Source organism: Glycine max, chromosome 8 (genome assembly GCF_000004515.6).
Source record: "Glycine max cultivar Williams 82 chromosome 8, Glycine_max_v4.0, whole genome shotgun sequence".
NCBI lineage: Eukaryota > Viridiplantae > Streptophyta > Magnoliopsida > Fabales > Fabaceae > Glycine > Glycine max.
The window spans coordinates 10274076-10406925 of NC_038244.2; the positions used below are offsets into that span (position 1 = coordinate 10274076).

A 132850-nucleotide genomic window follows, 5' to 3' on the forward strand; every position below is an offset into this window, starting at 1 on the left:
GATCTAAGAAGACAGATTAATCTTGTCAACAAACTTAAATGGGGATCTGAAAACAACTGCAAAAATAAAATGAAATAATAAATGAGAGTGAATATGAAACAAGCAGAAAGGAACCCAAACCAAGAGCTAGGGAGAGGGTAGCTTTCTGTCTTCTTATGCACCATCGAAGGTTTTCATACTGTATGTTGCACTAGTTGTTATTATATAAAAAAATTAGTATAATGGGGTAATTAGCTAAAAACTGAGGACTGACGGGCAAGTAAAAAATAATTAGAGTTAAGTTCCTCTGTAGATTAGTTTCTCCACAAGCGTTTATTAGAAAAGAAAATTTAAAAGGAAATAAAATAAACTTCTCCCATAAACTAAAATTAACGTATATCTAATTTAAAGCTAACTTTTTGAAGGAGTTAAAATCATTTAACTTTTCTCTTAAAAGTTTATTTTAATTTATTCATAGTTTTTTTATCGACAAATATTAATTATTAATTTGTAATATTTGTTAATGAATAGATTCAAACTCATAATTTTTTTTTTCGTTCCTTCAATCCCTAAGTGACCTTATAACTATTAATTTATCGATAAGTTAAATTTAATTTATAAGAAAAACTTATTTTATTTTTTCTCCTATAAATATTTATAGAAAAGATTATCCAAACATAACTTTATGTTTTGCTCGACAAACAAAGAAGTATATTTATATATTTATATATATAGAAGAGCACAAGAAATGCAAAGGATTACAAAAGATGGTTACCAAAATGGCAGTTACGCACATTCTCCTGATACACAGAATCTTAAGATATACACGGTCTAAGAAATGCATACCAGAAGATTCTCACCAGCAAAAGGCGTAAACTGTGTTTTGATATAGCACCCCTTCATGTATGAACGTCCTTGCAAACAGGACTTTATCGGGGTTGAATGAGTTGAATAAAATTGAAATTAGCATAGAAGTTATTGATAAAAGGAAACTAATTGTTTAACTGATAGAACCTCTAGTTGAGAAGCTTGGTACCACCAAGGAACGTATCCATCGACAGAAGCTTATTAGCTAAAGAGTATCATAGTGGGTATTGGAATTATTTAACAGTCAAAACAAGTGACTTCTCGTAATGTGATTTTAGCTGAAAAAAAATATTACTTGGGAAACCTATTAGTGGATGAACATGGATTCATTTAGTTACTTAAGGGGTGATTTTAGAATGAAAAGCAATAATTTTCCTTGATGAAGTCGAAATGCGATTTTACCTGAAAAAAAGGATTACCTGATCGAGAAACCTATTATTAGTTGATGAACATGAATTCATTTGGTTACTTAAGAGATGATTTTAGAATAAAAAGATGACAATTTTCCTTGATGTGACCATTTGGAATGTAAGATGTCCCAACCATTGGCTAGCTTATTGCAGAAAATTAAGTATTTAACCAAGTATATTGATGATAAACAATTGCACAAGTGACTCCTACATTAGGAAAACATAATCAAAGGGAAAGATGATAGTTATATTATTATTAACTTTAAAATGCCATCATTTAAAATTCATATACACAATAAATTATGATTAAATTGTAAATTACTTTTTAAAATCAAAGTATTTAATGGCATACTATTAGCCCGAAATTACTCGACGGAGGATAGATATATAAGTTGGAAAAAAAAACAAGACTTAGGATGGTCAACTGTGAAGGTTGGAGAACAGATTAATCAACTCCCATGTGTTGAAACTTGAAACTTAAAAGCAGGTGGCGTGTTAGAGGAGTCATGACTTGCAAAGCGTGACAACGACCATGAAATAGAATAGGGGAAGCGGAATGAGAGAGACGTCACAGTTTATGACAAAAAAAAATGGGACTACTATTTATGAGACTGCGATTTGTCATTTGCTAGCTTGTGCATACAGATATCTCTACATTTGACCTTCATGTTCATGGGGCTTTTATGAATTGTGGACCACTCCACTGTACCTGGATGATAGATGAACAATGAGTCAGATTAAATTGATGATAATGTAAATTTTCTTGGGTTTCAACCGCTCCTTATTAAAAATAGGCTCAGTTATGTACGGAAAGTCCATAAGAAAGGAGCCTACTTTCTCTCACATGCTTTTTAGTTTGATCATTGATGAATACACTACTCTTTCCAGTTGGGCAACCCAACATGTTAGTAACACTTTTTTTCTTTTCTTAAATAACTTTTTGTCCCTATAAAATATGAGATTTTGTATTTTAGTCCTTTAAAAATATTATTTTAATTTTACTTTCTGTAAAAAATAATTTATTTTAGTCAATATTATTAAATGTTAAATGAACGTTTGAAGTTTATTGACTTGACACATTATTAAAAAGTTTGATAGGATAATTATGTGTAATTTTTTTTTTGATAAAATGTGTTTTAAAATTATTCATCAATTGGTATCATGTCATCAATTTTTTTTAATACATGATGATTTAGAAACACATTTTACAGAAGTTAGACTTCTTAATGATGTGATAAATCAAAAGATTGTCAACATCATTTTTAAGCCATCAATTAATGTTATTACTTGGCAATAAAAACTAAAATAAAAAGAACCCTATTTTATAGGTACACAATGTTACTTAAGCTTTTTCTTAAGGTTAAACTATAACTTTGATTCTCTTTTAATTTTTTTATCCACGATTTTAGTTGTGAGATTTTAGAAAATAAGCAACTTTATTCCAATAATTAATTTTGTATATGTTGATTGTTTAACTTAATGGTTAACCAATGATGTGTCAATATTGTGATGAGGTGGAATATAACATTAAATAATTAAAAAATAATTTGAATAGTTAAATATAAAAATAAATAAAATAATCATAGACAAAATTTAGTATTAGACCAAAATTAGAAATAAAAGAAATCTGTGAATTAAATTGCGAAAAAATAAGGAATCAAAATCACAAATCAAGAATTAGATATCAAAATTATAATTTAACCTATTTTTTTTATAAAGTGTGAACCACCTAAATCTTTTATAGAAAATAATCTTGTTCAAATCTGGTAAGATCTTTATAGGTAACAAATATCTCTTCCTATCAATCATGCTTTCAATTTAACATACACATATTTATACAATTTTCGTGTGTGTTTTATTAATTTAAGAATTGGACTCACCAATTGAAAAATAAGACTAATATATTAAGTATAAACTATATGCTTGTATCACTTGTAGGACTATTAAAAAATCGCTCACTAGCACCGACAATAGTAATTGCTAAATGGAGAAAATCTGTCTCTAATTTACTTAGAGACCGAAATTGTCAGTTGCTAAAATCAAGTCGCTAGGCTGTTAGCGACGGATATCGGCTCCTGTCACTAAAATAGTCCCGAAAATTGCTGTCGCTAACAGAAATGGTTCGCTACAGAGTCTTTAATCGCTTCTATATTTGGGAACCAAAATAGCGACTGAAATAATAGTCAGAGTTCAGTCGCTGAGTTATAAAAATTAAAATTAGTCACACATTAATAATTACTTGAGAAAATATTTTTATAATTACTACTTTATCTATTATTCTTTAACATTATGCAAAAGAAATAAAATAATATATTTTTCATTTTTTTCTCAAATACTATTTACTTAACACAATTCATCCCATGAAACTAATCTAACAATTCAAACTTAGCCCAAAATGACTTATAAATTTTGGCATAACATACCCATATTCATGAGCAAACGCTTTGCAATTCATTGGTAAGCAAATTTGGAAACAAAATTAAAATTTCCAAAAAAAATAAAATTAACACTTAATTATTACTCAGGACAGTCAGATTTTCTCATAACTAATTGCGAGACTTGTTTATAAAGTCAAAAGATATTGATAAAAAAGAGAAAATGAAACCAGCACAGTCGGCCTTAAACTCAGCCAATCTACGGAGTTCACAAAAATTGAGAGAGAAAAAAAAAGATAAACAAATTTAACTTTTAACTTTTAGCATATGTTAAAATTAACTTATCATTTCAATTTTTTGAGAAGTTAGATGATAGTTTCCATAAAATTTAATTCAATTACTTAAATTAATTTTAATTATGTGAGAAACTAAATTTATTTATTTACATAAATTTGACTAGTCTCACTTGACCCATAACTAGAGGTGAGTCAACCTGGACATGAGTTACCTCAACTTGTGTTAATCTTTTTTATATATATATATATAAGTTTATCTTCTCCTCCCTTTTTATTTTATTTTATTGATATTGATTAGTGTTTGATAACAATGATTTTAAGTTCATTGTTATGAATTAGTATGTTGCTGGCTTGTTGTATTTATGTTTTTTTTTATATTTTTTATTTTTCATTTTTCAAAATTAGGTAAATATTTTAAACTTATAACATGATAAAAAACAAAAAAAAAAACACAGCAAATAATAAGAAGAAATAAAAATGATCATATTAAATGATACGTTACGAATTTACTCAATCACTACATATAAAAAAGTTCAGATATATAATATATAACAATTATATATTATATATGTATATTAAAAATTTGTTATATATATATATATTTTATGGAAATAAAAAAAATATTACAGATATTATTTAAATTTTAGTTGCTTGTGATACTTAAGATTTGAGACTCTTTCACACCTAATAAATTAAATTTTGGGGTTGGATTCTTCTCTTATACTTAAATCCTAATAATTAATGTTTTCATTGTGAATGCATTTTAGATGAGTGAAGTATTAAAAAAATGACTATCATTGGATCAATCTTGATAAAGTAAAAGTCATCGTGAATATTATTCCTTGAAAGAATTACAATATCAAGAGTCTCACAGTTAATAAAAAATGCATTACTTGATATAATATTTAAGCCTTAAAATTTTCCTACCTAATAATCTTTTTTTGGATTCAACTTTTCTCTTATGATTTGAACTTTAGTTAAACCAAACACATGTTAATTTTACAATAGAACTCATGCATGAAAAAGAATTCCCATTTTTCTTTTGTTTCTTTCGGCAATTACTAGGGTAATACTTTTTTTTTTTTTATGTTATAGCGACTACCATTTCCAACTTATTTTAAAATTTGGAGTTTGGTACGTGTCTTATATCGGGGGTGGGGACATGCCGTTGAAAAGCAATGCAAATGCAAGAATATGCTTTTATATATATATATGAGAGAGGTAGAGAAAGAGAGAGAACGCACCAATGAAGCTATATTGGAAAATAATAATTTGGTTATCACCTTTAAATTTCACTTACGTCCCTATCTGGCGCTGCTCCTAAATAGCTTCCGAGCCTGGTATGTTTTCGCCTGGCTCGGCTAATAATGTGGCTTTGAATTAATTAGTAGCTTTTTTTATTTTTTACTGACCTACATGTTCATCATGAGTACTGATTAAGAAAGTGTTTTATTTAATGCATGCACGTTTGCACGATAAAATGTAGGGAGTGGGTGTGGTAATAATCTCTTAAATATATACAGTGTTATTTAATTTTATTTCAAAAATTATGTGTATGAAAAATCATTAATTAAAAAAATTATAGCTTTGATACCTAATAATATTCCAAAATAATCATTAGAGACATTAGTCACCATTCTCTTCTTGAACCGAGAGGATGTTTTAAAAAAACTTTTATTGTTTATGTAAAAAAATCTATATTAATTAAAAGCTATGTACCGAAATAACTAAAAATGTGTTCACGTGTACCCTTATCAAGAAATTATAGTAATATTTTTTTTTAACATGTTTTCTAAAGTTTTTTCTTATTATTTAACGAAATTAATATATGTCTTATCAAATAATATACATATTATATAACTTTTTTTCATACAATAATGAAGAATACATTATAAATAACATGTTAGAGGATTAAAGTTTTCCTATTTTTCTTACAAACACAAGTTTTTTGAGGTAATTACCAAATTAATTTCTTAACTATTAGTCTAGCCAAACCATTTTAAAAATAACTTATAGACGACTATTCACAACAACAATGTACAAAAAATCTTGCTAATTGAAACTAGACTCGGAATTATTAAGCAATAACATCTCAAGTTTAACTCATAATACAAAAGATATACTTAAAAAGATTTTATTAAAGGTGACCAATTAAATCTTATTAATAATTATTTATCTTAAAAATTTATTATCAATTAGTAAATATTTTGTTTTATAACATGATAACAAGGAATTATAATGAATCAATAGTATCACATGTTTTTTTGTTTTGTTTTGTTAAGTATCACATGATAATAGTATCACTTTACGCATTCCAAAAAATCGTTTGATAACTATTTTATTTTCATTTAACAAAAACTCTATTAATGTTTATTCCTTTCATTTACTTAACTCAAATTGAATACTTTATTTGAGAAAAAACTAATTATCTGATCACTTTGATCAACAATTAGCTGTGACATCTTAGTTGCGTGTTTAAATTTCTGCTAAATAAATAAAAACTATAAATCACATGAAAAATATTTAAATGTTTCCTAGAGTATGAACTTCGTATTTGGCTGCGATGTAATATATGTCTGAAAAAAATAGTTAAGAAACATAGAGTACAATGTTTAAATGCTGAAAATACTTTCATATTGGAATAAGAATTAAAAACTAGATTTTGTGCTTTCTCAGCAGATTTCGTCCCATGGTTTATTGGATTGATAATTCATACGCAGTAGTTGTCACCATCTAGGCTGGAATAAAAAATAAATAAAACAAGGGGTTTGAACAAATTCTAAAGTGATCATAGAGAACAAGATTGTGGTCATCAAACCTGCCGACACATAGCAATAGTGTGCACATGTTTGGTTTGGGGGAAGAATACAGAAGAGAACATAAACAAACTTGGCAACCCCAAAAATTTAAAATAATGAAAAGCAAACCAATACATTAAAGACGCACTTCCTCGATCTGTGCAATGTCGGCACTTTGTGGTTAAATCCTAAAATGACATTTTCCCCGGAAATTGCATGGAACAAACAGCTATGCGGTGTCAAGTGTGTCAAAAACAAAAGCTATCTGGCGTCGTCAATTGTTCTCTTTTTGTTCATGTATAGTATTTTTCTTGTTTTTATTTTGTTTGATAAAAATGCTAAATTCAACAACAAGACGATAAAATTAATGAATTGCTTGTGAGCTTGCAGTATGGCTCATAAGTTTTTGAAGAATATGAAGTACAAAATATATTTTTGCTGGCTAGGTACTATTTGGGCAGTATTGGTGGAATTCAACTGGCGTCCGTTAAAGGGTGCATGAAAGAATTAGACATCAAGTTTTTTTTTAATTAACGAGCCACAATAATATTTTACGATAGGTAAATCTGTCTGAGTAAGGTGGAACAAATATTTTTCATAATTTACGACACGTGGACTTGAATCAATTGTAGCTTTTGGATGCATGAGAAAGACAGGCTAATGCTACGACTCATTAGATGATATTCAGGCTCAATGATATAGTGATCATTTGACAATAATGGATTTTGAACTCTTAATTTTGATCCATGCAGACTTTATTTTAGGGTTAAAAAATAGAGAGATATCAGATATAATAAGGACAAACCTTAGAAAGATCCGTGTACGTAATTTACTTTTATATGTTTTAAATTTCAGCATTGATATATATGTGTACATGTTACAATTGTTTTCGGAATCACGTGTTTATAGGTTATATAAAAAAATGTACAGATATTATTTCTCATTCATTTTGTGGCCCATGAGTAAATAGAACTATATATAGTCGCTGAAAAGAAGTTTTTTATTATCACCAGATGAGTCTGGCAACATTTTGTCATGGCAAGACAGCAACGTCTCAAAAATTTGAACAGTTTACTCGTAGTTTAGTGGAAAATAGTTTAATTTGGTTAAAAATTTTACATATTCCTCTCGTGATTCTATTTATAGTTCTGCGTCTAAGCTCAAGAGCTGAGCGTCTGAGCCAACACTGCTAACTAAGATCTTATTTAAAGTTTTAAGCTTTTATTAAACATCTCAAATTTAGCATAAAACTTTTCAAAAGTTTCTTGTGTGAAGCCATAGCCAATATAGTTCTAGTATTGTCACAGTGGCATTGATCAGTGCGTGGTGACGGAGGGATTATGAGAAAGGACCATGCCTTTGCCCATCCATCGAGATATTTTCTTTAATTATGTATTTGTGTCTATATTTATAAAATCTTCACGTTTTAGTTTCTACCTTTAGAAACTGTGTTTTAATTCTTACACATTTTTTTAAATTTGTTTTAGTCACAATAATTTTAGATAACAAACGAAAATAAATTTAAAAATGTGTAAGAACTCAAATAAGTAGCTTTTAAATATAAAAATTAAATGAATAATTAAACCAAGAATTTTTACATACACCTTGAATCATATACTTAAAATACTATAAACACCCTTTCTTGAATATTTTGATTTGAAACAAAAATTAAAGAAAAATAGTATAGTTATTTTACTAAAATATAAAATTTTAAACATTATAATTATAAGTTCCATGAAATTAAAGTTATAATATTTTAGTATTATAATTTAAATCAAAATTTAATTGTTGAGTGTAATCTCTGATATTTAAGAAATTTTCATCCCGAAGGTCATAAAGTTTGCTCTTTTAGTTATGGCCCATAAAGGGGTGGTCGGGACAAGTGGGCCCAACAAATAATAAACGGGGCAAAATAGGCTAATAAGGCCCCATTGATAGGGACTAAGTTCTATATAATGTGATAGCTTGATCGCAAGACACTTTGTCTTAATTGGAGACTGGAGTATTGCATTAGAATTCATGATAAATTAAATTTTAATGATGTTCATTTACTTAAGATAATTTAGATCATAAATATTTTACCGCATACAAGTATCATAATGAACTGGAGTACATATTGTAACATTTTATGATATTTATAATCTAAATTATCTTAAGTAAATGCCATGAATGGACCATGAATAAATTATATAAGTAAATTTTATATATCTAATTCAAATGTTGTATATTAATTCTTTGCTTGATTTAAGAAACAAAGAGAAAGAAAAGAAAAAAGAGTAGAAGATAAGATTATTGTTAGATTGTTTAGTAAGAAAGAAAATAAAAGAAAAGAAAAGGCAAAAAATCTCTCTTCTCTTATTTGACTGTGAAGAAAATAGAGGAAAAAAAAGTGAGCAAGAAAAAGGAGGATAATTTTAGCTTTTTATTTCACAAAAGCAGCCTTCTCCAACTTTTCTTCCAAAATGGGTGGATGGTAAAATAGTTAGATCCATCTATTTTTGTTGGGTTTCTTTTGTTCTTGACAAAATGTCAAATGGTGAAGGATGGAATAAAATTAAATAAATCTTATATTAATATCTTTTGAGTGGTTATATATACATTAAATTTTAAAGGTCAGATGACTTATTTAGTTATTTATCTTATTTTTTTGGGTTCAATTTAGTTTTTTATATTTAAAAAAGTTCACTTTAGTCCTTTATTCTAATTAAAAGGTTCAAAGTAGTCTTTTTTTTCATCTAATGTTAACGTTGTTAATAAAGTAAATATATTGACAACTAAAAATCGTTATAAAATGTAAACTTTTTTTCCTTTACTACCCTTATTTCTTTCCTCAACCTTCTATTTGATGCCCTTAATTTCCCTTTCCTTTTCATCAATCATATCCCTCGTCTCCTCCTCAAACCTAATATGCTTGAAATTTTCAAGAATTCCTTTCACCACTTATGCGAGACAGTGTCAAAACATGCATTTGAGATGCTAGGCCTCTCTCCACCAACACCAACAAGCCCTGCCCTTTATTGATGATCTCATTCTCATATTCACAAACACCGACAAGTTCTATGATGAGATGCTTGACCTTCGTCTGTCACCACCGACTTCGATTTTTGTCAATGTCGACGTCTGCAAGATTGCCAACGAGTCCCCCTCAACCTCCTTCAACAAAATCTATCCTTTTCCAAACTATCATAACTTGAGATGAATTTGTGATTTGGGGTTGTGATTTAGGGTTCTTGATTTATGGTTGTGATTTGGGATTCTTGATTTGTTCTAGGTTTTGTTTTTATTTTGGATTGTGATTTGGAATTCTTGATTTGTGGTTGTGATTTGGGATTCTTGATTTGTGGTTCTTGACTTTTTTTTTTATTTTGGGTTGTGTTTTTCATTTAGGTTTTAGCTAATGTTCTTCATCTAAGTTTTTGGATGTTGTTCTTACGTTTATATAATGAACATGTTTAGAAAAAAAATTACATTTTATGATGATTTTTAGTCATCAATAACTTTATATTATTAATGGCGTTAAATCTATCTTGACAAAAAGAATATTTCAAACTTTTTAATTATCATAAATGAACAAAGTGACTTTTTTAAAAGATAAAATATCAAACTGAACAAAAAAATCAAATAAGGGACCAAATCGGTTATTTAACCAATTTTAAATGAATTAGACATTTGTACAAAATTTATATAAATGTGCTTTTTAAAGAAGGGAGCATACATACTCCTTTTGGTTTTAGTTGTTAGATATCTTGGAAAACAAATGAATAATATTGATTGATCATCATATTTAACCTGGTTTTCCCTAAATATTAGTAGATCTCAAACTAAACCAAATTCACAACTTAGGTGAAGGAACCTTTCGAGCACACATCAAAATGGGCATATGGCAGTGTTATTAAACTCGGGCAATTTAATTGTAGCTATCGTCATCCGATGCGAACATATCAATTATTATGATAAGCATTGATTATTGATATGATAGTATAAAGATATTCTTTCTTTATACACGTGATCAGTAATCTAATGATTAATAACCATTAATTCAGTAGTTTATACTAGTAATGGAAGTGATTCCATTTACATGGATGGGTCAATATTTGTTTAATTGGTTGCGATTAATTTTTAAAAAATAATCACATTTTTCAACAAATTAACAAATACTCAGACTCCTATATAATTAATTATCTTTCTAAAACAAGTTCACAAACAGCTGCTCAAACTAAGAGGTTGTTTCTGCAGCCAGAAATTTGCCGCGTTCGTGATTGGGCTTAAGAATCCCATAGATAACTTCCATACCCAAGGTGCACCTGCCTCAATTTCGATTTCAGCTGTTATGGGTTAAGTATGGACAAACACATTAAATTTCCCAAAAGTATTTCTAAATATTATTAATATTTTTTTAAAAAAATCAAACAAAATTATATGATAAATAATATTAGTTCAATCTGAGTAACTAAATATATTTGTTTTCTGAAAAAATATTTTTCTCATCTGATTTTGACTTTTTTTTTTGCTTTCCATTAAAAAAGGTTTCCTATCTATTTATCCTTTTATTCTCTTCATCAATTGAAAAATAAAATTAGTTCATTAGAAGTATGTAATTTAAACAAATTTCCTTTATTTATTTTAAAAGAATTTATTATAGACGGTAGAACGACAGTGATTAAAAATCTTACAGAATTTATTTAAAAATATGTTTTTCCCTTTTCAAATTCCACTGCCTAAGAGCATATTCGGTTTTCAGTCAAATTTGATGTCCACAAATTTCAAAATCAAATCCAATAATCTACCACAAACTGAATACAAAAGAAAGGATAAAAATGTATTTACAAACTTCATTTTTGCCACAAGCATTTATTTGCAATGGATACTCAATCATGCACTAAATTAGCATATATGTACGTCCCACTTTAGTTCATTACACACTGACAAGTGACAACATACCCTCCATCAACAATCGATCCTAATGGGAAGATGATGAATTTGGATCGAAAATTGTGCCTTTGTTTTATGTTTGGGTTGGAGTTTCTCCTATTATAAGGTGTTTGTATGTTCGTCGGTGACTACAAAATTAACATTAGCGGCGGCGCTGAGGAGGTTGAACTATGGCCCATGAAGATAGCTACAGCCATCTGTTTCTTGCAAGACATGAATGACAAGTTGAAATTAGACCCAAGGATAAAACTACCAAATAATAATATTAATTAGATGTATGGCTAAAACATAACTAAGCATATAAAATAATAAGATTTGTTATGTAAGGTGACGTCAATTAAAGTTGCACGGATGCATCTTGGACTTCAAGGGTGCATGTTAAAAAGAGTCTAGGTGCAAGGAGGCTGAGCCTCACTGTTTACATTTACATAGTTGGTGGGAAGTATCAAGTAGACCCCAGAACTATATACAGAGCGTCTTATTAGGTCACATCTAAACATTACAGGAGAGAGATGATGAAAGTGAAATGCCAAAAAATAAAGCAAGAATGACTTTTCAATCCACCCATTACTTTCTACATCTCATGGGGATTGGGAAATTGGTGTATTCTTCTTTATGTTCCTAGTCTTTGGATAGAGCAGATCATAAGTGATTTAGTAGGGAATAAAACATTCAATTCTGTTTTTCCATTTCTCATTAGGTATTAGCTCATGAGTTAGAAGCAATGGTTGTCAGTTAATTCATATAAAAGAGATTAGTCTCTAATAATATATCACAAATTAAGATTTAAATTTCCTGAAAAAAATTATGTACACATTTAATGTCATACAATATCTCAAGTAGAAGTATCTTTAAATATGTGAAGAAAAATAACTAATTTTTTTACATATTGATTTTCTTTTATGGAATAAAAATATATTTAAGATTTCTTATTGGATACTTAATTAAGTTCCTTTTTATTAGATCGATCCATTTTAGAATATTTTATTCTAAAATGATATTTTTAACTGTGATTTCATACTTCTTTAAGTGAAAAATCAATTTTTTTTCCAATCACTTTGGTTAATAACTTTTGATTTATATATAGACTTCTTGATGATATTCTGTCCGTGGTAAGTTCGGTTTTTTTTTTTTTTAGGTTCCTTTTGAAATTTGGCTCTAACTTATCGGCCACGCACGGTGACTGAAAAGATTCTAATGTCAGGCGAGGCAGAGCACATCGTTTTCCTTTGTTTTCTTATCTTTTGATCTCTGTCTACTTCATGAACACTGTCCACACACTCAAACCCTATGCCCATAGATTTCTGTGTTTGAGGTCAGTTCTATTGGCCCATTGGATTGGATCCCATCAACTTTACCTACTTTTCAGCCGAGCCGCGCTAGATAGAGCCAAGTACGTAGCCATACCCAACATTTCTAAGTCCCTCATTGCTTGTACTCAACAACAACACAAGCAGTTATGAATTATTGCTGAAAATTTTGTCGCACTAAAACTAACTCAAGAATTGATCATGAATAGCATTTGCTACACAAACATTTGCTAAGACAAACAACGACAGCAACAACAATTGAATCTGTTTTAAAACCAAATAAGCTCAATGAATTTAAAAGATATATATAACGTAGAGTTAGGGTATGAAACTTAAATCACGTAATAATTATTTTTTCTAAACGTTAAATTAAATGCATACTAATTAATAATATTTTATCCACAAGTTGATTATGAACCATATTAAGAGCTGTTGTATTCAACACAAAAAAAATATATTAAGAGTTGTCGTATATTTGGAATTTAAAGATTAATTTCTACCAAAGTGAACTTTTTCAGTTGATTACTCGAAAGGACTCTATATATATGACAATGATGGACAAAACTCCGTATGAAATAGTGAAACTGATCGATATTATAAATGTGCCATACCAAAAGGTTAGGACCATCCACCCTTTAGCTAGGCCTAATACAACAAGATCAAGATAGTGTAGTTCGGGTATTAATTAGTAAGCCGTAAGCATTTATTCAAAACTAAGGCAACCAGAGAGATTTTTGACCAATGGATCTGCAATGAAGCTTTCTTTCACGCCACCCTTGAACAAATTAATAATTTGTGTCGTTCTCTTGGAACATATCCTGTGAAGATAATCCATTCCTGCGAGGCTTTCGAGACGAGGACACTGAAATGTACTTTACATTAGCAGTGTGACACAACTCAATAGATACAGTTTGGAAGCTTCATATTAGTTTGAAAGGCAACATTCAAGGCAAAATGTGGTATAGGCAGCTTTACAAAATTCAGTGATTAAGCTGATCAGGACAACTAAATAACCTTGTATTAATAAACGTGCCAAGTTATTATCCTTATCAAAATTTTACTTAAAATACAATCAAGTGTTATTATTAATTTTTAAATTAAAAAACTTAAATATGTATTACTAGAAATCAGTTAAAATCACAGGCAAGTGGTGATGTGGAGCTATCTATTAATCAGGAAACAGATGCATGGTCAATATCCACCATAAGATTATCATATCAAAATGGTTTAGTATTTTTTAATAAAACGGTTTAATATATATAATCAAGAAAGGTGATTTCTATAAAAGGTTTTGCTTTAGGCTCGTAGAGTTCTTAGAGGAGGCCCGTATTGTGCCATTCGAAGAGCCCATCAGGCCCACCCTCTTTATGAGTCCTGAAAAGCATATTACACGTAGTCCACAGGAATTTTGCCAGAAATGCTCAGGAGCAGAATTAAGTAGTAGTAGTACCGAAGAAATTCCCAATAAATTATACCATCGCCACCAAATCTGCTGTGCCTGTTTACAAGAGAAGAACAAATGTGATGCATCTTCAACCACCTCGTTGCAAAATATACACAAGTGGTCACCTTGTTGGATTTGGATTTACCTCCTGTGAAGTTTCACTTTACCAGGTAGCCTATCCAATATCACTCTCCAAATCAAGAAGGTCATCTTATGTGGAGTTTTGATTTGCCACAACCTCTTGAAAATACACTCCCCTGTTAATTTAAACCAGTAGGTTATAGCACAAGGAGTGTCCCCAATGTTGGATTCAATTGGAATCCATCACTCACCAACAGAGAGAAGAAGATTGAGAAGAATTGAGAGGAACTGAATCTTTATTGATGAATGAATTGATTACGGTTACAGCTCATTTTCTGAAGTATATATTCTATGACTCCAGGTGTAATTCTGTTACACCTATAACAAACTCAAAACAGAAAAAAATAGTATATAAACTGAAATGCACTATATCAATTAATATCTATCTGTGATGCTATCAGGTGCTACTAGCACCATGTGACTTTATTTGAATTACCCAAAATACAACACTTCCCCTTAATTCAAATCTTCAAAACAAATGACTCCAATCTCTTCCCTTAGCTTTATGAATCTGTCTGGTTTAACAGCCTTGGTTAGCAGGTCTGCTAACTGATCTTCAGTGGGACAGTAAATCAATTTCAGAACTCCATTATTCACTTGTTCTCTGATGAAATGAAACCTTGTTTCGATGTGCTTGCTACGCCCATGTGAGACTGGGTTTTTAGCAAGACTAATTGCTGATTTATTATCTATCAGTAATGACAGTGGCATCTGTACTTCACATTTCAACTCATCAAGCAGTGATTTCAACCAAATTGCTTGACAAGCAGCAAAGGAACCAGATATATACTCTGCCTCACAGCTTGAGAGAGCAGTAACTGGTTGTTTCTTTGAGCTCCAAGACACAGCAGCTCCACCAAATTTGAACAAGTAACCAGATGTGCTTCTCCTATCTGTCCTGTCCCCACACCAATCAGCATCTGAGTAACCAATCAATTTCATCTCAGCACCATCAACACTACTTGGAAACATCACACCATACTGCATAGTTCCCTTCACATACCTTAGAACCCTCTTGGCAGCCAAGAAATGAGATTTCTTTGGCCTATTCATGAATTTACTCAGCACGCCTACGGCATAACAGATATCTGGTCTGCTATTGCAGAGGTATCTCAGTGAGCCTACCAACTGTTTGTAACCAGTTGGATCAACACCTTCTTCCTCAGGCTTGTCTTCAAGCTTCTGGTTTGTTTCTGCCGGTGTGATTGCAACATTGCAATCCTCCATCCCAAATCTCTTCAGAGTTTCACCAGCATATTTCCTTTGATGCATGACAATCCCATATTCAGTCCACAAGAATTCTAACCCAAGGAAATATGACAATTTCCCTAAGTTAGTCATTTCAAATTCACTCATCATGAGTGAAGTGAAATTATCAATCTCTGTTGTATGATTACCAGTCACTAGTAAATCATCAACGTATAGGCACACCATTAACACCTTGTTATCCTCCTTCAACATGACATAAACTCCATGTTCTACCACACACCTTTTGAAGCCAAGTTGAGCAAGATATGCATCAATTCTCCTATTCCATGCTCTTGGTGCTTGTTTGAGCCCATAGAGCGCCTTGTTCAACTTGTATACCATTTCCTCCTTGCCTTCTAACTCAAAGCCAGGAGGTTGAGTCACAAACACAGTTTCTTCTAGTGCCCCATTCAAAAATGCAGATTTTACATCAAGATGTGTCAAACTCCACCCCTTATTGCTTGCTAGAGAGACAATCACTCTCACAGTTTCGTGCCTTGCAACTGGTGCAAAGATCTCTGTATAATCAACTCCTTGTTTCTGCAAGAAACCTCTAGCCACAAGCCTAGCCTTGTGCTTCACAATTCTGCCCTCAGGATCCAATTTCAACTTGAATACCCATTTTACACTTATTGGTTTCTTGTTCTTAGGCAATTGAACAAGATCCCAAGTATGGTTCCTTTCAATTGATCTCAACTCATCTTCCATTGCTGCTCTCCACTCACTAATCTTCAATGCTTCAGTGAAGTTGACTGGCTCTGCATCTGCTAAGAGAGCGAAGTGAATCAAGTCACCTTCGTCAGTCACAGCACTATCTGGCAGCACCTCACAATCTTGCAGTCTCCTTGGTAATTGTTTCTGCCTCTGTGGTCTCACTGCTGGAGTAGCGGGCACATCGTGTACTACGTCACCAGGCACATCATCATTAGGTGCTACGACACCATTCACACCATCATTATTCACTTCTGCAGCACTGTGATCATCACTCTCACTGTCACTGCATATATCGATTTCTGGTGCAGCCTTGAATTTCACTTCCCCTATCTCCCAGTCCCATGACTCATCTTCTTTGATCAAGAGATCTCTACTAATACACGTCTTCTTCAACTTGGGATTGTACAACTTGTAACCACCAGTTGAGTGGTATCCAATCAATACCATGACTTCACTCTTGTCTTGCAACTTAGTTCTCTTAACGTCTGGTATATGATTGTAACACAAAGATCCAAACACCCTTAGATGACTCACTGAGGGCTTCTTGCCACTCCATACCTCCATAGGTACCTTCAACTTCAAGCTCTTTGTAGGACACCTATTGAGAATGTAAGCTGATGTTGTTACAGCTTCACCCCAAAACTCATGAGGCATGTTCTTTTGTTTCAACATGCTCCTTGCCATATCAAGCAAGGTCCTATTCCTTCTTTCAGCAAGTCCATTGTGTTGTGGTGTGTATGAGGGAGTGACCTCATGGACAACACCTTGAGCTTCACAAAATTCCTCAAATGCTTTTGAGGTGTATTCACCTCCACCATCTGTTCTCAATATTTTTAATTTCTGGCCACTCTGTGTTTCTGCCACAGCTTTGAATTTCTTGAACACCTCTAATGCTTCACTCTTCTGCTTGATGACATACAGCCATATCATTCTAGTAAACTCATCAATGAAAGTAATAAAGTATTTATTACCTCCAAGTGTTGGCACTTCAATAGGACCACAAATGTCAGAACTCACTGCATGTAGTGGAGAGCTTGCTCTCATAGGTGACTGATCAGCAAATGGCAATTTGGTTTGCTTGCCTTTCAAGCACACATCACAGGTCTTGTCACACACACCAATCTTTGGCATACCTGTCACTAGCTCCTTCTCACTCAACTGAGTTAGACTCTTGAAATTCAAGTGTCCAAATCTCCTATGCCATAGCCAGCTCTGTGATTCAGTCACTGTACTCAATACTTTCACACCAGAATCTTTTACATTGCATTTAAAAGTCCTGTTCCTGCTCAGTTTTGACTTCAAAACCAGTTTATCAGAATTATCAAACAGCTGCAGCACTGCACCTCTCATAGTTACTGAGTAACCTTTCTCCAATAATTGGCCTACACTCATCAAATTACTCTTCATGCCAGGCACATACCACACATTTTCAATCAAGACAGTTCCACCATCCTTCAATTCTACCAGCACATCTCCCATTCCTTCAGCAACCAAGTACTCATCATCAGCACACCTGATTCTACTTTCTTTGCTGGAATCATAGTTAATCAACCACTGCCTATTCCCAGTTAGATGGTTAGAACAACCTGTGTCCAAATACCACCAATCTACTACTACGCCTGCATCATTGGTTGTCACCATTAACATAACAGGTTCTGTATCAGAACTATCTTGAGCAAGATTAGCTTGCTCTGTACCTTTCTCTGGTTTCTTCCACTTACCAGCACCAGACCAACATTCATCAGCAAAGTGACCAAATCTGTCACAATTATAACACTGTATTTTCCTTTTATCAAAGTTCTTTTTCTTATTAAACTTTGAGTTATAACCTCCTTTATTTGATGATTCTGCCTTATCAGCCAGTGATTTTCCTTTATCCTTATCACTACTATTGGGATTCTGTTTAGCCTTCTTATCTAACCACTGTTTCTTCTTAATTTCACGCCAATTTTCCTTAGATGCTGCTTGCAAAGCCTGATCTGTTTCTTTTCCATTTCCTCTTTCAATTACTCTTAATTCAAGTGCTTCTAAACTACCTTGCAATTCATCAATCTTCATTGTACTAGTGTCCTTAGACTGTTCTATAGCAACAACTATATGATCAAATTGAGCAGTTAAGGAACGCAGTACCTTTTCAACAATCATCTGCTCAGAAATTGTCTCACCACAGGTCTTCATTTCGTTCGTAACAGTAATTATGCGAGACACATAATCAACTACCTTCTCATTGTGCTTCATATTCAGGTTCTCATACTGCTTCCTCAGTGATTGAAGCTTGACTTTCTTCACAGTTGCATTACCACCATAGCAACGCACAAGCGTGTCCCAAGCAGCTTTCGCCGTCGTCGATTCCGCAATCTTCTCAAAGATCTTTGCATCAACACACTGGTGAATGTAGAACAAGGCTTTCTGATCCTTCTTCTTCTTTTCGCGATGCAAATTCCTCTGCGCTTCCGTCGTATTTTCCGCCAAATCCGGAACTCCGTCATTCACAAATTCGAGCACATCTTGTGCTCCGAACAACACACGCATCTGTATTGACCAACGACTCCAGTTCCTACCATCAAACACTGGTAAGTGAGTGTTAAATCCACCGTTTCCATTCATCTTCTCACTCTGTTCTTCACTCAAATGAACCTCACAATTCTCTCGTGTTTCCCTGACCCTAGAAAATCAATTGTGATTTTCTTCGATTTCAATCTTTAATTCAATGCGAATTTCCGATTTGAATCACACGCACCTCACGCAGCTCTCGTGTTTCCCAGAATCTCACTCGCTCTAGATACCAATTTGTTGGATTCAATTGGAATCCATCACTCACCAACAGAGAGAAGAAGATTGAGAAGAATTGAGAGGAACTGAATCTTTATTGATGAATGAATTGATTACGGTTACAGCTCATTTTCTGAAGTATATATTCTATGACTCCAGGTGTAATTCTGTTACACCTATAACAAACTCAAAACAGAAAAAAATAGTATATAAACTGAAATGCACTATATCAATTAATATCTATCTGTGATGCTATCAGGTGCTACTAGCACCATGTGACTTTATTTGAATTACCCAAAATACAACACCCAACACCAGTTTCAGAATAATAACATGTTTAACTCCCTCTAGTTATATGGTTCTCAAACCCTGCGCCATTGTCCCCTGCACTCCTACTATCGAGCCATGCATCTCCCCTACCCATATGAATTGAGGCAGTACGAGGGGCATAGATACCAATCATAGAACCAGATTGATGCCTTCTTCCACCTAGCTGAATCATAAAAAATTTACCTTTTTAGCTTTAATCCAAGTGTATTTTTTTAAAAGGTCATTTTTGGAAAACAAATTGAAAATGGAAGTGTCTAAAGGGAGGGTAGCTATAGCAACTGTCCTAAAAGAAAATATGACGGCCCCATTGTTTTCATTTTTTTTTCCAATTTTGAAACACTAATCCATAGCTGACCATAAGAAAAAATCGAATGGTTTTTTTTTCTTAAGAAAAAAAGGAAATTATTATTTTCTTTCAAATTTAAATCAATACTAAAAGATAATATACACTGCAGAATCATATTTGAGTCATACAATCATTGAGGAAACAAACTAATTTTAACAACTTTATTCCAGATTAAAAGATAAAATGTATTGCACAAAAATTACAGCAAAATATACATAAGACTTATTGAAATAATACAAATATTAAGGATGTGTTTGATATGTGCCATGATACATGACAAAGAACCATACATAACAAGTACTTGAATTACATTACAATTTTTTTTATGATGTAAATTATTTGGTGAACAATGAATAACACAAACAAAATAGTTATAAAATTTCTTAAAATATTGTTTTTAATATTAATTATCTTAATGATAATTTATATTATTATTATTTATTATTCAAAATACAGAAGTAAGCTAGCCGGTGAAGATCAGGAAGTATTATGTTTTGTTTACTGTTAATCTCCTCTTGTTTGTAAGCTTTGGTTTTTGAAGGCCGTAGCTCTGGATCATTTTCTTGGTTCGGTATTTTTTTGGCTTTCCGAGTTAATTGGTTAGTGTTACTTCTTGACAGCATTTTCTTTGTATTTGACTCTATTGTCTTGGTTATAGCTTGTAGCCTAGACAACTATTATGTTAATAATATCTTTTTCCCTTTCCAAAAAAATACAATTTAACTAGTAAATATGATAAAGTTAGTGTAATTAATAAATAATTTAAATTTAAAATATATGATATGATAAGTTATTTGTTGCAATTAGTAGTTAATGAGAATTCAAATGCAGTGATTTAAATTTAAATTTGTGTTTTTATATAGAAAACATGAGAGAAAATAAGATACGTGAGTGTATGTATGTTTTTTGTATTCGAAACAAAAAAAGTTGTTGTACAATTTTTTGACTAACAAAAAGCTAAGTTTTTTTAATATTTTTTTAGGATGGAGTAAAAGTTAATTAAAATATAAATTATAGGAACTAAAAAAATTATTCTTAAACTATAAATCTAAAAAAGAATTAAAATATAATTTATAAGACTAAAAAGATCCTTTTTCAACTACAAAAATTAAACATAAAATTAAATATAAATTATATGAATTAAAAAAGTCTTCAAATTACAAAGATTAAAAAATACGAATCATGAAACTATACCGATCAAAGAGTAATTTAATAAAAATTAAATATAACATTAATTTATTCATTTATTAATTTGGGGAGGACTGGACTTAAATTCAAGTCTTTTGTTTCATATATCTATTTTTTTATTTAAAATTGCTCTTCAATATGAAATACAAAATTTAAATAATAAAAAATATTAGATAAAAAACTAATCTGACACAAAATATTATAATAAGACGCAATTTAGATAGTGAAACCATAAAAAACCATAATAAGCATTTGTTTTTGCCTTTTAAAAAAACCATAAATATTTTTAGCGTAATCATATCATAAACATTTACTTATACAAGTTAAAAAATATAGTATTTTTAAAATAAGTTATTTAGTTATTTCATAAACAAAATTATCTGTACTTATTTTATATTTTTTAAAAAGTAGGTGTACTTGTATGTTCCACTTGAAGTAGATTGAATTAACTTTCAAATTTCAATATGAAATTTAATTTAGTCCACTTTTTTCTTAAAAAAATAATCTTTATTTAATAATTGTTATAATATACATTGAAATGAATGAATTTACAGGAACACCTAGTATTTTCAGCACACCTATTCTAAACATTCAGTTTTTTCTTTCTTTCTTTCTTTTTTATATTTTGCGGTAACCAGTGTTTCGATCGCCAAAATGGGCTTTTACGTTAATAATATGTCTTATTCTTCGTTGACCATTTCAAGAAACGACAATATCCGGACGTGCAGGTTCAATGCTTAGCAATCTAATAATCTATCATCGCATTTAGTATTTATATTTTAGATAATTAAATACTTTAAATAATATTATTAAGATACCAATTAATATACATAAATTAAAGTGTATTTATTTCATATAATATATTTTAAATTAAATTAACAATAAATATACCATTACCGGAGTTATTTTTTCAGACAAACCTTAATTTCTGCGTGGTCATCTTTTCTTTTCTCCCAGTTTTTTTGGTCGTACAAGACCCAGAAATAATATATTTATTTATCACACGTGCGTACACATTCTTCTTCATAGTCAAAGGACAAACATTGATTTAGCTGCCTTTGTCTTCGGGTCGTGAGTTTCTTTGAATAAACATAAAACATTCTTCACATAATACTGTCTACACACATTATTTGATTTTCAATGACTGAAATATTTAATTATAAATCAAATACATTAACTTTTTTGGTTACATTCTAATGCATTAACTGAAAGTTAATAGATAGTCAGTATGAAATCATATAATTTTTTTTTAGGAAATCCCTTTCTTAAGTAAGAAAAGTTTTTTTTTTTTTTACAAGCAAGAAAAGTTGTTAAAACAAAACAATAATTTGTATATAAAATGCAAAGGGAATTAAATTAATGTATAATTATATAATAAACTATGGATATCTTTGGATTGATTTACTGCATGTTTGGAACTGCATCCTCATGCCAAAAACGCGCACCCAACTCAACCTACATACTGTAGCTTCAGCTTGAACGTGAACAAACGTGAGTGAACGTGGATCATTGAAGCCGATCCAAATTCAAAATACGCTATTAGCTTTCTTCTTCTTTTTTTATAATGGTGACACTGACACTAAGATTTATGACTGCATGCATGTATTATCTAAATTAATCATCACTGGTCAATCCTAGTAGATTTATTTAGTTTATTTTTATGAAAGAAATAATTTGAATCAATTAAAATAAATTAGTTTAATTTCATAAATCAAACGTAGATTTTATTAATCCAATTAATACAACTTGTATTGCATCGTTTCAACAATTTTGATTTATATTTTGAATTAAAAAACAGAGATAAAATTCAAGGTAATTGGTTCAAGTAATAATTTTTTTTAAATAAGCTTAAAAAATTATTCCCTTTTTTTAAAACGAAAAGGATGACGTATTTTACATTATAATCCAAAAAAATGAATTCTAAGTAGATATTTAAATTGATTGATTCAAATAATCATTTCCTTTTTTATCAGTCAAATAATCATTTCGTTAAACCGAAAGTCATATTTGTTTCTTAATTATTTCTTAATAATACACAAGCTATCATAAATATATATTACAATCATATCCTTAATTTATAGCAATTTTGTTTCCTAATTTAATAATACACAAAAATCAGAAATATACATATACAATAATCATATTATTAATTCGCAACGGATTTATTTCCTAGTTTATATCCAACCACAACAAATGATTCAACTAACCATTCGTCAAAATTTAATTTACAAAATCAATATCTGAGTCAAAGATGATTAAATTTTACTAATTTAATTCAATTTGAACCAAAGCATACAAAACTAAGTCATACTAAATTAATATGTTCAAAATCAATTTACCCAAAATTAATATGTTCAAAATTGATCAATTGGGAACTGGTTAAAATCAGTAGATACCCAAAATGAAAATTCCGTTTAGTCTATTAATTCAATTTGAACCAAAACATACAAACTAAGTCAAACTAAATCAATATATTCCAAATTAATATGTTTAAAATTGATTTGTTGGAAATCGGTTAAGATCAGTAGATACCCAAAATGAAAATTCTATTTAGTGTATTAATTCAATTTGAACCAAAACATACAAACTAAGTCAATCATTCACCAATAAAAAAGTCAAACAAATTAATGTGTTCAAAAATCAATTAACCCAGTAGATACCCAAAATGAAAAAATATACGTAGTCTATTTAATTTCCCGTTTTAACCTCCGCTTTCAAAACTTGAGATTTTTTTCCTTTTGCAAAAACCACGTTATAGAAGTCTTGACATTTGTGAAAAGTAAGTTTTGTTTGTTATACAAACAGGCTAGTAAATGAAGCAATGATTTTGACTAGTATTATTCAGAATAATCCTATGATGATCACGGATGCAATTTCCTTGAATTGGTTTATCCATCATTTTTTAATTTAAGGATTTTGCATAAAAAAACATTAAAGGGAAGAAATTAACATCCAGAAATACAATAAGATTGGACGCAGTCATAGAAGTTGATTTGCTGCCATCATTCCTATTTCCTTGTATTACCAAGAAACTTCGAGGAAAGTCGTGTACTCGTGCATTTCCTATGCATTGCATGTGCAACTAATGAATCTATAAATTCATTGAGACAAGGCACAGAAATGAACAAAACAAGTACCATTAGAAATGAAGTTAGAAGCAGTAGGAGGAGGGTGCAAGTACCACCCAAATAACAAGCAACTACCCGGTGTTTGTCCCTCATGCTTAAGAGACAAACTCTTGAAGCTCTATGACAGCAGCAATCCAACTTATCCTCTCCCCTGTCCTCCTCGACCTTACGTGTCTCGTGGCCACCGCCGCCATAGTTCTCTCGTAATGGATTCTGCTTCTTCCACCATGGTTAGCTTCAATTATGGGTTGAAGAAGAGCAACTCCATTGCCTTTGCTTCGAGAAGCCAAGCCATAAATAGGGAAGTCAATGGAAACAACAAGGGTAGTAAGAAAAGGGGTATTTGGTCCAAGCTGCTCAAATTGACCAAAAAGAACACCAAGGAGGCCTTCATGCATTCCAGGTCCGTGAGTGAGGGAAATAATTGGCATTTTTAATTAGTTAATTTAGATCCAGTTTTTTAATTGATGTAACTACACATGATTGTTAATCAAAATTAAACTCACCTCCGAATGAAAGGATGCGTGATGGGATGAGCACGGACGGTCTTCTATTGTTGAGATGGTTATTGGCTTGTTCCAGGAATTTTAATGGTTTTCTATACATTTCGATGTTCATCACCCCCTCAACATAAATCAGATTAAAATATTTCATTCTTTTCTCTCATTGTTCCACAAGTGTTCTACTTGTCATTTTCAATATCTACTGTGATCAGGGTGTACATGCACGAGCAAAACATGATCACATATTTCATTAAGTTTTAAAGTTAGTAGGAGCAATTGCCCCCAAAACCCACAAAGTAGATCCGTCATTGTCTGTTATGTGTATAATGGAGCGGTATGCTAATTGCTAAGCAGGTAGTGAAATAAGATTATGAATCAAAACAGAACAAATATCTGAATGCTGTATAACGGTGCAATTTTAAGTATTCTTTCTATGGATCATCTACACTTGATGTGAGATTCATTTGTAACGAGTATGAGTTCCTGTATCAAAGACTCTCTATCTATCTATCTTTAAAATGCATTTGGTATAAACTACCAAAGGAAACAAGAAACTGTACATGATACTATGTTTTTGCATGATCAATTATAGAACACTTTGCAACTTTTCGACCAAATTATGGATATCATCTAGAAGGACCAGAAATATTGCCCCTCTTCAAATTATCCTTGTCATTGTCAATATTTTGGTCCAATGCAGGCCGTTTCAGTCTTTGAAATATATCATCAAGGGACTCAGATGAGGACACACGAGACATCTTAGCTTCCTGTGTTTGCCGTATGGGCAAAAATCCTTTTCCCCCTAAGTTAGCCCCAAAACTCCGAAAACCTGTTGTCATTGTTTGCCATGTCGAAGCCAAGCCTGAAGTTCCAGCAGCATTACTAGAATGAGCATTGCCGTGATCAAGCAAGGAAACCTTCGCAGATGTTAATTCACTCTGCTGTCTGACAGCAGCATACTTGCTGCTGATGGCTTCCCTGCTTGAGCTATATCTCCTTGTCTCTTCCTTCAAAGTTTTAGGCAGATTTCCATCTGTTTCTTTATTAACTAAAGCAGAATTTCCCTTCATTTCAACACCATTCTTCACCTGAACCATATCAGCTATAAAGTGAGTGAACTGTTTGAACTTTGACCACAACAAGAGTAGCAAATGTCATATCTTGCAGCCATAAAATTCATGATAATGTTGCATGAAAAATGAAAATAGTGAGAGAAGATTGCTTCCATTTTCTTTTCAGTGGGACGTTGACATACCATAATATTGTCACTAGATTCAACATCAATTCCATTAAAATTCCTCACTAGTGGAACAACTTGCTCGCCTACATTGCCTCCTTGCTCAAGCCAATATCTTTCTACAAATTTATATGAATTGATAATCAGCATAAGTAATTAACAAATCCTACATTTGAACAAAGTTCACTAATTTAGACATGACTTTTCATTTAATATTTTGAACTGAAGTTTTGACAATTACAGAATTTTTAGCTTGCATACCTTTCTGCAAGATAATTAACCCTGATGGATCAAAACCATCCATATCTTCAGTTTCAGTTTCGAAAACATATCTCTTCCAGCTCCCAAGAGAATCAAATACCCTATCAAAGAAATTGCTTGCAACCAAAAGGGTGTATATAACCATAATAAGTGGATAGATTCTGTTAAACTTATCTCCAAAGAAAGGGACAGCATTATCAATGTTCCCCATTCGCTGCAATCAGTCATGTAAGGCACCAAATTAGAAAAAGAACTAATAGGAAGGAATGAAAGCAAAAAATGTTGATTCACAGCTGTCAATGATTTATTAGTTTGGCTGGGAATAACGTGAACATTTATGTATAGGTATGAAAAAACATGAAAAGCATCAGGCACTTGGAAAAATAAGTACATATATCTGGTACAATAAAAAAAGAAGAGAGCAATACATTAAACCATGAAAAAAGACTACCTGTTCAAATATAGTTGTTTTATCAGAACCAAGGCGAATAAGATTGAGGAAGTTGTATGAGATGGGGGGAGCATATCGAGCAATCATACTGGGAATGAGATAGAAATTAAATTATATTTGCACACTAACACCAGCAATTCAAGAAATAGAAATAAATAGCAGTAGTGAATAAAATCTTACGAGCATATCATAAGCAAGCTAACTGAGCTGGTCTGTCGGGGTGTCAATGAGTAAAACACCAATGTTCCAATTTTGAACAAGGAGTAATACGTGCAGATGCACATATACATGAGAGGAACAAAAGCAAGTACCTAAGCAAGAAATTGAAGAAATGGGATTCAAAAGGCAGCATGTCTTCATTTTAAATATGAAATAAAGCATTTCATAAAAGAAAAGACACATACTGTCAGATTACATGACTTATTTGTTTGCACTAATTTCATGTATAACCCAACTCCAAAGTTGAATTCAGTTTTCAAACCTTTTGTTAACTGATATAATGTCGGTAACAATTTCACAAATATAGAATTACAGCCTTAAACCAAAAAAAGCAAGATAATTTTCAAGAAAAAGATAGGCAGAGAGCTGAGTATTAAAAAAAAGTGCAATTGACCAATATCCACACCAAAAAAGCTCATGTTACTGAATCACAGAAGTTCATGAGACCTGATATACTTCAATTTTCTTTAAATTGTTACAAGAGTTTCAATATTCTAAAACTAAATCTTCATCCAAACTTTCTTTTAACAAGGTAAAAGAATTCAAATATATATATACAAACATTAAATCTCTTAGAAACGTGATCTACCTGCACAAGCACCTCCTGTGTTCCAACAGATTTTATAAGAATCGAGAAAAGTGATAGATCAACACTAGGTAGAAGAGTTGCCTCAGCTAAAAGAATTGTAACAGACATGACACCAAGTATAACAGCCAAGCCTTTCTGAACTTGCTTTCTTAAAATGCATTGCCAGAAAAATTCTGCAAAGAAACACCATATATTCAGAAGCCTATGCCAAATGCATCTAACTATTATATTCCATATCCATAAAAGGAGTACATGATGTCATGATTAAATTATGCAAAACATTAAATCCGGCAGGAAACCTAACCAAGAAAGGAAAAACATATTGCAAGACAGAGTTGGTTGTCAATGTCTTAGAAGGGGCTATCTATGAACCAGAGAAAGGCTAAGTGAAGCATTGTAGGGTGCACCCATCGCAGCATCAACTCTTGGGGGGTTATGATCCCAAATTGACTAGAGATAAGGCCTAAATAGTGCTTATAAAACCTGGGCAATCCTTACCTTACAAGCTAGTTTTTGTGGGGTTGAGTTATGCCCTAAGCTCAAATTCTAATTTGATATCAGAGTTTATCCTAGATTCATTATTGGGCAACCTACATTTCCATGCTCCAGGCCCATATCCCTAGGTGTGAGGGGGTATGTTGGAAAGTCAACTTAATTGTGGCCTATTAGAGTTAGTTGCTAATGTCTTGGAAAGGGATACCTATGAAGGGGTTGACCCAAAAGGTTAAGTGAAGCGTAATAGTGTACAATCGTCAGGATATCGGCTGTTAGGGGGTTCGAAGCTCACATCAACTAGAGATAAGGCCTAAGTAGTACTTATAAAGCTTGGGCACTCCTCACCTTATAAGCTGGTATTGTGGGGTTAAGTTAGACCCTAAGTCCAAATTCTAAGATAGAAAGCAGTATGGCCAGTTAAAACTGGTGATTACAATTCTAGTTGCATGGGGAAAAGGATTTACTAAAGTTAAGAACAAATAGGTTAATAGTCCTTAATTACCTAAAGTGTCACATAAAGACCCAAACTTGCCAGTCCGAGCAGGTCTAAAGCTTGAAATATATTTCCTGTAATGAAAAAATAAAAAATGAGTATGGCGAGCAGGAAAAACCTTTAATTTTAATATATTTACTATAGAAAGATATTGAAAGGGTGGGGAAAAACAACATGAAAGAAAACATAATTAAAAGCAAACCATCCAGTTGAGTTGCGGCGTTCATAATTCTTTATCTTGTCTTCCAATTGAAGGGCTTCTAACACGTAAGTCATATACACACTACAAGAATGTGAAAGAAGTAAGAGATAAAAACAAAGAATCAAGCTGTTATATATACCTAGTCAATAGACTGCTGTGATACTGTGAAAGTGTCAGACAATGCCAATGAACAAAAGAATTAATAATCAATCCATCATACATAGCTATTATGGATTATATGAGTTAGAATATAGGCTAGTTGTGTCTTTGAAAGAGTAGTCTTGACAGGTTTAGAAAGGGCAATTTTTAGTGTGTATTCTGAAAAGCCTAAGTAGGAGTAGGTTCCCTAGTCTGAACATGTCTTTTCTTCTTTCTTATTGTACTCTTTCTGTTTTATATAAATATATACAACGTATGGCTGAGTGAAGTAACTCACTCAGATATTGTTTGCATACTCTCAGACCTTAACAATGTAGTTCATAAACTTTTAACAATATGCATAAAAATATTTCTGCAAGTGAAAGTCTTTTCTACAACCTGAAAGTAGAGATATGTTTTCCTCATTAGATACCACCAGAAAGCCAAGTTTTACAAGGTCTTTCCCATTCTTACAAGCTAGGAACCAAAGATAAAGCTGTTCTTCATTCAAGTAAAACCAATTAACCAGAGCCATTATAAGAAGGTTCAAAAGTGGATATGGTTATTGCTAATAAACTAACATGTGTGGTCCATGTAAGAAAGGGAATTTTTATATTAATTGAACATGACTAAACAGTGGGTAAGTCATTAACAAGAAAAAATAAATGAATATTACTCTATTAAATGTTTATTCTCCTTGGAAGAATATGACAATTGAATTTACCATTCATGACAGCTATAAAGGATTCAAGAACAATTTTTCAAATAAGCCCACTTAAAAGACTGAGCTGATCATTTGATTACCTTTTATACCTGTAGTACTCCTCAGTAGCTCCTCGAAGATGACGTCTTAGTGTTGCCATTGACTTCTCGTCAGTATCATAATCAATGTCGCTTTCTCCTAGTCGGCCACCTTGTGGTTTGAAGGATGGATCTTCCCTAAACTGGAAAATTGAAGGTTATATCCAAACAAAGGTCCAGGTTGTGTACTCAGAATATTAATCAAGAAATCTAAGCTCAATACCATTTGAGTTAGCATATCATCAATTACATCCATGTAACATCTCAGAGGATCACGCCTGGACATCTGGTTAGATGTGTCTTGAGCAACCTACAGAAATAAACCCCGTGTTTAAAATCAGGGTTACTCTAAAGTTCAACTAAAATGGGTAGAGAAATATCTATTTTTCAACTTCCCCCTGTCCGCATTACTGATTGTAGTGTATTAATATTGTGCACTTGAGGGCCATTATGTCGTTTGCAGTATACTGTACTAATGGCCCAGTTTCCTGTATATGAATACATCTCATACACCTATGATGGGTACAGACTTATTTTTACATAGTATTATGAACTCTCTAGTTTGTCCCTCTCTTTCATTTTCTCCCAATTCTTTTCCTGTTTCTAAAAAAAGGAACATACACCAGCAGCAGCATCAAGACCTAGGTACAAACCAAGTTAAGCTGGCAGCTGCTGTAGCTGCCACATTCTGGTTGATTCAAATGACTGGCATGCATTTTCTGGTGATGGACTGATCCCTTGTCAGGAGAGGGCTAATGGGACCTTTTGACAGTCAGCTAGGTACAGGTTTTTCTTATTTACACACACTAACAAAGAAAAAACATAGTGCACATGGCATGACATAAATAAACCAATCATGTTCAATATTATATAGTTGTCATGGATTGAGAGACAATTTGCATTTAAGAAACAGCTTTTACTAGAACAAAACAGCCAAAACACTGCTGAATAGTAACACCGAGCAAAGACATCTAAAATGGAGTCGCCCTAAAATAGGAATGTCCTTCACCAATGCTTTCCTTAAAAATTTACCACAATTAGCAACAATCAACTTATCATATTCTTGGTAAAAGATATTATTGGTATGGCATTTATTGAGGAAAGGATGACTGGAAATCAGTTAAGGCGGTTTGTGCACATACAAAAAAGGCAATTGGAAGTAGTAAGGAGAGTAGATTGCATATTTTAGTCTTATGAAAAAGGTGGGAGAGACCAAGGATATTGGAGGAAGTTGTTAAGAGGGATTTCGTAGTGAATAACATCTCTAAATATTTGATTTCTAACTGAGCTGAATGATGTCATGTGATCCATTTAGCCGACCTCACCTAGTGGAATAAGGCTTCTGTTGTTGCTGGGTAAGAGAAAATACCTTACCAAGAGAAAGGCATCATATGCCAAACTCAATTCAGTTTCCATGATTCCAAATTACTTATATAATGCCACTTTGCTTTGCTTATTAATTTAAAAACTACTATATTTCCATTGTATCCAGAACTTCAAAGTAAATCAACTAGATATGGGGAAGACGGTTTTTTTTGGGGGAGGGGTCAATTATTAGATCATAAGAATAAGACACAAATCACAAACAAGAATAATCAGTTCTTATTTTGCTTGCAAGAGATCAACAAAATTTTCAAGCTAGCATGTGTGCAGATTGAGAAAATAGATGAGATAAAAATTTAAAGCAAACGAAATTCTCCTGCCTCATATGAACCACTTACCACAATAGCATTTGAAAGTTCTTGGTGAGCATCATCAAGCCTAACAGCCATTTTAGCAATTTTGTGGGAAAGAACTTTCTGGCGGGTTGTCCAGTCAGCATTTCTCCAAATGCTTTTGGGAATTTCGCTTAAACCAAAGCCAAGAAGAAATGCACCAGTAACAAGTCCAAAAGTATTTGAGCAGGCCATGGCTAATCCCAAAAGACTTCCACTCCTGTTTATAGAAGAGACAACCAACTAGAAATTATTTAAAAAACAAAGTGGGACTTCACTTGAAACCAAGAAACATACACATACGTGGGTAGACATGAAAAAAGGTTAATGGAAAGTTAATTTGCCAATCATGACTGTCATGTGAAAAACTATAAAGTAATTGGACAAAAGGTAGGCAATCATGGGTCCATGACTTGAAAATCATACAAACTTCAGTGTTTTGAAAAGCTGTGGCTTATATGTAATTTAAATCCATGATTTTCCAAAATGTCTCATAACTTTTTAAAATATGTTGAAAGTTGAAAGAATGGGCCTGGTTGCCATGGCTTTTACGCAACAGAGGAAATGTGATAACCTCTGGGAGTAAATGCAAAAATGTCAACAAAAAAAAAAAAACTACATGCATTGAATAAAAATTTGACTTGTTACTGCATGGCTTTAACAGATAAAGTTCATGTCTCTTAAATGGTTAGCACGAATCATCAGTATTCACAATTACAAAAGCATAAGAAAGAGTATTATGGAAAGCTTCTGGAATACATCAGCCATGACAAAATATGAAGCCAAATATTGCCTTCAAAAGCAGGGCCACATTATGGTATGGTAAATATTCAAGTTAGTTGTTATGTTTATGTCTATGGATGTGAGGAAACAATAGAACTCTTAAGTGGAATAGGAATATTCGGAGGGAAAAAAGAAGAAAAACTAATCAGAAAACTCTAGGAAGCAATATCTTAGAGCTAATTTCATGCAATAATTCTTTTTTGATATATTTCAAAATAACTAAGATTAAGAGGGTGAGAACCAACCAGCGCTTATGCATCATAATGAGAAGAATGAATCCAAAAAGGCCAATGGATCCCACAATTAGATAAAAGATCAAGTTAACATGTAAACTAGTCTTCAATCTTTCTGAAACAGTGAAGTCCCCAGCATCTTCAAAACCCTGAATAAGGGGCACAACAGCCCTGCTCAGGATAACATAACATAAATACATGAGCAAATTTGCTTTTCTGTTTTGTAAGTTTCATTCAAATACTTCCTTACAATGCTTACCATGTAAGCAAAAACGTACTCCAATATGACCAGCTCCAAAAGAAGGAAATGCCTCCGTTATCATGGTTGGAAGATATTGTCTGTAGGTGTTAAAGAAAGAAACACCATTATACAAATGAAATAACAGCAGCAGATAAAAAAAAATAAAAAAAAATGAAATAACAGCACATGTAATTCTTCAATGATCCACAATTCTATTCAGCATTTAACAAATTAAATGTCCTAAAAACTATTTAATACCCGAGTTCAGGAGTCATTTTGGGCCTGGCCAGATGCTTGACCCGCCACTCTATCACTATATAAGGCATCACACGCCTTCAGGTGTTTTTATCATGCGTCGTTTTACACACCTCCTACAATTACTGACTTGTGCATCGGAGTGTTTGTGCAGGTTTGCAAATTCCACTGCTCGCTGGAGATCGCTCAACCAATCGAGATACGAAACTACCCCGTTAAAAGTAATATATGATAAATAAATCCTCAAGTTTCCCACATTGTTTGGAAGCAATCATGTTGGAGGCACAGTTGGCCAATAAATGCGATGTGAGCACCTTTCCCAAACACTCCGATGTTACGGGGACCAGCCCGTTTTGCTAGACCCAACCCCGTTGTAGCATACAGTATAGTAATTCACTAGATGTAACAGAGCATCAAACTCAAATTCCAAATCCTCATAACTAATTAAAGAATTACCAAAATGTTAAATTAAAAAAAATACTGGATTACTGGAAATTGTTAACGAAATGGAATGATTAGCAAGTAAAGTACCGTCCAAATGTCGGCGGGGACGAGGATGATGATGGAGAGGGAAGAGAGCCAGGTGTATCCAACGGTGAGAAGCACGTAGCGAGGGACGTGTGGGGCAGCGTAGTATCTGAGCGTGAATAGTACCATACCCACTGTGAGGGGCAAAGAGATCAGGTAAAACACCCACATCTCTCTCGATGGATCCTCCCAGTGCCGATCACTCACTTTTCTGCTAAAGTCTCCTATACGGTATACCCTTTTGCAACTCATTCAACACAATATATTCCCGTCTATTTTGTTCTTTTAATAATATTTAACTCCAATTTATCACTTCTTTTTGCATAATTGTTTTTTCATTTAAGTAATTAAAATTTTATGATAGATTTGAAATGGAAAATATTTAAAAAGTATGCATGCTAACATGATGGATCAAGGTTGGATTTCACTCTCCTCATATCCTAATTTCGTTGAAAACAAAAATATTATAGATTAAGGTTTATAAAATATAAACTCAATTTCATTTTTTTTGGATTTTGTAAGATTATAGAAAACTCTCAAAAAATTCATTTCATTTACTTATATATTTTTAAATAAATTATATATTAAGTTATGAATTGCGTTGTAATAAAAATAATACATAAAATAATAATAATAAATAACAAATATTTTAAAAATTAATTAATAATTGAATCAAATTTTTCGTTAAATATATAATTTTTTATAATTATTCAAGTATTAAGATTAATTATACTTTTAATCAATATAAAAAATAAAAGTATTTAAAATAATATCCTAACTCTAATATAATATACATATAGCGAAACCAGGAGTTACATCTTCAAACTCGCCCCCGTTTTCATAAGTCAAGAAAAACTTGAATTTAATTCTTTTTAAAGCAAAATTCCTCTATCAAAACATAGCTTAATTAATTAAACAGGATAAGTGAGTTATTAAAAAAATTCTGAATAAATCAGCTCAAGATCAAATACGAATTGTGGATTCAGATTTAATTACGTGTCTATGTAAAAGGTACACAGGTAAAAAAATTAAATAAATTTAAATGACTTAATAAGATACGAGTTTTGAGTGTAAGTGTTTTAAAACAATTTAATGAGTTGAAGATTTTGACTATAAAAGTTGAGAAATCTAGGTAAAGAAATTAATAAAATGATTTGACCGTAAAAATTAAATTATTTGGGAGTCAATTTCAGATGAAAATTGATTAAGAAACCAAAATTACACATTAAACATATAATGCAGCAATTTAAAATATAATTTCATCATTGTAATTTTTTAGTTTAGTTCTTTTAATAAATGTATTTATAAACAACAAAACAATAACGACAGTAAAAATTAATTTAAAATTTAATTAATAATTTTATAATTGATTATATATAAGCATGTAAGTTATAACAATTTTAACTATTTTAATATTTAATTAGTTTTTTTTTAACTATTAAAGTGCATCAATGTCTACAATTATATATTTCTTAAAGCGCATTATCATCCACATGCCTGTTAAATTAAAGGCTAATAACTTGTACATGTCATTTACGATCTTATAAATTAATTTTTCCAGAACTTTTCATTGTTTTTTAAATTTATTTTAGACACCAACTTGCTATTAGGCCTCTATTTGAAGTTTCATTCACAAACTCAGATGACAAAATCTCAGAGCCACCAAAGACAAGGTCAGGCCTAATGATCCACAGAAAGGGTTTCTTGCTATTGGCCAAACCCCAAGCAAACTCCAAGAATTGCTCTGGAGACATAACTTTCATGCTACCAAAATTCACATAAACAACAGACCTTGGTTCCTTGGATTCAAGCCATTCAAGACGCTTGGTATCTTTTTTCCAATGATTGGAACCTGAAATATTAGATGCCAATTTGTCCTGCAGACTTGATTTAAGAATAAAAGTAAAGGGCCAATGGGGTAAATAGAAGGGATCATAGAAGAGAGAGCATTTATCATGTCACTCTCGAGTTCATTAAAAGTATTTAAAACAATAGCCGAGGCTCTGCGAAGTATATATATATATATCTTTAATGAAATATTTTAACATAAAATCCTTGGGGTCTGTTGTCCTTGTGAAAGTAGGCAGGTCCTTCAGCCGAAAGTTTTGCATACCCGGAATGCAGTCAACTACATTGGGTTCTGAAAAATATTTTTGGAATAGTTATATTTTGTTCCAGAAGTAATTTCTTAAAGGATTAAACAACGCAAACACCTCAAATCATAGTGCTCATGTTATCGAGAATTTGATTGAAAAGTTTGAGAATGAATCGGATTTCAGTGGCATGAGAGAAGGAGAATGAAGAAAATAAGTAAAAAGGGTTTAAAGAACAATGAAGATGGAGTGAAGAAAATAGGATTTATTCAATTTTCATCTAAAACGGTATTTCAGATAATAAAAAAACAAGGATAATATGTTTGTAATTAGAAGGTATGAATAGCAATTGAGTTATGCAGATCAGTCTGCGAGCCTTAATCCCAAACCACTTACCCAACTATAAACTGGGATCCCAAATATGCACCAATTCATATAGTTGTACTTCATACCATACACACTTGACATTCAATCCAAAATTACAGTTCTCATTGGGCCCTCTACTCAAAGCTTGACAATAATGAACACACAAATTTAAGGTAGTGAATTTATTTTCTATCAAATAGAAACAATATGCAGAAAAATTATTTCTATCTTGGTCTTCTTATATGATTCCCATGTATTAACAGTGACAAATCCAGAGATGTATAAGGGGGCAATTTTTTTAATAGAATTATTTAAATATTTAATTATTTAATAAATTAGAAGTTTTACAAAAATATTAATTAATTTTATATGTAAAACTAGACATGGAATTCAATACTAGAAGGTACGAAAGTAAACATAAATTCAACATCCTATATTTTATTCATTTTTCTTAATTAATATTCTTTTTTTAAAAAAAAAAAATCACCCGTCTGATGTTGTCCGTGTTAATCCAAAATCTGGGTTCCGTTTATATCCGACTGAAAGACCCATTTCAAGGTTGGTTAGTGCGGTTCAAGTCGTCCGTCGGGTTGCAATTTCTTGCTTGCCCCTGGAATAAGTAAATTAGGAAATAGACCCCATTTTAAAATATTAAATTAAATCAATATTTTATAGCAAAATGAGTAAAAAGGTATCAAATTTCTATTGATTCGGAGATTATTCGGATTGTTCAGAGCAGCGGCTAAAGCATTTATCAATACATTTATTTTGAAACGAATGGATTAATATACATTATAAAAAATTCAAATAATATAGATTCATTTTATATTTAGTAAAATAAAGCCCAAATATAAGTTATCTAATAATGACTAATATGTTACAAGTAGTTAGAAATTTTGTTATTTGCATTTGTTTTCTCGATGGAGCATTTTGTATAACAAAAAAAAATCATGTCTAAAAATCATAATATTTGAGAATCATAATTTCTAAAGATAAATGAAATTTATTTGATTTATCATAAATATTATTGGAAATATTTATATACATTTCCTAGAAATCAAATAATAATATTATATTTATATACCACTGATTCGCTGAGGTATGGGTAGTTACCCCTCGCGGTCACTTGGGTATTGATTAGGAATATTTATAGTTTGGATTGTTTTGGTTTTTCATAATAGATCATTCAAATCAAACTTAAAAAATATATCTGTTTCAGTTTGGTTTGATTTTTATTTTAAATATAATTTAAATCAAATCAAATTAATATTTTACTGTTTGATTTGGCTTGATTTTTGTGATTTTTATTAAATATTGTTTTATTAAAATTTATATATTTTCTTTTTCATATTTTAAATAAAGTTATATTAAAAAAATTGTTGATGAAAATCTATGAAACTTATTAATATATTAAACTTCTATGATAAAAATCTTTAAAATTTCATCTATGTTAAACTAAATATATTTTAAAAAAGTTGTAAAAGAAAGTAGAATACACTATATTAATGTTTGTTTATGGCTTATCAATTGATTGCATGATCCTAATTATTCAATTATAATTGGGAATTTCTATTGGATTGCAAACTGCAGAAGATAACCAACATTTTTTTGTTTTTGTGCCTAGGGACATGGTAAAGAGGATTAGTCATCACTAAATCTCTTTTAGTGAGACTAAATTGTAATTTTAGTCCCTCATAGTTTTGATTTCTCTTTTTAAATGTAATATTTGATCCCTAGTTTTATAAATTGGTGATTTTGATCCTCTTAATATGTTATTAACAAATAAGTCTGATTATATAAGTTATTAAGTTAATTATAAATTAATTACATCCATTAATTATTAAAAAAATAATTAATAATTAATAATCTTGACCATCCGCTACTAATGTGTTCCTGCTCTTATTCGCAAACACTTCTTTCACTTCCCTTGTCACATGCGACTCCGCCAACAAAAGTATCATCATGTTAGGATTAATAGTATTTTTTTAGGATTAATAATTTTTATTTAATTTATAATTAATTTTATTTCTAATAATCATAGTTATTACTTAATAATCTATCAAGGGATCAAAATCACCTATTTATAAAATTATGAGGACCAAATGTTATAATTAAAAAATCAACATGACCAAAATCATAAATTTGAAAAATTAAGGATCAAAATTACAATTTAACCTTCCTAAATACAAGTATCTAGGTTACACTAATTCAAAAGATTTGACGAGAAATCAAGAGATATTTCTTTATAAGACGGACTTTTATATATATATATATATATATATATATATATATATATATGGACTTAGGTAAAATCTAATTAATAATAAAAAGTTTTATTGTGATAAAAATATAATATTATTTTTATTAAATTATTTAATGTGATAAATAGTGAAAGATTGTGGTAAAAAATATTGTTATTCTATTATTTCTAGTAACAAATCAGACAAATTAAATCATTCCTGTGAAGGAAGGGATTTGTTTATCGTCTTTCTTCATGTCTATTTAATCCCGTTTCTTTGCTTCATGCGTTTTGGACCAGTAGGTTGATAGGGTATTGTTGCTTCTTTGTGTGTACATGAAGTGTTAGGTAGCAAGGTGTATGATCATCTCATGCGTTTATATTTTTGTTTTATCATTTTAATTGTATTCTGTACTCTTTTTTTTTTTTAACGGGCATTGTATTGTATACTCTTGGATCCCATAGATATACGCATTGTGCTTTTAAGGATCTATTTTCAATAAATTTGATTTGCTGTTAAAAAATAAACTGTTCAAAAATAAAACCATTCATATAAATTATGATTCTTGTGTGTTAAAAATTTTCCTGGAAGGTAAACTCAAAAGCCCCTCTCATTTAATAGCTCAAGTTTGGACCCTTATCGTTCCATTTTGTGCACTAACTATCACTAATAAGTAAGTATTTTGCCCCACAAAGGCCCACGAGCCGTGGACAATTAATGTAGAGAGGACAGCAGTCACACAAATTGCCGAATTTTGAAGCTTCCCTTCACTCTCATAATCATTCATTAGGTATGCTTTTGTAGACCTACCTTCACCCTTTTGACTCCCCAAGTGAACACTAAGAAGATTCTTTAAACCACAACGAGCATGTAGAAAAGTTTTCCCCACTTCCTCTCACTGCCATTGGATTCTGTGGCATGACAACATTGCCAAAGCGAGCTTGCAGTATATTTCTCCAACCTATGCTCCAATTTCGTTCTCATTTGTGGATGCCGTGTCACACGTGAAATTTCACTTTCGCACTTGAGATTTGGGAACAGATTAACTACTAGGAAGGAACGTAACTTAAAAAATTAAAATAGTGACAAGAGACAACTTTTGAAAGAAATATCTACTTTCTAAATTCTTCTTTAAATCATCGTAATCAATAAGAAAGCGGAAATCATGCCAAGTTTAGAGAAAATGAACATAAAAATGTATCTCTTAATCAATTCACTTTTACTTTTTGTATGGTCTACGTATTGGGTTATCTAGTAAATTACCAATACAAAAAATAATTATACCAGTAAGGCAATAATGTATAACGTGATTTTACCATTATAGACTTTTAGTATCAACAAATTAAACTTACGCTTGAAGCACATTTTAATACGGGGTATTTTTCTTACAATATAAAGATGTCAATATATTTTTTTATCCACAAAAAATCACTCTTCCCAAACATAGATTCACATTCTAGTTATTGCTAAGATCAACAATTTTACCATACAAAATCATTTTTAATTAGTTAATAATGCAAAGAAAGTTTTATATTGTTAATGTATTTTAATTAAATTCTTTCCTAAATAACATTTTCTCAGAAAGATGTTAATTATATTTTTTTATAGAAGATAATTTTTGTGAGAAGTATTAATCAACACTAAAAAAGTATGTGCAAGAAAAACAATTTGATGTGTACACATATTGAAATCAATGTTTTAATGCACTATTAGCATATATTTGTAATGAGTAAGATCCGTCCACAAACATACTTTTAAGGCTCTTGAAGGGTAACTCAAACATGTGCTCATATTCATGTATAATGTATTTGAATTTAACTCTTATTGAATCAAGGATGCGGTCTATTGTTGGAAAGGCAATAGTATCCTCCATGGTGAGAAAGAAATACTGGCAGGCAGAATAATTGGTTTTTTTAATGGATGGATAGGATTGATTAAGGAAATCGATGCTTGAAGCTCTACAAAAATTAATTTTTAAAAATTTATAAAAGGAGACATAATTGCCACATGGCAATTTTTTTAATGGATATTTTTTTTTATAGCGACCCAATTATCTTCTTCAAGGCACCTGGTCTTAGACACATGATTTTTCTTTTTATGCTTCAATTTTTTCATAAACAACCCTTTGTCTAAAATTTGGTTTTATACTCAAACACAACAACATTGAATCAAATAAAGGTATAATGCAAAATCAATAACAAAAAAAAAAGTCCTCACAATCAGTGTAGCTATACTTCTTAGCTCTAAGATCAAGTAAGTGTGATGTATATATATGACTAGCTAAAATAATAACATACATGACTCACTCCTACTTGATCAATCAACATTCACCATTAACAACATCTTTCTCACAATCAAAATTCTTACCCATTTTTACTCAAGAGGATAACAGTCATTGACTTCGTCGTGCGGCACTATGGGTACTAAGACAAAAAAAATAGGTCTACAAAACCTCGGATAGGGTCGAATCCGAACAACACCTTTTAGGATCAAGTGTCTTAGAGAAGATAACTAGGTCATTATAAAAAAGACACCACATGTTTTCTCACTGGATTAATCCTATAATGTATTTGAATCTAACTCTTATTGAATCAAGTGCTCCAATTGTTGGAAAAACTAATAATACAAGTGTATTCCTAGTTATTTGTTACTGACTTACTGCTGTAATTGATAACGCCAAAATATATGTGCTTCTCAGCTGGGATTTGGATGGATGAAAAGTGGATATATTTTTAAATGCTGGTTTCGGCTTGTAGCATGACCGGACATGTCCCATGAAAGGAACACCATATTTAGTGAGTAGGGAAAGGTTCTACCTAATAAAGCAAGAGAAAATGACTACTTTGAAACTTAAGAATCAAAATTAGATGACTTTTTATGTTTCATCTCATTCAATCCAAAAAAAAAGCTCTTCTATTTGGAAAGAAGAAGATATAGTAAATATGATATATGTATTTTATTTGTGATAAATATGATAAAATAATACTCCATGGGCCTTGTGACCCGATCAGGACAATAAACACTCATCATGATGCAACAACTCCAGATTTTATTGTAGGCAGCAACTACTTTCATAATTGTGGGATGGAAATTGTAGCTAAATATGACTACCCGGCCCATAAACAATAAAACAAGTTGTGTGGATGAAAGAGGTTTCGTTTAATCTATCAGACACGCTTAATAGTAATTGAATTTAACCACTCAGTATAATGGGGGGAAAGAGATCAACACATTTTGCACATTAACGATGGGTAGACAGCTGGGAAAATTATAAGAGATCCAATTATCGAGATGGTTGAATTTGGAAACATAGAAAAAGGTGAATTATTTGGTCGGGCACAATATAATGGCCACACTCTTCATAGATTTCAGGCTCCTCTTGTCATGTGCCTTTTTCTATGAAAGTCAACCAATTGAAAAATGCTTCCATTTGCACCTAAGAATCTAAAAAGTAATGGATCCAATTGTTTGAATTTTTTTCCAAATTGATGATCGAACTTTACCAATACTATTCTACTCTATAAGCTAGCTATTGTTTTGTTTCTCTTCAAGAAAAGCACATACTTCCATTCTCACCCGTTAGGGGGGAAAATTGCATGTTGATTAGCAACAGTTTGGGCAAGTGGAGCTTCATTATGCATACAATACAGGGAATAATTGTTATCACTGTCCGGATATGCTGTATATAATTTTGCAATATTTTCACCAAACCCCTTATATATCTACCAATTATGTTTTGTTGTATATGATGCGGTGGAATTTATATTTTAACAAATCTATAGTATATGAAAAAGAAGAGGAAGAAAATCTTACAAGCACCTCCTTGTGATAGAGGATAGTTGACTTTGACACCCTATTCCTTTGTTTTAGTGAGTCCCAAACCCAGCAAATAAATAAATAAATAAAATAAAACGAGGGAACCGTATTTCATTTCTATTGGTTACCTGAAAAAAATACTTTTTATTTTTTAAAAATATCATGTTATTTGCACTTTATTTTTTGTTTATAATTAAATGTTAAAAAATAGAAAAAAATATTTATATTTTAGTAATTTTCATTGTTATATTTTGCATGCCCTTGATTTCTACGAATTTTGTACAACGTAGTGACCATCTGAATTCTGAACCCACAATATCCAACTTCGGGATGTGTGGTGGCTGTCAAAGGTATTTTAGCTGTTCATTTGATGGTGCTATGAGATAGTGAATGATGTCAACCAAGTCACATGATGGTTGTCGAGTTCTCAACTTGTGAATCACCGAGCTCAGTGAATCAGGCCAACACAAATTTGGCATATTATAACCACAATTATCTAGATTTCTAATTAGGCATCTCAAAGTGAAGCTGAAAAAAAAACGACTTTACTAGTTTAGTTGTATATCATCACACACCTTTTTGGCTACAATCAAACATAGATCTGCCCCATGTTTTTCCATTTCTAACACGAGCAAAGTTTTCTCACTCAAATATATGGCACATTAATAAATTGACTACTTTAATTTGGACCGCAAAGTATCATGATTTACCGACCCTCTCTTTATAGACCAAAAAAGGGGGGAAAGAGTGAAAGGAAAAAGAGAAATCATTATTACCGAGAATCCCAGGTCAATGTTGAAGTTCTTTCCATATTCCAAGCTCAGATTTTCAATAGTGTGGCATGTTCTCGATTATTAAAAGAATTTCCAATCTGTACACGTTGATGTAATCAAAACAATAACCAAGGGAGACTGTGAATGGAGTTCCTAATGTTGACATCATTCATGAACTGCTAGGGTGTCTCCTACTTCATAAACCAATTATTAACTCATATGCCTTTGCGAGCAATTAGAGAATGATTAAGATTATTATTGTTTATTATCATTGGGCACATTATGCACAAATCTTCACGCACCAACCCGATTGCAGACGTTTATATATGATGGACACCTATAAGCAAATTAGACCCAAGTGTTAACAAAAACAAAATGTTAGTACATTAAAATATACAAACTTTCTGAATGCATGCCAGTTAACAACCATAGTTTTACTTATTATTTGAGATTTACTTCTGATTTTTATGGTAAGATATTCCTCAGAAACAAACTTTACCATATCTAATTCTGCTGAATCGTTTATCCATATCTTGTTATTTGTAAACGTACATGACACTGTTTTTATTTTAAAAACGTACATTATTACACTTGAAAACAATAGCGATATATAGATATGAGTATACTCTAATGTGAAGTTTCTATCAGTTGTGTAAATACATGCGTGAAAATGACATATAACTAAATTCCAAATTAATGGATATCATGATGAATCAATTAAGGTCCACCACTCAAAAACTGCATTTATGGTGTAACGAATGGACGATGGCTGAATTAAATACGAGCCAACGCAGCATGAAGAGAGAGAGAGAGAGAAGGAGCAAGCGTTGCTTAGCAAATAGTTGGACATTTTCACGAAAAAGAAATTAGTTCCACGTTTGGTGCCAGCAAGGAACTTAAAAAGAGTGTCTCTATCTTTGGTTTACCAGAACAGTTTCTTTATTGAAATAGTATACCTGTATTTCAAAGTTTGACTAATTTTGCTTATAAACACGGCTAGGAAAAAAAATAAATAGAATCTACCACATTTAAAACTGGTAATACTAGTATTGTTTAATTGAAATAATAATTACGTTAATCTTTTAAAAATTCTGAAAAAGACTTCAGACACCAATGTTTTTCTGAGCATCATCATTATTCATCCATTTGTTTAATCTACATACAAGTAATTAATAAACTCGCGATATTAAAATAATTACTGGCCTATTAGAGCTGTCCCCAAAGTTGGAAAGAGCCAACCTCGTAGCAACATTTGTTTTGGCTGACGTTGTTGGGATTTCATTTGTAAGGCCGTAGTTTTTTCATTTTTAGCTCCTCTGTTTTGCTATTGCTTTCATTTCTCACGTAATCTAAAAAAAAGGAAAAGGAAAATTAAATGCTGCCTCTCTACTAGTACAAAAGCCAAAATAAATTGGTTGGAAAGAAAGTCCCTTCATCAAATAATCCAAAATCTTAACACCATCATTCGCTGGTATCTCAAACAGCCAAAAAGAAAAAGAAAAAAAAAATAGCAAATGCAAAAGAAACAACAATTTCAAATTTCTTTTTTTCCCTGAAGAAACATCATCACACCAGTCACACCTCCATTAACAAAAAAAAAGAAGCCTACCTAGTTTATAATCTATAGCCAACCACACCGTCACAGAGTTAATCTTTGATCCAAAAGATCGTATGACATTCATAATTTTTTATCCAGAAAAAAAAAGACATATGCTAATATTTCTTTTAGTTTAATGGCTATGACTATGAGGATGGATATCAAATAATTGTAAAAATTAAATAATTTTAATAATTTATTACATGAGTTTTGTTCGGATAAATTTGTTCAACTCAAATTTAATATAATTATCATTTATAAAATGTTTATCACCAAATTCTTATTATAATTATCATAAAATATATGTATATATTATTTATTTAATTAAAATGTATTTTTCGTTCATCTACTTTTTAAAATTTATGATTTTAGTATTTTTATTATTTAATTAAAATATTTTTTTTTATTTTTAAAAATTCATAGTTTTAACTCTTTTATTCTTTAATTGAGATATTTATTTTTTATTTTAATAAAATTTATAATTTTAGTTTTAATTGTTTAGAAGTAAAAGACGAACTATCTTAATTAAATGAAATGATGAATGATTAAAATTACAAATTTCTAAAATATAAAAAATAAAATATCTTAATTAAAAAATAAAAATTAAATTATGGATTTATAAAAATAATAAGAAAAAAAATTAATTTTTAGTCAATTTATTTATACTGGTATAACATAATTATGATATAGTAAAAAAATTATAATAATATAATTATATTATATACTTTTCTAACACAGTGTTTGACAAACAAAAAGTGTAACCGCCCTCTCCTGTCTTCACCGTTCCTCTCTTTTTCCGACGCGCAAACACTCACACAAATTTCGTTTCTATTTCCGACTACAACTCTCTTTCCCCAATTCTCCGATGACCGGCGGCGACGAGCGTCACCGGACGGAGACCTAAAAACATCTCTCACACACACACTCATTCTCCGGCAGGCATGTCCGAGGACGCGGACCTCGCTCTGCAGACCTTCCGCGCGCTGGTGGAGAGCGCGGACCGGAAGTTCGGCCGTGTACGCGACGTGCCAGCGTATGGCGGCGGCGCGAGCCAGTATCAGCAGCAGCACCACGCGTTCCAGAAGGTGTTCAAGGCGTACACGAGGCTCTGGAAGCACCAGCAGGAGAACCGCGCGAAGCTGGTAGAGTGCGGGTTGAAGCGGTGGGAACTTGGTGAGATCGCGAGCCGAATCGGACAGCTGTATTTCGGGCAGTACATGAGGAGCAGCGAGTGCAGGTTCCTCGTCGAGGCCTACGTCTTCTACGAGGCCATACTCAGTAGAAGGTACTTCCAAGGATCCGAACTCAACGCCAAAGATCTCGGAGTGAGGTCCAAGGAGTTGAGGTTCTACGCGCGCTTTTTGCTCGTTTCGGTTATTCTCAACCGCACCGAGATGGTTAAGCACCTCGTCGAACGCTTTGGGGCTTTGGTTGAGGATTGCAGGACTACCTTTCGGGTAATGCATTGTTTCACTTCTCAATTTGACTTCACTTTTTGTTTCAGCTTTCCGAAAGCAAAATGAACTAACTAATCTTCATCTTTTTTTTTGTGTGTGTTGTACGTGTAGTTATTTTATTTTCTTGTTTTTGCTAATGAAGTTGTTGGGAGTGAAACGATGTGTGATGTGCTTGGTGTTTCCTTTCTTGTGTTCGACGCCGAAAAGTGAAAATACTTTGACTTGGAGATTAAGTAAGAAGCTGCTCTGTGTAGATCAATTGGTTCCTGGTCATTGTATGATACTTGATTTAGGGTCTGTAGGTTTTGTCTGAGGATGATTAGAATAGCTTCTCTTGTTTTGGGCTGTATGATAGAACATAACAGCGGGGATTTGAGGACTTGATCTGTGTACTGACCCCACCTAGCCTCGGTTGTTCTTCCATGTGATATAGTTGGTAGAATTCACGGTTGTTTTTTTGTATAGAATCTTGTCACTAAATTATGTTACTTTCATCCTTTGATGACAATCCCATTGTAGGGGATTTCTGTAATTCGTAATGTAATCTTTGTTTCATTGACATATATGATTTCATAGGATAAGATTGATGGGTATCTAATAGATATTTGTTCAAGCAAACTTTTTATTCCCTTTGTTTTAGATTATGTTATTTTCATTGCCTTAGCCGCAAGATTCTCTTTTGGGTTACACCTCCTATTGTATGAACTATGACAGTGATCAGTGGTGTTCTGGAATAGGATATATATCAAGGTTATTCAAGTTACTCAGTTTCAAAGTAATAAAGAAAAGCAAGTGGTGATTTTTTTAATGAAAGACTCCCCTTTTAGAACCATGTTAATGCTGGATCAAATGAATTTCATGTTGTACACTATACTACTATGCTACACTGACTGCGGGGGCCAGTTTTCTAGAATAAATTGTTGGTGCAGTGATGATTTTCTTTTCAAATCTTATATGAAGTTCTTGTCAGCAAGTATATAATAATAAAGAAATTAATTATTGGCAGTGGGCAAAACAAAAAAAATGATTCAGAAGTTCCTAAATTATACTGACTATGGGAGGAAGTTTTCAAGAATAACATTGTTGGTGCAGATATGATTTTCATTCCAAACCCTATCAATATATAGGGTGTGTAACTAATGAGAGTGTGAGATGTTGGAAGAGTCAATCTTTTTTACCATACTACTAAACATGGATAGTCCAGACTCTTTTACTTAAATCCAATATTGGTTATCTATTTATGATTTTATGGTCAAATTCAGTTCCTCTCATAAGAGCATGCTCTCACCCTATATGCTCCTCTATAGTCCCATGCACACATAGTTCAATGATCGATTTGTTGAAAGTTTGATGTGAAATTCTTGTCAGTAAGCAGTAAGCACATAATAATAAAAACAAATTGCTGTTAGTTGGCAAAACAAAACAAAAGGTTCTGAAGTTCTTAAATGCATTGCATATTTAAATGTGTTGAATTGATAAGTAGATCCCAGACCAAGAGAATAAAAGTGTTATGCTTGAATTAATGTTTCTTAATAATCATGATGACAACAATCCTATTGACTATATTTGGTAATTATTGTAAAAATTACTTGAACTTTTTATTTTTAGTTTGAGTCCTTGCTTGATCATCTCTGCCAAAGACTGCATTGTTCTGCTTCAGGTGTTTTGTCACTTACAAATTTATTTCATTACATTATTTTGCATGTTTTGTTGTTGTTATTTAGGATCGGAAAATCTGATTGTTTTATATAATTTCACTTTTTAACTCATACATTATTAACATTGAACTTTGTGATTTTCTTTAAGATAAAAAAATCTCATGAAACTTCGCTATAATATAGTTTGTTGATGCTTTGTATTCCACTATTCTTCTGGAGAAAACATTATATCTATATTACCTGTTTGACTTATAAATGTGAACCATTTCTTTTCAGGAAACTAACTTTAAGGAATGGAGGCAAGTGGTGACAGAAATTAACCGTTTCACGAAAGTTGATAAGGGCTTTAGTTTCAGGCCCATGCGTTATTGTGCCACATTTGATACTCATCGAGCTTCTCTTCCTTATGTGGCTCGTTTTCATGCAAAGAGGGTATTGAAATTTCAAGATGCACTGTTGACAAGCTATCATCGAAATGAGGTTAATACTGATTAATGTTGACAAGGTGGTTCTTAAATTTACTTTAGTACCCGAAAAGGACTGAAGCTTTTGAATCTTTATATGTTCTTACTTACAGATCAAGTTTGCTGAGCTTACATTGGACATCTATAGAATGATACAATGTTTAGAATGGGAGCCTAGTGAAACATTCTACCAAAAGCATACAGTTAAACCTAAGGAGAATGGTGACATAATTGATCATTCAGGAGCTTCTGGGATAATAGACATGAATCTTACTGCAGATATGACTGATCCAACTATACCTCCTAATCCTAGAAAGGCTACCCTGTACCGTCCATCTGTGACACATGTGATAGCAGTGAGTTTTCAAGCCTATTGGAAAGTTTGTGTTACATACTTGCTTATCTATTTACTAAAATCTATAGGCGGTTCTGATAACTAGGTCTCTTCAATTCCAAATAATATTTCGTGGCTATTTTATGGCTTCTCCTATCAGAACTTGGATATTCTTGGTTGCCTTTGGTGTGCTTCATTGGTTCTTGTGTATATTATAATATGCTTTCTTATCTGTTCGTGCACACATACATGTGGGTGTGTTTGTTTTTTCCTTCGTGCTGTGTGATCTGATTCATAAATTTGATGGCAAAATGTTCACTAGTTAAAAGTGGTTGTTTACACCTATTGATATGCAATCTTTCTCAGGCTGTTGAACACACAATTTGTTATTCCTTATATAAGCTTCATGATGTTATGCAGGTTTTGGCTACAATTTGTGAGGAGCTGCCACCAGACTGTGTTGTGCTAGTATATCTTTCAGCCTCAGGTTTACTTTTGCTCTGTCTTTTCAAGTCTAGTTTCTCTCATGTCCAGTTGTATTAGGTTAGTTACCTTAATGATCACTCATGCAGGGAAGGCTGGTCTTAATAATGTCTCTCAGGTGGAAAATTCTGGCGGTTCATCCAAATATTCAAGACACAAAGTCCTTTCTCAGACTTCCCTAGGACAGAATTCTGGACCTTCTGAAACTCAAAGTAATGGCAAGAGAGAACTGAGCTATTATGACAATTATCTGTGGTTTGGTCCCAAGGGAAATAGTGGTGAGTACCTGCATGGAGTCTATTCTCTGTCAAATTTCTGTTCAGATTGTTCCAGGAAATGTTACACAAATGTGATATTTTCTCTCCATTTTTGGGTTAGTTTTAATTAAATGTTATATAAAAAACAAGTATCTCTGTTGTAGCTGCACTTACATGTGCTTTATTTGAATTACCAGGTTTAAATAATCTCTACCCTGGCGATCTTATCCCCTTTACTAGGAAACCTCTTTTCTTAATTATTGACAGTGATAACAGCCATGCATTCAAGGCAGGTTTGTCAAAACTCAGAACTTGTGTATAAGTTGCCTGTGAACTTTGTTAGATAGAGCTGTTCAGGATATTCCTTGAATCTATTTTTACTTGCTAATGGCTTGATGACATTTGTAATTAGTTTATAACTGTGTAGTCTGAGGGTTTGTTGTAACGTTTCAAATTGAATTTTAACTCACTAACCACAGAAAACCCTGCCTTGTTGAATTCCTTCAACAATTTGAATATGAATGTAGAACTTCTCCAAGGACAGAGTTGAATGGTGGCTTGTCCCATGTTAAACGTATATTGGAATTGATAGGAATTAGAAAATGCTGTCTATTTTAGGCTTGAGAATTGATTGATCCATGCTATTTACTTTGACATGCCTTGATTGACTGTGTACGTCATAAACTATTGCAGGTTTTACATGGGGCTGAAAGGGGTGAAACGGCTGCTCTATTTCTTTCACCTTTAAGACCGATTTTCAAGAATCCATCTGATGTAAATTCAAATAGTGGAAGCCAATTTACCTATTTTTTGACTGCTCCTTTGTCAGCATTTTGCCAAATGATTGGTCTCACCCCCAATGAGGCTGATACAGTAAGCATACACAAATGATCTTTAACCTTTCTAAAATTTACTTTAATTCTTGTTTGTCTAATTTTGTGTTAACCTGTAGGATGTCTACAATGAAGCAGAGAACATTATCGCTAATGCTTTCACGGAGTGGGAAATAATTCTTTGCTCATCAACTACCATGGATTTAGTATGGGCGCAGGTTATAAGTGATCCATTTCTAAGGCGGCTTATTCTAAGGTATTTGCTCTCTACTTTTTAGCCAATGTAGTCTTCTTTTCTTTCTTTATTTTAATTGGTGAAGCGTTTAAATTCAAGTTATTGAATGGACTTGTTGTATGACATGTTGATATCATTTTATGTACAGATTTATTTTCTGCCGATCCGTGATATCTTTTTTCTGCACACCTGAGGAAAGTGAACAGTACCTTCCACTTTGTTTACCCTATCTACCCTCTTCTGTTGCACCAACGTCTGAAGCCGTGCGTTCTGCTGTTGTGCAACTTGCCATGCACTTTGACGTTGCTGACTCCTTTCACTTTACTGAAACATAAGATTTTGGGACCTTAAAAAGTAACAAGTAAAAATGTTAGGCTTACATGCAGGCTTTGGAAGCTAAGGATTCTCAGATCAAAGGAATACAAAACATTATGAGTTGACCTTTCGGGCGACAGGACAAGAGTATTTATTGTGGGGCCTGGGCTGTCTGGTGGAAAAAGAAATTGTTGGGAATGGTTGCCTCTGCCTGTTGTGTTGCTTAATTCCACTCCACATGCTTCATTGATCTATATGCTGCATTTGGTGGTTTGCTCTGTAATGTTAAGGTTAGGTCATGATGGGTGCCTGGTGACTTTTCATGTGTTTGGTCGTGGCAAGATAATTTTGTATTTGTAACGTGGCAAGATAATTTTGTATTTGTAACGTGACAAGATAGTTGTTAGTTTAAAATTAGTTGTATTTGTTCCTACTTCACAGCTTTGAAAAGAAAAAAAAAACAGTAAGTCATTGTTAATTTTACCATTGTTGAGCAGAATTGGACGGTATTCAATCAACTTTGATTGAAGAGGATGAATTCTGAACGAATTCCGTCAAAACTCAAAAAGTAAATTACTTACCCTGTATATTCAATTTATAGAAACATTATCATGCGGTTATTATGATAATACAATCTGATGGACAACAAATATCTAACTAGTACTGTAAATATTTGGGTGTGTTTGTTTTACCGTTTCAAAAATCATTGGCTTGCGTTTTAATGCACTGTTTAAAGTAACAAATTATTATCTCTCTTTAAATGTACGTTTGGAGCTTGTTGTTCATCGGAAAAATAAACACATTAAATACTATAAAGACTACCGTTAAAGGTAAATATATATCTGATATATATATATATATATATATATATATATATATATATATATATATATATATATATAGTTAAATATTTTTCAAAATCTCAATTTTATTTACGTAAACACGTTTGCAAAAAATAATAAATTTACATATTAAAATTATAAAAAAAATGTACATGTCAAAATTAAAATATAACATAAACAAACCTGAGCAACTAAAATAAAGTCAGTTTTAAATCTAGTTAGTCGTAAGATCTAATTGGAGATTGAATAGGGAATTTGGATAATAGCTGATGCTGTATAGCCATTTAAAAAACAAAAAAGCTTTTGATTCGAATTATGATTTAAGTTTTTAAAATACTTTTGTTTTGATTCTAATTCCTGTAATATTATTTTTAGTTCCAGCGAGTAAATAGCATCCTTAACTGTTAACTGAAGATGGCAGTGTAACTTGCACACACTCCATGCTCACTAGCCTAGTCCCAACCTTTTGGCGCCAACGCCACTCCTTCTTCGTGCTCGCGACCCTTTTCTCCTCCACTCGGGATGTGTACCACGCGAACCTCGACATCGTCGCCCTCTCACGCGCCGGGAAAGTCGACGCCGCACGCAAACTGTTCGACGAAATGGCAACAAAAGACGTCGTCACGTGGAACTCCATGCTCTCCGCCTACTGGCAAAACGGCCTTCTCCAACGCTCCAAAGCACTCTTCCACTCCATGCCGCTTCGCAACGTCGTTTCCTGGAACTCCATCATCGCCGCCTGCGTCCAAAACGACAACCTCCAGGACGCGTTCCGCTACCTCGCCGCAGCGCCAGAGAAGAACGCCGCGTCGTACAACGCCATCATCTCAGGGCTCGCGAGGTGCGGCCGCATGAAGGACGCGCAGAGGCTCTTCGAAGCGATGCCGTGTCCGAACGTCGTGTCATACACCGCGATGGTGGATGGGTACGCGAGGGTGGAGGGAGGGATTGGGCGCGCGAGGGCGCTGTTCGAAGCTATGCCTCGAAGGAACTCGGTGTCATGGGTTGTGATGATAAATGGTTTGGTGGAGAATGGGTTGTGCGAGGAAGCGTGGGAAGTGTTTGTGAGAATGCCGCAGAAGAATGATGTTGCGAGGACCGCTATGATTACTGGGTTTTGTAAAGAAGGGAGGATGGAAGATGCGAGGGATTTGTTTCAAGAGATTCGGTGCAGAGATCTCGTTTCTTGGAATATAATTATGACGGGTAAGCTAAGCTTTAACATTTCAAACTTTCAACCTCCACGCCATTGTGTAATCCTCGCTAGTAGTTAGCTTATAACTGAAAAGTGTTTGTGATTTATTTTATTTTTTGTTGAGAAAAGTTTTTTTTTTTTTTTAATTAGATGTGTTTTAATAAAAGCTAGGTAGTTAGGCTTCTAGCTATTGTCTTTGTCTTGGTGTCTGGTATTGATAACAAATTGACAATTCACCTCCTTGTATATGAATATGATTATTCTCCAGAGTCTGAACTGAAATTTGAATGGCATTTTTGAATTTGTGGGTATCCTTACATATGATATAGAGCTTCAGGATTGTGATTTATCAAATTGGACCATTTCCCACCTATCTAGGTTTCAGCCTTCATTGTTTTATTCACAGGAAACCAGTGGTTTAAGATTTTCTTCAGAATAACCCTGTTATAGAGCAAAAGTCCAACTTGGCAAAGGCATCCTAAGCATCTCACGGCTGTTCTTGGCAATGATGATGTAGTTAGCTCTGCTCATTTCATGCTGCTGCATCTTCTATCCTAGATGCTCTTGTTATGGGAAAGCTTTCATTAAATTTTACTTATTTTTAAAAAGGAACGAATAACAACTAGAAGCCTAACTGTCTGACTTATTGCATTGGAGTCTAGTTCTATTAAGGTGTATAATAATCATGTAACTATATGTAAGTCTTTTGGAAAAAAAAATATCGGATCCTCTTTGCCTGTTATGTAATATAAGTAATATTAATATAGTTATATTCAATATAGATACTCTTTTTTTTTTTTATCAAAAAAGGACTTGTTTTAATTAACTTTTAAGTCCGATTATTTATATCTGATAAGAATTGTGTCTTTTTTTCTCTAATATAATTTTATTATCTTTAAAATAAATAAATAAAACTGTATCATTGCTTTTCTCCTAAGCTAAAAATAGTAGCTTCTAAAAGAATCTAAAAACATGTTGGATCACATAATCATTTTTTAAGCATAAACAAAAAAACCCAAGTCTCTGATGTAAAAAAATGTGTACAGCCCTAAATTTCAGTAAACACACCTAGATTGCGACACATTTAAATTAAACCAAAGGGGACTATTATTCCCTGCTTGCTCTAAAATTAAGCTCAATTTAGAAAAGCCTTATCCGTTTAAAACATATTTTAATTAAATTGTTGAGAAAAAACAATAACTTTTGGTCCTAGGAGGAGGTAGTTTTCTTCTACTCTGTCATTACAATTTTTTTTCTTTATTATTCCATCTTTTCACAATTGATTCATCGTTTGTAGGTTATGCACAAAATGGGAGAGGGGAAGAGGCACTGAATTTGTTTTCACAAATGATCAGGACTGGTATGCAACCAGATGACTTGACTTTTGTTTCAGTTTTCATTGCCTGTGCAAGTCTTGCATCACTCGAAGAAGGAAGCAAGGCGCATGCTCTTTTAATTAAGCATGGCTTTGATTCAGATTTGTCAGTATGTAATGCCCTGATTACTGTGCACAGCAAATGTGGTGGAATTGTTGATTCTGAGTTAGTTTTTGGACAAATTTCCCATCCGGACCTTGTTTCATGGAACACTATCATTGCTGCATTTGCACAGCATGGTCTGTATGACAAAGCACGCTCCTACTTTGACCAGATGGTGACAGTCAGTGTTCAACCTGATGGCATAACTTTTCTGAGTTTACTATCTGCGTGTTGTCGTGCTGGGAAGGTTAATGAGAGCATGAATCTATTTAGTTTGATGGTTGATAATTATGGTATTCCACCAAGGTCTGAGCACTATGCTTGCTTAGTTGACGTGATGAGTCGAGCAGGTCAGTTGCAGAGAGCTTGCAAAATAATCAATGAGATGCCATTCAAGGCAGATTCCAGCATCTGGGGTGCTGTGCTTGCAGCCTGTAGTGTTCATTTAAACGTGGAATTAGGGGAACTGGCAGCTAGAAGAATTTTGAATTTGGATCCTTTTAATTCTGGTGCCTATGTTATGCTGTCTAATATATATGCTGCTGCTGGCAAATGGAAGGATGTCCATAGAATCAGGGTTCTGATGAAAGAGCAAGGAGTTAAGAAACAAACAGCTTATAGTTGGTTGCAGATTGGAAACAAAACCCATTATTTCGTTGGAGGGGATCCATCACATCCTAATATTAATGATATTCATGTTGCTTTAAGGAGAATAACATTACATATGAAGGTAAAAGGTAACTATGAAGAAATTTTCTTTTAAAGGCTGCAAGTTAAGATGGGCATGTCATAGTAGTTCTAACTTTAAGCTTCAGCACTTATTGCCATAGTAGCTCTAAATTTTACAGATAAAAATCTGGGAATAAGAAATTTCAAGTCAAATGTTCAATTTAATAATTAATAATAGGGAGCTGGGAAGATCTAAGGGATGACAACATTGGTAAATTGATGTCGTCCATACTTAGCTATAGGGTTCTCTCTCACCAAAATATCGGAAGTTAAGTATTTATTTATTCAACAATTTTTTACATCTCAAAACAAATGAAAAGGAAAGAAAACAAAAACATAAATCACAAATCAATTAAGCCATTAATCTTTTTTCTATCTTTTTATGATTTTGCTCATTTTATTTTATATTTATCTCTTGTTATTATTATTTTTATGATTGTAGGAGAAATTGCAAGGCAATGTTGTAAGAAAGTAATTTCTCCAATGTCTTATATACTTGTCATTTTCTCCCAGGAAGATCATTGCAAAAGGCAGACCCAATTTGATTACTGAGACCCCTAACTTGCTCATTCCTGCAATTTCATGCAGATTTTGTTGCGTCTTCCTTGGAAACTGCATTTAGAAAGTTTTCCATTCCTTCATGAATGTGTTAAACTATATGTACACACGCTCGCGCACAAAAAAAAAAAAAAAAAAAAAAACTTCTAAGTTTTTTTATTTGCAAAACAAAATATACTAGCAATATGTAAAATAACAAGTTAAAGATTACAATTGTTTATTATGCAATTTCATACGTCGAATGTGACAAATCATTTCTTTATCATCAATACTATCAAATACTCTCATTTCCTTTAAAGTTGAATTTATTTTTTTTAAAAAAAATTGTCTTAAATTCTCAGTAAACCATAAATTTTGCCTGATAGTGGGGCCAAATATCTATGAACTGTGAGATAAGAATAAAAAACTAATGTATGTAGCATTTTAAAAAAACCAAGGGTGGGGGAATAGGATATCATGCTGTCTTGTATTTTCCTCTCTCTTGATAAGTATTTTTTTTCTTCTCTAAAATCAAATTGAACAATGCAGGATGTTTTTGAATTGAGATTATAGAATGTGGTCCCTTCAAACTATTAGCTAAAAGTGTATCAAGGAGGTTTAGTTCAATTACTTGAACAGATGCATCTGTTTATAATTTCTACAGATCAAACAAAATATTAGCTGAAAGTGTGGTTCTGGAAGTTGCTTGAAAAATTTTGTGTAACTGAAAATGCTTTTATGTTTAATAAGACACTGGCTTGCATAATGTTTATACTATATACAACATGGACACGGGTAGAATGTTACCCTGATGTGGGTTTCTATAAGAAGCAAAATTACACAATTAGGAACAAACTTGGTAGCTTGCAATTCCTCTTGTACTAGCATTCTGGGAAGCTGCTACCTATGTGAGTTTTTAGTAGTTGATTCTGCAGTATAAAGATATGAGTTAGTATTTTGCCCTGAGAATGTTGTTTCCAGTGTTTAGTTCTGAGAATGTCCGGTTTGGAATATGCAATGTGGAACAATTAAGTACACACTTTGGTGGCTGATGCTTATGAAGTATTCTAGTTTGCCTGAGTCCTAGTATTGCTTTAAGTGATTTTGGATCACATGTATCTAAATATAAAATGTATTACATTGTGATTTATCTTTTGCGGTTGAGATGAAGTGCTTAATACTGGATTGTAATCTGCATTTTGCGGTTGAGATAGAATTGCCTTCCGGAAGTTATATTCTGAAAAGAGGAATGTAAATAAATTCCAGAAGGTGAGAGGATATTTTAGGTAAACAAATTTGAAAGGAAAGTGTATAAGTAGAAAGAGGGAGTGGAAATAGCAATTTCCAAAAAAAAATCTAAACAAATAATTGTAATTTTATTAAGCCACATAGAAATGGGGTTGTTTAATCTCATATTTAGTTGGGGTTAGTTAAGCAAACCCTAAAATAAATTCTTAAATGTCAACAGTTAATTTTTTTAATAACTGTTATAATTTTAAATTAACTTTATCCTCCAGACAAGTAAACATAACACGCAATAATGAACTCAACAAAAAAAAAAAAACACGCCATAATGATTAAAAAAAAAAAAACATAACACGCCATTCATTATAAAAAAAAAAAAAAGCTCAATCCAATTAATGCTACCCATTCTCACTCGGCTTACAGATTAACGTTGAAAATTAGTTATTAGTCGTTATGACAAATTTCATTTTCCGCGTAACGTAATTAGGTTGGACTATTTTATTAGGCTTTCCTACCCAGTATGCTAAAATTTTCAAGATTATGCCGTCACCACCCAAGTGTGTTAACTTTCAAAGAAATCGGCTATCAGTCATTCACTACACCCTCGACAAATTGAGGTTTGTTGGATAATATATACATAGTATTTGATCACTACATACAATAATGAAATGAAGAATTGAGGGATAAGACGTAATTAAGGAACTCAAAATTATTGGTATAGATGTAATATCACATAATCACTTACACTGCACCACGTTTCTTTGAATAGACCTATAATAGATGAAAATAGAAAGGGAATAGTGAAAGACATGGGATAAAAATATCTAATTTTTATCATTTGTTTAAGAAAAAAAATTCCTAAGATGCAAAATGACAATAGCATTTTTTCAGTTTAATTGTAGAAAGGGAATATTTATTTATTTTTTTAAAAAATATGAAAATAAATTGAATTATAATTGCATTTTATTAACGTTATATTTAACCAAATTAGCTGAAAGTTAAAAATTAAAAATATAAAATCATCAGTTAAAGAATTCAAAAGTATAGAATAACATAATTAAAAAATATTTAACTAACTTATAAATTTAATGCAGCATGTACAAATTTTAGATAAAGCATGTATAAACATTCTAAGACGAGTATGTTTGGATTTTTAGTAAAGTATTTTAAAAATATATTTGAAAATAAAATAAGAATTATGTTTAATAATCTCCAAAAACATGTTCAAAAATAAAATTTTATCTATAAACTCATTTTTATGGGAAAAAAAAACTTAACATACTTTTATAAACAAAAGTATACTTAAAATTTAAGTTTACAAAAATGTAATTCAAACAATAGTAAATTGAAGGTGGGGGCGATAGAATGGCATGTGGTGACAGAAATCCATGAAAATGATGGCTTGGCTGCAGTGTACAGTGTTTCTCTCTCAAACCGAAGTGAAGAAAAGTCCCCACTTAACATTTCCTTCTTCTCATGACACTCACCACAACCGTTCATGCTTTTGGATGCACCACTTTTCCTTGGCTTTCTTCCACCATTCCCCAAACAAAGAAAAATGGGGCCCACCACCATCCCTCTCCCAAGGACAGTGCTGGCCCCACCACCTTCCCAAAAATATTGCTTTTGCTTACACTCTAACTCTGAATTCTCCCTTCATTCAATCAAGTTTCCATGCTACAACTTGCAACTTCCAACCACATACACATAAGATAAATCTAATTTGTCAATGGAGTTATATTTAGTGAAATAAAAGTATTTGATTTTTATTACATGTCAAAAATTTGAATAAATAGTAATCACAAAATCAGAAATGTAATTAATCTCTAATTCAAAAATTTAAAGATATTTGTTATTTTTTGTAATTATTTAATACTAGTATACATTTAAAAAATACCTTCCATTTACTATTTTATGAATATGCACATTGTTTGATGAACTCAAATATATGCAAATAGTCAAACACCACGCAATTTCTCTGGCAGGTACATAGTTTCTGTTACATAAAATTTAAGTTTAGTACTACTATATTTTACGCTTTTTATTATCCAATTTAAGTTTAGGCTTAAATTGTTAGTGATGGTTTGTCGAGATGATGACCCTTGGGGAGATTGTCTTGTATGAACTTTGCTTCATAATTGATGTGGCAGCAGCTCTTCACTTTAAGAAAATATATATAAATATATATTTAATATTGTGATTTTTTTACTTTCTCTAATTTTATAATTTGAACACATTGTCCATCTCTAATTTTTCAGCCGTTATCAAATTTTGCTTTTTTTTCTTAGTTTTGTTGTCATTTATGTCCACCAGATACTTTCACAACTTATTCAACTTGATATTTTATTTCATCTCATATTTTGTTTTCATATGTATTACAATAATAACAATTATTTTTATTTTTACTATTTTTTAAAGAAATTGCTCCGAATGACTTAGAGTCTTGGATCGAATATTATGTGGTAAGATTTGTGTGGCATGACTATTTTTGTATACATGTGATGGATGCACCTAAGTGAGATATTGATAATGGTTGATTTTAATCTGTTGTTGCATGAAATAATAAGATTAGTTGAATGTGTTTCCATTAACTTTTGCTTTAACGCAATTTCAAAATTTAAATTCATAATCAATTAATTTGGAGTTGAAAGGAGAAATATGTATCAACTGTATTGGGTTTTCAAATTACTCAGAAAACCACTTTGGAAATGAATTGTAACGAAATTTAGAGATATACTATATCAAAACATAAATGAATTTGAAAATAGCAAGACAGGAACAAGTAATTTGAAAGAAAAATAGGCGGAAAAGATAATTGTAAAGATGCATTTGTTTGATTGTGTTTCCAACCTTTTCCAAACACATATTTATACAAAAAGTTAAGAAATAGCTTGCTAAAAAAATATTTTTGAGTGATAACACAATCGTTACGCTCTGCTTAGTTATAAGGAGATAACTATATAAAAAAGAGAAATATACCAAAATAAAATAAATTTTTGAGTTGTTTGATTTAAGAGAAATAACTAAAAATAAAGTAAAAAAAAATAGTAAAATGTAAAAGTATTGTTATACCCTTAAAAATTGATTATTTTGTGTGATGTCCAAAAAATGAAAATTATCTCAATAAATAATATAAAATGTATTCAAAAGAGTGTGTTAACATTTATCTTTATCTAAATATAAATCATTGAGCAATTAAGTGAAAAATCAGAGCATCCATGTATTACTAGTATTCTTTATCATTAAATTGACAAGCTATCAACCATTTGTTAGTCAATAATATTCGCAAGAATTGTTCAACTATTAATTAAAAACAATAAATAAATATCAATAGTTTCCTTACACATAAAAATGTTTTGAAATTTAGTTAAAAGCTATAACATGAATATAAATAAAAATATACAAAATAAAACTATACCAATATTGTTAAATAATGATAAAATTACATTTCTCGGTGAGGAGAGGTATTATAAGAAAGGCCTCCATGCCACTAGCTATAAAGTTAAAATATTCTATTTTATTTCAGTTTAGTTTATTTTATAGAAATAAAACAAAGAGTAATCATTAAATAATATATATATATATATATATATATATATATATATATATATATATATATATATATTAAGATCTCAAAATACTGTGCTTTCTTCCTGAATAGTCAAAAGAGCATTCGTTTTAATTTGTAAAGCAACAAATTATTCGAGAAAAATTACTTACTCCATTTTAAATTATTACTCGTTTTTTAAAATAGTCTTTTAATATTACGATTAGAAGGAATAAAAACGCTAATTACATGGCAATATTTTAAATATTTCAATATAAAAAAGGTACATTACAATTTTTTTAAAAATTATGTAAAAAAAATATTTTGTAAACTATTAAATAATGTAAGTGGACATTGTGACTCATGAAACAAGTTGATTAAGCTTGGATTTGTATTAATTTTTAGTTTTTTATAAAACACATATTTTGTAGACAATTTTATCTTTAGATAAAATTACGAACGACAAAATTTTCTTTGAAATATTTAATATAGTTGTATGCTAAAAGTTCAAACTGAAGAGAAAACCCAGGGTAAATTTTTTTCCAAAAAAACCATCAGTTCTAACTTATAAGATAATTCCGTTTATACAAGAGCCAATTTTTTATTGAAATACATAAAATTATAATATATATCTTATGTTATTTTATAACTTTTATAATAAATATGATGCAATTTAATTAAATCTGTAATGAGGTGTCAGATAAGGCCTTCTCCAAAACTGTCTAAGCATGGCTGTGAGCTGCTCCACCTCGTAAGTCGTAACTAGTACCCCATTCATTCGCTTATTACTTCTCTGTAGTGCGCACCCACACCCACTCGCTGAGAGTAGTAAAGTTTTGATACTCGCGCTCCTGACCCTCAAAATGGTCAACACCAGTTGACTCGCCTTCTGAGTTTGAGCATGTTCGCGTTCCTCCAAGGGCGAGTATGCGTCGCTGTCCTTACCCGACGTTTGGTCCTCAAAACAATCCACTGCATCGTCGGATCAAAATCTTTGTTTGTCTGCTACTAATTTCAGCCAATGCGTTTATGCCATGTGTCACTTTTTTTTATCTCTGACATTTTATTTAATTATAACATATTATTCATTTAATAGTTTTTTTTTTTTACTTTACTTTCTTTAAGAGACTAATCTCATGATTTATTATCATCATGAGAATATCTTATGTTACAATTCGAAAAGAAGAAAAAAAATATGACAAATAAGCTCACAATTGTAGAGACAGACATTAAAGTTACAGCCACAAACTGTTTTAAAACCTTGAATAGAAGGTTTTAAATTACAAGGTTTAAAGTAATATTTATTTCTATAATATTACTTTTTTTACATATGTTTAATAAACCAATAGTTTTACTTCACTTTTTCCCCTTTGTTTTATAGACAAATATATAAATTCCAATTTTCTTTTTAATTGAAGCATCTGATTATAAATTTAACTATTATTTTGTAATTCATTTTTTAATAAGTAATCATATTAAAACTTGGTAAAAGAGTTTTATCCTTCATACTCGGATTAGTGAGATTCCTTATGTGAGGATTGTTATCTGATGTGAACAAAATTGCAGACCATAATGCGAAAAGTTTTCACGTATAATACTGATATCGTATTCATACATACTATCAAATAATAATTCAATTATACTTAAAATATGTAATTATAAGATATAGTAAATACTAGTTTTCATTCTTTTACAATATTCTCTAAGTAAATTTCAAATAGTTTTGTGTTTTCAATATATTAAAAACAGTATGTTGTTCACTGTATTTTTTTTATAAGATATTAAGATCATTATAAAGGAAAAAATAAAAAAGGATATGTCATCTCTCATAAATTATACCTACCTAAACTAAATACAGTATATATTTCTGACATACAAAGTCCTGTGTCTGAAGGTATAGTGGCAGTCCAATTGTAATTTGCAACAAGGGCATCTAAACCCAGAACCCAATCATCTTTTATTGCAAACTTTTGTGCATTGGAATTTGGAGGCCATAAAAAAGATGCGATGCTACACGCAAACAAGTAGTACAAGTCCAATAAGAAAAGCAAGATAGAAAGATTGGCTAGTTCACACACCTCAATTAATACAACAACACCCTGTTGCTGATAGTTATTATAGAGAGAGTTCGATCAATTCAAGCTTGCAAGCTTAACCATGGAACGGTATGAGATAATTAAAGATATTGGGTCAGGAAACTTTGGTGTGGCAAAGCTGGTCAAGGAAAAATGGAGTGGTGAATTATATGCTATCAAGTTCATTGAGAGAGGCTTCAAGGTTCTATTTTCAAATTCCATGTATCTTTTCTTTTGTCATATCTTAATCTTGTCTTGTGTACATATGTTTTTTAGATTGTCCTTTGTTAATGGGGTTCTATTGGGTTTTGCAGATTGATGAACACGTGCAAAGAGAGATTATAAATCATAGGTCCTTGAAGCATCCCAATATCATTAGATTTAAAGAGGTACGGAATTGGAGACGTTTTTGGTTTCAATGAGTATAAACTCAAAGTGTAATTATTTGCTTTCTCTGAAGAAAATCACTCCCTTTCTTTATCTACTTCTTACCAATTTTGTGAAAAATGAAAATCTATATGCATCCAGGGACATATACACCTAAACTCTTGTCCTAAATTCAATTTTGTCCCATAATGGAATAAATATTCGAGACGGGTTATTAAAGCATGGTTTCTTTCTATCTTCCTCATAATTCAGTTTTATTCTCTACCATATACAGTTCCACGAAGGATCTCAATATTTAGGGTCATTTTTTTGGTTTTTCTTAATAAGAATTTCCAGAATCGTGTAAAGAACCGAACAAGAAATCTTTTCAATTTGATTTAAAAAATTCTTTCTCAGGCAAAAAAGATGGGTGCTTTGAAAGAAGACACACATTACTCCTTTACTCTTGCAACATGAGATGTTACGTTTCCTCTTCATTCAAAGTTCGATTTATCTTTTGTCGCTCCTCATTTATGTATATTATTGTAACTAAATGACTAGTCTAGGTGTGATCTATAACATGTTAGCTAACTGCATCTTGACTTTTATGCCGATTTGTGACATAATTCATCGCAGTTGTTGCTTACTCCAACTCATCTTGCAATAGTCATGGAATATGCTTCCGGGGGAGAACTGTTTGAAAGAATATGCAGTGCTGGGAGATTCAGTGAGGACGAGGTAGATTAGATTAGATTTTAATCATTTATAATAATTGATAACGAAAAGCTTCTGTGGCTTTATGATAGTGCTTTTGTCCAAGATGGCCATTGTATTATTGACCTTTTTAGATTCCAAAACAGTAATAAATTAAGATTGCATCAACTTTACATTTTGCATGAAACAAAGTGGGAGTACTGTTTATTCTTTAAACAAATATACATAGTAGTGTGTGAAATTTCAAATGGCAAGTTGATAGCCTGTTGGCTGCTTTCATATAATTTAATTTTTTGTATTTAACTCTATTTAATTTGTACATCGTATCTAGACTCTTTTTTTTTTTTTTAATTTTATTTTATACATAGTATTTCTTTATTTCACATTCTAGATACTTGTAAACAGAAAATTTCATACTAATTTCTCCTTTTCCATGCATAGGCGAGATATTTCTTTCAGCAACTGATTTCTGGAGTCAGCTATTGCCATTCAATGGTACCGTATTTTTGTCTAATCTGAATCTAAATGGTTTATATTTTTCAATACATGATTCAAATTAAGTCATACTACTTTAAACTAGCTGAAATTGAAGGTGTAATTTTGTCGCAGGAAATTTGCCACAGAGATCTTAAGCTGGAAAACACACTTCTAGATGGAAGCTCAGCACCACGACTTAAAATCTGTGACTTTGGTTACTCAAAGGCAAGAACTTATTAATTATTACTACTTAATTTCATTTAACATGATGTTTCAAATTCTAGTTAATTACTCAACTTTACGTTCGGATCTTTCTTCAGTCATCTGTTTTGCACTCCCAGCCAAAATCAACGGTAGGAACCCCTGCCTATATTGCACCAGAGGTTTTGTCAAGAAGAGAATATGATGGGAAGGTAACTATACATCATCTAAATTTCCCTTTCCAATCATGTAACCGTGGCTTCACTCATTTGGAGCAAATGTTTGGCCACTGATAAGTTCTTATCCTTGAGAATGATTAGGTCGCGGATGTTTGGTCTTGTGGGGTGACCTTATATGTGATGTTGGTTGGAGCATATCCTTTTGAAGACCCAGAAGACCCAAGAAACTTCAGAAAAACACTTCAGGTTAGTTGGACCAATAATAATACGAGTTCCCTTTTAGTTTTCCTAGTGTAATAAATTAGTCACACAATTAATTAATTTATTAATTTTGGATAATTTTGACAGCGAATTCTTAGTGTCCACTATTCAATTCCAGACTATGTACGAATCAGTAAAGAGTGTAGGCACCTTTTGTCTAGAATATTTGTGGCCAACCCGGAAAAGGTACAATTATTTATATGTTAATTTGTTGCATAACATAATAACATTTATTATTATTATTATTATATGATGTTAACTTTGGGTTATATTATTAATTGGAAGCAGAGAATTACCATACCAGAGATTAAAATGCACCCTTGGTTCCTAAAGAATTTGCCACTAGAATTTATGGACGAGGGCGAAGGGGTGTTGCAGAATGATGATCATGTGAATGAAGAGTCATCTGAAATCACTCAAAGCATTGAAGAAATACTGGCCATAGTTCAAGAGGCTAGGAAACCGGGTGAGGGCCCAAAAGTTGGTGAGCAATTTGTTGGGGGCAGCATGGACCTCGATGATATTGATGCGGATGCTGACATCGATGACATTGAGACAAGCGGTGATTTTGTCTGTGCATTGTGAATGATGATGCTTGCACTTTGCACACTATTTCTCCCTCAAAAGCAGTTTAAGATAAGATGTTGTTCCTTGACGAGATAGATAGGGAAGAATCAAACAAAACCTCTCTAGCCTTTACTGCTTTCTTCGTTTTTTTAATGCTTAGCCAAAAAATCAAGACTGTATGCATATGTAATGATTAATAATATAGTAGTAGCTTGGCTTTCTTTCTTCCCTTTTCTCTCTCTCTCTATATATTATAAATAAATAATTTGCGATGTCTCGTTTTCATGTAATTATTATTCTATAAAACGTTAAATGACAAATTCACATTTGAATAATAACTGATCTATCATTGTCGTTGTATCGACATCGTCTAAAAGCACTAGACAACTAATGTAATATGAGGGATGCTGATGCATCATGCTCTCCTTAAAAATGACTAAAATACTAACCTTTTGTTAATTTTTTTAATTGAAAATATATAAATTTTCAAATTTCAAATTAACTTTAAAGACTTTTTGATGGCTAGAACTTTCTTTATTCTCTTATCATATCATATTAGTGAAGTGTATTTCTTATTTTTATTTTAAAAAATAGCAGAATTATAAAATATTAAGATAATAGTTATTTTTTCTCTTTATCATTATCATTGTCATATCTATCATTTCTCTCATTCTGTTTTGTTGTTATTATTATCATAATCACTAATGTTGTTATACCATTGAATTCCAAATAATATATTTAAGAAATAAAATTATTTGTCTTTCCTAATAAAAATTTTCTATATGCATTATCAGAGAATTAAACATCGATCACCATGTTTAAAGGATCGCATCATCTACCAACTTAATAATATAGTTTAAGGCTTCAATATATTTTGTAAAGTTAAGTTTGATTTTAGTATCTTGAAGAATAAAAGCTATTTTTTAATCAATTTTTTTCAATATAACATGTAATTTACGGGAGAAATAAGTATATAATATAAATATTAGACAAGAATATTCTTGGTGTTGGGGTGTTTCTTTATCCTGTTCATTCAGAAAAAAAATAAATTAGACAAGTCGATAATCCATCTATACTAAAACATTGTGCATTCCTTTAAGAAAGGAAATTAATGTCATTGCTCGTTAGGTGCTGGTCATGGTTCCACCTCAAGTATTTAAGACACTTAACGCTCTTCTCTTCTTCAATTTTTTTTATATATCGTTGAGAAGTAAAACAAATTCACAGAAAATTGCAACCTATCAAAGGAGATGCCTACAGCACCAAAACAAAAGACAGATGCGAGAAAATTTATTAGGACTAACATCGATCAATTTTTTTAGGGATTAAAAGCGGAAATCGACTATAGGGAAAAAACAATTAACTCATTTATATTGTAGGCTAACTAAAATCTATTAAAAAAATTCATGGAACTACAAGTAAAAAATTTATATTTTTTGGTAAATACTCTATATTGGAAGGAAAAAGCTTGGATTGGCACAGGCCCAGGTATATTTGGGCGAGTTGCCGAGACAGAAAAGCCCAATCAATTACTGAAGCGCACGAGATTTGCCAAAACCCTACCAAAAGCCTAACGGCATAACTCGCCGGCGAAGCAGAATCAGAAGCAATCAGCGACGACAACAATGGGTGGTGGGGGGAGAGGAGGCAGATCCCGAACTCAGAGAAAGCACTTCCGGCAGAGCAGAGATAACGTGTGGAAGCGTTCCAAATCGGATCCCAATCCTTCTTCCAACGAAAACAATCCCCCGTGGACTCCCTTCGCCACTGAGAACGCCGCTTTCGATTTCTACTACAAAGAGCAGGGGATAGTGGACCCGCAACACTGGGACCAATTCGTCGCAGTTCTCAGAACTCCATTGCCCGCAACCTTCAGAATCAACTCTAGGTCAGACTAACAACAATCACATACTCTCCATTCTATTGTTCTCTTTTCTCATTCGAATGTCGTTTTGTTTCGCAATTGCAGTAGCCAGTTTTCCGACGACCTTCGTTCTCAATTGGAGAATGACTTCCTGCATTCTCTTCGCGACGAGGTACGTTACCTGCTTCCGTTTTTTTTTTTTTTGTTAGTGTTTATTTTTGGTTGTGAACTGAATTGTCGCTTGTAGGTTGTTGAAGGAGGTGAGACGGAGGCTATTCGGCCGTTGCTGTGGTACCCTGGGAACTTCGCTTGGCATTCTAATTTTTCCAGGATGCAGCTCAGGAAGAACCAAACACTTGAGAGGTGAATATTGAATATAATTTCCGACGATCTATATGTTATATATTGGTGGCGTGGGGTTGATGGAGCCACCTCGACTGCGATTTGGGCTCTCTTGTTCTTAAATTTATTGAAATGCATGAACATGCTACTGCCAAATTAAGAATTGAAATGTTATGCCAATTGCTGCATCTGCTGATTATGTTAAAATTTTCAGGTTCCATGAATTCTTAAAGCTAGAAAATGAGATTGGAAATATCACAAGACAGGAAGCTGTCAGTATGGTGGGTCACTTTATATACTCTTTTAATCAATCATGTTGTTACAAAATGATTTTCTTTTATTTTAGAATTTTGAATTCTTTAGTACCTGTAGGATACTAATTGTTATAAACTTTCAAGAATTCAACTAATGTCACTCTAATGGTTGTTTGAAATATAGGTTCCTCCCCTCTTCTTGGATGTGCATTCAGATCATTTTGTGCTTGATAGTAAGCAATTTGTAGTGTATAAAGTACTTTATGTTGTTTTACCAGCCCTTAATTTATATTTGCTTAATTTTGAATTCAAACTTCAGCAATTCTGACTATTTTATTTTTTCTTTCCTTTTTTCAGTGTGTGCTGCACCAGGTTCAAAAACATTCCAATTGCTTGAGATTATACACCAATCATCTAAAACAAGATCACTACCTGATGGAATGGTATGTGCAGTTTTAATTACAAAAATGCTGATATCTGTTTCTGCCCTTTATTCATTGTTTTTATCATGTATTTTGGTAGTTAGCAGCATTTTGATTTTCTTGACTAAAGAGATATCTAAATTTGACCTGTAATGATTGGGCCAGCTACATATGCAACAGTTTTTATTAATTTTTATTTTATTTTTATAATTAGGTTATAGCAAATGATCTCGATGTCCAAAGATGTAATCTTCTCATCCACCAAACAAAAAGAATGTGCACAGCCAACCTAATTGTTACAAATCACGAAGCTCAGCACTTCCCAGGATGCCGTTTAAACAGGAATTATGAAAGGATGGAGTTAGATAACAATATTAGCCAACTGTTATTTGATCGTGTTCTATGTGATGTCCCATGCAGTGGAGATGGTACCCTTCGTAAGGCACCTGATCTATGGAGGAAATGGTAGTTTTTATTCCTTTATCTAGCTCCACTTTTTTTATCTTCTTTTCAATCTTTAAACTATTTTTAATACTTATTTTACCTTTTTGCAGGAACACAGGGATGGGACATGGCCTTCACAGCCTACAGGTTTTAATTGCTATGCGAGGTGCTTTTTGATTGCTTTCTGTTTCCAATTTAGGGCCTGCCAACATTAGTCTTGTGTTCTGTTTCCTTATATGGTGCTATCATCATACTCTTTTTTTTCAGCTAGAAAATTAGTAATAGCCAACAGGGGTTGTCTCACATTGACCTTTTGTTCAAGACATTTGCTTTAGGCAATATATTATTTCACTAATCACTAGAAATCCTTGCTGAAGTTTGGTCAAGGATAGCCTCCCCTCAACCAGAAAATTTTTGTAGCCATTTAAAAAAAGAAGATTGATTATAAGATGCCTTAAGTCTATGATTGGATTCATCCCTGACTGTGTGTGTGTTTAAATTGACCAGGATCATTAAGTGAAACTTTTTGTGCTTCCAGATTAAGTTTGCTTTGTAAATTACTGTTCTGTGCTTTTTTCCAAATCTTTGAAAGAGAGCACATTTGCATTATGTTGAGCCTGAAGGACCAGACCAGTAATTTTCCAAGAATTTATATTTTAGAAATACAAAACAATGATTGTATTTCTGAATAAATCTGGTTTTAATGACCAGATTTGCTGTACAGGACTACAGGCACTCAGCACACAAGAGTTTTCCCTTCAAGAAATATTCTCCTATTTCTTATTTCTCCTGACATATACTTTCAAAGGCTTATTACCCTCCATCAATTTCTTTAATGCACTATTATTGACTGAAATTGATTGGAAACCAAAAAATTGTGTCTTACTCCTTTTTAATTAGCCCCCAACATGATTTTGTAATTTCCAATTTATGGAAACCAATAATAACGTGTTAGAATGAAATTGTTACTAGCACTCCTCATTTCTCAATGTATCATTATCGTGCTTATTATGTGTCTTCTGAAGATGACAGACATTCTTACACCAAGGAATGGTTTCATATTATGCACTTTAAATTGATTTTCTCTTTTTGCTCACTTTAATAAACAGATATAGTGTGGTAAAAAAACTACCTTGTTTTTTGTCTTGGCTAAATAGAAATGCACTAGGGTTTGTGATATTTATCTAAGATGATTTTGTCTATTAACATTCTCAGGTTTATCTCTACTTAAAATTGGTGGAAGAATGGTCTATTCAACATGCTCAATGAATCCTATTGAGAATGAAGCTGTGGTTGCTGAGGTAATCTACCTTGAAAGCTCTATACTTTGTTGAAGCCGTGCTTTTTTTGAGCTTTCCCCTTAAAAGTGCTTTGATATATTAATATCAACAAAAAGATTAATTACATTGATTTGAAGCATGGTTTGATTTCTAAGATTAATTACATCCTATTCCTCATTCACTGCTTTGGCTGTTTGCAGTGTAGCAATTCTATGCAGTTTTCTCTCCCTTTCACTTCCTGACAAACTAGATGAATGCTTTTTCTCCCATGTTACATGAATTGTTTCTCTCCCTCTCACTCCCAACATTTTTTAAAGAATATTTTGGGTGGTAATTTATGACAAATAACCAGTGAATTAAGTCTGAGTATTTATTTTACCGCTGATGTTTTTGCTAGAATCCAGTGCAATATTTGGTGCTTTTTCAAAACTATTTTAAGTTTTTAGCTTATGGAAAAGTTATTAAACAACATTTTTAGTCAATTTTTTTAACTAAAAGCATTTTTTCCTTTTAGCAAAAGAGACAAATGAGAATATAAAGAGAAGCGCTGCTCAATCCTTTTTTTTTCTTTATGCCCTCTTTTGTGTCATGTTGCAGGTTTTGCGAAGGTGTGGAGGGTCTGTTAAACTTCTTGATGTCTCTAGTGAGCTTCCACAACTTATTCGTCGGCCAGGTCTCAGGAGATGGAAGGTTTGTGTTTGCTGTGACCAACTTACCATTTATTTTTTTAAGAAGTCAGAGTTTTGAAGAAAATACATGTAATATTAATAAACAAATATGTTCCCTACCTATACATCTCAAAGTTTTAGTGTGTATCTCATCTTTGCGGATTCTCTTGGAGACAATGCCCTCTTACATTATGTGATTTGAGTATTTGACAATGTTAAGGCTGGTTGGCTTTCTTATCTTCCTCTGTTCTTTCCTCTGGACAATATTCAGTGTCCAATGTAGTGTACTTTCCTTACGGTAGCTGTGGGTAAAAGAAACTAGGTGCAAGCTAGGCTGAAAATGTTTGTTTCATCAGTTGTGTTTGAATTTTGATGCACTTAAAATGCTGTTTTTCTGATTTGTTTTTGTTTGGAATGTGACCGGTAGTGAATTCTTTCTAATCTAATTTCTGCTATTTGATATGTTGAATGTCTGTCAAGTTACCAACATTCATGTCCATGGTATAAAATCAATTTCTAAACAGAAAATTCTTAAGTTTATCCAACTTGAACATGCATTCTTTATAGAAGCTGTTGGTTCCTTTTGTGGCTTCAAATGTGGAAGGGGTTAACTTTGTTTTGTAGCTGCATGCATTAAATTTTTTTTAAAGGTGTTTGATTTTGGAGATGCAGGTATATGACAAGGGCACTTGGTTGGTCTCTTACAAAGATGTTCCTAAGTATCGTAGAAGTGTAATTCTTTCCAGTATGTTTCCTTCTGGCAGAGGCCATCATGATCTTGTGGATAGTAGTTGTAGTGTTGATCCAGAGGGCGTTACTAATGGTATTAATGGAAATGCTGGAGATGGTGTTCAAGCAGTTGAGAATCCTGTGATGTCCGAGTCTGGTGCGGAAGTTTGCGATTTCCCTCTAGAGCGTTGCATGAGGATAGTGCCTCATGATCAGAACACTGGAGCCTTCTTCATTGCTGTACTGCAAAAAGTTTCTCCTCTGCCAGGTAGTTTTTCTTATGACCATATTTGTTTCTCTCTCTCTGGTCTGTTAACAGATAGTGATGAAATTTTGGTGAACATAGGAAAATAATTCCAATTTTCCATTTCTGCCCTGTTTATGTTCATTTTGTCAGACCTTTCTTTGCTTGCCATAATAGATTTTTTTTCTTTCTTGCAGCAATTACAGAACAAACAAAAATAAAAAATGATGAGCAATATGTAGAACCCGCAAACCAGAGTCTTAATGATGCACAAGTACCACATATTACTTCATCAGAAAGTGCACACGAAGAAGTCTTCAAAGCAGTGTCTGAGGAAAATGTAGATGACGCTGAACCCAACACTGAAGATTTGGAAGTTGGTCCTGTTACATGTGAAGAACAGAATTCCAAGGAAACTCAAGAACCTGATAATGTACAAAACACAGCAAAGAGGGTTCCAGGCAAAAGAAAGCTACAAATTCAAGGCAAATGGAGGGGTGTTGACCCTGTTGTCTTTTTCAAAGATGAAACAATTATTAATAGTATAAGGGATTTCTATGGAATTGATGAGCGTTTTCCATTCAATGGTCACCTTGTTACAAGAAACAGTGATACAAATCATGTGAAAAGAATTTATTATATCTCCAAGTCAGTCAAGGATGTTCTTGAGTTGAACTTCAAAGTTGGGCAGCAACTTAAAATAACATCAATTGGCCTGAAGATGTTTGTAAGTATAATTTATTCTCAATTAAGAGATACTGTTGTTTTTGTTAGTATTATTATTTTATGTGGTTGCTTTATTTATCCTCCATGCTACAAATTGTAAAAATAGTTTATGTTGATGTTAAAATTTCTTCATTAGAAGGGGCCCAAAAACATAGGTAGTTTATGTTGATGCTACTAGTTATACAGGCATTGAAGACTGATCTAGGCAAGGGAGACAAATTTAGTCAGAATTTGATTAGTAAAAGTGACGTGTAAAATTTATTTGACATTTTGAGGTTAAAGAAGTCGATAGTAATTCTGAGTCATTTCATAAATTGTTTCCGTACCTAGGCATTTCTATGACAGTTTAATTCATGTTGATTTTTATCGGATATGAATTATAGTCATTTCTCATTTAATTTTGACATATGATGGTAAGGAACTAAGGATTAATTGTAACCTAATAAATGAATAATTCATGTATAACAGTTTTACAAACCAAATTCTTTTTGGATCGATCTAGAATATCACAAGTGACATGCATTCTGTTAGTTATTGACCCAATCTACACCATTTAGTAATAAGTAAATTTTATTTCATTCCTACTTGTATTGCGAAATATTTATTGGTCAGTCCAGGTCTGTGATAAATAAGCTTTGATTAATTCCTTAGACCGAGTGAAATATACTTTCATCTTGCAGGAAAGACAAACAGCGCGAGAAGGTAGCTCTGCATCATGTGCTTTCCGGATATCATCCGAAGGATTGCCCCTTATTCTCCCATACATAACCAAACAGATTCTGCATGCATCTCCTGCAGACTTCAAGCATATTCTGCAGAACAAAGAAGTAAAATTTGAAGATTTTAATGATGCTGAGTTTGGTGAAAAGGCAGCAAACCTATTGCCAGGCTGTTGTGTGGTAATTCTGCATATAGGTATGTATCACCACGCATGCCATAGAGAAGTTTAATACCCATTGGCATCGACATATTTGTTTATAAAACCTTCTTTTTCTGCAGGGAACACACTTGCTGCAGAGTCTCTCCAAGTGGATGAGTCAACGATAGCCATTGGATGCTGGAAGGGTAGGGCGAGATTGTCAGTGATGGTTACTGCAATGGACTGCCAAGAACTACTTGAAAGGCTTTTAATACGGTTTGACACTGAAAAGGGTTCCTCTGGGCATGCAGACAAATCCTCTAATGATGTGCAAGAGTTGAACAGTATAAATGATGGCGTGAAAGTTACTGTGAGTTAAAAGTGAACTATTTAACAGATATTCTTTACTCTGTTGTAACAGATATTTATGCTATTTGTCATTTACAGAAATGGTGATTTTGTCCACCATTATTTTGCTTGTTTTTGTTAAACGATAGTGAAAAAACTCGTCATTATTTTCATACACAGGCGCTGGTCCATATTTGTATTAATATTATTCTATAGTTTTGGTTTCATAAATTGCTTCTGGGAAACTCTTTTGCTATACGCTTTAGAGGTACAACATGAATTTTTTTTTGTAAAGTCGTTCCTAGCGCATCTAAGTTATTATTGACATGGAACTGGTAGATTTTAGTCGTCCTAGCTACAATGTGCTTGCTTGCTTTTAGTTTGAGATGCTTAAAATGTCTATTGCGGTAGTTAACATTGACAATACTCTACGTGCAATATTTGACGTACTTTTCCGTTGAACTTACTGGCAGTTGAAATCAATTCGAATTGGCGCGATACATTCAGGGTTTTGGTTGAGTAAAAAGAAATTGAATAAAAGTGAACTGTGATGATAATTTTAAATTAAAATAGTCTAAAAAAGAGTTTTACATCATTTTAGTGTTTATTTTTCTCTTTTTTATTTTATTTTCACTTAAAGGAACAAATGAGATGAAAATTTTAAATTAAAGTAATATAAAAGTGTGGAACTCATCTAATGGGTGTCTCAATGACTATTGATGAAGTGATATATATCTAAACATATCATACAATAATTATTTAAGGTTGACACGTGATATGTCATATTTAGTTGCATGTTACTATTAATAAATACTTATAAGAATTATTTTTAAAACTTTTTAAATTTTTAAGAATTAAAAGAATAAAATCAAAATTCATCACATTTAAGTAGATTAACAAACATTAAATTTAATTTAAATTTAAAAACTATTTTATTGTAATACCTGCATTTTTAAGCATAATTTCACTTCTCTCTTTTTTTTTTAATATCAAGATCTCGCATTATTTCACTTGACAAAATGTCAATTATACAATTTGGAGGATCACTAAATTAGAGTATGGTATATCTTTAAGTAAATCCTTACACTTTATATTTAATTGTAAAGGATTAATTCCTTTACAATATCATTTCTAAGCAAATCAAAGTTTCTTAACTTCAATTCTTCAATTCTTTTAAAATTAATTTTGTAAAATCTAAAATAGACAAACCCATTAATTACATATTCAAATCTTAAGATTATTAATTCAACGATTAGCACTTTATTAAGCCATTACCTTTGTCTTAATCTTCTAACAAGTTCCACTATTGATGGCGTTGGTTCTGGATTTATGAAGAAACCTTGTACGAAAGTTCATGATTGCAGGGGCTTACATGATGACCCCATTGGAAAAATATAGCAATGTCAAACTATAACCACGAGTGATGATATTTTCATATTCGATAAGTTCCAAGTCCACGCAATTCACCTACAGTGTATATTAAACCAAGCAATTGTTCAAAGAAAAAAAAAACAATTTGTATCTACTTTCATTTTAGTTTTTACTCAGCAACCCAAACAAATTAAATTTAAATGTACAGAAAGCAATGCGCCAAACCTTTAAAATTTGGTAATAAGAACACAACCATGAAATACACTAAATAGAAACAAATTATAAATAAAGTCAAGATGATTGACAACACATATTCCTCTTGGCAGGGATTTCTTGTGCAGGGCCTGGAACAATAATCTTCTGGCCAGACAAAGATGCCGAGTTCCCATTTCCCTGATTTTCATCAGCAGTTAGGTTCTTCTTGTTGACAATGTTGTATATTTCTGTCAAGACAGTTATGAAGGCTGTTTCAACATTAGTTGCTTCTAGTGCTGAGGTCTCTAAGAAAAATAAACCTTCTTTCTCAGCAAATTCTTTTGCATCCTCGGTGGGTACATCACGCTGGCTCTCAAGATCACATTTGTTTCCTATAAGAATGATGACTATGTTCTTGTCAGCATGGTTGCGCAGTTCTTCTAACCAACGTGGTATGTGATCAAAGGTTTGGCGTTTAGTGATGTCATAAACCAACATTGCCCCCACAGCACCCCTGTAGTATGCACTCGTAACTGCTCTGTATCTGTTTCATAAACCATTGAAAATGAAATATTAGGTTAAACTGAAATTTGGCATTTAATGTACTTGTAAGTCAACCAACCATTCGAACCACCAAGCAATGATAAGAAATAATCTTAATTAATCTTGTGAAGAAGCACTAACTAGATATAAATTGCATGCAAGAAAAAATAGTTCTTTGCTACACTGATGATTACTAACAAGTGAGAAAAAGGAAAGCATGTCCAAAACTAATTATGTTAGCAAGTACAATTGAACTAAATGATGTCCCATGCTAAAGCTACTTGATCAAAATTGACAAGTTCTAAAACACTTATTATTAAAGTTTCTGAAGGATCAACAACAACAACAACACCAATAATAAAAGCCGTTCAAAATAATAATAATAAAAGATTGAGATGATAGATGGTGAAAATAATAGAGATACCCAAGGAACTCTTCAAGTATGAACCATTTGCATAGATTGCCCATGCAGCCAATTTCATGAATAGTCCATCGTAGTTTGTTCTGAGTTCTGTCTGTGTGCGCTAAATCTCAAGATAAACAACGGTTTTAAACTGAGGCTTTTTGTACTTCATATTTGAAAATCAGTTATTTTTCAAAATCTCAATAAATGGAGAATGGTGACTGCTAGTTGAAAATGGGAAATATAAATAATAAGAGTCTAAGTCTTCCTTACAAATTTAAGCAACTAATTTCTCTATACTCTGTAAAACGTCACATCATATCACATTAAACAACTTATGCAATAGTTCATGCATTACCATCAGTTGGAATACCATCCCAAAATAATACCAAAATTTACACATGCATGCGATGTTCCAAATTCTGTTTTCATTTTCCTTTTGTTTACAAATTATTATTGCATTTATTTGCCATATTCATATAGCTTGAAAATGCAGAGTATTATAAGTCGAGAAAGAAAAACCAAAGGCACAGATGCATCAGCTTGAAAGGCAACAACTTTGTATAACGATTTATCAAAAGGCATTAGTATCAATTCCTTTAAAGTTGACATAAATTTATCATAACATAGACAATAGCAGCATCGATCGACCAAAAAAGAAAAGACAATAGCAGCATCCAGCAATGCAAATGCAAGCTTAAATCTAACGGGATTATATATAGCTTGGAGTTTTAATAATAACTGCATCATCCACAAAAAAAAAAAAAAAAAAGAGGCTGCAACAGCAACACAATGGCATTGTGGCCAGAAATTCGTTCCACTGCAGTTTTTTTTACTAAAAAAATACTGTTGCGAACTTCAAAAAACTGAGGTGGGGTAATTAACAGCATCCCGGCAATTTCGGTAACTGAGAGTCTGAGACCACAGTCACAACTCAAAATCATCTGTACAAATAACTAATTCTAATTCTAATGTATGTAGCCACAAGGTCATGATTTTTCCGGTCTTTGCAGCAGCCATGTTAACAACATTTGTCTATAATTTTTCACAGTATCCAGGATTGTGACAAAACTGCAGGCACCACAATTTAAAACCTTGTTCAAGGTTTTAGAAAGTTGTTTGCAATCACAACCACAGTCCCAAAATCAAGGTTTTTGGTCTTAAGTCAGATTTGTTAACAATTTTTCTCAAAATAAAAGATTACAACGAAACTGCATGTATGAGTGTGACTGCAATTTAAAATCTTATCCACAAATATGGAGGAGACAAAGAAATGATCAATGAAATTGGTAGAAAGAAAAAAATTATTTTACGAAGTGATAAATTGGCTCAATTGTATTTGGTCAAAATTAACGAAAATCACGGTGATCAGCAACATATAGTGTTCGTGGAACACGAATTGGTAGCAATAAGAAACTTCCTTTCCACTTTATGAATGTATTATTGGATCGAATTTTCCTTGTTTCGTGGTAAAGTCCTCAGACTCATCCTTGTCCATGTTCTATACCGTCTCTTTTTTTTGTCCTTTTCGTGTTTCAGTCACATATCATCAATTACCAATACACAACGTGATGATCACAATAGATCAGCTCAGAAACCTTAGTTAACAGACAAATCCACGCGATCAGATCACGCGCGAACAAAACTAAGAATTAAGAACTATGGAAAACGAAAGAAGTTATGGAGTACCGTTCTTGGCCAGCAGTGTCCCAGATCTGAGCCTTAACGGTCTTGTGATCTATGACCAAGGTCCTTGTCTGAAATTCAACACCGATGGTGGACTTGGAGTCCAAGCTGAACTCGTTCCTCGCAAACCGAGCTAGTATCTGCGACTTCCCCACCGCCGAGTCCCCTATCAGCACCACCTTGAACACGTAGTCTATCCTCTGGTTCGCGTCCCCATACCCTCCTCCTGCACCTGCCATTTCCACTCTTTTTCACCTCCACAACTCACTTACATATACATATACATATATATAGTGTCTCTGTTTTGGTGTTTCTTTCGCTTTAATGCTAAAACCAATTAAAAGCCCACACTCTTTTTCGTTATTGGCTTTTTGACTGAAGGAACACTTATTTGTTTGTTTTATTATATATACTATGCCAGGTATTAATATTTTTTTACATGATTAAAATTTTGAAATATAATTTTCATATAAAATAAATTATGTGAGAGATATATTTATTTTTAGGGTGCATTCATAATCATTAATAAAGATAGTTATGATTTTATCAATAAAATTTTTGTTGTAATAAGCCACGTGTGCATGATTATTGGAGAGGAGGGGTGGGACACGTGTCACGTGACTGGTGCAGAAATGAAGAAGTGGCAGGTTGTTTGTGTTTGATGAGAGGAAGAACGGTTGAGGACAGCTCTTACTTTCCAGAGATCGCAGCTATCTACGCGTTGCGGATTTCTCGGGTGAGTTGTCTGATTGATACTGTTGACAAAAATACAGATACTTCGCCTCATGCCCACACATTAATGTTGCAAATAATTATTTTTAAGTTTATTATAACATTATTTCTGTTAGATCTAGTGATCAACTAATTTTATTTGTCACTACTCTACCAAAAAAAAAAACTAATTTTATTTGTAAATAAATATCGCTAAACTTCAACTTTTATTAAGATATCATTCGAGAGAAGAAAATAAGACTTAACAAAAAAAACTCGAAAAGGTTGGATTAAACGCCGGCAAAAAAAAATCTACATTTAATTCGTATTCAAATTATAAGAGGTATATTAAATTATGATTTTAAAACACTATTTTAGGATTAAAAAACTTTAGTAGACTTTAAACATTATATAAGAATATTATAACTTATCAAATTTTTTAATAGACTTTTATGATAATTTGTATTTTAGTGAATTTACATATAAAAATTTAAAGGATTTTATAAATTTATAAAATTTAAAAGGATTATGTGAATTTTTAAAAATAAATTCAAAATTACAAGAATTGCTGAAGAAAATAATAATAAATGATGAGACTATGATAAAAAAAAAAAAAAAAAAACCATCATAATTTTTTAATCTTTAAATAACTAAATTAATTTTAGTTTTATGTTTTTATGTTTAACCCTTATTACTATAATATTTTTTCATCCTCACTTTTGGATTTGAATAATAAATTTAAAATTATATGTTAGTTTTTTTATTACTACAACTATTTCATAATAAATTCAATTACATATTAGTGATGAGGGCAAAAATTTTATAGGAGAATTATTGAGTTATATGAATAACAAAATTAAGGGTGACGGTCATAGAAAAAAACATTACAAATTATATTATATTATTGTTAACATTAGTTTAATTTAAAAAACAAACGGAAAAGTGCATAGGAAAAAAAGTATATTTGATAGTTTTTATTTCAAAATAATAACATATGCACCTTGAAAAATATTTAAGAGAAAGATAATATATATGATGAAAGAAAATAAAATATGATAACCAATATAAAAAGAAAAAGAAAAATCTAACAAAATCTCAAAGATTTTGATAAGATTGTTTTGTAGATGTTTAATATTTAAAAAATCTGATAAAATCCAACAAAACTCTTCTTTAAAATCAATCCATCAAAATGTATATATTTTTAAATAAAAAAAATCTTTTTAAACCATTTGAAATCCTAATATAATAGAACCCTACGTTTCATAAATAGAATCGTATTCATTTGATAGCACATTCTAGTAGAATGAATTAGAATGTCTATATTAGATTTGAGCTTCTAAGTAAAGGCCCAAACCTGGAGAAAATCCAAATTTTTTTTTTTTTAGTCAAACCTAATTTGTCCAATGTCAGGAAGACTAAATAAACTTACATTTTTTTGTCGTAAAAAGAAATTGAAACTGAAGTTCTACATTTCATTGAGCGAGTTTGACTAGAGCTTGTGATGAGTTATAACAATGCCAAAAAAAATCCTTTCGACTTCTAAATTGAGAGCCAAACTCAATGGGAGACTAGTTTTTACATTTTTTTTAATGCATGCTAAAATACATTTGGCCATGACTGAATCATGCTAGGAAGATCCAAATTTAATCTGTTTTTAAAATTTTAAAGTCAAGTTTTATATTTCATCGACCAAGATTCAAGTTAAGTTGATTCTAAATTTGATGTGAGTCGCAGATTATATTAAATAAGACTACAATTTTTATATTTCATTTTTAGGTTTCTAAAATAAGATCTAAGTATAGTATGTATTGACATTTTGTGAATTAAGTTCAAATGAGTTAAAGTGCGTCATATTTAATTCATGCTTAAAATTTAAAATTTAAACTTTAAATTATATATTTACCAAGTGAGTTTAGGTTAGGCCAATTAAATACTTGATACTACTTATCGTGAATTATAATATGTTAAGGCGCATGTTGAATTTAGTTTTATGAAATAAGGCTTTAAGAATGACGAAAATATGATTTGTATAAACTTTTGGCTAGCTAAACTCAAATTAAGCTAAAATGGCATAAATTTAGTTTGTATTCAAAATTTAAAGATTAAGTCTAACATTTATCAACGGGTTTTTTTTGGGACGAGGAGTAAGCTTGATGCAAGTTAAGGATCATACTGGCTTAAGCCAAAAGGCTCAAATTCATTTGGAGCTTTTAAAATAAGACCTAAGACTAGTGAAAAGTATAATTTGAATATATTTTGCGATCTAAGATATCACGTCATGATTACATTTGGTTAAAAAAACCAAATTTTATTTCGTGCTCAGCATTTAAAGCTCGAGTGTCACATCTCATCGTTAGGTTTAAAAATATTTAATTAACCAGACCAATTTTATCACATTTATTCATTTAAGGAAGACTGAGTGAAAAGAAAACAAAGTTGTTAGGTTTAAAAATATTTAATTCATCTGACCAATTTTATCACATTTATTCATCTAAGGAAGACGGAGGGAGAAGAAAATAAAGTTGTTTAATTATGTCGAACAATATCGAAAATGATAATATTGTTTTTTTTACGGCGGGACAAAACAATTTTTAAAAACTTAAAATAATACTAACTCTTTTTTTTCTTATTTCTAAAGTGAGTTAAAATGTTTTTAAATTTTATTTTAATCTTCTTTATCTAAACAAGTCTTATTTTTCAAGATGAATTTTTAAAAATAAACTAAATACTTAAAAACATCCAAAACAATGAGTCAATAACTTAGTATATTTAGTCGAGTTTACCAAAAATAAAGATGATTTTTTGTTGAAAAGATAAAGACGAATTTATTTCAAGGTGTTTAAGACATAAATTCAATTAAAATGACAAAATCATATAATTGAAAAAATTAATTGAATTGCATTATCTTTCAAATATAAAAGTTAGAATTAATTTTTCTAAAAAAGTTAGAATTATTCTAAAAATTGAATTGAATTTTTTTACGTCAAATTATTCTAAAAAAAACTATAATTAATTATTCTAAAAAAAGTTTGAATTATGCGTATTTATCAATTTTCTTACAATGTCTCGGTTAATTTGATTATCTTTTTGGATATGAACATAAATTTCAAGTAGAGTCCGGTCAATTCAAATAAAATGAAAGTTAAATTAAATAACAAATACAATTTGATAAACTTATTAAATTGAAAATATTTTTAAATCTAAATTTTTAAAATAATATAATAAAACCTAATCTCTCTCGTTATATATATATATATATATATATATATATATATATATATATATATATATATATATATATATAACTTTTTTTTATCATTTTTATATATTCATGATCTTTCTTATAATGTTTCAGGTCCATTTTACTCTCTTTTTTAATTTGTACCTAAATTATAAAAATGACAATTATCTTGAAATTACATTTATAATAAATTAATAAAATAAAGACATGTCTTTTTTTTTTTTTTAATTATCTCGAGTATTTCTCAATCAAGAGCCAAAGATTAAAGCTTTGAGGTATACAAATTCATCTAAGAAGATGTCTTTTTTCAAAATATAATTTCCAATACACACAAATTTATGAATCAATTTTTTGACTGCATATTTAAGAGAAATAGTTATATATCAACCATATAGTTTGTAAATAAAGATGGATTATTGTATGAGAGTAAAAGATAGATCTGTTATGTTTTTTTTTTATTATCATTATTCATATTAATTAAGGATATTTTTTATCCGTTAAAATAAAAAAAAAATATTAAGATATTTATAATATTTATATAATATATTTAGTAAATAAAACTAGACTCATTTGATCTATTACGGATGTATAAGACAAAAACATTCAAGTAAAACAATAAAATCAAATAATTGTAGAAATTAATTTAATTAAATTATCTTTCAAATTTAAAAGTTAGAATTAATTAGATTCAAATCTCCCTCTTAAACACTTTTAGTAAAAAATTATATATAATTTATACGTATTTATTACAATGTCTTAAAGTTCATTTGATTTTTTTTGAATTTGGACATAAATTATAAGAAGGGGTTAGTCAATTCAAATAAATTAAAATAATAAACACTTAAAGAAATTAATTAAATTGAAAATATTTCTTAATCAATAATTTAAAAATAATAAAATCCAATATTCTATAAATATAACATTTTTGTTTATTATGAAGTATCTAGTATTGTCTCGAGTTCATTTTATTCACTTTTGAATTTAGACCTAAATTATAAAACTGACAATTAATTTAGAATTACATTTAGAATATAATATTTACAAATAAAGTAAATCGTAAAACTGATAATCAACATTTATTTTATTTTCCGAGAATGCTTATACACTAATAATTACACACTCTATTTCCATCACCGATCATTTTCTCTGTCGTCTTTCTAATATATATCTTTTTATTTTTATTTATCTGTAAACTAAAAGTAAAACTCTAAAGTCTACACTCCGCCGAATTGGAACACCACACACACAGTGCTGTCGTGTAATTCCCAAAATAAATAACGAACAAGAACCCTAATTTTCATTGCAATTGTGTTGGTAGGGAGTGTAGGGCAGATTGCGTAGAATCGGAAGATGGAAGAGGAAGAGCACGAGGTGTACGGAGGAGAGATCCCTGACGAGGGAGAGATGGAAGGAGACATTGACATGTCCGCCGCCGACGATGAAGCCGCCGTCGACGATGACGCCGCCGTCAAGGAGCTCGACGAGATGAAGCGCCGATTGAAGGAAATGGAAGAGGAAGCCGCAGCGCTTCGCGAGATGCAAGCCAAGGTCGAGAAGGAGATTGGCAGCGTTCAAGGTTTTTTCATTATCCTCATTTTAACTCGTCAATTTTACGACGATTGATCGCTATTCAGAAGCTTAATCATATTTTATGACGATTGGTAAATCCTAAGCTCACCAGGTCTCGAATAACAGCCACTTTAAACTCATATTTTGTTATTATTGATAAAACCTAAAACACGCCAGAGCTTGAATAAAAACCTATTTAAACTCATGCTTGTGATCAAGGTTTTAAATTGGGGATGCGTTCCTGCGGGAAATTGCGGACAATAGCAGCTATCCTGCTATTCGCTTTACCGCTGTAGCATTTTGGGTTTGGACTGCACATCACTTTTTGAAATTGATAATTACGATTATTTCTTAGTTTCTAATCAAAGGTAATTTATCTGATATTTTTTTTTATATTATATTTAAAATATTGGCAAAACATGATACAAAATGTCTTTTGCTGAAGTATGTTTTTCTGAAGTCTATTGATTTTACCAAATCATGTGACTACTATCTAAATAGAGTTGCATCATTATTATTTTTCATCTTCCAGATTGAATCTCTTTTGCAGATCCTGCTAATGCAGCTGCTTCTCAGGCAAACAAGGAGGAGGCAGATGCTCGGTCTGTTTTTGTTGGCAATGTATGAATCATCCTATCCTATTTTTTATTTTTATCATCGTTAGTTTTTCAAATTGAATCATGGTTTCCCATCTCTACCTTATTTATGTGTAAGTTTGCATCCTACTACTCTTTTTTAGTTGAATACAAAATCCTTTTGTCTTTTCCTAATCAACTTAAATGACAAGGCATGATTTGGTTATTATGAACTATATTTTGTATTTATTTAGAAGTCTTATTTTGCCCATATTGTGTGAATCGAAACAGACCTGCTGGTTTGATTGGTTGAACCAATAACTGATCTGCCAAATAGTTTGGTCCAATCTTTTAACTAATAACTTACAAATTGCCTATTAGACCACCTAACTGAGTATGAATTGGTCTGAAATTTATTGCCCTTGTTTATCACCAGGGATAACAGACTTGTCTCAAGTTAGGTTATCTATTCAATCAATATCTCCATCATCTGTTAATTTTGCCTGGTTTTGAAGCATTCTGTAATTCTATTAGTTGTCAATAGAAACTTTAGTTGACTGGGTCTTGAACTGAATTCTAGATGCTTATTTTCATTGTATTCTTTTACTATGATACATTTGAAAATGCATATTTTTTTGAGTGAGTAGTGTTAAACTTCGGAGACAGGGTTTGACTTTTGTCTGACTATGATCGCAGGGTCATTCTTATTACTCGGGTTCTATAATTAGCGCAGGGAATCTGGGATGCTTACATTGTATTTTGTGTGTGGGACAATGTAATTGGTGTTTCTTAGGGTTGTGCTAGAGAGAAAAAAAGAAAGTATATTGTGTTTATGAAATTTATTAAGATATCACATGAAGGAAAACAAAGACAAAAAGATTGAGGAGAAAAAAACTAAGTTTATGAAAAGAAAAAAGGAAAGGAAAGAAAAAACATTATACAGAAGAAAAAATAGATCAAACTGAGAAAAAAGAAGAAGAAAGAAATGAGAAATAGAAGAGAAAGAAAAAATAAAGAATATGTTGAGGAAACTGAGTAGCATCTCATGGATGGCTGAAACTGGTACAGCTGGAGTAGAATGTGTTAAAGATGCATCAACTTCACTCCTGGAGGAGACAGCTTGTGGTTCTTTTGGAAGAACATTCTGTAAGTGTTGGGCATGCAATCCTAGTCATAGAGCCCTATTGTTGACTGTAGTGAGGTCTGTGGTGCCTTTGTTGTGTCATTTGGCCAATGTGCCAATGGGTATGCAGCTGTTGCTTCCCTACTGGCCTTTTATCTCATAATTGTTTTTCATCTGTGAATTAGACTACCTGATATTTGAGGCTTTTTCTTTCTCATTTAAAGTAGTTACACAAACATTAAGTTGCAAGTGAATGATTATTTTGCATTCTGTTTTCCCTTTACCCCTCTTCCATCACTCCTTACAAAATCCGAATAGTGCAATTTATACAGAAAGGGTCAGAATTCTGACCTAATATTGTTAAAGCTTTGCTTGGTCATCCTTTACTGGCGATGCATTACTTGCTCATTCTTTGGGGGTAACTTGGCGGATCCAGAAATTTGTTTAGTGGGGGCAAAAAAGTAGTCCATAATATTTTCATACAAAAGTTTTTACAAAATACATAATTTCATGACAAAAAAATCTAAATTATCCAAGTTTCTTTAAATTACAGCTACCTTCTACACATATCAATGTATTTTCTCTTTTATCTCTTATAACTTGTTACCTTCATTTAAAAAAAAAAACAATTGTCTTGTCTCTTGTGGGGGCAACACTATTTTTTTTGTGGGGGCATTTTTTTTATTAAAGATGTTTTAAGTAAAAAAATTGCTTATGGGGGCAATTGCCCCCATAATGCTGTCCGCCACTGTTGTAGCCCAGAAAAGGTTCGTGCTATTTTAAATTGCTATGAGGAGGATGAAACTAAGGAGTAGAAGGCGAGAGTTTTATCTAGAGTTTGAGAAGAGCCTGTAAAATGACTATGAACATCAATTAAAATTACATCCATAGGGTGCATAGCTTGGTTAGGTTTTGTGTTTGGGATGCCATCTTGTTTGGAGGTGGTGGTTCATGGAGTTAGAATTGTTGAAATTCTTCTGATGTTTGAGTTGGGGAAATGCACATTTCTGTGGATGTTGTAGTTAGAATAATTGTTCATCAATGTTTGAGATCTAAGGTGGCCTGGCATACTTTTTTAAAATAAATAGAATGACTCAGTTTGAAAGGGTTTATGGAGTAAGAATTGGTGGAATTCTCCTGTTGTTTGAGGAGTTGGGAAAATGCATATGTCTGTTAATGAGTTGCACTAATGTTTGAGATCTAAGTGTGGCCTGGCATCCTTTAAAAAATAAAATAAACTAAGATAGCTTGATTTTTAGTGTAAAATGGTTATGTTCTGATGTTTTCAGACTGGCTGAAATTTTATGCTTTTAATTTTGTGTTCCTTTCTTAGGGACAAGTAATAATGTAAAGATTTCAATAAAAAGAAAAGTACTAATCTAAAGATAGAATTGAAGAATAAGAGGAACTATTCTCTGGAGTTTCTCATATGAATTATCCTGAGTAATTTATTGAATTCCCCATTAAATAAATCATTAAATTAAGTTATAACCTTTATTTTTCATTTTTACTATAAGAGTGGTTGTAAGTAAAGATATTTGTGTAACATTATAAATTTTTACTGAAACAATATTATTGTTTATATGAGATCTGTAATTTTGGAATCTAGTTTCTTTCTTATGATAACTGAATCAAGTTTAAGCCCCCCTTTTGGATTAACATGATATTATTGGCATCAAAACCCCTTGAAATTGATTTGTGTTTTACAGGTTGATTATGCATGCACACCAGAAGAAGTGCAGCAACACTTTCAGTCCTGTGGTACTGTAAACAGGGTCACTATCCTGACAGACAAGTTTGGCCAGCCTAAAGGTTTTGCTTATGTGGAATTTGTTGAAGCTGAGGCTGTTCAAGAGGCTCTCCTGTTGAATGAATCTGAATTGCATGGCCGTCAATTGAAGGTTTCGATTGAGTTGTTATTTGTATTACTGTTGTTGGTTTCAATTGCTGTTGTTTCAACCAGCCAAGAAATCATTCTTTTAAATTAGTAGTATTTAATCATTTGGATACTTTCCAGGTTTTGCCTAAGAGGACCAATGTTCCTGGAATGAAACAATATCGTCCTAGGTGCTTTAATCCTTACATGGCGTATGGCTTCAGGAGGCCATATACTCCTTACTTGTATTCCCCTTATGGGTATGGGTATCTTTGCATGTCTCGTTTAAATTTGCATGTTATGCCCTCTGTTGTTTTGAATTTTCGTTCATTTTCCATTAAATATCCTGCAGGAAGGTTCCTAGGTTTAGAAGGCCAAATCGTTACATGCCGTACTACTAGAAGTCTCATTGGAACGTGTTACATTGGGAAGATGGTGCATCCTGGAGCAGAAGTTTTTTCATTTGGGCATTTGACACTATCTTCATTCAGTATTATATAGTGATGGAGAATATTACCGTGAATTTGTCTTAGGATGGTCTTGAACCTACATTTTTCTTGCGTAGTTCTTGGAAGATGGTTTACAATTGCCATTGAATATTATGTTAGTGACTTTTCGGTCTTTATAGTTTATACTAACCTAAGATGTACCCTTCGGTAAAATTTGATCAAATTAGAGATTGAAATATTTATGGCGTTTTACTGGAGCATTTAGGTCGTAAGACAATTTCGATCTCCCCCCCCCCCATAGCAGGGTGTTTAGGGAACAGAAAGGTGTAAGGTGGAGTGTATGTGAGAATGTGCCCTCTTAAATACAAACATGTTTATCCAAACAGAGAAGGAGGAGACCGAGGAAAACTTGCTTAAAGTGATTTGAAGCTCTAATTCTAGGCTGGCTTTTGTGCTGTATCAATGTGTCTATGTCCAAATATTTGTTGCCACTTTTGATGTTATTGACTGTCGATATGATCTATTAAGCTAAGTGACAGAGGAAATGATTTGTTTCTATTCAGGTGAGACTGAGAAGAAAGATTTGAGTTGACTTTTAGTTAAAAATAAAAATAAAGCACGTTAATTTTTGTAAGTTTTGTTACATGTGGTGCTAAAAATGAGTTGAGCAAGTTCTCATGCTTAATAATTATCACAATTTTATAACTGGCTATCTCAATTACCCATGCTTAAAGATGTTATAGCTTATAAAATGTTATATGTATAAATCCGAAATAGTTGTAACATTAAGGGATTGTTTGAAATTTATGTTGATTTCTAATTATATTACAGTCATTAAATAAAGTCTCAAATCTAATGCATAAAGAAATATTAAACGGAAACATGATAGTTTGTAAATTTAATATTAAAATGATTTTCCATTTTTCTTACAGTATTGTCTTGCTAATTTTTCTATTTATTAATTTGCTAATTAAGTAAAGAAAATATTAATTGTTAATATTTTTGAAATATGAAATATTTATGTTTTCATTTAATTCATTTTTTATATAAAATATTAAAAAATCAGTTTAAATATTAAATCAATTAAAGACAACACTTAAATAAGCAAATAGAATAAATCACATTTCCCAAATTATTGATCAAATCCTCTACTCAGTGCCAGTGGTGATATGGGAATGCTGCATTGCATATACTCGATCCCTCGAAGCTATCGTCACCAAAGTTCAGCTCAGAAACCTACCATGATATGATATGATATCTCTGCTGCTGCCTTCTATAGCCATACTCCAATCAATGTTGTTTCTTCTACTCCATACCATACACACTAACTAACGCAATTTGCAACTTGCAACAAACCATGCTACTCACGTGTTACCACCATCCCTTCCCTCATTCACTTTCTTCAACCTCAACCCACTCGCTCTTCACCACAAACAGAAACTGCAACCTCTCTCTCTCTTTCTCCATCGTAACCTCGCGCCCTCTCCACCTCACAACGCACACCGCTCACCGCTTCAATTCCCTCACAGTTCGAGCCGACTCATTTCGCCTCCGATCCGAACATGCCGCCGCCGATTCCAATTTCGACTCGCTCCTTTCGCTGCTCGAGTTCTCGTGTCTGCTCTCTTCCGCCATATCCTCCGCTGCCGCCGCTGTGCTCGCGGGTTCCAAGAACGAGCTCATCGCCGGGATCGGTGCCAGAGCTGCTCCGTTCGGCGGCGCGTTGCTTGTGGTCGGGGTTCTGGTCGGCGCGTGGATTCGGAGGCGGCAGTGGAGGCGCGTGAGTGTGGAGGCTGGGAAGGGCGGGTTGGAGGTGAACTTGCTGGAGAGGATTGAGAAGTTGGAGGAGGATTTGAGGAGTTCCGCGACGGTTGTTAGGGTTTTGTCGAGACAGCTCGAGAAATTGGGGGTTAGGTTTAGGGTTACGAGGAAGGGCTTGAAGGATCCCATAGCTGAGGTAACTACTCTCATTTTCCTATGCTAGTTTTGTGATTCTGGTTTTGCACGTGTTTCTATGTGGAATGTGTTTGGGGAGTGAGTTTGTTGGGGTTCCATTCGCCGAGCATATGTAATGCTGATGCATGAATGACAACTTCAAATGGTTACAGATTTTAAGCAATGAGAAGTGCGCTTCTGAAAGTCTGGGGTAATATGGTGTGAGTAATGTGATATGAAGTGAGTTTGTTTGATTGGATGATAATAAGGCTTATTGAGGGAAAGCTTTTTGATATAAGGCTGGTGGCATAATAGCTTTATTATTTTAAAACAATAATAAGTTGCTGACAAACTCTGAACATTATGATTCATAACCAAATTTAGCAGCCCTTCAAATTAAAATTCATAACAAAAAGACATAAATAACCTGTATTTTCTTCCCAAAGTCCTTATTAGAAAAATAGATTTGTCGAATCATCACTGGATTCAGTTCCATAGCTGTAGTCAAGGATCAACTTTCCTAAAATCTTAAGCTGTTAGGTAGAAGCCCATGAATGATTTTTATATCTTGCACACTTGCTTAGCCTAGAGCACTTTGAGCTTGTAGTGTGTGCTTAGCCTAGAGCACACTGGCTTCTTTTATCTTGCATTGAAATTTAACTTCGATAAGAGTGGGGGTGGCAAGGATTGAACTGCAATCCTAATTACTTGGTTGCACATCAGAGATTAGAGAAGATTGATGTGCATCCTGGTGAAGTAAATTATACTAGCTTTTGTGTCAATTATATGGATTGGATGCCAAAATCTGTCAATACGTTGTTGCGGAAGCACAACCAGACACACACTTGGTTATGGATGCCTTGGAATCATTTTAAATACTAAAACTTCTCCCAAAAGTTTAAGCTGTTAGGTGGAAGCCCTATAACTTTCATCTTACAGGTGTCCAAACTTTCATCTCCTTCATTAGATTTTGGTCTTTCTTAAACATCATTTTAAGTACCATCCAAATCAACCACCATCTATTCGGTATCCTTTTGCTCCTTACTAAGCTTGTATTAGCCATTTGGTTCAGATTTCAGGTATTTTTACTTGCTTCTCTAATACCAGCTGCCCTTGCTAGTTGCCATTCCTCATGTATCAGTTTTTCATTGACATCCCCATAGAAGTCTCCATCTTCAACATTTTCATCAATACATGGTGCAATACCCATTGATGATCCTCCACTAACTCTTCTCTCTTTTTTTTTTTTTTACAAAACCCCACGCTGCTAATAGTCAGTGGTCGCTTTTTTTTAGAAGCTAGTCAGTAGCCGCTTAAAACCAATTATTTTGTTTACACTATGGTTTGTGATTTACAGTGCAGCAAAAACACTTGAATTTGTTGTTGGTACTTCTAAATGAAATATATTGTGAAATATTCTATATTAACTTCATTCGTATTTTGTTTTTTAATATTTATTCTTTGCATCTTTCTGTACACACACACACACACATTTAAATTCTGCATTGCCATTTTGTATCATCTTGGATACAATACACATGAAATACCCATATGGCCATACCTGGGCCACATGTATTGAATAAACTCATGTTTGTGGTGCGGCATGTACTGAATTTCATGTTAATTCAATTGCTAGCACAAGGAAATTTAAAATGTTTTTGTTTGTAAAAATTAAGAAAATTGTACACTAAATGTTTGTTGGCCTCCCCTTGGTAACATTTTAAATGAATGGTCGAAGTTCAGTATGTTGAAAAATCTGACTGGAAAAGATATCTAATTATTTTTTCATTTCTTGAAGACTGCGGCTTTGGCCCAGAAGAATTCTGAGGCTGCTAGAGCATTAGCAGTGCAATCAGACATTTTGGAGAAGGAACTTGGTGAAATTCAACAGGTTTTACTAGCAATGCAGGTAATCCTCCCCTCCTATGTTATTTAAACTCTGCCTGGCAGTGCAGGCACAATTTACAAATCAAATGTGCATGTAATTGTGCTTATAATTTAGGTTAAAAATGTTTTTGGACAAGTGTAGGCTATCTCTTGAAGGGTAAGTGGCATATTGCTGATAGAAGGAATTAAAACATAAAAACTGCAGTAACCAAAAACCAAACTTATAAAACATAGGGACCAAAAGGTCCAAAACCAAATTTGAGTAGACTATAGGGATAAAAAATGTATTTAAAGTTTAAACCTATAATTTATATTCACCTCTCTATATTTTAGAAGTATGTGGGTGTATGTTAGAAAACTATTGGCCTGTTTGTTTTAAAGTTGGGTAGAATTATAGGCGTTAACATACTCAGCATAATTGGGATATGTATTCAAATTACTGTCACAAATTTTTGCGCTTGGAACATGTGCAGTGTGGGAAATTGATTCTTGGGTGTAAAACAAGTGGGTGTATTTAGCAATCCCCACCCCTCTCCCTCTCCCCCCAAAATGCTAAAACACAAACTACTAAATCTTTCAGTGTGTTCAAATATAACATCTTTTTTTTATTTTCTGGTAATGTAAAAAGTTGTACATTGACCATGGATCCAGTTTGGCCGTATATGGCTTAGTAAAAAATTTCTTGGCCGCTTTACTTTGCAAAGTATCCTCATTTTTTTAATCATTGAGTTTGAATTGGATGGTTGTGTCTGAGCGTTCATGTAGGAACAACAGCGAAAACAGCTTGATCTGATTCTTGCAGTTGGGAAAGCTAGTAAGCTATGGGAAAGCAAGCAAGAAACCAATGAACGACATGATACGTTAGAATTGTCTAATTCAGCTGAGGATGGGGTAAAACAGGAGGTGCACCAAATATGAAGATTGGGTTAAAATAAGGGGAAATTCCTGAAATTTGAAAGTGACAAATCGTGGTGCAATATTTTTGTTTTTTTTTTCCGTGTACACTGTATAATCGATTGTTACACAAAATCAAAATTACCAGAATTTTATCAGCACATAAATAATGATTATTCGTTTTTCTAGAGTACCTCAAATTTGATGTGGATACAGGTGAGAAGAGATTACACGAGAGTCAAGACAAACTAATGTGGAGGCTTTTGTTGAACTCTGTCCAGTTATAGGGTAAAAGTTCAGCAACGTATCTGTTGGGTTCTTTGTGCTTGTGCATGTACACTCTGAATTCAAGTTTGTAAGCTGTTATCCATCAATTTTCTTTCTACATGCTTAAGTTGGTAGTTATAAAGGCTCGGTATAACATTTTTTTCTCTCACCTGCATGTTTCTGTATCATATTAAAATGAACCTTCAATATTCATTGATAAATATTGATAATGTTAGTTGGTTAAGGCCGTGAAGTAAAGGATTCATATCCTTTCAAGGTAATTACCCTAAGTAAAATCTATTCGATTCGATGCTTCAGCACCTCCTATACACTGTTGACACTTGACAGCGGAACACCCCCCTTTAAAGTTTAAATTATGTACCTCTTTAAGATTTTATAGTCGAAGGACCTCGCGATATAATTTTTCTGTAATCAGCATTTCAACGAATGTTTTCTGCCAAGCCTATCGGGCCCTGCTACTGCTAAACAGATTGGTCCTATCCGAAAAGTTCTCCATGAACTCTGGACTATAAAGAAACCAGTTTGTTTATCTGCTATGTTCAAATTGGCATCCCCTCGTGAAGAATTTGTGAAACTCAACTCTAATAGGACTTTGAATTTGCAAACTAAGAAGGCTGTTGCAGGTTGCATCCTAAAGGATCACCTTGGCCATCTTATAGTAGGCCTCATCTTTGGGATCGTGTACCGTCATAAAGGCTGATCTTTGGGGTATTCACGAGGGAAAGGGACTACAGCTCACACTATCTAGATTCTAGACTCTAGAGTTTTGATAAGTGTAAAATATGAATTAATTTGATAGTCAATTTTGACTAATAAATGAGTGTAATTTTTTCACTTTATTATTATTTTTAATGAAACAATGAAGAAATTAACATTTTTGATATTTTTTTATTAGCAGAAGTTATGAGAAAAAAGAATTGAAGTGCTTTGAAGAGAAATTGATACAAAAATTGGAAGAAAAAATCTTGAAGAAAAAATGGAAGGAGTAGACAGCTCGTTCAGCGTGTCACACAGGCTTAGCGTGTATATACTGAGTCTCAGAGCTATCTAAAGTCTATTCATCTCTATTGTGTGGTTTGATCATCTGTGCATTTGTTTTTAGGGATTATACATTGAAAAACGATAATGTCTAAAGTGCATCTCAACATTGCATCACAAGGGATAGAGTGACTTTGTTGTGTCTCTAAATACATCTTTATACGTAATGTTGTTTATGATTCAATCTTTGCAAAAAGATTTAAGAGAAAATATATAAATTAGACTCTTCATCATAAGGGACCAGGATTAAGCATATTAATATATGTGGGTGGAAATTAGGAAAGCAGTTAATAGAGAAAAAATATTAATATTGCATCAAGAGTAGTTAAACATGTTAGACTCCAACATTATCACATTCTGAACTCATCTTTTTGCATTTAAATTATTATTTCTTATTATTTTTTTCTTTTTTCCTTTTATCCTCAATTTTTACATTTACAATTTCTTTGCTCTTCTACTTCTTCTCTTGCTTACAAATTGAGTATTTACCAATCCAAATACAAACAAAGTTCATATGGACTCGACACTCGATCTTTCGTTTTAGTCTTTATTATTTTGATAAAATTGATGCACTTATCAATCGATTAACAAGTTTTCAAAAGGATTTTAGTGGGTAGTGATTCACTGGTATTGGAACGTTAGCAAAACCATTTTTCCATCACACTTATATAGTGCATCTTTTGAAGAAATGATTAGTTTTTGTTAACTTTTAGAGCTTTTAACTTTTAGAAATAATTTCAACCAATGTGCTTACTTGACTTGGTGAAATGGAATTCATATAAAATATGTGTACTACAAAATTAAGTAAAAAGTAGATCGATCTTGCCTAGAATATCCTCACTAAACCAGCTTCCCCGCTAAAGTCAAAGCTCTTGTGCACCTTCCTTCAAAGAACAAAGAGAATTTGGTATAGATGTTCCAAAATTCATTCTAGACAAGGTCAGTCGACAGAGAATGTTTTAGGTTTCAAAGTCATTCACGGGGACATGGTGTAGCACTATCCCATCCGTGCTTCTTTGTGGACGTATGCTCTCACGTTTCACACGGCTGATTTAATTTTGGGTTGATTTCCATTATTTTTTTTGTTTTTATTATTTTTTTAGGTAGATTTCTACGGTTTATAAGTTTGTAAATTAACTTTCAAATATTTAAGGTAACTGCATGTATCAAGATTTAAACTCAATTATTTGTAATTACTGTGTCGTTTAATTATAAATTATTATATATGATAAATTTATTTAATTATAAATTATTATATATGATAAATTTGTAAGATAATTATCCTGAAAATCATAATAACAATAATTTGTGATAGGATGACCCTAAAACTTTTTTATACCATTAAACTTAAATTATAAAGCCTTATTTAAAATTTTCAATAGATTATAAAACTTATAAAAGCAAAGGTTAACGAGTTTTATCCTTCCAGATAGAATGATCTCGGCGACAATTTATTAATCTTTTTAAGTTTTTAACGGTTGGTGAATCGAAGAGTAACTTGTCTTAACTAAACATACTACTATTTTTTTGGGGTGCTACGCTAAATTGTCTTGGATTGCCTACAAGGCTACACTTCACATTGCAATTATTCACTTCCTTGTTTGTGGTCACAATTGTCAAAACTATCAACGCCACTAAATCGGGGATTGCATGTGAATGTGTGTGAACCCCCACCTTTAGGACTTTGTTTTCAAAAATAAAAAAATAAAAATGTATATTCAGTATTTTAGAGCAAGCAAGGATTTGGAAGGGACATTAAAATAGATGTAAGAGAAGCAGCGTGAGTACCCTTGCCTTTTGTGCGACCTTTTTACTCCGCTAATGGTAAAGCTAATTGAATATTCGATTAAAAAGCAGTGAAGCAAAGAAAAAATTGCTTTACATTTCTTGTTTTTTATGATTGATAAGCTCAGCACATCATTTGTGACTGGTGGAGTTTTTAGAAAAATGGGTAAAGTAAAGGCTGTACAAAATGGAAAGATTTTCATCTTTGCAGACACACCTTTTTTCGTCCTCTCAGTGGCAAAAAAGATGCGTAGCTAGGTCTGGTCACTCATACAGTCACAATCCCTCTCAGTGCAATGTCAATACTCTAATGGCAACTTTGACTAATTGAAAGCTGTAGAGTCACTGCAAGGAATTCCCAAACCTCGAAAAGGAAACTGAAACGAGAATAGTTTCACAAGCCCAAAAACTTATTTGGTGTCAAATGCTTTCTTGATGTGTGCTAGATCAATCTTAGAAATTCACATTTTAGGATTATGTGACAACCAAAAAGTTCATAAACAGCTTATGTTAAAATGTGTGTTTATCTATCAGAACTTTTCAACAATAACCTATGTACTAAAATTGACGTTGTTACACAAAAACATCAAAGCAAGAAAAAAATGCAATTATTATTATTAAATTTTCAAATTGATTCTTATTGTGTAATTTTTTTAACAAGTTTTACACTTATATATTTAAATGAATCCCCACACGCCACTAAATAATATGCTTAAGATTTCAACAGTTTTATATGGCATTTTGGTCTCAAAATTATTTTTGCAGCAGAAAAAATGTCAACGTGATTTCCCTAATTGTGATTAGAATTAATTGAGAAGTTACTATATGATTTTGATATGAAATGTTTACAATTTGTGAAATTCATAAAAGTCAAATTTAATACGAGTCCCATTCAAATCAACTTAACATGGAGTATCAACTATAGGACCACTTCTGCAGGAGCTGTATTTGAAAGAAAATAGGTAACAAATACAAGTACTTAATCATTCAATTTCATCGTCCTCTCTACACTATACAAACTTGAGAGATCAGTAGCAGTAATTCATACTACTTTACATGCAAAAAAAAAAAAATCCAAAATCCTCCATTAGATCGAATCAAAATGATTGATTAATTTACATCTATGAAGCACGGACACCACAGTTCCTTGCCGTATCCGGATATGACACCGACACCGATACCGACACAACACCGATGCCTGTGTTCGGGTTGAATTTGATGTATTTGACAGGTGTCCACGTATCCATGTCCGTGTCATGTCCGGTATCCGTGTTAGTATTGATGCTTCTTAGATTTACAACACATTTTTCTGTTAGCATTAGCAAAGACAAAAGCCACACAAAGCACTTGCACTGGCCGCCATAATCAGGTGCAAGCAAAGTAGTAATCAAAGTCAATGACAGTCAAACAGAAAAATCTCTAAACTGAGAACTGAGACAAAAATTAGTTAGCATAATAAATGCGAATTTGAACTACCCCCTCTTGTCTGTGATATTTTTAAACACGCAGAAAGGACAAGGGGCATTTGTTATCTATCCACGACGCAGTTTCTAATAACCAGGCTCAAAGTCTCAAGCCCTCAAACTACTAATAGAACACTGTCCAAGGGGGGCCCCTTGATACTGATGTGGATTCTCCCAATTTGCTTAACCCTCTTGAGTCGTTCCTTTCACTTTTTTCTGCTACACTCTGCACTCTGCACTCTGCACTGCACCCTCTCTCTCTCTCTCTCTCTACTTGCTTGCTATTGCTGCCAACACATCTTCCAATTATGTACCTCTCTTCTCCTCTTTCTTCAGGCTATACGCCATGAGAAGAAAAGCACTACTCGACACTGGAAAATAAATAGAATAAAAAGCCTTCTTCCTTTTGGTTGGGTTCTTCTTCACATCACAACTTGCTAAAGTTAATTTCTTCAGAGGCCACTGGCATTCGGATCTCAGTTAACTTACATTAAATTTTGGCCACCTAGTTTTCTCTTTTAGATGGGCAGTGACTTCAAGGGGTGGTGACTTGATCACATGCATTTATGGCTTCACTTAATTCATATCATTACTACACAAACACCTCCTTGCTCATCATACTTCTTCTCCATAATTTGTTCTCTCTATCTCTAGCTTCTGCCTCCAATCACCCTCAGCCTGCAATTTCTACAAGGGTAAGCTTTAATCTAAGCCATGTTTATTTCCCTTGATCTTTTTCCCATAACCGCTTAAACTGTGTATATAATACATGGTCAAATATAATAAGGGTATGTAGAAAAATTAATTAATTTGGTTTGTTTGTTATGTGCAGGAACTGTTATTTGAGGAGAAAAACAGGCTAGGTTCAATTCCTCCTAGCTGTCATAACAAGTGCAATGATTGCCATCCATGCATGGCAGTTCAAGTGCCAACTTTGCCAAGCCATGACTCTAACCCTCCAGATCTTACCAAAACTGCAGCCATGGCAACTTTTCTTAACCCTTCTTCTCCGCAAGGCAACAGGTACTCCAATTACAAGCCATTGGGATGGAAATGCCATTGTGGTGACCACTTCTTCAACCCGTAATTATAAATTTGTAAAATGGCCCTCTTATTTTTTTTGTTGGTTAAATTTTAATATTTGTGGCTTAGGGATCAGCTAGGGTAACAGATTTGCGTCAGCATGGATCCTATACATTGGAGCTTGATACACTTGTACATAGTTTGTTAGACCTCATGATTTCCAACTTTATTATATTGTTACATCTAAATTTTGAGAAAGTTATTACCTTTTTCCTGCTTTTGGGTCTTTCTATTAAGGATTAATTGCTAATTTTGTGTCCCATCAAAACAGACAGCAAGAGATGTTGTGTTGTGTCTTGTCCATTTCAAATGTCTTTTCTTTTCCCTGATTTCTTTTTGGTTTTTGGAACTTATCATACTGTGAATTTGTGAACCTATCATACTATGATAACCTTTTCGCTTATCTTGCAATTTTTATTGCCTGCGAGATGGTACATGTTCACAATCACACCGTTGTTTTTATACGTCTCGTAGTCCTATGAGTGATCCCCTACCTTGTCTGTATATTTTACTCATTCTTAAGTGTTCTTAGAGCAAAAGATTTCTCTTAATTGTGAATCATCATCAAAAGATTTCACTATAATGAAATTGTTTTTTTGATAATATTGTCAAAATATTTTTAAATTAATTATTATTTTTAAAAATAAATAAATTATCTAAGTCCACTCTTAATCAGAAGTAACCTTACAAAATTGACATATTATTAGTGTGAAGAATTCTGCACTATCAACTAATGAAAAAAATTAACCAAACCATATCGGGAATACTCTATTTATAAGAATTAAAAATATATTAAACTCATTTTAATATTATATATGTTTAAATTATAGATTTTTTTGGACTAATTAGGTTATTAATACAAAATATTCACATATTTTGTGGATATCTTTATCGAAAAATTTGGTTAGTTGTTTCTAATATGACTTTTCCTTTTAATATTACAAAATCAGAATACAAAAATCTTGCTTAAGAGAGTCAAAAGGAAAGTTCGATTTAGAAAAAAAAAGTCTTCATGATATATTGATCTAAGGTTTGATGAAAAAGATATATGCTCGAATAGAAATGACTTTGAAAGTATATTTGTGTAAAAAAAGAGAAAGAAAAAGAGAAGGGACAAGGTAGAGAATTCAAAATCGGTTTCTATACTCATGGTCAACCATTACACATTATGAGTAATTCAGTAACGGGTAGGATGGGTCCAAGGTGCATTTTTTTATTACTATCCAACAATTTGATTTTCAGAGGCAAATTAATTGAATGAAAATATTATGCCTCATCCAAGTCCAACAAATTTGCAGTAGTAGAAGACAGTGTACATGATACAATTTCTATCAATTTTCTCATATTATATTATCAAGTTTTTAAATTAAATGATAAAAATGTTTTATTATTAAAAAGTGTTAATTAAAAACGTTTTATTAAATCGAAAAATCATTATTATTTTTTAGTTAAAAAATAAACCGACAAAAATATAAATTTGACCCATACAAAGAAAAGCTTTATCACGTGAGTTTTTAAGCTCTCAACCTACCAACCAATTGTAGGGACTGAATCCACCTTCGGGTATCTATTAATATTGTGGCATTTGATGTATTGGTTGAAATTCAAGATAATGTTATAGAATTTACACTAACTCATATTATACTCAAGAATTAGACTCTCTTAACGTATCAATCCATTTCAGCCTAGTTATGTTTGACTGTGAGAAGAAAAAAAAGAATAAAACTGAATAATTAACTTTACTCGACTAGAAGTCTCAAATCGGGGACAAAATTTACTCTACTCCACTAGAAAAAGTCCCACATCGATGTTTAGGAACAATTTCTTTCTAGGACGGTTTCCTGTGTTTTAGGCCAACTGGGATATCACAATTAACAACTCTCTTAAACAATTTGAGCATTTTGAGTTTGCGTTGCGCAGGTGATTTAATTGTTTCTTTCACCTAATAAATACCCCGTTAGTTTTCTTCCCATGTTTTTATGAAGTCTTATCGTGGTTGTTTCATAGAATTTACATGCAGGAACTGATATCAAACTCTTCAATTCTCGATTCTTACTGTAGACACACTATTGATTGGTCAATTTGACCTGTTTTATTTCATTGGAGGTGAATAGAGATTGGAGAAGGACTACCACTTAGTCAAGAACTCTCTTCTCTTAAATTGGAATTCAACATGGCAGGTTCTCTTATTGTTGCATATTGTATACAACACAAGAATTTGCCCTTAATCAACCTTGCTAAGTGATTTGCAACTCGACTCAAGAGTTTAACTATAAAAGATAACAATCTGTTTATAATATAAATTTTGAGACACACAACTATACCTTGTCATGTCACTTTGCTAATCTTTGTCACATCTGCACAATCGCTTACATGTCAATTCCTCTCAATTTTGTTTTTTCACTCATTGTTCTCCTTTCATGTTTATTATTGTGCATTATTCAATTTCAAACTTAATCTTCAGTTTAATATTAATCATTGTATTTTATTGTAATTCATGACTCAATTTCAACAGTTATAGTATTCGTTACTCTCTTTATTTCTCTTGCTGGCGTAAAACAATTAATTTATTTACTGCCTTTGAAACATCAATATGATTTCTTTGTAATCATCTAGAAAAGGCCTCTATGCTCTTCCTCTCACCCACCAAAACATTGGTGTATAATGCTTCTGCTAATAGAGTTTTGAAGTTCAAACCTTACAACATTTGATGCATCAATTAAACGAATCTCCAACAAGCATCCAAGCTGATATTCTTTTTTCTCCTTTTTCAAACAAGGTTGAAACCAAATTGGGGGTTTTGATTTTGGGTTTCCCTGGTCCATTTGGTTCCAACCCTATATGTTTGGAGATTGAAAAAAGATGGAAAAGGAAGTTGAATTAACATTAAATGTGCACGTATTTTACTGATTATTTTACAGATTACTGATTTGTTAGCAACAGTAAATTCCTATAAAATGCAGACTCATAAATTTAGATATAATCGGAGCCAAGGCCCAAAAAGACTACACAAGAACGAGCAGGCCCGTGCAAGACCCATAAAATCCCCCCATCCAAGTCATGCTTGCTATTACCTAACACATCATCAAGAAAGCTTAAAAACTGTTTTGGTTGGGTACGTCAGGCCCGTGCAGTAGTGCAACACATGGGGGGCACGTGAGAGCCCCAGTAGCAAGCTACTGTAGTGACTCTTTCCCTCAAAAAACTAATTTAATATCGTGTGAACCAATCACGCACAGATATTGAACTGATAAGAACAGGTCCTACACTTACACTTGATCTTAATCAAAAAGCCAAGAAAGGTATACTTTTTTATCTTATTCTTCTACTCTTTTTTTTTTTTTGTAGATTACATCACATTATATTTTTATCTCATTTTCTCTTTCTATCTTTCACTTGGTGTGTGCATATCATTTTTCTTGAATAAATGCATGACTATTTTATCATGAATTGTAGAAGACATCTAATGGTCGGTTAAGTTGCAAAGTTGATGATTATAGGTCAATTCAAATTGTTTGTTGGAAGATATGACCATGGCATCTTTGTAACGTTGGGTATAGGAAAGAATCGTTGTCCGCTCCCGTTCCTAACTTCCTATACAAGGTTCCTAACACTTTCCTTTGTACATTGAAATTGAGTCAACTTATATAAACTTCTCAATAACTAATTAAGTATTCTGAGTAAAAGAAAACAAATTAAATTAAAAATGCAAATGAAATATTTTTTATATAAGTTAATTAAAATTAAGTTCTATTGCAAAAACTTATTGTATAAATAACTTGCTCTTAAATAGATAAAAATTTACTATTTCATGTCACAAATATATGGCTGGCAAAGGTGTTGAAAATAAAGAGTCACTTCATTTTAATTAAAAAAAGAAAGTAAAAACGATTATTTAGGTCTAAAATAGATAAGGTCTGAAGTCAAAGTCTTCTGCAAACGATGAATTTCCAGGAAAGTAGAGTCAAGTGAAAAGATCTATTTAATATGCAGTGAGCATGAGGGGATCAATTAGAAATATTAAAGTTAATTAGCGTTGAATATGGAGAGTAAAAACAGCAAAGTTAAAGTTAATGGATTTCAACGATGTTGAAGAAATGATAAGTGGATAACAATACTCCTCGCATAAATTTTCGTAACAAATACTAAAAGAGAAATAGGAAGAGAACATGAAAAAAAGACCATTAGATAAAATAAGTAATAAGATAAAAAAAATTACAAAATATATTGCTAAAACCTAACAACTTGCTCTTGAAATAAATAAAAAACGACTATTCAAGTCACAAAATAGATAATGAGATTATTCAAGTCATAATAATGAAGTCCAAGTCTTCTGCAAACGGTGTATTTCGAGGAAAGTAGAGTCTAGTGAAAAGTTCTATTTATAATGAGAATATGCAAGGAGCATGAGGGGTTCAATTAGGAATATCAAAGTTAGGGTTGAATATGGAGAGTGAAAGCAAGCAAGTTAAGCAGAAGCTGGGGGTCTTGGATATCCTCAAGGAAGCTGTAACATTCTATGTCAGCAATATCAACTTCATTATCTTCACCTTTCTCAATTCCCTTCCTTTCTTTTTTGTCATGCTTTACTTTGAAATTTTGTTCCAGCAAACTATCGTTGAGACCCCGGAAATTTTTTCACTTCTACCTTTTAACGAAAGAAATCATGCCTATGAACTTGATGTAATTTATGATTACGGCACAAACATTCCTAGTAGAAGTTTTCGTAAGAACTATTTGCCTGATAAAAGTTTTAGTAAGGATTATTTGCCTGTTTTGATTCTACTTGGATTCATTTACTTGGTGCCTCTTCATGTTCTAGAGCTCTGCTCGGCAGTTGTAACTATGGATTCAGCTTCAAAGCTGTACTCAGAAGAGAATAACATGAGTGTCATGGATATGTTTAAAAGATCCATTGACATATCAATAATGAAAGGCACATTTATCACTTCTTTGTATATGCTCTTTTGGTCAACTTGCCTTTTGATTGCATTCCCATGGATGGCAGGTAACTGTTATGTGCTCTTCAGGGATTTAGGATACTACATATTTTTTGCAGTAATTTGTTTTTTAGTTTTTGTAAAGCTGTTGAAGGTGTATTTGGAATGGAGTGCTATTTGGAATATGAGTTTTGTGATATCAGTTGTGGATGGTATATATGGTATTGGGGCTTTGCGAGTTTCGTATTACCTCAGCAGAGGTAATCAGAAGAGAGGACTACTTGTGATGCTTGTTTTCTTTGCTTTGGGACTTTGTTTAAGGTTGTCATGTGTCTCCCTTGGATGCTATAAAGGAGGGTATGGGATATTTGTACAAATTGGGCTCCTCGCTGTGTTAAATACCCTGAAATGGCTGTCGTGCATGATTTACTTTTCTGATTGCAAGGAGAGGAAAATGCAGAAGAAAGTTGATGAGGAATCAGGTAAAGATCTTGCAAAATGATTCATTGAAGAATGGAACTTGGAGATAATTTGCTGTTATGTAGTGATAAATTTGTTTTTATGTGGAGTTAGTGATGAGAATTTGAATAATGTACAAGATGTGTAGAGTGGGAAATATTTATACTTCCATTTGCCAAAAGGAATGTAGGACTTCTGAACTTTTGATCAGGAATAAATTGTGAACAAATGATTTACGTCAAATGGCAAGCTTACAATAAATCTATTTTTTTTTTCCTGTCTACACTCTAGCATGAAAATTCTTTTTTCTATTTTTGAGTAGGGATGAAGGAACTGGTGGCCTAGTACTCAATCAATAAAAACAGAATGGGCTAGGAATGTTTGGCTAGAAAATTTGGAGACCGGTAAAGAATGGGGCACTTTGTTTTAAAAACAGTAAAATATATTTTCAAAGTTTTTTTTATGATTTTAATTATAAATTTAACAAATACTACATTGTAATTTTGTTTTCAAATATACATAATTTCAGGTCATGTTTAATTTAACTCAAATTAATTTCAAAGCATTAATACACCCTTTGCACTATTTTCTTTTTCGAAGAAAAAAAATAAAACTAGCTGTACGAAAGAGTGATTAGTGACAGAGACATGGTAACAAAAATTGGCAAGAGAAAACAGGAATAGAGATTAGAAGGTGTGAAGAAAGAGTGAGAGTGAGACATGATAATGCACAGCCACACAAAATAGAATAGAAAGAGCGATGGATGTGGCGAAGAACGGTTAGCGGTGTGGGACTTGTTGACATGGCTTCTTCTACACTCGCTCTGACTCTCAGCCTCTCCACCACCACCACCACCTCCACCACCTCCTACTCCTATCAACACCGGTTTCCATGTCCTAGAATAAAGTTATTCTCTTCCAAGCACCGCTCCTTCTCCGTCTCAGCTTCTGCTTCCACCTCAAATTCGCTTCAGGCTCTCATATTCGACTGCGATGGCGTGATCCTCGAGTCTGAGCACCTGCATCGCCAGGCCTACAACGATGCCTTTGTTCACTTCAACGTTCGCTGCCCTTCTTCTTCTTCTCCGGGCCCACTCAATTGGGACGTTCAATTCTACGACGAACTCCAGAACCTCATTGGTGGAGGCAAACCCAAAATGCGATGGTTCTCTGCTCTCTTTTCTTTTTTTTGTTTATCTTTATGTTTTGCTGTTGGAGTTTACTTACTTATCGTGTTGTGTTTTTTAAGGTACTTTAAGGAACATGGGTGGCCTACGTCCACGTTGTTCCAGACGCCTCCGACTAATGATGAGGATCGGGCCAAGTTGATTGACACTCTTCAGGTGTTTATTTATGTCTTCTTACTATTTGGAGAGGGAAAATCAAATTTATGCATGCATGAATGAATGACATATTTTGATGTTTAACCAGTGAAGACCCTTTCAATTGTCATCTCATTTGTAATATGATGTTCTTGTATTGATCATGTAGGATTGGAAGACTGAGAGATACAAAGAAATAATCAAGTCAGGAACTGTGAGTGGACTTCTATATATTTCCTATACTGTGAAATTGGTATCTGAATTGTTAAATACTCGTACATTTTGGCACAGGTAAAACCCAGACCTGGAGTTCTGAGATTGATGGATGAGGCTAGAGATGCAGTAAGATAACGATATATGTGTTCTAGCTCTGTACTGATCTCTTGTTTCAGTTTGATTACCTGATGTATTACTTGCTTTGCTTCTGATGGGATGCTTTCAATCTGAGCTGTTGGTTAGGGATATTATCTTTTTATCTTTCAAGTTTGTCATTTTTTGCCCAATTGTTCTTGCAGGGGAAAAAGCTAGCTGTTTGCTCAGCAGCAACTAAAAGTTCAGTTATTCTCTGTCTTGAAAACCTTATAGGAATTGTAAGCCTATTTTCTTAAATATTCTCACTATTGGGAGTACAAATTTATTTATTAATTTGCACTCTACCGAGTTATTTTCTCTGTTGTAGGAGCGCTTTCAAGGCCTTGATTGCTTCCTTGCTGGTACATATCCTTTTATTGGCCATGTAACATTTGAGACATATGTTTCCTGCTCAAGTATTGTGGAACAAAACTTACACCATGCTGCAGCGCCTGCTGAAGCATCAAAAGTCAAAATTAATTTGCATCTATGTTTATTTTTTCATCCTATAAGAAAATTGGATAATACATTCTCATAACATTAGTTCTATTATACATGTGTAAAAAAGGTTTTCCACTTTTCCTAGTTGATAACATCCACCACTCTGCTTGTAAATTTTATTAATTTTTTTATGTGGCAGTACTTTGGGTATATAAGTTTAAATCTATCTGTCCATTTATTTTTTATTTTTTTTATCGGTAAATGTTAGTTGTTAGTAGGAGGGATTTGAATCCGCAACCTCCCCCTCTCCCTATTCCCTTCAACCATTAAGTCAATCTTATAGCTTCCTATCTGTCCATTTATTTAAACTTCCAGGTGATGATGTGAAGGAAAAGAAGCCTGACCCATCAATATACGTGACAGCTTCCAAGGTTTTATTATGACAATATGATCAAAAACTTTGAAACATGGATTTCTAAAATTTCTTGTATGCACTAACAGAGTGAGCATAACTTACATGAGCATTGCAGAAGCTAGGTATATCAGAGAAAGACTGCTTGGTTGTAGAGGATAGTGTTATTGGATTGCAGGTATATATTCTAGTGTTTTCTATTTTCTATATTTTGAGATATAACCAATCTAATTATATGGTATATGCTGTTTAAGAAGAGAAGAAAACAGACTAGATGAGCTCGGGTTAGAAAGTCTAAGGGCGAGGAATTGTCTGTGTTATTAGACATGACAATATCAAATGATGAGCCTAGACATGAAATTTCAATTACTGAATCTTCATTTTGTTCCTTAATTCGTCAAATTACATTTAATCAGGTTATTTAACTAACAAAAATGCTAAAAACTATCATCTGATCTAAATTAACCTCTATAGGCAGCAACACAAGCAGGGATGTCATGCGTGGTTACCTACACACCTTCCACAGCAGAACAGGTGAGGCAGTTAACTTTCAAATAAATTCAACAAGAAAATGCCAATTAATTTGATATTGGACATGAAGGGGAATTACTATCCACTTAAACTGGCTGCACGATGATGTACCTGGATTATATTTTGGATCTAATGTAGGATTTCAAAGAAGCCATAGCAATCTACCCTGACTTGAGTAACGTAAGGTATAATGCAATGCTAGCAACTGAAGGTATTAGATTTTCTTCATTTACTCAGCTAGTAAAATTGTGTGAACCATCATGCAGATTGAAAGATTTGGAATTACTACTTCAAGATGTTGTAGCTGCTAAATAGAAGATTTGCTTGTGCCTTGGAAATGTTGCTATTTTAGCTGCCCTGCAGTGGTTTCTATCGGGAAAATGGATTGACATATTTGATGTTTAAGATCTCTCTCTAAAATAACTTTTTTTTTCATATATTAATTGACTGCCGATGATGTATACGTGCAAGTTAAAATGTAACAACAATTCTTTGCAAGATGTAGTAAAGATCATAATCTACTGTTAGTGTTTTTCTCATTAAATTGGAATGCTTGCCAGAAAATTGCGATATTTTAGTTAGGATAAGTTTTTTTCGCCATAAAAATAAGAAAGGAAGAAAAAATCTGCAAAGAACTTAATATGAATGTTCACCCTAAATTTTAATGGGTTCTAAATGTAAGTGTCTTTCGGTCTCTCAATCATCTAATAACCAAACAGAAGAATGACATCAACGGTTCTTGTGATTGTATCCATGTCTCCTTTTGTGATATTCGTTCATATTTTCTTAGGTTGCTACTGATGAATTTGTCATGGTTAATTAATGGAAGGACTGATATGTTGAATTTTAGCATTGCAATGGAGAAAGGTTGCTTGAAGAGTCTATATTTTTATAAAGAAAAAAAGTTGTTTTATTCGAAAATGTATTTAAAATTAAAACAATCATAATAGTTATTTATAATAATATGTCAAAAAAATTGGAGTGAGAGAGGCTCAAACTCTCGACCTCAGGATAACTCAGAAGTTATGAGACCTCCAACCTCAGGATAACATTACTTACATTAATATATAATATATATGACAGGACAAGACGAATATTATAGTATCTCATTCCTATAAAATATGGGTAAATACTCACCCTCATTTCTAATCTCAATAAACAGCTAATTACTTACTCCGATTTGCATATACCGGTAGGATCTGAGTCTACTTGGTTATCCCTAGAGAAGAACATAATAGAACATAATAACATTGACAATAGATTTGTGATAATGACAGCCATAATGATAATAATGGTCATAATACTAATAATAATGATAATTGTGACTAGAATGATTATGAGTCTTTAATGGTGATGGTAAACATAAAAAACACAGATCAATCACAATTCTCATTCATGATAAGTTAGTTCATTTTTATAATAAATATCTTATAAAAAATATCAACAATGATTTATAATTAAATGATAGTTATAGTATAAATACATGATCATTAAATTCTTTACTTGATAGGAAAAAAACTAAACTCTTTAGCTTTAGGAAGAAAATTTAACAAGGAGAAAACAGTTATATTTGAAAGGAATTTTAATCGTGAGCTGAAGTATTTACTCCAACAAAATAATACTATTTATTCTAAACTTCATTTCTAAACATGTTCTTACAATGGACAGCGTAGTATCTATTCTAATAGTACTTAAGCACTTCACTATCATAATGGGGTGGTGGCGCAGTTGGCTAGCGCGTAGGTCTCATAGCTTCTGAGTAATCCTGAGGTCGAGAGTTCGAGCCTCTCTCACCCCAATTTTTTTCACTGTGTAGATTTCATTTTTGTTCTTTCCCCTGAACTCGTTCCCGGTGCTCATGAGAGTTGGGTCTGGTCATCCTCCTTCCTGCCTCATTTTAACAATATGGTCGTAGGAAAATTCGAAGTTTCGAACCCATTTTATCTTCATATTTTTTTAGTATATTTAAACCATAAAATTGGGTGAAACATTTTTTGTTTTATGTAGTGTCAACAAATCTATTAGTCTACTGTTAATTATCAGATGGAAAATGGAGCCTTTATAAAAAAAAAAAAAGGAAAATGGAGAGAGGGACCCAAGTTAAAAGTCCTAAAAAGTATGATAACAAACTGAAAGTGCAACTAAGAATATTAATAAATTCTTTTAAAATTCGGTGCAGAGAAAAAAAATTTGTTAAACGTTATATTAACATTGCTCTTTTCCTGTACAGGTATAAAAGGCGAAAGGTATATAGATCTTTAACCATTTAGGTTGATTTTGGATACTCATTTCACTTTCACCTACGTTGAACGTGAAAATTACACATTCATTGCAAAAATGCTGAAGCAACAAGGTTGTTGCTTTTCCGTTGTGTCAAAGAAGACGCGAACACAAACACACACTTAGTACGGAGTAGTAACAATCTAAATATAGTTTTGAACTTATGATACAATTGCGACTTACACTAATTCTCCCAAATTTTGACATTTTATTTATCCAATACAGTATTCACCTTTTAAATTTCAATCTAGTCAATTGTGGCCTCGTGCCGAGAACAAGTATCAATCTAGACCTGTTCCAATAAAGAAAAAAAAAAAAACGTTGTCACCTACGGTCAATAAGAGCATCCCTCAACATATGCCACTGTCTCAACTTCCAACTGTGCATGTCTGGTAACAAGGAATATATAATCTTTCGATATATGGGATTAAATAATGATTATTTGGTTTGTTCCCAGAGCATCTAATTTTTGAAAATAAAGATGGCATTGAACCTAAAGCATAATTCAATATCACCCCACCCCAAAATAAATTGCAAAAAGAGTATAAGTTCCAACGAAGAAAGCTCTTCATCTCCGCCTGTTTCCAAGGACAAATAAACAACCTCCCCCAACACAATTTAATCCCCTCCCAGAGTACAATAGGTGTTAAGTTGTCCTCAGTAAATGTGTAATAAAGAATGATGCATCTGAGAAAGAAGAATATTTGCAGAAGTAAAAATATTTGGATAGATACACAGGTTCCAACAAAATATTATCTCCTACCGGTGGCAGTTTTGCCTTTGCTTAAATCAGCAAGTTCTTCAATAAGCTTTCTCTCATCATTGCTCAGTCTTTTAGGGATTTCAACTTGCACACGAACCAATTGATCACCCCTCATATTGTCTTTATTCAGGAAGGGAACACCTTTCTTAGCCATAACAAGTGTTGTGTTCGGTTGTGTCCCAGCAGGAATTTTCAAATCGACCGTTCCATCTACAGTAGGAACCTTAATTGTAGTCCCCAGGATTGCATCAATATACGAAACCTTGCAGGTGTATAAAATGTTGGTGTCATCACGTTTAAGGATGGGATCTGGGATAACCTCAATAACTACAAAGAGGTCACCAGGGGAACCACCTTTCCTTCCAGCATTCCCCTCATTCCGGACCCTTAGACGACTACCAGAGTCCACACCAGCTGGAACCTTCAGACTTATCCGTTTTGATTTCCTTACCCGACCATCCCCAGAACATGTATTGCAAGGTGTTGAAATTTCTCCAGTCCCATTGCATGAAGAGCATGTCATTGACTGCTGGAAGATGCCTAATGGAGTTCTTGTTGATGAGACAACCCGGCCTTGACCTCCACAAGTGCTACATCTGGATGGTGTAGTCCCTGGTTTAGCCCCTGAACCATTGCAAGTTCCACAGCTCTCTAATCGGCTTATCTCTATCTCTTTTTCTATGCCAAAAACTGCTTCTTTAAAGTTCAAAACAAGACTGTAATACTCATCTTCACCATCAATTGCTCCATTCCAAGAACCTCTGGAACCTGCGCCACGATTCATGCCCTCAAACAGTGATTCAAACAGATCAAATGGATTGCTGAAATCCTGGCATAACAGAGAAATCATTCGTTGAGAAACAAAAAACAAAATAAAATTATACATCACCATCAGAGGTAACTTACCCCCATCCCCATTGCAGAACCTTTAAGCCCAGCCTCTCCAAACCTGTCATATATGGATCGTTTCTCATCATCTGATAACACCTGTGGTGGAATTTATTCACAGAAGAGGAATTATTGTTAAACATATGCATAAGGGCAAGCTGAGTTTAATAATCTGTAGTTTTACCTCATAGGCATTGCTAATTTCCTTAAATTTTTGTTCAGCACCAGGTTCTCTGCAACACAAGAAAATACAGACAATGGTTTAATGATAAGCAAGTCATAAAATACCAGAAAATTATGCAACTAGCAAAATTGTGTTTGAGACAGCTTATTTTTCTCAATTTCAGCTGTTTTTATATTTTAAAAATGTTTGAAAAATGAAGCTCAATTTGAATTGCATTTTTTGTAACTTAAGTCCTCCCCCACCCCCAGAATTTGAACAAACATTGTCATTTTGCTTGCCAGTAAATTACTATATATGCAAATTACAGTAACAAAATAAGCATTATTGTTTACTATATAAAATATTAAGAAACAATAATGAACAAAGAAAGCGAAAGCATTATCCACCAATGTTCAAAATATGTGAATGAAACTCCCAAGACAAGCAACAACCATCATAATCTGAGATAGCGAAGCCATGTTGGCCACAGCAGTAGTTTTTTTTAACAACCAGGCTGGGGGGGAGGGAGGACAAGGGAAAGGAATGAATCATAAAAAGACGAAGTCCAATATGTGAAATCAGGCAAAAAAAATTAACTCACTTGTTGACATCTGGATGATAATTCCGGGCAAGCTTCCGATATGCTGAAATATCAAAAGTAAAGAGCTTTGATATTGCTGACACACACACTAGGTCACTAATCACAATACATAATATGCACAACCAAGCAAATAATATGCAGATTCTGATTAATGACAGTTTCTCAATCACAATTGTTCAAGTTTAGGTATTAGATGGAAAAGAGAAAACTGAGACATACTTCACTGATACAATTGTGATGAGTTATATAAAAAACAGCAAAAACCTTAACTCACAAGGTGAAGTCAACTATTTGATGTGTTAATAAACACTTAGACATAATGCTTTATATATATATGCACCTACACACCTAGAGTAAAATTATTTTTATTTCTCAAGGGTCAAAGGAAGCAGAAAGAGTAAAAAAAAAATTGTGTAATCATTAACAGTCAACAGACTAAAGTTACTGTGATAATTATTTTGATTACATAGAGATGGCTACGAAAAAACAGGCTATTAGCAAATCAATACACTGTATTCAAACATTTCAACTTATAATAAATTAATAATGGAGGTATTATCATGTAGCAGATAAGGGAACAAATAGAAAATACCACTCTTAATTTCAGATTTACTAGCATTTCTTGAAACCCCAAGGACAGAATAATAATCCTGCATGTTGACAAATAAAGGATATTCAGAGTAATATATTGAATAATTCACATGGGCTTTATACAGTTGAAATAAGAGGCAATGAGGCATCCTTTCACAAAGTACAATCACATATTTAAAACACATGCTCACAAAAGGAACTCATCACTGCTGAAGAGTGCATTTTAAACTTACAGCATTTGCTCTAACAATTAACCTTGATCCCTTGCGATGATTAAAAGTTTGGGGTGCACCCACATTGAGTAGTGTGGAATCTTGAGAAAAAAAGCTTGAACTTGTTGCAGCCATAAAACTTACCCTGCCAGTAGAACTGCAAGGAAGGTGACTTAAAGAAATTACAAAATCCAGCACAATGAACTGGGCTGAAAATTTTTAGTATAACTGCAGTGTAGGATGCTAAAGAATATTAATATTTGTTGGAAATAATGGTACTATTTTTTCTTGTGTTCCATTCTTTCTTCTACCTTTAAACTTTCCGTTTCACATTCTATTAGTTTCTATCTAACTTATTATCTTTTTCCTATTAATTTCACCATCATCTTTCATTTTTTGACTTCATTACTATGTTTTGCTCCTAGATTGATGGTGAATTGGTGATTATGTATTTATCATGCATTTCTTTAATTTTGGGTTTTAATTTTGTTTTTGAGTATTTATATGTGTAGTATAAACTATTTAGTTTGTATTATAATATTTAAAATAACAGTCATCCCCCATTTTCAATGCTAGCCACTACATGCGGCTATTTGAGATTGATAACTATGATTAGTATTAACCTAGGAAAAAATCTCCACCAAGTCTATTAAAAGCCTATATATATGGATGTCTTGCATACACTATGTACTCAAGTAGAACAAGAAAGCATTACCCTTCTCTAAATTCTCTCTAGATTATTTTCTCTCACTTTCTCTTTCTTCCTCTCCCTCTAAATCTAGCAATACTCAAAGACAGATAGGACTGAAAGCATTCCCCAGTTTCTGAGAAATTCAGAACATATCCAAACAACAAAATAACTGTAAATGACAATTAAAGTAACAAAATCACAAATTACACCCAACTTATGATTACATATCACTGTTGATCGATATGGTAGAGAAAACAATGTTAAAAAGTAATATATTCCTTCCCATGGTGCAATGTAGTGCATCAACATGAATCATAAAAACGATTTTTGGGGCTGCAAACCACAGACCTATTGTTTTTATATGCAATAACTGACTCATAAATTGTTATTAATGGCACACCTTTTCTACTACCATTCTACAAAACAAATATTCAAACATAGAACTCACTTGTGGCTGGATGATGCAACCTTGCCCGTGATACTGGATCTTAGTAACAGCTGAGGATGAATTCCCCATTGTGCAGCAGATGTACTACTAAAAGGTGTTATTGCCATCTAATATATGACCTTCGTTGCTGAACTTCTGCTAGCTGAAAAAAATTGTATACTGAAATTTAATATGCTAGCATGGTAGGACACCATCTAAACAGAAGCAAACAAAAAATAGATTTAGCATGCAACTTGAGGGGAACTATAATTCAACTGTTCAGGATGCAATGCCACACAATGAGCATATGATGTAAGACTTGTAAGGAAAAAAACCTTGAGACAATGAAAAATCTTTTTGACCACAAGATTTCACAAATTACAGAAGTAAATTTAAAAAATAGAATTAATTTTTTTATACTATTAAGAACTAGTTGTATATCTACAGAAGTTGAATTTTCCCCCTCTTGAGTTGTCATCAGCAGCTGTTCACTGCTTTTGAATATTGATCAATATCAGATCCATTCTGAAAAAGAATAAAAAACTAGCGTACCCCATTGCCCAGAGGCTCTTCGCTATGCGAAGGTATGGGGGAGGGATATTGTACGCAGCCTTACCCTTGCATATGCAAAGAGGCTGTTTCCGGATTCGAACCCATGACCAACAAGTCACCAAGGCACAACTTTACCGCTGCACCAGGGCTCGAATATTCTTACATTTATAGTGTGTAGAAATTCTAAATAGGCGAGAAATACAATAAACCAACAACCTTAAAACTAAATTTACAACCACCCTCATGTGGGGGTGGGGGATCAAAAAAGAAGGAATATATAACCTAATGAAGAATAACATCCCTTCTCAAGCCATTAGTCGTGGGCATTAGCCTCAACAGACCTCTATGCTTGAGCATTGTGTGTCGTGTATGTGCCAGGAAAGGAAGAACAGAAAATTTAAGAAGTTTGCCGTAGTGGTGTTTGATATGCATCTGTATTAGATAAACTTCAGGCACCATAAGATACTTCAGTAGCCTACATCCTATAATATTTTATTTTATTTTTCTGCGTTGATACATATAGGACTAGGATATCATAAGAAATTGAAAATGCTAGTCTTATGCCGTGACTGGTCCTAGTTAAAAGAACAAAAACAAAAATCTTCCCCCTCAATCAGGGGCAGATTTGCTATTTTCATTTATGATACCTTATAATGATTTTATGTTTTTTTTTATATTTATTGAGATGAAACATAATTATGCATAGTATTTGATTTTTTTAATATGTTTTATGTTGTATCTTACCGTATTTGTATTCTACTTTTTAGGAAGAGGGGTATCTCCATGTCAAAAAAGATCAGAATAAAGAGTATCATCGCAAAACGGAAATTGACATTTAATCATATTACAGCTCAAGATGATGCTACCATGTGAAAAAGACAAGCAGGAAAGAGAAAACCATTGGCGTTAGTATCATTAATGGCAGAAGGTCAAAATTCCACCATATAAACATGCTATTGAGGACTATGGCACCGCCATAACAGGTCTCCCTTCACAAATTGCCTATGGCAGTTGACAAAAATTCTGCCATGGCGCCGCCATTTAACAACAATGATTGGCACACGTTTTGAGGATGGATTAGAATTGTAAATGATTTTTTTTTTTTGTTTTAAGGTTATAAAATAGGAATTAACTTGATTTTAAAATTATTTTATTTTTAGATGTGCACATGTTGAATTCCACCCAAATCAATTTGATTTCTTAATTTTAACTATATGCATTGATGACTTTACCCTAATTGTTTATCTTTCTCACATTTATAAGTAAGGGTGATAAAGCAAAGTTATTAAAATGAACTACAGAAATTGATTTGGAAACCAACTATGTTGCAAATAGCATGCTATAGCAGTGGCTTCCAACTATTCAGAGGCTGCTGCATTGCAGTTTGAAGGTGTGGCCATAGCGGTCACAATCTCATTGAGCTCAATATCCAAGGTCAGATGGGCTATAGGGCCACACCAGGAGAGAGATGTTGGAAAACCTAAAATACCATTAAAATGTGGGAGTTGTAGAGGGATGGTTAGATAACAGGCTTTTGGTCAATTGGTCTTTTTGCAGCAATGGGGCTTTTCAGAAAAGGAAAAACCCTCAACAACAAAGTCTCTTCTTTCTCAATGATGTTCTCTTCTCTGAAAACACTCCACCCTTCTCTTCTCAAAAGTCACTCCCTCCTCTCGCAGCCTCCATTTCCTGCAACCCAGGCTCTGGTTTCCATTGACACGGACTCTGATTAACCCACTCCCATTCCACTCCCTCTATTTTTCTTTCTCAGCTTTCTCTTTGTTCTCCTACGAGCCCAGGAAGCACCTCTCAGGTCTCTTTCTCTTTGTTCTCCTTCTCTTCTTTTTGTTCCAGCTGCAGCCAGCAGCTTCTGTTTCTTTTTCTCTTCTGACTTGTGTTGTTATCCCCCTCACTTGTCAGTAATTATGACATCTTCCTCTCAACCAAACACAGGACCTATGACTTTTTTTGGCTTAACCATTATTTTTCAAACCGCTCTATTCCTCTTCTCCTTCTCTTAAGATTCTGAGTGCCTGAGTTACTATCACTAACAACTTGTCACATCTATTACCCCGATTATTATCAAGAAGGACTTGTCATATCCTGGGAGACTTGTGCACCATACGGATTTGAAGACCTATTACTTTTTATTGCTAACTGTGTGTTTCATGAATTTTGAGTAATTTGTTTAATTTTCCAGCATTTGATGTGTTTATACTTTATAGTTTTAAATATCCTGTCATCCCGCCAAACACAATACCGCTATAGACAGATACGCGCCACTATCCAGGATTGACAACAATGGGCACCAATTCAAATCCTATTTCTTATAATGATCTCGAAGATGGAAATCATTTTCTAAATCAAATGAAACCTATTTCCTAACTATTCGAACACTGAAAAAATCAATTACCACCAAATGCAAACCGATATCTAAATAAAATCAATTACCTGATAAAGTTAAACACTGAATCTAACTTCTATAGTATACAAAAAAAAAACGGAAGAGTTTGGCAAGTTCAAAGAAGGAACAAGATATTAAAAATATATATAAGAAAATACCAGACCAGCAAAAAAAAACTATCGAATTGCCAAGTGAACTTAGGAATGAATTGCAAACTATTCAAGTTTCATACACCAGAAACCAAAAAAACACCGAAAATCACATGGCATAAGAAATAAAATTAATTCCAAACACAAGAACAAAGTGCATTAAAATAAAGAGTAGAAACGAGAACGCTGAAATCTAGCCTACGCAACAACAAAGTGAGTGAAAGAATCAAAATATGTAAGCGTTACAGACAATTAGCAATGAAGAGACTAGAGTGAGGAATAGATAGAGAGAAACCTGGTGGTAGTATTTGTGGTTCCCTTTTTAGTTTTTTTTAACCTTAGACGCTTCGTTTCGCTCTCTCTGAGTTGAAGAGGATGAGGCTATTGCCTTGCCTCGCTCGTTGAATTGATGGTGGACACCCTAATAATATTATTGCGTTTCTGCCTTGGGTTTGTTCCTCGCCGTTTGATTTATTGTGGTTATTAAAATGCATGTGCCAGTCTCGCCCCTAACTCTTTTTCCCTATTTGTCCTTGCTCCATTCTTAAGATAATACTGTATTTCATCTTTTTCTAACCATAAAGACTGAAATTCAATAAGCTTATCATATTTTTTTCAATTTCTTTTATCAGTTTTTTTAAGATATTTTTTTAAATTTTACAAACTTAATTAACTGCATAAAATTTTACTTTAAGATCCTTAAATAATACATATCATGAGTTCATGACGGCAATGTTTAAATGTATCAATTTTATTAAATTTGTGCTCGTTCAATTATTTCATACGTATTATTAATATAATTTTTAAAATAATTATTATAAAAATTAACGATAAGTATGATTACATGAAAGTGTATAATTATTTTATATTATTGATACCTAGTCTATTTTTTCATATCTTCACTTTTAAATTTGAATTTTAAATTTAAAAATTTAATACATAATATTGAATCAACAGTCAAACAAATAATTCAACCAATTTATCTTCTTATTTTTTTAACTCAAATGTTTTATTTATTTAACAATAAAGAAATCCATTATTTTATTCTTTCTTGAAAGAAGTAATTGTATTATTATTATTTAATAATAATATTTTTTTTACCTATTTAATAATAATATTTTCATCTCTTACAAAATATAAAATTTACTAATTATTTACATGTAGTAATTATGTGTGTATGTGAATTACTGTAGTTAAATATTCCAAAAGGTTACGATTATATCGTAATAAGTTTTGGTTCAACAACCATTAGCAACCGACCTTAGCTCAGTTGGTAGAGCGGAGGACTGTAGTTTGTAACAGATATCCTTAGGTCGCTGGTTCGAATCCGGCAGGTCGGAAATTTTTTAAACTTTCGTGGCTTCCACAAACTACAAAACCAGCTTATGTTGTTCACGTTTTGGTCAATCTCATAAAACACTAAATTTTTTACAATTAATTAACATGTGGTCAATCAATTAAATTAAATAAAATACTAGTAATCTCCATCAAGAAATAAAAATGTCATTTTTTATTTTAATAAATTAATTGTTATAGGTTATGGAATACATATTTTCCAACATTCCGTGGTTTTTACGGAAACAGCTCTGGTGGAAGCAATTTTTCTCATTTTTTTACCTTTCTCATATTTTTTGTTATGACGGGCCTTTTTCATTTGTTGTGATACGTGCATTCTAACTCACTAACTCGAATGTGATTCATAAATTATTTTTTGCATTTAATAATTTCTTCATACAGATAATGAATGCAAGAAGTTAAGCAACAAAATCAATGTAAATAACCCTTTAATTATTTTTTTAAAAAATGAATGTAAATATCTTCCATTTCTCTGCTAATCCACTTAGGTACCATTACTTTGGTTTTTTGGCACAGTTGGAGTAGTGAGATCAATGAGGAAGGATTTTAAATTCTTGTACATCTCCTTGGGCTTCTGTACATTGAGAGCATGCCCTGCATTCTTAATAACCACTAGTCGCGCGTTCTCTCCCAAATGCCTGAACATCGGGAAAAAAAAAAAAAAAAAGAGTTTGAAGTATGTAAAACATAATAAAAATATAAGGTTTATGCTTTCATGCTATACTGATATCTGAATTGCCCTTACTCCATTTGATATCAAAACTTCAAGACATAAGCCATTAGAGATGCTTTGAAGATAAAATTAATAGTGTGCTAAAATTATTTGAAATTACCTTTGTAGTCTATAAGCTAGTTCCATTGGGAATACCAGGTCCTTTTCTCCCCAGATTATTAACGTAGGCTGCACCATCAAAAAGTTGTGCCATTTGAAAAGTTCAGTGAAAGATTGCAAACATGGTGAAATTAGCACATTAATGTTAAGTCAGAAGAGAAGAACAAACCTGGGTTATCTTAGGAAGATTAGATAGTTTTCTATCCTTATGTAATGTTTCGATTAATTCTTTCCTCTCTTGGCGGTTTTCAGTACACATCACCTGCAAGTAAAACCAGTTTCAGTAATGAAATGGCAACCTGTGCTTGTGTATTCACGTCAAGGGATAGCCAATTTTTGAGTAATCATGTATAGAAGTGTTCCATACCATGCTTATTATATTTGTCAGCTTTTTCTCAATAAGAGGACTATAGAAGAGAGAATCCAAATCCAGCAATCAGACAACAAACAAGCAGACATACCTTATTTTCAAGTAAAAGGACAACTGAGAAGGAGATAGGAAAATGATGCATGGACCTCCGAATGCTATCTGAGTGTATAGATAAGATGCGTGATATAACGTAACAAAAAGAGAATAAAATGTCTCTTAGGTGTCCAACCATTATTGCTCAAAGAGATAATCTCCAATACAAATGTCAAAAATCAAATGGAAAATACACTTGAACCATCTAATGCACAGAGAAAATGCCCAAAAAAAACAGTTGAACTTTCCAAGCATCAATAATGACATTGACGACAAAATTTAGTCTGAAAATAACTACATCGCCGGGAAGCGTTTAGATCAGAAGCACTAACCCTACCAGTTCCCAATAGTCCAATTCCTATTATTGTTCTTTTAACATTTTTCTGGTTATTCGTTAACAATAGTTTTACCCTAGTCAGCACCATGGCGGTAAAATCTAAGAAGACACACAAACTTAAACATGTAAGTATAATCAACCATCATACAATACAATCAGGAATTGTGTAAAGCAGGACATCAACACACACCAATATACATTTGATAAGAGAAAATGAAATAAAATAAAATTGAAGGCTTGAAGCATCAAATTAAAATACTGACGTTAATGTAATCATTGAGGAAGCAAGTGGGAATGGCTTTGACAGGCATGGCAAACGCGATTTGCACGAGCTGCCTCAACTTTTCCGGCGTCTGCGGCAGCAAAATATCCACAGCCTCATCAACAGTTTTCACCTGGAACATCCCTTCATCCAAGTCCTTATCTTCCAAGCACACCCCGGCGCAGCATAGCACCACCTTCTCCACAAGCTCCGGAAACTGCGCCGCCAGGCTGTACGCCACGAAGCCGCCGTAACTTATCCCGACAACGCTGGTTGTATGGAGCCCGTGGGCCAGGAGGAGGGCCGCGACGCACTGGGCCTGGAAGGCCTCGGAGCGTTCGGGGCGGGTCGTGTGGGAGTCCCCGAAGAAGACGAGGTCGGGGACGTAGACGTTGAAGCGGCGCGTGAGGGGCGAGAGGACGTCGTTCCACTGCCACATTGCGTTGGCCCCGAAGCCGTGGAGGAGGAGGAGGTTGGGCTTGGAGTCCTTGGGGGCCTTGGGGGCCCACCAGTGCATGATGGTGCCGTCGCCGAGGTCCGTGGTGGCGGATTTGAGGCCTGCGTTGGAGAAGGTGAAGCGGAAGCAGCGGTCGCGCGTGGCGGTGAAGCTGATGCACGCCGCCATGTTGGGGTTCGTGTGGGATCAATGATTGGTTGATGATGGGGGAATCAAGTAGTAAAGTAAAGCCGAGTGTTTTGTTTTGGCGTGTGTTGTGCAGAGTGAGAGATTCTGGTTCTAGAGGACACAGTCACAGGACAAGTGAGTGTCAAAGAGACAAAAGTCTTCAGATAAGATGTTTATTCACTATATATTATTATGTCATTTTAAATACTAATCAACTTTTATGACTTTACGATCATGCTTTATATTTTTTTTTAAATTATGTAAAAAACAATAAATATATATTCTATTCAAATTTATAACATATTAGAATTAAAAATGTATTGTATATTATATATTTATATTATCTATTAGTGTAAAACTAGATAGTACTATGCATAGGTAAATTTAGAGGAATTTTTTTATTTTGGATCACATTACAAGAGTTATATTATAATAATTTTATTAAATTTTTTATATTATTTTGAAAGTAAAAAAAAATTAAAGTAAACAAAAGTTTTTCTTTTCTTAAAACAATACTCGGCAAACATGGATAAATTTAATAATTATTGAATATATATTCATAATTAACAAATTTGAAAATAAGTTTTAAAATAACCTATACTTACATCTCCTAATATTTTTCAATTTTATATTTGATATTTCATATTTAACATTTATTTTATGTTTCCAATTTATATAATAAAATAAGAGATAATAAAATAATTATATACTTTTAGAAGAAATAACAATCTTGTCTTAAATAAATTAGTTTCTCATATATCTCATTCTTTAAAGATAATCATATTTGAAACATGATCGAACATTAAATGTTAATACCTTTTTTAATAAGAATGTAGACTATAATTTTTTTTTATCTATTTTATCTCTCTTTATTAAGTAAGAGGTCTAACTCAATTGATTGACTGAAGAAAGTGTATGAATTATTATAAATTTTTGATGTTGTTTTTAATTTCTCCTTATTAAAAAAAAAAAACTCCCTTTATTAAAAATAAAAATGGGCAAACTATTCAGTAGAATATAAAAAGACATTACTCTTCTTCTTGGTTCCTACTAGCTACTACTGATGAGAAAAGGAACTCCCTCCATGTGGTATGTTGATTTCTTAAACCCTAATGTTGGGCGGTACCTACCTCACCTGTTCAATGATCGTTTGCCTAACAGAGCAAAAGATGAAGTGTTGAAACTTTAGATGTCGAGCAATACGATACCTACCTCTTTGCTTCATAGTCATAGATCGTTTGCCTAACCGAGCATTGAGCAATATATGGAGTCTTGAGGTAAGACATACGATTAAATAAATATATTGGTAGGAGAAGCTTGTTTGGACACTAACACAGGTCAAGTCAATGTTTTATATTTTTTTTCTGTGCAAAATACTTAAGATTTGAAAAGTATTACTATTACTATTATATACAAACTCCACAAAATATTGAGTAAAGAATGAAAGAAAAAATGCTCAACTATAAACGACAAAAAAAAATACCCTCTATGAATTGAAATGTTTTGCATTGTCAGTTAAATAAAAATCATGACAAAAATAAAAAAAAATTAAGATATTATTATTATAAAGATCCAATAAAATTATTATTATTATTATTATTATTATATATATAAAAGGATTTATGATTGAATTATAATGTGAAAAATGTGTAGACTATTAAATGTAGACTAATAGGCATAGAATTCCAACCCTACCAAATTTTGTCTGTTTGTCTGCCATTCACCACCCGACGCACGTTGATTGATTGGCGAACAATCAGCATGTAGCTAGCCATATACTGTACAGTATCGTTTGCTAGTGTAATGGTGGCAGAGTTATTTGAGTTGAAGGCCATTGCTATTATCAAGTCAATGCATTCATCCTTCCATCTTAATCATGCATTATCATTTCAAAAATTAATGTCTTTGAATACCTATGTCATGCTACCCAACTCTTGGTAGTTTTGTGATAGCAGTACACCTGAAGCAGACTCCCATATTCAAGGCAGCCCAAGAGAAACATTACCAAGCCCATCCGTTTCAGGGACTAAATTGTCAATTGTTATTTTACTCATCCTTGAGAGTTTATGGTTTATACTAATTCTGTTAGCCTCTATTTTGTCTTATTCAATTCTGTTCTTCTTCTCCTTTTATTTCGGGCATCCAATAACTTGTGTATTGACAGCCTAGTATATAAGCCTTGTGTTTTGGGCATTAACAAAGCAGGAAGAATTTACCCGCATTTTCTGTTCTTGTCTATCAATTGGAGAAATTATTAAGTAGTTTAAAATTATATAATAGGTGCTGGTGGTGACGGTGGCAATGGAAATTATATTGGCGGTGATGATGACAATAATTATAATGTTAATCAAAATAATGGTGGATTGTTGTGATGTTGATCTTAGCATAAATTAAAAAAAAAAAAAAAATCGATAAACAACATAAATAAAATTTTAAAATATTTGATTTTGAGTTTAGTAAATCTTTTATAGATTTTATGGTTAAATCGATTTTTAATAAAAATTTAAAATGTTTTAATCTTAATATTTTATTTTAATCATTTTTATACTATATATAAATTAACTTTATAAGTTATATTAATATGTGTATTTATTTTTTTTTTAATTTTAAAAAAGACTAATTATATTTAGTTACATGTTAATATATAAAGATTAATGAAGACGATTATGGTCTCAGACATAATGGTAATAATATTTTTTCTATCAATTAGGCGTAAGAGACAAAGCAGCTCCCACCTACATTCATTTTCATGGCTAATCAATCACCAAATGTCAAATCCAAAGAAAAACAGTTTCGATTAGATGAATCTTAAACGAGAAGACAGAACTTGCAACAAAGCCCCTACGGCGGGAGTCTTCTTTTGTCAAAAATTTCTATTAGTAATTGTTTTATATTGTTCATGAACAACAAAAAGAATTCGATTTCATCAAGGCATGATTCCATCACATGGAAACATCATTTATCTGGGAGTGTATTTGTGGATTATACGCAAGCCAACATGATTAGTTTTAGTTTTATAAATAAATATATTTAGATTAACAACAAATCAAATGACAATTTTTATCAGAAATTCTGAACTATAATAATAGACATGAATTTAAATCTCAACTAATTTGATCATTTATACAGTTATATAATACTCCTATTGTTATTTATTGCATTTAAATCTAATTGCAAATTTATTGTATAACTGACTTAATATATTAATCTAACAATTTATATCATATTTGAATTATTTTTTTAAAAGTGTGATTCTTAGTCAATTCGACTCAATTATATTAATTTTTAAGTGTTTATAGGTATCTAGTTATTCCATAAATCTAATAGAATCCGATTAATATTCAATCATAGACTCACTAATTATTTCTATTTTTTTTTTCTAACTCAAGCAAACTTAACTCAACCTATATTATATAATTATATTTTTATTATATATAAATTAATTATTAAATACAAAATATATTATTTTTAGTTTATATAATTTGTTAAATTATTAAATTAAATTACTCATGATTTTTTTAAGTTATTTTTTTATGTCAATCTTAATTTTGTTTATGTTTTCTTATGTTAATACAATACTTTATTTCTATATAAAATAAAAATATCATATTAGTATTGAAATCATTAATTCTATAAATTAAATATTATTAAAATTTAGCTTTTTTTAAGTGTATTTAGTCATTATATATTTATAAAACTTTAGATAAAAATAAATTATTATTCTAAAAAATTTAATTTTTACAAAATAAAAAAATATTTTAAATATTTAGACCAATTAATTAAACCCCCCACTCAATCTGTTTATGATTGAGTTGACTTGGGGTCAGACATATACTTGTCTTTTGCATCTAATTTTTATTTATTAGATTAGATAACAAATTTAATCAAATTAGATTAAAGTAAATCCATACACCCCCTAATTTTTGGAAAGCACCCCCAAGCAAAAGATACAAAGAGCCTTATTTATTTAAAAGAATATTTAGCAGTTCAGAATGTTAATTCAAACATGCTATTAATAGGTGTGATTTCTTGGGTCCAAATTGAAAAGTAGCAATGTAAAGGTGGTTAATTTCTCTCAACGTTAAAATAACTTATCTGTAAAATTATTTCGCCAAGTGATTGTGCAACCGGACTTAAAACAAAATACTATTCTTTGGAAGAAAAGTCTGTGACAACAGACTGTGTGTGAAAGCACGTGTTTTTGGCGGAAAGTTTTTCTTTATATTCACCTTTCTCAATTACTATTCAATTATGGCGTGGTTTGCTCACTTTGCTGAAAATAACAACTGGAACACAGCGCATGCAGGATTGTGCTTCAGTGCTTGAGCATCTCCCTACATTCAGTGGAAGAATTCTCCTTTGGATTTTCGGCACCTGATACTTTTGTTAGGCAGTAGTATCTTTTTCTTACTTTCTTCAACTCAATTTTTTTACACAAATTTATCATAATTCATTTTATATTCTCTCTCATACTTCTCTTTTATATATATATATATATATATATATATAGTTTTTTCTCCTTAAAATTTAGATACCCAGAATACTAATCTTTACTGATATTTCAAAAGTTTTTCTATACAGTGACAAACTGTTTTAATCATATTTAAATTTGTTTTTTGTAATATATTAATGCTATTTGATAATTGTAATGTATAACACATACCTTTCATTTTATTTTATTTTTTGGCATACTACCCATAAATGGGCTAGACTATATATTTTTGCCCACATGTTGGGCGTGGGTCAACCCGCTCCAATTGCTTATGACAAAATAAAATTTGGAGTACAGGAATAGTCTGCTTATATAGTTTGGCTATTAATCGTTATAGCTCATAGAATAGGATTATAAATGATCTCTTTAAATTTGACTAGCTTTTACTGTACTTTAATTGTTAGTACGAGTTATGACTGACTGGATAAGGTTATTAGTAGTCTGTTTTAAGACTAGAATAAATAGTTTGACTTAATCCTACACTAAATTCATTTTATTCCATTTCATATGTGATTAATTAATTGAAAAATACTTTAAATGTTTATACTACTAGTAGTACTTTGTTAACAAGAACGTACTACTGTCATAATCTTTTTAAAATCTTGAAGGCAAAATATGGAGACATTAAAACTTGATTACTACTATAATTGATTTGTTTATTTCTAGTATGAAACGTGGGGCGAAGACATGTGGACATAAAATAATAGGTGAGACTTTGAAGGCCATTGGAGAGGCAATAATTGCTTTTCATTTGCAGTCCTATTTAGTAATTGCAAACTTGTGTTCTGAGGGAAGGGAAAGTTGTGTTCTGAGACAGATAGTCAAGTCTAGTAAAAAGGAATTATTACAAAGCGAGGGATAGAATAGAAGCTTCGGTTCCAGATTTTGTGTCACACCGCCACTTTCGCTTCGCCCATTCTGCCAGCTATGTCATCCTTTTAACACTTCCTTCCTTGTCACTTGTGAGTACTCATTCAACTTTCCCTTTCTTTCTTTCTTTCCCTTTCACCTACAAACCTTCCTTCTCTTCACCATCCCTGACCTACTACCGCCTATTCCCGTACCTGATTCCGATTTTCAGTTCAGTTTTTTTTTCTTTTTTAATTATTATTATGATTTTGTCTGTTCTTTGAATCGTGTTTGTTAGTGTTGGTGTGTACTGTTCGCTGTTCTGCTCTGCCCAAGCCTAAGCCTTTGGTTTTTGACCCATCTTTGGGCATATGTGCATTGCTTTGTCCTTTTGTTCGCGCGATTCGGTGCCTACTCGATTCGATTTTCTCCCTCCTATTCGCTTATTTTCCCCCATCTAATTGAAGTTTCTGGAATTTGTCTTCTCATTTTTTTTGTCGATTAGTTTTGTTTGTTCTGGTTCCGATCACATCTGTGCTTTCTGTTAACACTCTTTTTTGTGAGTGTGCAGTGGAGTATTTTGGTTGTTTATGAACAAATCCTTCACGGTTCTTTCGATGGGACTTTGGTCATTTTTAATTATTTCTGGACTTTTTTATTTTATTTTTTATTTCCAGATAAAATTACAAGTTCACTGAATTGGTTGTCTTGAGACTTGAGAGTTTAGACTGCTTATTTCTAGGATTAGATGAGGAGTCAGTAGTTGGCAATTAATCCAAATCAGTATTTCCATTCCTTAGGATGAACGTGCGATTGACCTTCCCTTTTACTGGGTGGTAAGAAGAGAATTGAAAAGTGTCAATTAGCTACTAGACTGGTTGTTACATTCAGAGTGATTGATTTTCACAGATCATCTCTTTCCTTTTTAGAGGGTTAGACTGGTGAGTGGGTGAAACAGATAGTTTAGCTGCGGCTGTCTAGGTCTGCACAGTTTTTCACATCGCCAAATAGTTTTTCAAGTACTCTTTGTGTTGCAATAAGACTTAGTGAATGTACAGAACAAAATTAAGCAAAAAGGTTTTGTTCTTTTTTCCTTGGAACAAAACATAAAATAGAATTCCATATCTTGTGACCCATTCTAATAATGGCTATGAAAAGTACTCTTCCTATTTCCTCAATCGGGCTTAGCTTCATGGTTGATCATAAAATATCTTGTTCTGCAATTAAATTGTTTTCATCACTCTAGTAATTTGTTCTGCATTGTTTGTCTTTGTATGGCATTTACCACTGTTTTTCAATTTTCACAGCTTAATGGTTTTGATGATTCTGTGCTGCAGAGATGTAGGTTGCTTGTATGTTAATTGATTTTCATGGACATTGTGTCAGTGGTTGATGCCAGTAGAAATGGACTTCATATTTGTGCTATTGCTATTGGGTTGCTTATGTTCTTTTGTGTTGCCTGATACACAAGGTACATTCTTTTGTTCTTATGGTACTTAACTCATTGGCAAATCATATAAGCTATGTAAAATTTAACTGCTAAATGTACATACATTGATTTTCTTGTTACGGGGATAAAACACAGCTTTTCAAACTTTAATTTCCAATTCATTTCTGAGGAAAATATCGATACATGCAACTGTTTATTAACAGAATTGAATGGATGCCTCGTATTTTCCAAAACTGCTATGGTTTTGGACTTTTGGTGTTGGTTCTAGTAGGCGTGTAATGTTCTTGTTCATTTCAGGAGATGCACTATTTGCATTGAAGATATCATTAAATGCTTCAGCTCACCAGCTTACTGACTGGAATCAAAATCAAGTGAATCCTTGTACTTGGTCACGTGTTTACTGTGACTCAAACAACAATGTCATGCAAGTGTAAGATATTTTAGTATTTTATGTTGTTGTTTTCTTTTAATTATTTGATTTGCTGAAGATGTTGGCTGTCACTATTCATTTTAGAAAATTATATATTTCACATTTTTAAATCTTTAATTCGTGCTTGCTGTGTAATATATAAATTGCTTCATTTCAGATCACTAGCATATATGGGATTCACAGGATACTTGAACCCAAGGATAGGAGTTCTAAAATATCTTACAGCTCTGTAAGGATTTCTATTACAAAAAATATTCACACAATCTTGGTCAACTCCATAATACTAAAAATTATTTTTGGCATTCTACTCGCTCAATTTTTGATGATGGGGAAGTAAATTGATGCATATTGTACTTGTATTAGTTCTTTGCAAGGGAATGGCATCACTGGCAACATACCAAAAGAGTTAGGAAACCTGACAAGCTTGAGCAGGTTAGATTTGGAAGGCAACAAATTAACTGGAGAAATACCCTCTTCCCTTGGTAATCTTAAAAAGCTTCAATTCTTGTAAGTATGGCATTCTGTTTGCTAGGTTCTACAGATATATAATGAGTCTTAGGCCTTAGCATGTATTTTTTTTTGTGCAATGTTTAAAAGTGTCTGTTTCTTGTCCTGCAACCAGAACATTAAGTCAAAACAATCTCAGTGGGACTATTCCTGAATCACTTGCCAGTCTTCCAATCTTAATCAATGTGTATGTAAAATAATGGTTTCTATAACTTTGCTGTATTTTTTTAAGTATATTTCATTAATTTAGTATCTGATTGATTATTCAAACTTCTGTTTTGCAGTCTGCTAGATTCAAATAATCTGAGTGGCCAAATCCCAGAGCAGTTATTCAAGGTTCCTAAATACAAGTATGGATGGTAAAACTGTAAAATTAGTATATGATGCATTTAAAGCACCAATTAAACTTGTCTTTCTAACCCTGATTACTAGGACAATGTATCCCCATGAAACACTTAAAAAGTGGTGACATACATCCAAAGAGTTCAGATATAGAATTTCATTTAACAATTACTAACGTATTCCAATCAAGCGGTAGTAGATGATTCTAATAGTCATTTCTGGTTCCACACTTCCACTTTTTTATTTGCATTTGAAAGATTGGTGGTTGTCACATATTTTGTTTCAAGAAACTTAATTTAGTTCTTGTAGCTTGACTACTTTCCATGTTTCCAACATCTAGGAAATAAGATTTATTGAACACAAACTCCTTTATATGATAAATGCTGTTGAATCATGGGTGTCGGAGTGGAGTTGTATATTCCCATTTTAAGGAAGTGTAAAAAGAAATGTGCAGAAATAAGGAATCAGTCACCTAAAAGAGCTTAGGTTTTGCTTAAAAGCCTAGAACTGGTGTTACTTGTATCTTTTAACAGGCTTTATCATCTGTAAACCTTTTGATCCTGAAGCATGGACCAAGCCTTTGCCAACTGATATTTTCTACCACAAGTTGTTTTAAAATGAGAATAAAGCGGGTACTGAGGATTGAACTCTCGACTGCTTGGTCAATGTGGATCCAATGATGACAAAAAAAAATGCTTCGTTATATTGTTTGGTGGTGATTAAAATACAGAGCTCTTACCTTTTAAGTTATATTAATTTGAAACTGTTTTTATTTCCCCTATTATCTGGCATGACCATATGACATGTTGTCTATGGAGTCCTTGGATAGAATATTATTTGAATTTAGGGGCATGAGATTTTTGCCATTTTTAACATATATTTTATACCATTACATTTCACTATTTTAACTGTGGTCCTTATTGCAGTTTCACTGGAAATAATTTGAGTTGTGGTGCGAGTTATCATCAACCTTGCGAAACTGATAATGCAGATCAAGGTTACTTGATTGGAATATTTATTCCATCCTTTTGATGTGTTGTTATCTATTCCCCTTTTCCTCTCTACAAGCTGAATACTAATTTGCCTACTATTGGCAGGTTCATCACATAAACCAAAAACTGGTCTCATTGTTGGAATTGTGATAGGGTTAGTTGTTATCCTTTTCCTTGGTGGTCTGATGTTCTTTGGGTGCAAGGGTAGACACAAGGGCTACAGACGTGAAGTTTTTGTAGACGTCGCAGGTTTGAGTTTCTTCTTTAGATTGCAATGCTATTGTATTAGGTTTCTCTTAAGTGAAATGTGTGGATATAGACATTAATATGATTGTAGTTGTAGCATTTAAAAATATTGATTTGGAAACTCTACCTATGCATTCTTCTTCAAGTATCTTTCTCCTTTTATTGCCAATATGTTTTTGTCATGGTTTTCCCACTTTTTAGTGTCTTTACCTCCTGTGGCCTCCAGGACCTAATGGCTAGATGTTAGGGATCTAATACCAATCTTGGCTCCCCTCTTATGTTATACATTTGGATTTTGGATAATTGGTGGTTAAAACTAAACATTGGAATATATCTGTCTATCTCTATTGCTCTAAACCTCCCGTGTCCAATGAATGTGGGATATGATCAAATTTTGGAGTGATAGAAGAGAATTTACTGGTTGAACATATTCTGTAATCTTTTAATTGTAAATGCTTGTTGAAATATTGTGATAGCTAGCTACACTAAAATTGAGATAAATGTGAACTTCCTCCCCTTTTTAAAATTGTCAAGGCTAACTATAAATTACAATTCTATCATTATTATTTCTTTCTTGTTTCATCAGGTGAAGTTGATCGGCGAATTGCATTTGGCCAACTAAGAAGATTTGCATGGAGAGAACTACAGATAGCTACAGACAACTTCAGTGAGAAAAATGTTTTAGGACAGGGAGGCTTTGGAAAGGTTTATAAAGGTGTTCTTGCTGATAACACAAAAGTTGCTGTCAAAAGGTTAACTGATTATGAAAGTCCTGGGGGAGATGCAGCTTTCCAGCGTGAGGTTGAGATGATAAGTGTAGCTGTGCATAGGAACCTGTTACGGCTGATTGGGTTTTGTACTACCCCAACCGAGCGCCTCTTAGTTTATCCCTTTATGCAGAACTTAAGTGTAGCCTATCGTCTTCGAGGTAAAATGTTACAATGCATTTTGGCATCACTGGTATACTAAGTATTCATTTTGATTTGCTTCAAAATAGAAAGTATTGATTATTTTGCAACTGGAACTGGTTAAAATTAATTGGCTGATGGAAGTTTTCTCATATTTAAACTACACATTTTAGGATATATGCCAACAATTTTTAGGATTTATCCAACACCTTGGAGCAATTATTTGAAGAACTGTTTAACTGGGGAACTAGATAAAAGGGTATTTTGGTGGTTGAACCAGGCAAGTCATAAATGCATTTAAACTTAGTTTGATAAATTTTATATATATATATATATATATATATTTTTTTTTTTTTTTCTTTTCAAAAGTGCATATATGTATGCATGTAGATTATCAGTAAATGGAAACTTCAAAACGGCAGGAAAGAATAACATCAAAGTTAGATAACCTTATTTTATTTTTTGCTCTATTTATTTGCATAGTTTTAAACTCATAACTGAAAATTCACAAACCATTGAAAATGTTGAGAACCAAACCCTTATCCTGACTTGACTTCTGTCCAACCAAGTCCTAACCAACCAAGTCCTAATTTTAGTTTTGCAGAACTGGTTTTGTAAACTAATCTAGTTCTCCTTTTTTAGCTGCTTTTCACTTGTTTTGTGAATGCCAAGGTAGTTTGACTGTTCAACCCTAACTGTATGGGGGTGCTTTTAGTGGTTCAACCTGTCCGGTTTATTTGTTCAAAAGAAAATTCTTTTGTTGTAAATTACTTGTGAAAGTTGAGTCAGTTATGTGTTTCATCACCAACACTGCCATCTTGATATCATAAGCATAAATTAACATGGATAAATGATTAACAATATAAATATGATTTTTGTATACTTTGTTTAATATGTTTGGGTAGGTTGGATTTCCATATCTCATTTGCACGTAAAATCTGGCATCTTTTCCAGTGATGTTTTACTAATACTGATGCAGAAATCAAACCTGGTGAACCTGTTCTGGACTGGCCTACAAGAAAACAGGTGGCTCTGGGAACAGCCCGTGGCTTAGAATATCTCCATGAGCATTGCAATCCTAAGATTATTCATCGGGATGTTAAGGCAGCTAATGTATTACTAGATGAAGATTTTGAAGCTGTTGTTGGTGATTTTGGCTTGGCAAAGTTAGTCGATGTTCGAAAAACTAACGTGACAACTCAAGTTCGTGGGACAATGGGCCACATAGCTCCAGAGTATTTGTCCACTGGAAAGTCTTCGGAAAGGACTGATGTTTTTGGTTATGGGATTATGCTTTTGGAGCTTGTTACAGGTCAAAGAGCAATTGACTTTTCACGTTTAGAAGAGGAAGATGATGTGCTGTTACTTGACCATGTAAGATCTCTTTCTAAGATCATAGCCTCCTTGTTTGATTCTGTGTTTTTTGGTCTGTTTCTTGTTTGTGTAGCATGCTTAGAACTTGTGTGTCCTTCTTGGGTGGTTTGGTGAATGGTGATGTCACTTTTCAGTTTTGGTATTTCATCACATAAGATAAGGATCAGCCCGTCATAGTTGCTCCACCTAAAGAGTATCCTATCCCCCTCTTGTCAGGAGTAATGGTTGCAGTTAGCCAAGGAAGTTCATGTAGTTATAACTGTACCTCTGCATTTTTATTAAGCTGGAAATAAATTGAAGTGTGTTTTTTATATAAAGAAAAAGGTGAACTGCAGTGTTTATACTTGTTGGTTACTGTTTTGGTCTATTTTTGTGCTCTACAGGTTAAGAAATTAGAAAGGGAGAAAAGACTAGATGCAATTGTTGACCACAACCTAAATAAAAATTACAACATACAAGAGGTAGAAATGATGATAAAAGTTGCATTACTCTGTACGCAAGCAACACCAGAGGACCGTCCACCAATGTCCGAGGTTGTAAGAATGCTAGAAGGAGAAGGGTTAGCTGAAAGGTGGGAGGAATGGCAGCATGTGGAGGTAAATCGGAGGCAAGAATATGAGAGATTACAAAGAAGATTTGATTGGGGAGAAGATTCGGTCTATAATCAAGATGCCATTGAGTTGTCTGGCGGGAGATGAGAGGATCTATAAATTTAAAACATTTATGTTGTATGGTGTACCTCAATATCCTTTTTTGTTTATTATTTATTAAGACCTCTATCTTTTTTTTGGTAGGTTAAGCTTGATTAGAAATGTATTTTTTTTCTTGTTTTCCAACTGTAAAAAAGGGGGAAATAGTTGTAAAATTTTGGTGTTCCAACGTGCTTGTGTTTTCCATTCCAAGTTTGATTCCATATCCTATACTTTCAGTGAATCTACCATTTTTCTGAGTGATTTTCATTTGATTTTCCTTACCAATTTTCTGGGTGGCATGTGAAGGCACAAACCTAGCTACCAAAATTGATTAAACCTATCTTCACTAGAAATTTCACCTCTGCCTACCCCTGAGATGGGAAACAAAATAATAAGTATTGTTTTATTCACATGATCAGGAATCAAACTACTGACCATTGCTAAAAGAAGCCAAGCCACTGACGACTTGTGCCACAATTTGTGGGTGCCAAAATCATTATTTGAATACAAGAATTCAATACTTTATGTTGCCAATGAAAATAAGAAAAGCTTGCCAGGGATATATATCTTGTCTAGCCAGTACCAGAAATTTTTGGGTTCCCATAATTGGCCTTGTCCCTAAGTGCCATTGCCATCCTTGTTTCCCAATAAACATATAATACCTCAAACTATTAATTAATGCTTCTGCCTTCTAGGACGTGAATCACATCCGCATATATCACTCATGATCATGCATGCATGATGTTACAAGTGCTCGCAGCGTTGTTTTTATTGACCTCGTGCATTTTCGTTTCCTCGTTTCCCCAGTCATATCTACCTTTTCTTGATGATTTGTGAAGGTGACAAAGTATTCTTTGTAATATTCTTCAGCCAGCAAATGGGGTGGTGGATTGTGCTCTGAATCTCCGAGTTCCCATTCTTCAATATCCATGGCAAATTGGACATTACTTGCGCCTGCCATCGCCAAAGTCTCTAAAGAAATCAACATTGTCACTGCACTAGCTAGAAACAATTTGTTTTTGTTTTGTTTTTTGGTTGTGATGTGATGTGAAGTTTCTGCACAACAATTTATATAGATAAGGACCGTTTCCTGTTGAGAACTTTGTGCCCTCAACACATTTCACGTGGTTGTATAAAAATGAAATCGGGTGCGGAATAATAACTCTTGGAGATCAAGCTTAAAGTTTGATTATGCAGATGAATCACATGACATATATGGATAATTGAGGCAGCTAGCGATGCAAATTAATTAGCTCCATTTCTGACCTCAAATTTTCATCTTGAGACTATTATTTTCAGAGGTGAATTAATTTGACATCTGAAAGTCGAGTTGGAGGGATAAGTACCTATCATGAATGTCTCGAGAGTGTAACACTATTACCATTGAGAATAATTTCTAATACGGAACTCTAAATTAATGTCTAAAGTTATTTTCGTTCGTGTGTATTGGTGATATATACAATACA

General features: G+C 32.6%; 15 protein-coding genes and 3 non-coding genes across 32 annotated transcripts; 13 read left to right on the forward strand and 5 right to left on the reverse strand.

The window, feature by feature from the left end:
- The first annotated feature begins 23981 nt into the window (after positions 1-23981).
- LOC100806374 (uncharacterized) lies at positions 23982-24949 on the forward strand. Its single transcript, XM_003531287.5, has one exon. The coding sequence runs from the start codon at positions 24296-24298 to the stop codon at positions 24713-24715; it is 420 nt and encodes a 139-aa protein (XP_003531335.1). The 5' UTR covers positions 23982-24295; the 3' UTR covers positions 24716-24949.
- Positions 24950-25186: 237 nt separating this feature from the next.
- On the reverse strand, positions 25187-33689 carry LOC100806908 (LMBR1 domain-containing protein 2 homolog A). 4 transcript variants are annotated; one of them, XM_006585194.3, is made up of 15 exons: positions 33426-33563; positions 32898-33290; positions 32658-32737; positions 32411-32547; positions 31389-31602; positions 29891-29977; positions 29671-29810; positions 28729-28809; positions 28536-28600; positions 27539-27711; positions 26911-27041; positions 26731-26818; positions 26280-26493; positions 26037-26137; positions 25187-25869 (listed from the first exon to the last, which is right to left on the reverse strand). In XM_006585194.3, exons 3-15 carry the CDS (start codon positions 32658-32660, stop codon positions 25408-25410), a joined length of 1896 nt encoding a protein of 631 aa, XP_006585257.1. In that variant the 5' UTR covers positions 32661-32737; positions 32898-33290; positions 33426-33563; the 3' UTR covers positions 25187-25407. The 4 variants fall into 4 exon arrangements, with proteins under 4 accessions (XP_006585257.1, XP_006585256.2, XP_003531336.2 ...); XM_006585193.3 differs by lacking the exon at positions 32898-33290 and having other exon boundaries at positions 29680-29810; positions 32411-32569; positions 33426-33689; XM_003531288.4 differs by lacking the exon at positions 32898-33290 and having other exon boundaries at positions 32411-32569; positions 33426-33689.
- Positions 33690-45043: 11354 nt separating this feature from the next.
- Positions 45044-50776, forward strand: LOC100807440 (protein SCAI). Of its 2 annotated transcripts, XM_003531289.5 has the most exons (9): positions 45044-45764; positions 47699-47902; positions 48000-48242; positions 48641-48707; positions 48793-48981; positions 49158-49249; positions 49654-49833; positions 49913-50049; positions 50177-50776. In XM_003531289.5, exons 1-9 carry the CDS (start codon positions 45249-45251, stop codon positions 50361-50363), a joined length of 1815 nt encoding a protein of 604 aa, XP_003531337.1. In that variant the 5' UTR covers positions 45044-45248; the 3' UTR covers positions 50364-50776. The 2 variants fall into 2 exon arrangements, with proteins under 2 accessions (XP_003531337.1, XP_025985391.1); XM_026129606.2 differs by lacking the exons at positions 49913-50049; positions 50177-50776 and having other exon boundaries at positions 49158-49253.
- A 483-nt stretch (positions 50777-51259) lies between these two features.
- LOC100779822 (pentatricopeptide repeat-containing protein At4g02750) lies at positions 51260-56270 on the forward strand. 5 transcript variants are annotated; one of them, XM_006585196.4, is made up of 3 exons: positions 51260-52391; positions 53678-54595; positions 55030-56270. In XM_006585196.4, exons 1-3 carry the CDS (start codon positions 51626-51628, stop codon positions 55137-55139), a joined length of 1794 nt encoding a protein of 597 aa, XP_006585259.1. In that variant the 5' UTR covers positions 51260-51625; the 3' UTR covers positions 55140-56270. The 5 variants fall into 5 exon arrangements, with proteins under 5 accessions (XP_006585259.1, XP_006585260.1, XP_040874085.1 ...); XM_006585197.4 differs by having other exon boundaries at positions 55101-56270; XM_041018151.1 differs by having other exon boundaries at positions 55176-56270.
- Positions 56271-61729: 5459 nt separating this feature from the next.
- On the forward strand, positions 61730-64977 carry LOC100807981 (serine/threonine-protein kinase SAPK2). The gene is made up of 9 exons (XM_003531290.5): positions 61730-62193; positions 62306-62380; positions 62994-63095; positions 63513-63566; positions 63681-63773; positions 63869-63961; positions 64070-64174; positions 64277-64375; positions 64478-64977. Exons 1-9 carry the CDS (start codon positions 62074-62076, stop codon positions 64772-64774), a joined length of 1038 nt encoding a protein of 345 aa, XP_003531338.1. The 5' UTR covers positions 61730-62073; the 3' UTR covers positions 64775-64977.
- Positions 64978-66231: 1254 nt separating this feature from the next.
- Positions 66232-73167, forward strand: LOC100808859 (RNA cytosine-C(5)-methyltransferase NSUN2). Its single transcript, XM_003531292.4, has 14 exons — positions 66232-66644; positions 66726-66792; positions 66868-66983; positions 67177-67243; positions 67401-67449; positions 67574-67659; positions 67853-68103; positions 68193-68248; positions 69298-69383; positions 69960-70052; positions 70703-71027; positions 71201-71730; positions 72410-72644; positions 72729-73167. Exons 1-14 carry the CDS (start codon positions 66382-66384, stop codon positions 72965-72967), a joined length of 2463 nt encoding a protein of 820 aa, XP_003531340.1. The 5' UTR covers positions 66232-66381; the 3' UTR covers positions 72968-73167.
- Positions 73168-74428: 1261 nt separating this feature from the next.
- Positions 74429-77511, reverse strand: LOC100780896 (ras-related protein Rab11A). Its single transcript, XM_014778938.2, has 2 exons — positions 77138-77511; positions 74429-75046 (listed from the first exon to the last, which is right to left on the reverse strand). The coding sequence occupies exons 1-2, from the start codon at positions 77371-77373 to the stop codon at positions 74599-74601; spliced, it is 684 nt and encodes a 227-aa protein (XP_014634424.1). The 5' UTR covers positions 77374-77511; the 3' UTR covers positions 74429-74598.
- A 4715-nt stretch (positions 77512-82226) lies between these two features.
- LOC100809403 (polyadenylate-binding protein 2) lies at positions 82227-86916 on the forward strand. The gene is made up of 5 exons (XM_006585200.4): positions 82227-82662; positions 83206-83276; positions 86063-86254; positions 86371-86489; positions 86582-86916. The coding sequence occupies exons 1-5, from the start codon at positions 82437-82439 to the stop codon at positions 86628-86630; spliced, it is 657 nt and encodes a 218-aa protein (XP_006585263.1). The 5' UTR covers positions 82227-82436; the 3' UTR covers positions 86631-86916.
- Positions 86917-87779: 863 nt separating this feature from the next.
- LOC100809936 (uncharacterized) lies at positions 87780-91768 on the forward strand. 2 transcript variants are annotated; one of them, XM_003531294.5, is made up of 3 exons: positions 87780-88635; positions 90412-90522; positions 91266-91768. In XM_003531294.5, the coding sequence occupies exons 1-3, from the start codon at positions 88036-88038 to the stop codon at positions 91416-91418; spliced, it is 864 nt and encodes a 287-aa protein (XP_003531342.1). In that variant the 5' UTR covers positions 87780-88035; the 3' UTR covers positions 91419-91768. The 2 variants fall into 2 exon arrangements, with proteins under 2 accessions (XP_003531342.1, XP_006585264.1); XM_006585201.4 differs by having other exon boundaries at positions 91611-91768.
- Positions 91769-96292: 4524 nt separating this feature from the next.
- LOC100306366 (uncharacterized) lies at positions 96293-97235 on the forward strand. The gene is made up of 2 exons (NM_001400396.1): positions 96293-96663; positions 96801-97235. The coding sequence occupies exons 1-2, from the start codon at positions 96535-96537 to the stop codon at positions 97053-97055; spliced, it is 384 nt and encodes a 127-aa protein (NP_001387325.1). The 5' UTR covers positions 96293-96534; the 3' UTR covers positions 97056-97235.
- Positions 97236-100161: 2926 nt separating this feature from the next.
- On the reverse strand, positions 100162-100357 carry LOC113002492 (U2 spliceosomal RNA). Its single transcript, XR_003268049.1, has one exon. It is a non-coding gene; the product is annotated as a U2 spliceosomal RNA (small nuclear RNA).
- A 1140-nt stretch (positions 100358-101497) lies between these two features.
- On the forward strand, positions 101498-102727 carry LOC121175294 (uncharacterized). Its single transcript, XM_041018152.1, has one exon. The coding sequence runs from the start codon at positions 101498-101500 to the stop codon at positions 102491-102493; it is 996 nt and encodes a 331-aa protein (XP_040874086.1). The 3' UTR covers positions 102494-102727.
- Positions 102728-102879: 152 nt separating this feature from the next.
- LOC100810469 (haloacid dehalogenase-like hydrolase domain-containing protein At4g39970) lies at positions 102880-106033 on the forward strand. Its single transcript, XM_003531295.5, has 11 exons — positions 102880-103614; positions 103699-103792; positions 103941-103985; positions 104063-104113; positions 104287-104361; positions 104451-104484; positions 104939-104994; positions 105094-105153; positions 105450-105509; positions 105645-105691; positions 105773-106033. Exons 1-11 carry the CDS (start codon positions 103214-103216, stop codon positions 105819-105821), a joined length of 972 nt encoding a protein of 323 aa, XP_003531343.1. The 5' UTR covers positions 102880-103213; the 3' UTR covers positions 105822-106033.
- A 1186-nt stretch (positions 106034-107219) lies between these two features.
- TRNAM-CAU (transfer RNA methionine (anticodon CAU)) lies at positions 107220-107304 on the forward strand. Its single transcript is given in 2 exon segments — positions 107220-107257; positions 107269-107304. It is a non-coding gene; the product is annotated as a tRNA-Met (tRNA).
- Positions 107305-108331: 1027 nt separating this feature from the next.
- LOC100811006 (chaperone protein dnaJ A6, chloroplastic) lies at positions 108332-115721 on the reverse strand. The gene is made up of 8 exons (XM_003531296.5): positions 115523-115721; positions 112144-112285; positions 111026-111161; positions 110794-110851; positions 110202-110244; positions 109622-109670; positions 109456-109536; positions 108332-109378 (listed from the first exon to the last, which is right to left on the reverse strand). The coding sequence occupies exons 2-8, from the start codon at positions 112248-112250 to the stop codon at positions 108539-108541; spliced, it is 1314 nt and encodes a 437-aa protein (XP_003531344.1). The 5' UTR covers positions 112251-112285; positions 115523-115721; the 3' UTR covers positions 108332-108538.
- A 761-nt stretch (positions 115722-116482) lies between these two features.
- On the forward strand, positions 116483-116567 carry TRNAY-GUA (transfer RNA tyrosine (anticodon GUA)). Its single transcript is given in 2 exon segments — positions 116483-116519; positions 116532-116567. It is a non-coding gene; the product is annotated as a tRNA-Tyr (tRNA).
- Positions 116568-116923: 356 nt separating this feature from the next.
- Positions 116924-119261, reverse strand: LOC100781430 (monoacylglycerol lipase ABHD6). The gene is made up of 4 exons (XM_006585204.4): positions 118479-119261; positions 117585-117677; positions 117417-117484; positions 116924-117221 (listed from the first exon to the last, which is right to left on the reverse strand). Exons 1-4 carry the CDS (start codon positions 119100-119102, stop codon positions 117068-117070), a joined length of 939 nt encoding a protein of 312 aa, XP_006585267.1. The 5' UTR covers positions 119103-119261; the 3' UTR covers positions 116924-117067.
- Positions 119262-124326: 5065 nt separating this feature from the next.
- LOC100811547 (probable LRR receptor-like serine/threonine-protein kinase At5g10290) lies at positions 124327-131594 on the forward strand. 6 transcript variants are annotated; one of them, XM_003531297.5, is made up of 12 exons: positions 124327-124556; positions 125781-125914; positions 126191-126323; positions 126481-126552; positions 126687-126830; positions 126946-127017; positions 127115-127180; positions 128099-128169; positions 128270-128413; positions 128997-129338; positions 130298-130692; positions 131076-131594. In XM_003531297.5, exons 2-12 carry the CDS (start codon positions 125836-125838, stop codon positions 131388-131390), a joined length of 1833 nt encoding a protein of 610 aa, XP_003531345.1. In that variant the 5' UTR covers positions 124327-124556; positions 125781-125835; the 3' UTR covers positions 131391-131594. The 6 variants fall into 6 exon arrangements, with proteins under 6 accessions (XP_003531345.1, XP_006585268.1, XP_006585269.1 ...); XM_006585205.4 differs by having other exon boundaries at positions 124349-124674; XM_006585206.4 differs by having other exon boundaries at positions 124349-124556; positions 125830-125914.
- The last annotated feature ends 1256 nt before the right edge of the window (positions 131595-132850 follow it).

Coding starts and splice junctions, on each gene's coding strand:
- LOC100806374 (XM_003531287.5), top strand. CDS start 24,296: ATGAAGTTAGAAGCAGTAGGAGGAGGGTGCAAGTACCACCCAAATAAC.
- LOC100806908 (XM_003531288.4), bottom strand. CDS start 33,674: ATGAGTTGCAAAAGGGTATACCGTATAGGAGACTTTAGCAGAAAAGTG. Junction 32,738..33,425: donor TCCCCGCCGACATTTGGACG/GTACTTTACTTG, acceptor TAACACCTACAG/ACAATATCTTCCAACCATGA. Junction 26,494..26,730: donor AAACAACTATATTTGAACAG/GTAGTCTTTTTT, acceptor GACTGATTGCAG/CGAATGGGGAACATTGATAA.
- LOC100807440 (XM_003531289.5), top strand. CDS start 45,249: ATGTCCGAGGACGCGGACCTCGCTCTGCAGACCTTCCGCGCGCTGGTG. Junction 47,903..47,999: donor CAAGCTATCATCGAAATGAG/GTTAATACTGAT, acceptor TCTTACTTACAG/ATCAAGTTTGCTGAGCTTAC. Junction 48,708..48,792: donor AGTATATCTTTCAGCCTCAG/GTTTACTTTTGC, acceptor TCACTCATGCAG/GGAAGGCTGGTCTTAATAAT.
- LOC100779822 (XM_006585196.4), top strand. CDS start 51,626: ATGCTCACTAGCCTAGTCCCAACCTTTTGGCGCCAACGCCACTCCTTC. Junction 52,392..53,677: donor TTGGAATATAATTATGACGG/GTAAGCTAAGCT, acceptor CATCGTTTGTAG/GTTATGCACAAAATGGGAGA. Junction 54,596..55,029: donor ATTACATATGAAGGTAAAAG/GTAACTATGAAG, acceptor TTATGATTGTAG/GAGAAATTGCAAGGCAATGT.
- LOC100807981 (XM_003531290.5), top strand. CDS start 62,074: ATGGAACGGTATGAGATAATTAAAGATATTGGGTCAGGAAACTTTGGT. Junction 63,774..63,868: donor GTGACTTTGGTTACTCAAAG/GCAAGAACTTAT, acceptor ATCTTTCTTCAG/TCATCTGTTTTGCACTCCCA. Junction 64,175..64,276: donor ACTTCAGAAAAACACTTCAG/GTTAGTTGGACC, acceptor TAATTTTGACAG/CGAATTCTTAGTGTCCACTA.
- LOC100808859 (XM_003531292.4), top strand. CDS start 66,382: ATGGGTGGTGGGGGGAGAGGAGGCAGATCCCGAACTCAGAGAAAGCAC. Junction 68,104..68,192: donor CCTGATCTATGGAGGAAATG/GTAGTTTTTATT, acceptor ACCTTTTTGCAG/GAACACAGGGATGGGACATG. Junction 71,731..72,409: donor CAATTGGCCTGAAGATGTTT/GTAAGTATAATT, acceptor TTCATCTTGCAG/GAAAGACAAACAGCGCGAGA.
- LOC100780896 (XM_014778938.2), bottom strand. CDS start 77,373: ATGGCAGGTGCAGGAGGAGGGTATGGGGACGCGAACCAGAGGATAGAC. Junction 75,047..77,137: donor GACACTGCTGGCCAAGAACG/GTACTCCATAAC, acceptor TTTATGAAACAG/ATACAGAGCAGTTACGAGTG.
- LOC100809403 (XM_006585200.4), top strand. CDS start 82,437: ATGGAAGAGGAAGAGCACGAGGTGTACGGAGGAGAGATCCCTGACGAG. Junction 86,255..86,370: donor TGCATGGCCGTCAATTGAAG/GTTTCGATTGAG, acceptor GATACTTTCCAG/GTTTTGCCTAAGAGGACCAA. Junction 86,490..86,581: donor TACTTGTATTCCCCTTATGG/GTATGGGTATCT, acceptor AATATCCTGCAG/GAAGGTTCCTAGGTTTAGAA.
- LOC100809936 (XM_003531294.5), top strand. CDS start 88,036: ATGCTACTCACGTGTTACCACCATCCCTTCCCTCATTCACTTTCTTCA. Junction 88,636..90,411: donor TGAAGGATCCCATAGCTGAG/GTAACTACTCTC, acceptor CATTTCTTGAAG/ACTGCGGCTTTGGCCCAGAA. Junction 90,523..91,265: donor AGGTTTTACTAGCAATGCAG/GTAATCCTCCCC, acceptor GCGTTCATGTAG/GAACAACAGCGAAAACAGCT.
- LOC100306366 (NM_001400396.1), top strand. CDS start 96,535: ATGGCTTCACTTAATTCATATCATTACTACACAAACACCTCCTTGCTC. Junction 96,664..96,800: donor AGCCTGCAATTTCTACAAGG/GTAAGCTTTAAT, acceptor TGTTATGTGCAG/GAACTGTTATTTGAGGAGAA.
- LOC121175294 (XM_041018152.1), top strand. CDS start 101,498: ATGGAGAGTGAAAGCAAGCAAGTTAAGCAGAAGCTGGGGGTCTTGGAT.
- LOC100810469 (XM_003531295.5), top strand. CDS start 103,214: ATGTGGCGAAGAACGGTTAGCGGTGTGGGACTTGTTGACATGGCTTCT. Junction 103,793..103,940: donor AGTTGATTGACACTCTTCAG/GTGTTTATTTAT, acceptor TTGATCATGTAG/GATTGGAAGACTGAGAGATA. Junction 105,510..105,644: donor CACCTTCCACAGCAGAACAG/GTGAGGCAGTTA, acceptor GATCTAATGTAG/GATTTCAAAGAAGCCATAGC.
- LOC100811006 (XM_003531296.5), bottom strand. CDS start 112,250: ATGGCAATAACACCTTTTAGTAGTACATCTGCTGCACAATGGGGAATT. Junction 110,852..111,025: donor TAATTGTTAGAGCAAATGCT/GTAAGTTTAAAA, acceptor GTCAACATGCAG/GATTATTATTCTGTCCTTGG. Junction 110,245..110,793: donor TAAATCTGAAATTAAGAGTG/GTATTTTCTATT, acceptor TTGATATTTCAG/CATATCGGAAGCTTGCCCGG.
- LOC100781430 (XM_006585204.4), bottom strand. CDS start 119,102: ATGGCGGCGTGCATCAGCTTCACCGCCACGCGCGACCGCTGCTTCCGC. Junction 117,678..118,478: donor TCCTCAATGATTACATTAAC/GTCAGTATTTTA, acceptor TTTTACTTGCAG/GTGATGTGTACTGAAAACCG. Junction 117,485..117,584: donor ATCTTCCTAAGATAACCCAG/GTTTGTTCTTCT, acceptor TTGATGGTGCAG/CCTACGTTAATAATCTGGGG.
- LOC100811547 (XM_003531297.5), top strand. CDS start 125,836: ATGCCAGTAGAAATGGACTTCATATTTGTGCTATTGCTATTGGGTTGC. Junction 126,324..126,480: donor AACAACAATGTCATGCAAGT/GTAAGATATTTT, acceptor GCTTCATTTCAG/ATCACTAGCATATATGGGAT. Junction 127,181..128,098: donor TTCAAGGTTCCTAAATACAA/GTATGGATGGTA, acceptor TCCTTATTGCAG/TTTCACTGGAAATAATTTGA.